The sequence below is a fragment of the Myodes glareolus genome, chromosome 8, assembly GCF_982192425.1.
Source record: "Myodes glareolus chromosome 8, mMyoGla1.1, whole genome shotgun sequence".
NCBI classification, from domain to species: Eukaryota; Metazoa; Chordata; class Mammalia; order Rodentia; family Cricetidae; genus Myodes; species Myodes glareolus.
In genome coordinates this window covers 37052533-37196711 of record NC_142033.1, presented here as the reverse complement: position 1 = coordinate 37196711, position 144179 = coordinate 37052533, and the positions used below count along the sequence as shown (strand labels likewise).

The following is a 144179-nucleotide window of genomic DNA, read 5'->3' as shown; positions in this document are numbered from 1 at the left end:
GAACAGTTCACCCAGTAGTCAGAAAGAACACAGGAGAAATGTGTCACGATATCAAAATTAATGATGTCCTTTATCTCCCGAGAGAGTAAAACAAGGATTGCCCTCCTCATAACACTGGAAAGTATCTGTTATGGTATTCTTTCAGCATTGTTCAGTAAATAGTAATTAATAAAAAGTAATGAGATAGTAAAGAACTCTATCTCAATGACAATGGATGCATTGAGTCAATGGCAATAAGAGTCTGAAAAATGTATCTTTCACTTTTATTCAAGTTTGCAAAACATCAAAGCTGAATTTACAGGGCAGGAAGCACAAAATCAGTTTGAATTGTAATTTTAGATTATTTTATTGTATTACTACTAAGACTATAAAACATAAAAATAATATTCAATCTTAGTTAAATGTTTTATTTTGTTCTTAAGGCAAGACAGAAGAGGAATTTCACTGGTGTGTCATTTAGAGTTATAATTTTAAAAGTTGTTCTTCTTGAACTGTATATCAAATAGAAAAATGCAAATGTTTTAGATGTGTTAATTTCTGTGTCCCCATTTCTTTGCTTAAGGACCAAGAGTACATCAACCATGAAAAGCCACTGCTAGGACTAATATTTAGCAAGGAAAGTTAAGTGGCAGCAAACATAGAAAATGGAAAGTTTTGAGTTCATTCTTTTTTCATTTCTGTGAAGTTGTACTGTTTGGTAATCACATGCAAATACATTACTTTGTTATTCATTTAAAGATAAACAGATGGTAGTATCATGAACTACATATTTTATCATATTAATTTTCTCTTCTATAATAAAGTTTTTGTTAAACTAAAATGTGAAATAAAAATTTCTCTCTGGTAATGAAGACTGGCTTGAAGTGTATATAATCTATCTACACACGCACAAAATCACTTGACAGTTATACTCATTTATAATGTTCAGTTATAAGCAAAACATTATTCAAGTACTTTGGTAAGATTCTGACAAGCAGAAGAGCAAAACACATCTCTGAAATTTGAACTTGAATAAGCAGCTTCTACTTTAGGTTAAAAAATGTATTTGTTCCCTTCTTGGCATAACTTCCCCAATAGAGAGTAGCTGTTTTATGTTCCACTGTCATTCCCAGTAACTGTTTTCTTACTCCCAGTAACTACAATAAAGGATATGTTTGCCTGAATAAAGTAACTACAAAAGAAATTAGTATTTATCTTTTGGGGAACTATGAAGGATTTAATTTCAATATACCCATTGAACACTGGTATTAATCTCTTTATGGCAATTTTGTCTTCAGTATTCTTGTTATAGGATATCAAAAGGCAAAAAGAAGAAAACAAACAAAATCTATATAATTGTCCTTAACTTCTGAAAGGATATTGAGGTATGCACTTAGTCTTAAGGCATAAAATCCTGAAATGGAGGCACAGACTGTGGTTCTACCCCCATAATGGATAGAATTTTGTACTATGGAGAAGGCAGGGTGGCTTGCTAACAAGGAACATGCTACTGTGTAGATATCTGTGCCCCAGAAGAAAACTTGTTAAATCCTATCCCCAAAATGGCGGCATCATAAGACAGTACTTGGAGAACGCAGATCACTAAGTGCTTATATTGCAGAGCTTCTAGAAAGACAATCTTGTATGGTATTTCTCAGATTGAAAGTTAATAAAAGATGATAGAAAACATGTTAAGATGAATAACACTAAAAAACAAATATAAATATCTTCACACATAGCAACATTAAAAAATAAGATAAGTACCTAAGATATTTACAAAATTTGGGGGGAGAGAAATAGAGGGAGTGACTGAGAGAGAGCTTCTGACTATTGTCTCCTCTCCCAAACACCTTTGGGATTCCCCACATCTTTCCTCCCATTGGAATCTATACCCTTTCTGTCTCTCCTTAGAAAAACACCTTGGCATCTAAAAAATAATCAAAATAAAATAAAAACAAATGTGAATGGAATAAAATGAATAAGAAGAAAAAGAGTCAAAGACAAAAAATGAAATTCACATGCAGATGTAGAGACACACATGATCATAAAAATAGGAATACCCTAAAATTACAAAACTAGGAGCCGTCATACGTAAGCAAAGGACCTGTAAGGAAACACATGCACGAATAAACACATACACACACACACACACACTCAAGTCCACACACATACACAGCTACACACACACATACACACACGCATGCAAGCACAAACACATACACACATATACACCTACATGCACACACATACATGCATGCATATACACATACACACACACATACAAACACACATGCTCACACACATGAATACATACACACATACACACACATACACATCTTGTTAAAACCTTATGAGACAAAGAACCTCTGAAAAGAATCTTGAGTCCATTTTGTGTTTGCCATCTAACATTGGGAATAAGACCTGGCCCTAAGAGTGGTTTGAATACCCAGTGAGACTCTTTTGGAGAGAACTGATTTTCCATTTGTGAGTGGTTAACAATTGAACATAGCAGCTGAGTTAGGGAGGACTGTGTCCACTTCTCCTGTCAGTTCTGGAACCCCATTTGACAGACCAATACAGACCCTCTGCATTCTACCACTGACTCTCTGAGATCATATGTGTGTCAGTTCTGATGTGTTCAGAAATGCTTATTTCCTTAGTGTGCTCCATTCCCTTTGGCTCTTATGATCTTTCTATCTCCTGTTCTGCAGAGCTCTGTAAGCTATGAAAGGAGAGAATTCTTGGAGATATATCTCTTAGAACTGACTGCTTAAAGTTCTATATCTCTGTCTACACATTGTCCACCTATGAGACTCTGTATTTCTTTTAATTTACCATAGAAGGAAGATTTTCTGATGATGGTCGAAAAAAATCTGATCTATAAATATAGGATAACACTATGACCTGCTAGTAGTATTTAGCACTACATTTCGGTAGCAGAGCAGTAGTATTTGGTTTGCTATGAGGTCCCTGGATTATCTGATCTCTAGTTCTTACCCAACAGAGCACATGGCGTTGCTGTTTACCCTTCTCTTTTGGTAATGTGAAAAGCACCTTCAAGTATCATAAACACTAGTCTACAGGGACGAAGGCTCTAGGTAGGTGCCCACTCGACTTTATCATGCGCAATGAATTATTTAGATGTTGTCTTCAGCAATCGTGCCTTGCGAGTTTGTGGTGAGAAACCAATAATCTTGGTTGTTTTGGACTTCCTAAAGTAAGGCATTAAGGGCAACAATTAATAAATAGGAACTCACAAAACTTATATGGTTGTATATAGCAAAGGAAACAATCACTACAACAGTGTGCAGACTAAAAAGTCAGAAAAAGACTTTTGGCAGATACACACCATAAAGAGAAAAATCCTTTTGACAGATACACACCATATAGAGGACTAATATCTAAAATATATGAAGAACACGAAAAAGATTATCCTGAGTGAGGTAGCCCATATCCAGAAAGACAAATATGCTTTGTATTCACTTTTATGTGGACGTTAGCTGTTAAATCTTTGATAAGCATGCTACAATTCATATAACCACAGAGGTTAGGTATAGAATGTGGGAAGAGAGAGTGATGAATTTCCCTAGAGATAGCTATAGAATATACTTATAGAAATATTTATAAAATATAACTATAGAAAAAGCTAGTCAAAAATGACTAGGAGGGGCAATGAACACAGGATAAAATAGGGAGGGGGATGGGAAAAGGGAAGAGGAAGGGAATAACAGAATAGACAGCTAAAACAAAGGATCATTTGACAAGTCACATGGAAAGTGTTACAATAGAGGCATCCTAAAATCCATTCATGTACAAAGGCATTCTAAATGCAATTGCCAAATAATGGAAAAGAAAGACCCAAATGGACTTCTATAGTCATCAAATGAAGTTTCTATTGCAGGAAACTGGCTGGTTATATTTAATTGAGTTTTCAACAACAACAAAAACCCTTTCTAATAGAATCTGGGAAGGTTGGTATATTTTGTTCCACTTTCTTCAGGTTACACACAATATTTAGGAATTAATGCAACTATAACCACTTTAAAAGTTCTACATAAGCTTCAGAAGGCTGCAGCCAAAGTAAAGGAAGCAGTATCTGATATAAAGTTCCTCCTTCACATTTTCCACATGCTAATTGGGTAAGGCTAGTGAGTTTATGCAACTATCAGAAAAAAGATAATAATTAAAGTTGTAGGTTGTAAACTGAACCATAAACCAAACTTTCTATAGGAACATAGGTCTATTTTTAAAATACCCAACAATGGAAAACAAGTAATCAAAAATGAAGATGAAAAATATTAAAAAAATAGATAATCACAAAAGCACTTTAAATAATATAACTGTGGGAAAATATGATAGTATAGTACACATAAGTAATTTGGTCAAAACTTTTAAGATAATGAAGTTTTTAAACAAGATGAAATCTTTTTGTATTAGGATTCTCTAGAGGAACAGAACTGACTGAATATTTATATATAAATAATGAAAATTCATTAGAATAGCTTATAGGCTGTAATCTAGCTAGCCCAACAATGGCTGTCTTCCAATGGAAAAGGAAAGAATTTGGTAGTCATTTTCATCCATGAGGCTGAGTATGTCAGCAGGTCCAATTTGCTCTTGAAATTCTGCAGGATTTCAGAGAGCAGCTTGTCTTCGGTAAACGTCAGAATCCCAAAGGAAGAGCTTCTAGTGCTAGTGCAGGGTTTTCTCATCCGTAGTGTGGATGAACTGATCAGTTAGAGCAAAAGCCACACAAAAAGACAAGGCTTTGCTCTTCCATGTCGTATTCAAAGTATCTTTGCGACTATAATATGATTACATAGTTTCCCTTCCCTTTCCTTCTTCTAAATCTTTCTCTTTTAGATTCATGATCTCCTTTTATCATTCATTGTTGTTAGAGACATACATCATTCCCAAATACATAAATGCAATTATCAATCACTATAATGTTCCCTGTAGGTGTGTTCAGATGGGCAGTCACTAGATAGTATGACCCATCTTTAGAGTGGCTCGTCCCACCTGAAATGATTCAATAAAGGAAATACTTCACAGACTTGAGTAACTGCTTGAATTTTAGTGAATTACATATCCAATCAAGATGATACCAAGATTAGCTATGATACTCTTATATACACACTAAGATCATATTTAAATGAAAAGAATTATATACTAGGAATTAAAATATATGATATAAGGAGATCTTTGGTGGTATCTTCTGGCTTTAGAGTAGAGAATTCAACCTTTGTATCCTATATAGTGATGCCTTGAAATCTTTCAAAAAAGATAGATATTAAGGTCTCAATATAAATTATTTTATATCTACTAGATATATTTAGTGTTATGAATATGTCATTCAAGGATTTGTATAGACAGTATTTCAGTAAGAGAGATAGGAGGTAAAATGAACTAAAAAACTTTGTTAGGGTTTAAGAAAAAAGAGATGGGGTAAAATCTATACATTAGAGATAACTTTGGAGGATGATTGAGTAAACAGAGAAAGGGTTGACATTGCTTACAGAAACATATATATATGTATATGTATGTATATATATATATATATATATATATATATATATATATATACTACGAAACAATGATTGGAATTAGACTGTTCTAATTAATTCATCCCACAAGAATTGTAGGGGATGAAGAGGTAAGGAACATGAGAGGAGGTGCAAGGAGTAAATGGAACAGAGAAGTGATGCAATTATATTTTAGTTCAAACTACACATAAATAAAACTTAATCAAAATCACACTGCAAGTGTCCAACTTGCAGTAAATCTCAATTTCATTCTTTCAGATGTTCATAAAGTTTACGTATTTGTACAGATATAAAAATTCTATACCAGAGCAGACACTTAGCTGATTCATTTATTTTTATTGCAGGTATATGTATACAATCAAATTATTAATAAAGTCAGAAATATTTCCTTTGAGTGCTACGATGTGTTTAAGATTTACTTTAATTATGCATGTGTTTGTATATTTATTTTATGCACACATGTGTGTGCATGTGGTATATGTACATAAGTTCCTATGTCTACACAGGCCAGAAGATATTGGATACTCTGGAGCTCAAGTTTAGGTGACCATGAGCTGACCCACCTGGTTCTGGGGAACAAATTTGAATCTTCTGAAAATCAACAAATAATATCTTCAGCCCCTACCATTTATAACAGCTCACATAATCTGTCCTTCAGAATTTGAATATGGAAGACAATACAACACCTGTTTTGATCTGATGTTTTTGAGAAAATGTCTCACTTTGTAGTTATGGCTGGCATGAAGCCATTATCCCTCTTCCTTCTTTCTTCGGTCTGCATTCCAGCCTTTTTTTCATGCATTTTACTGTAAGCACAATCTATATCCAAGACTAGAGAAGTTATAGACCAAGGATGCCACATTTTGGTGCTTTGTTGTTGTTGTTTAATGGTCATGTTGTCAACCTGTCTTAGGTGTTTATAACCATGCAGTTGTGATGCTTAACCTTGGGCAGAGAAACTTTATTGCAATACATAGTGGTTAGTGCAAAGAATCATAACTCTTTAAATGGCTATGAGTGTTTAGCTCTAGATAGAACATTTATATTATTGAAGGAAAAATAAGAGCTGGATGATGAGGGCAAATTTGGTAAATTCTGTCCTCTAGACATGGCATGGCTGTTGCGTGCATAAACTCACAGCAGAGGTTATAAAAGAAGACCTGCATACGTCCGGCCAGTTAAACATTTCTGTGTGGGGATTACTTGATTATCATACTGGGTCTAATTTTATCTACAAATTCTTTAAGGCAAAGAATTTCTAATTCACAATCAAATAAATATATCAAAAATTATGACAGAGGTTTGAGTCACTAGCTAGCTTGTGCAAACCATGAAAATTCTGGGGAAAAGAAGTTTCTTTTCTTCAGAAGGACAGTCACTTATATATTTCTGAAACTCTCTTTGGTATATGACCTACTCATTAGTGATATTTTATTTGGGTTTTAATAAATAAAGCTTGCATGAAGATATGAGTGCAGAGCTAAGTCAATAGAGGCCAGGGAGTGGTGGCACAGATCTTTAATTCCAGAACCTGGGAGACAGAGGCAGAGGAATCTCTGTTAGTTTAAGGCCACCTTGGACTACACAAGATTGAATATGTCTAAATGAGAAACAGAGCCCACTCAAAGGTGGGATCCCATGCCCTTAATCCCAGCACTAGGGATGTGGAGACAGGAGTGATGGCTGGGCTGAGAGAGGAACATAAGGCAGGAAAGGCCTGAGGAGTATTGAAGTTTGGTGGAGAGCATTGCAGTCTGCAGTCACATTGAGGATTGCCCCTTTATTTGTGTGAGTCTTGGTAGAGGTAAGAACTCTCCTAGTGGTTTGGTGGATTTGTTTTTCTGATCTTCAGCTTGAACTCTAATATCTGTTTCTAGGATTTTATAGTTCCTGCTATATCCTCATATCCATGTTCACATACGGCAGCATTTATTTGAGTCACTAAATTATATGTGTGTGTGTAAGTACCTACTTGTGTGTATTTGTAGATGGAATGGACGTATAAAGTGAGGCAGAGAGATTAGGAAAAGAGAAGAGATGTGATTAAAATGTAAACATATATTCAGGAAAATTTTTAAAAATAAATAAAAAATAATCACAAACTCTGTTTTAACATGCATGATACACATTAAATGGAGTAAATAAACAATTTTTGTATAATGTTATGGTATTTTAAAATATATGTAGAATATGTCATGTTAATCAGAAATATATTTGTAGGAGTGGGCAGGGAATGCTTTTAGGTTTGGCACTAGCAACTCCTTAAAGAAAAATGGAATGTTTCGTACTTCGGAAAGTTTTCCCTTCCCTTGAGTTATCAGCTCACAAAATTAGGCAGAGTCTGAGATTGAATGTTTTTAGCTGAGATGCAATATTTTGAACATCATTGACACAGCACACACCAGGTGTCATTGCTCCTCTTGGTTGTAGGGAAATCTTTCAAGGGTGAGAATTCTGGATAAACATTGTAGGGTACCAAAGTGAGTTTCTAGATTGCTTTAAAAATAACCAGTGATAATGATTAAAGCTAGAAAAAAATACATTATAAAACATATCCTGAAAAGCAGACTCAGGTGTACTTTTTTTGGTAAAGCTGGTGTTCAAGGCTCTTTGGATTAATATGCATTATACCTCCTCCACAGATTAAGCGAAACCACCTGGGATATGGATGGCCGTGAACCACCTTATCTGTGCTCTGCAGGTACCTTGAGTGGTTTGCCACCTGCAACATAATTGTTATTCTACTCTGGTGTAGGCAGTGCTATGGGAGCTGGAACTATTCTCACTCCTTCCTTTAATTTCCCACAGAGAAACACAAGGCAGGACAGCCTATTTTAAAAACAATATTGTTTCCCTATATTTAGACAATAAAATGCACTCGTAATTCAGAGACAGCTAATGTATTCTTTACCAGAAAATAGAACAATTATTGTCTATAGGGAGGAGCAAGAGAAAAATAAAATGTAGAAACCAGAGTGGACTTTTTCTACTTTATCAATTAGATTTCTTTGGTGTCTTTCTGAATCAAAATCATTTCTTCAATATTATGATCACTTCTTTAAAAAGTTCATTTTTGTTTGTACACTAACAGTTCAGTTAAAAAATTAGAGAGTAGATGGGGAAAATAACTTAACTCAGTATTTATACATTTGAGGAAAACATGTGTGTGTGTGTGCGTGTGTTTGTGTGTGTGTGTGTGTGTGTGTGTGTGTGTGTGTTTGAAGATGAAAGTGAGATATAATGTAGGGAGATAGATATATGAAAATGTTTTGCCTGTTTTAAGAAAAGATTTCAGTATTGTATATATTTTCTGCATGCTTCTTACAACATACTTAACACATTTTGTATGTAAGATGAGGCTGGATCACAGAGGAAGTCTATACCAAATGCCTCTTTATTATAACTACCTTCTAATGAGGGACAGCAAGGGATTGGATTTCCATATGTAGGGAGGAACTGGTAGGAATAGAAAGAAGGAAAACTGTAGCCAGGAAATATTGTTTAAAAAAAGAATTTGTTTTCACTAGAAAAAGTGGGGGATTCTCCTGAAGAGGGAAAAAAGAAAAGAAAATTTTGTGTACCATAAGGCAAAAGGGATTCTACATCTGAGTTTCAGGTTGAGCTTCAAATAGAAAGCTGACCTGACTGTCATACTGGCTCCATTCGAAACCCTTGAAAGCAGAGAATTTTGAATTCACAGATAGGATGCATTCCAAGCATGAGAGAGGCCTGGTTTATTGCTGGTACAAGAAATTATGAGCAAGAAAACAGGCAGCCTTTGGGATGAATACAGACATCAGGCTGACAACCCTGGTTAAAGACCTTCAACTCTAGATCGCAAGGAAATTGTTCCAGCTGGGAAGATCAATCGTTTGGGAAGCATACAATTCTCCTGAAGCTTCAGGAAGGAATATAATCTTACTAATGCTGATTTCTGTTTTATAAAATTGAAAACCTCTCTGGATGATAGTTGTGGTGTTCACCAATCTGATTACAGATAATACCAGTTTGGGCACCCAATACACTATTACTAGAAATTTTAGCTGATATAATCCTTTTGGATTCTTGGGAATTTCCCTCATACTAGGTTTCTCCCTAATTGTGGCTCTCTTTATCAAGGTCTCTGTTTCATGGCTTTCCTATTCCGTCTCCCCACCCCAGTAAATCAGTCCATTCCCTCATGTTCCCATCTCCCATCCCCTTCCTTTTACAGCCCTCCCTTTCCCCAAATTTACTGAAGAGATTTCATCTATTTCCCCTTCCCAGGGTGATCCATATATCCCTCTTAGGATCTTCCTTATTACCTAGATTCTCTGGAGCGGCGGACTGTAGTCTGGTTATCCTTTGCTTTACTTCTAATATATCCACTTATGAGTGAATATATACCATGTTTTGTCTTTCTGACTCTGGGTTACCTCACTCAGATTGGTTTTACCAGTTCCATTCATTTGCCTGGTAGTTTCTCGATGCCATTGATTTATATCGCTGAATAACATTCCATTGTGCAAATTTACCACATATTCTTCATCCATTTTTCAGTTAAGGGGGATCTAGGTTATTTCTAGTTTCTGGCTATTACAAATAATGCTGCTAAGAACATTGCTGAGCAAGTGTCCTTGTAGTCTGATTGAGTATTTTTGGAATATATGCTCAAGAGTAAACCATATTATGTTCAATGATGTTATGGTCATTTGGCTTCATCTGTGCAAAGTCTATTGATCATTTCTAAGAATCACATATTATACTCTCTTTATATAAAAAATAGTCAAGAAATTAGGATTATATTTATAATTATAAAATTTTATTTGCACGTATCTTTACTTTTTACATATTCCTAGATTCATTTAGCCCATATCAACTGAATCCCTATACTGTTTTCAGCACCTGAATGTTGCGGGAGAATTGTCTGTATTCTGTCAATCATGTATTTTAATAAAATGCTGATTGGTCAGGCAACCAGACAGGAAGTAGAGGCGGGGCAATGAGAATAGGAGAAGGCTAGGGAGGAGGAAGCTCCCTCTGCCATTTCTGCCCAGACCTCCAAAGAGGTAGCATGTAACCTGCCCAGCTGAGAAAGGTACTAAACCATGTGGCTAACATAGATAATGATAATGGATTAATATAAGTTACAAGGACTAATAAGAAGCCTGTCCTAATGGGCCAATCAGTTTATAATGTTATGGAGTCCTATGTATGATTTTTTCTTTGGGGCATGCCAGCTGTGGGATACCGGGCGGGACAGATACCCCAACAAGCCGGCCCCTCATGTTAAAGATGGCGCCCACGTGGGTAACTGAATCCACAGAAAGCCTGAGAAAGTTTGGGAAAGAATAGAGTAAAGCATGTTTTCTTGGTAGTAGCAATTTCTCGGGTCTGCTCTGCTTGTAAGAGGCAAGCAAATGCTCTCATCTAAGAGAGGCTTCCTGACTCAGCTTTAGCTGCAAAACTAGTAGCTCATTTAGAGGTCCTGCCACGAAATACTTAAACGGTGTTGGTGAAAAGCTGAATGCATGCATTTCGATTTTCAGCCATAGCAGGAAAAAGTTGTGCTGCTGTTTTAAAATGCTGGCTTTCTGGGCTGTCCTGCCAGGACAAACTCTGACTCTTTCAGGCAGGCAGTCCGACTGAGTGTGGTCTGTGAGCAGAATGCTGCAGCTTGCTTGCTGGCAGGGCCCTTGAAACGCCACAGAGTTGTGGCAATAAAAATGGCTCCAGCAGTACCTCTGCCATGAGGCTGGAAAGCTAATGAATGGGCTGGATCTAGCCATCAAAGCCATGACTTTCCATATTGCTTTGTAAGTTAAAGGCTCATGTGGTCAGAAAAAGAGAGATATACAGTAAAGAGAGATTCAAAGAGGAAGAAAATCTCTAAATGGTTTATAGTGTGTTAAAAATTTATGCAGGCTAAAGGTTAAAGTCATTAAAAATAAAAAAGAAAGAAAGGGAGAAATAGGGTGTGGTGGCACACACCTTTAATCCCAATGCCTGGGAGGCAGAGGTATGTTGACCTCTGTGACTTCAAGGGGCAGAGGTAGATTGACCTCTGTGACTTTAAGGTGTGGTAGCACACACCTTTAAACCCAATGCCTGGGAGGCAGAGACAGACAGATCTCTGTGAGTTCAAGGTGTGGTAACAAACACCTTTGAGCCCAGCACTGGGGAGGCAGAGACAGAGGGATCTCTGTGAGTTCAAGGACAGCCTGGTCTACAGAGTTATTCCAGGACAAAGAGATACAGAGAACCTGTCTCAAAAAGTAAAAGTAAAAATAAATGAAATAGAGATTAAAATAAAGTTTTATAAAGATGGAAAATACACAGAGAATCTTGATACTGTATGCTATTATGCTCTCTTTGAATTGTTTGAATGCTGAGGAAGGAGCAACAGCTGCTAAAAGACTTTTGCTTATAAATGATGCTGAATTAATCCAAGATAGATATTTTGAAAATACCTTGGCTTCAAAATTGAAGTCAAAAGGTATGATACTTTGGAGAAGATATTGTGCTTTTGTTTCCACAGGAAATGAGAGGCTGTGGATTCATTCTGAATTAAGAAAAATCAGGTTCAATAAAGAAAGACCACCTGAGAAATCTCCAGTAGGAACAGATGGCCTAGATACAGAGTTCTACATCGAGAACTGATTCAGGATTGCTGCCTGTGGTGATAAAGACTCACAGAATATTCCAGTCAGGACTTGATGGTAATTGGCATTAGTTCCCCATAAGATTATCAGCGCCCCCAACCAGCAGGAAGTAGCCTGAAATACTATGCCCACATTCCCAACAAATGGACTATGGGTATTTTCCTTTGTTTAAAAAAAAAAGAGGGATAGCTACAAGATTTTCATCAGGTTCACCTTCTTATTTAGCTTCTCTAAGATCACGAATAATGGGCTCAAAGACCTTTAATTATGGTTAGAATCCACTTATGAGTGAATACATACCATATTCCTCTTTTTGGGTCTGGGTTACCTCACTCAGTAAGGCGTTTTCTATTTCCATCCATTTGCATGCAAAATTCAAGATGTCATTGTTTTTTACCGCTCAGTAAAACTCTAATGTGTATTTGTTCCACACCTTCTTTAACCATTCTTCTATTGAGGGGCACCTAGGTTGTTTCCAGGTTCTGGCTATTACAAATAGTGCAGCAATGAACATAGTTGAACGAATGCTTTTGTAGTATGATAGGGCATCTCTTGGGTATATTCCCAAGAGTGGAATTGCTGGGTCCTGAGGGAGGTTGACTCCCAGTTTCCTGAGAAACCTCCACACTGATTTTCACAGTGGCTGCACAAGTTTGCATTCCCACCAACAATGGATGAGTGTTCCCCTCACTCCACATCCTCTCCAGCATAGGCTATCATTGGTGTTTTTGAGTTTGGCTATATCCTCCTGGAGATTGGAAATAGACAAGAGTCCCAGGTAACCTCGGGTGCATGGGGGGGTGGGGTGGGAGGGTTGTTGGAAGGGGAGAGGGTTAGAGAGAAGGGAGTAGGGGAGCAATGGGGAAAGCTCGGGGGACTGGGATGGGGGGGAGGGAGGAAGGATGGATAAGGGATCAGGGAAGAATATATTTCAACTAAGGGAGTCATTTTAGGGTTTACAGGAGACTTGATTATAAATGGGATCCCAGGTCCAAGGAGAGATCCCCAGATTGTTCTCTGGACAGAGAAGAGGGTGCCTGAAACGGCCTTGGCCCATATCCATACTGATGAATATTTTGCTTATCACCATAGAACCATCATCTGGCGATGGATGGAGATAGAGACAGAGACCCACACTGGAACACTGGACTTAACTCCCTAGGTCCAAACGAGAAGCTGAAGGAAAGAGAATGTGAGCAAAAAAGGCAAGACCAGAGGGAACCTTCATCCGATGATGGATAGCGATACAGACGGAGACCCACATTGGAGCACCGGACTGACCGGACCCCCCAAGGTCCAAATGAGGAGCAGAAGGAGGAAGAAAATGAAAAAGGAAATGAAAATGAAAAACTCTCTAATGAGAGTTTACCAAGGCCAGTTGGACTGGGACTGAACGAGGACACGATCCAACCAGATTCTCTGAATGTGGCCGAATTCTCTGAATGTGGCTGGCCCGGAGTCTTTCTGAAAAGCCATTGACAATGACACTTGGACTTGTTTCCTCTGCATATACTGAATTTTGCGGATCCAGTCTGTCTGGACACTCACCTTCCTGGACCTGGAGGGAGTGGGGAGGAACTTGAACTTCCCACAGGGCAGGAAGCCCTGACTGCTCTTAGGGATGGAGAGGGAGAAGGAGAGGGAGTAGGGGGAGAGGGAGGGTGTTGGGAGGAGGGGCAGAAATGGAAACTTTTATAATTTAATAAAATTACTTTCTAAAAAACAATAAAGTAATAAAAAATAAAAAAGAGGGAAATGGTGTGGGAGAATTGTCTGTATTCTGTCAATCATGTATTTTAATAAAACACTGATTGACCAGGTAACCAGACAGGAAGTAGAGGCGGGGCAATGAGAATAGGAGAAGGCTAGGGAGGAGGAAGCTCCCTCTGCCATTCCTGCCCAGACCACCAAAGAGGTAGCATGTAACCTGCCCAGCTGAGAAAGGGACTGAGCCATGTGGCTAACGTAGATAAGGATAGCGGGGTAACAAAAGTTATAAGAGCTAATAAGTAGCCTGACCTAATGGGCCAATCAGCTTTATAACTTATAGAGATCTCTGTGTGATTGAATTTCTCTGGGACTTGCCGGCTATGGGGTACCAGGTGGAACAGGTACCCCAACAAGCCGGCCCTCATGCTACACCTGAATGTATAAATAACAAAGTAGAATTTTTGCTATATATAGTAAGCTTATATTCTGGGTAGTAAAAATTAAAAATAAAAGTAAAAAAAAACACAAAAAATTGAAAGAAAAATAAGGTTGTAAGAATGAACAAAGTCAAAAATCTGCAAAAAAATCAGCATGTTTAAAATTAACCAAATCAAACTATTTATCAAAAATTACAACTATAGAACATTGACCGACTTCATAGTGGCTTTATAGTGGACTTGAAAGTTTATGAAAAATTTCTTTTTTATTTATTTATTTATTAATTAAAAATTTCCACCTCCTCCCCACCTTCCATTTCCCTCCTACTCTCCCCACTCCGCCTCCCCCTCCCTCTCCAGTCCGAAGAGCAGTTAAGCTTCCCTGCCCTGTGGAAAGTCCAAGGGCCTCCCCCCTCCATCCAGGTCTAAGAAGGTGAGCATCCAAACGAACCAGGCTTCTACAAAGCCAGTTCGTGCAGTAGAATCAAAACCCAGTGCCATTGTCCTTGGCTTCTCAGTCAGCCTTCATGACAGCCACATTCAGAGAGTACAGCTCCATCAGTCCCAGTCCAGCTGGCCTTGGTGAGCTCCCATTAGATCAGTCCTACCATCTGCCCAGGGAACAAGCTGGGGACATCTCCTTGGACCTGGGAACCCCTCTAGAGTCAAGACTCTTGCCAATCCTAAAATGGCTCCCTTAATTAGGATATCTACTTCCCTGCTCCCATATCCAGCCTTCCTCCATCCTAACCATTCCATTCCCCCAAGCTATCCCCAATTCTCCCCTTCTCCCTTCTCCTTCCGTATCTCCCCTTACACCCACCCCACCACCTCTCTCATGCACCCAACTTTTGCCTGGCAATCTTGCCTAGTTCCACTATCCAGGAGGATAACTATATGATTTTCTTTGGGTTCACCTTCTTATTTAGCTTCTCTAGGATCACAAATTATAGGCTGAATGTCCTTTATTTATGGCTAGAATCCACTTATGAGTGAGTACATACCATATTCATCTTTTTGGGACTAAAGCAAAAGCACACCAGAAGAATTCAATACAAAGGTGTATAATACACAAAGTGTGATCTTAGAAATCTATGAGATACTCATAATAGTGGGAAATATGAAAATACTTTGAAAAAGCAGGATAGTTATTTTATTTAAATCAAATTTATTAAAAATATATTTTGTGAGAATTCCTGTACTTTAGAAAGATATATAGACATACCAAGATGATGCTGATGAATGATCAGAATTTCTTTAAAAAAAATCTCCTAAAATTTAAACATAATGCAAAGAAAACCAGCTCACAAGTTGCAATCCCAGAGAACTTAGACAGCAACGAGGACCCTAAGAGAGACAAACATAGATCTAAACTACATGCGAAATAGAAAAAGACAAGATCTCCTGAGTAAATTGGGAGCATGGGGACCTTGAGGGAGGGTTGAAGGGGAGGTGAAACAAAGGGAGGGTAACAGAGAAAAAGAAAAAGGTCATAAAAATCAATAAAAAATTCTCTTAAAATTTAAAACCAAAGAATCTAGAATAATATCATAATGTATGCAGGAAATGAAATAACTATTCATGCAAAAGCCTCAGATAATTTCCAAGCATTTGACTAGTAAGGAGCACTCCTTTTAACAATATGACTTTTCAGAACACAAAAGTGTCTGGTCACCTAAACTTGAAGATATTTGGAAACTACAAAATGTGCTTGTTTTACTAAACTCAGTACCTAAATCATAACAAAAATTCAAACATAAGTAATACAAAAATAATCTACGTGTACATACATGATATATAAATGATTATTAGGAACTCACGTTTATAGAGAATGTTACAGAATCCTATGAATTTAGTAGAGAAGAAAGTAAGTGAAACCAAAGGTCTACTTTCACCAGATAAAATAACACCACATTAGAATCAAAAGGAAATGCATATGAGCAAGAAATAGCAAAGATGCAAGCAAAATTCAGAGGTCAAAAATAAAATATGCAGTAGCAAATAGTCACAAAGCAGAAGTTAATTTGTAAACAACTTTTAGAAATGATGAGAAAGATAAGAAAAGAATTTTTTAATTAGAAAAAAAGTGTAGCATTCATCTACAAAATTACCTGATTAATATTTTCCACTTTTTAGTTTGTTTCATAATTTATTCACGTTACCTTCTCTTCTCTCCACTTCCACACTATCTTCCTCTCCTCTTTTCCTCCCTCCCAACTTTCCCTTCTTTCTTCCCTTTCTTTTCCTTTTCATTTATAATAATAATAATGACTAATAATAATTATCATTAATAATAAAGGGTTATCATAAGATATTTCATCTAATTAGAACTAAGATCACCCAATATCATTATTACTTTTTCTTTTTTCTTTTTTTCTTGCTTCTGTATTTTGAGTCAGGGTATCTCTGTGTAGCTTTGTAGCCTGTCCTGGAACTCACTCTGTAGACCAAGCTGGCCTCAAACTTACAGAGATCTTTCTGCTTCTGCTTCCTGAGTGCTGGGATTATCATTATTTCTTAATATTAACATTCATATTTTCTGAGGAGTAAAGAGCAAGTCATATCCAGAACCTGGAAACAACCTAAATGCCTCTCGACCAAAGAATGGATAAGGAAAATGTGGGACATTTACACAATGGAGTACTACACATTGGAAAAAATGATGACATCTTGAAATTTGCAGGCAAATAGATGGAGCTAGAAAACATTATTTTAAGTGAGGTAACAGACCAAGAACAACTTTTTAAGGGAGCAAAATAACACAATCAGGCAAAATAACAGTTGTTATAAAATGCATACCTTATTGGCTGTCAGTTTGATACATGCTGCTCACTCTCTCTTTCGCTCTCTCTCTCTCTCTCTCTCTCTCTCTTTGTGTGTGTGTGTGTGTGTGTGTGTGTGTGTGTGTGTGTGCGCACGCGCCATAGACCATGGGGGTGTTGTCTATGTGTATTGTGATGAGGGTTGTTATCTGTGTGTGACTGATACATATGCATGAGGGTGTTCTTGGGCCCCAGCACGCATACGGAGGTCAAATGGCAATCTCTGATTTAGGCCTTTTATCCACCCACCTTGATTAGTCTGAATCTCTCGCTGTTCACCTATAAATGTAGCAGGTTATCTCACTGCCAAGCTACTGAAGATTTTCTGTCTCTGAATTTTGACTAACTGTAGGAGGTCTAGTATTGCAGATATATCCTATCATGCTTGCTGTCATGTGTGTTCTGGGAATTTGAACTCAGACCCCCACATTTGAAAGACAAATATTTTATACACTCAGCTATTTTCCCTACACACAAACAGATATTTTGGTTTAAATATTATCTTATTATTTCAATACCAGTATCCATGATTAAAGATTAAAGTGAAAATTTTACTTTATTTAAACTAAGCAGATCTCTGAAGACCTCATTTTTTCTTCTTTGATGTAATGATGTCAATTTTCACTATTTTTCCTTTCATTTATATAAAAGGTTTTCTATGCTATGTACCTACCACAGTTCCCCCTCCCTCCCCTCTTCCAGTTTCCATCCCCACACCTTGCCCCCCCCAACACCCACATCTGCTCCTCCCAAGGGGAGTCAACAAATTCTGGCAGATCAGGTTAAGGACGGACCCAGACTGAGCTAGCCATTGACTACTTTTTATATTAAAAGGAAAGATGTGAGGGACACACAGAACATTGGCAGTTAAGATCCACTAGTATGTAGCATTATCCTTGCATGTACCAGGAAAATTTGCTGTTCTTTACATCTTCTGTGAGTACATCCCTTAGCTGTATTATCATAGTGAATTTAAAATCAGTAACAATTGTTTTACTTTTTTTGATCCATTTTACTATTAATAGCCAATGTCATGAAAATAAAATAGCAAACCTCACAATTTTGTAGGAACTTTTATCAATCTCCAATGGCAATTCATCCTTTTACATTTTCATAGGTGTATATTTAATTATTGATAGTCATTTGCTTATCCATAGTTAAGACACACATTAGGTGTTTCAACATAGATCTAGTCACAGGAATATCAAGAGGTATAAAGTTATAAATAGCTATTTGTGCATGAGTGCTTTTGTTTATCAGAAGTATTAAAATCACAAAGATTTTTTAATTCATAAATTTTGTTTAAAAATGCTTGCAAATACCTAACATCACTTTCTAACTAGTCAGACTTGAAGTCTACACAATGCTATGAACATCTGTAAATTTAGAATAGGCATTCAGAAAAAAAACTAAGGAGCATCATTTTAAATTTTACACTTAGGCACTTACCCAACACACAAACAAAAATAAACCATGAAAGAACTGGAGCTAGAATAATAATTGACTTTATAGTATTTTTCTTAACTCATGACTGATGGGGGGGGGGGGCAACCTTGTTTACAGATGGAATTATCATAACAAAGACAGCCAAGTTCTTTCAAAGCTACCCTCAAGCCAGTGCTAGTGCAGAATCTCCAGGGGCCAGAGGTCAAACAGCCCTGCCAAATGCCAAGGAAGAAAAGGGAAAAAGACCTGGGTACCTACAGAGGAGCAGCATAAAACTCAAAGACAGTCAGATGTCACCGTGGATATTAACTGCACTGTTTCCTGAGATGCAGATCACCCATGAGAATGTTCTACTGTGACCCATCAGAAAGGCCCATTTTCTATGATGATGGTAACATACAGAAATAACACAGAAAGCTCATATATCAGTGACTAAAGTGTATCACCTCTTGGGAAAAGGCTTTCTGAGGCCGCACTTTAGCAAATTTTGAAAGCAGAACTCAAAACCTTCTGTACACTCTGTTGAAAATGGGCAGCATACCTTTCAAATAATGATGCTGATTTCCCAGCTGAAACATCATACTAACCAAGAGCAAATAAACATGATAAGTCCTGATGAGAAGAAAAATCTGTGGAAGGATAGATTTACACACATGTACTACCACCACTTCCACCACCACCACCACCACCAGCATCACCAGCACTACCACAACAGCCCAATATTATGGTACTTTCAAGTTAATCTTTAAACATGAGCGACTGTGCAGAACAGAAGACTAGAAAAAAGAAAGTTTGCACACTCAAAGCAAGGAATTAGAATTTTTGCTCTCCAAAATGCAAAACACATAAATGGATTGTTAAATTGATTTTAGCATTTCCCAATGTGTAAATATATGGACTCCATGTACTATCTCCTATATGTCATAAGTATGGGGTACACATTTTATATTCCATAAATATTTAAATTACTATGCTTTTATGCACCAAAAAAAATTTTAATTTTCAGCTAGTAAATGACTCAGCAGGCACAGGCAGTTGTTGGACAGATGTGACAAACTAGAGTTGCCTAATCCCACCACTGGGAGGGAAGCAAATACTTTGGTTTTCCTCTGACCTCCACTTGTCAACTAAGGCAAACAAACATTCACGCAATCACATATACATGCACACACACACATGTGTCCATGGGCATACATGTGCATACACAAAATAATAAGAATCTAAGTGATTTCAATATATATTTTACAAACACTCTTACATACATAAGCACAATTATGCCACAAATATTAGTTTAGATTGTGTTACTTTTTCTGTGTCTGTCCATGTGCAACTGGTCTTTTTCAGTCTTGAGTAAGTTTATTGTTTCTCTCTCTTTGTGTGTGTTTGTGTGTGTATCTCCGTGTATGTTTTGCGTAACATTTCTGAGAAGGTGTTGCAGAGGACAGGAGAAGGAATCAGATCCCTGGTGAATTGAAAGCCTGATAACAGGAAAGCTGGGAAATAAACCTGGGTCCTCTAGAAGAGCAGTAAGTGGTTTTAACCACTGCTCCACCCCTCCAACTCTTCAACCTGAGGTCGTATGGACATGGGAAGAACAGTGTTCAACAGTCACATCACTATTTGTATATTGAGATCAGATAAATGCTGTTTATTTAATTGCATGTTTTAAGTGGAAGTACCAATCAAATCAAATGAGTTCTTAGCTTAAAATGTTGAGAATTTCTTTAAAACTTAGTATGCCCCTTCCATTTAGTGATTCTTTTAAAGCTAACAAGTCAGAGAAATTTTTCAAGTCAGAAGCTAAAATACACGAAGTTTGAAGAGCTCTTTCCACGACTTTTGCAAAATTTTTTGTTCAATGAATGTTTTACCAATAGATCTTTTTAACTCAATAGAAACGTCTATCAAATAACATGTTATTTCTTGGAAATTAGAAATGAAAAGATGGAAAAATATGATTTTCAGGCTTTTAAAAAGGCAAGCATTAAAGATAAATGCTTGACTCATCCATTTCTACTTTTCCCCAACATAACATTTTTTTAATTATTTGGGAGTTTGACAAAATATACTCTGGTCATATTCAGTTCTCAGTCTTCCAGGTTCACGGTTTTCTTGTCACTATTCTCTCCACAAAAAGAAGAAAAATCTTGCTATAATATTTATAAATTTAGTGTGCATGAATGTCTTATATATGCTAACCTAAATTCTTGGCCATAATGGATTTTATCTAAATGAATTTATTGCAATATTCTCTCAAAGAAACCTAGTTTTCAGTACCATCTCACTGAATTATATAAAACTGACTGTTTAAATAATATAACACCATATTTTCTCCAACATGATCAACTGTCACTAGACAAGGTAGTTTTAATAGTAAGATTCTCACCATTAGCAATATAGAGTTAAGTCAGTAAGCCCAATAAAACAATTTAATATTATCAGAAAACATTGTCAAATCTCTTTATGAAAATATAAGAGGGTGTTTGGTTTCTAATAAAAATATTTTTTCTATGTCTTAATTATTTTACTACATGTGGTTTTAAGGAAATTATTGGTGCTCTTCAAGTATTAGTTCCTACATTTGTAAACTAAAAGTGATAATTAATACAAAATACATGTGTCCGGAGGACTAAATTAGAAAATACTTGAAAAATACTTATCATTACTCTAGATTATATTATGTGCTGAACAAATTATGTTTGTTAATAATACTAACATAAAATTCTATCTTTTTAATATTTAAAATTTTAAGTTTGATATTACCTGAATGTACTTTATCACAATCTCTCATTATCTGGTTATTCTTTCTTTTTTTAAAACACGGTCTCGCTATGTAGATTCGACTGACATGGAACGTCTACCAAGTTGGCCTCTAATTCATAGAGGTGCTGTTGTCTCTGCCTCCTAAATACAGGTTTAAAGGTGTGTGCCATCGTGTTCAGCCATTACTTGAATTTTTAAAGGACATTGTTTTAAACAGAGTTTTGAATTTTAAATATTGGAGTAAGTAGAACACTAACTTTTAAGATGGATTAGTAAACAACATGTACTCTTATAAGCTGTTGCAATGGGCATTATAACTAATTATTGAATTAATGAATAATATATCAACATTTCTTTATTTAGGAATGGACAAGTTAACTCCAATATCTTCCGAGAAACCAAATAAAATGGATCTTATAAAACAGGAAAATGTCAGAGTCATTAACTCCAAAATAATTTTTCTTTTTGTGTTATCCAGTCTTTGTCATTAATTATCCAAATATTGCATCTTTTGGAATCAGTTTGCCTTCTCAGATTTGGTCTACTGCATGAGAAAAAGGAGGGACTATTAGCTTGGGAGATTTCTAGAGTCTGTTTCATTCTGAAATACTTGTGGCAATTGTTCTATTGAGCAATGTGTATTACAGGATATGTCATAAATTCAAGCAATCTAGGAAGACTGAAAAGATTATAGTTGGGAAAGCATGTAAGCATGTATATAATATACATGTATATTTTACAATATATAGATGGTTAATTGTGTTTGAATGATTAGTTTTTATGTCTATGATTGTTTTTATGTCTGAGGAATGAGACAGTTTTTCTTGGTCTGCATCTTTTGATCCTCCTACTTTGGCATCACAAGTACATGGTACTAAAGCCATGCACTACCATGTCTATGTAATAAATTTTGATGCATTTCTGTAGCTTGTCTTTATTTAAAGTACTAAGAAATAGAAAATTCTCCAAGGTTTATAAACCATCAAGTTATGTGAGCTAATACTCTCAGAACTTATTTTATTTATACATTTATCTTCAGTATATGTGGCAAATATAATCAACAACTAAGAGATTAGTGAACTTGGGGGATCTAAGTTTATCAACGTTTTTCTTAGTAAAGTGAAAATAAAAAATACACACACTTAGGTACAGATAAAAAAGTAGCATTGATGACAGCAATTGACAAATCTGTTAAACATCAAAAGGTCAAATTATTCTCCTCTTTCTGAAGACTGCCAACTCTCTCCTCTGTCAGAGGAGAGAGAAACTTCATTCATCACTGTCTGAGTTTCAGTGCCTTCTCCATTGTAGGTGCTCACCAGTTGAGGCAAGCTAATTGGTTTGGCTGTCTGCACAGGTTGATTTTACCTCCAGTCATGCAGCCTTTGAAATTTCCATGATTCTATTTTTGTCTGTGAGGAATTGTGATTGAGACTGTCAGCCAAGACTAATGAGAATGAGGTGAAGAATTTTATTAACTTTTAAACAAGCTCCCAGCCTTTCTGGAGAACCATTGGTGATGAGTCACCCTGCTATTTCTGTATGACGATCAAGTCTGAGTTCAGAATAGAAACTTGGGTTGTGACAAGACTCATTTATATAACATTTTACATAATGTCAAAGTGATATTTTAATTCATAGTCTATCCCAGAATAAAATATTCCTAAGGGGAAAAGAAAGGAGCTTACAGAAAATATTAACCATGGAAAATAAAAAATTCTTTGTAAATTAATAAATTCAATCTATAATGATAATCTGGCAACACAGACAGAACTTAGAAGCTAGAATTCTCAGCTTTTATTCCTTAGTAACTAACTTCCTTCTTATGTCAAAAAATTTGATCACTATAGAAGCTGAGTTCCCTTCATAGAACAATTTTTGGACTAGATGCTATCTACTGTCTGTCAAAACACTGTGATTATGAGCAAAGACTGAAATGTCAATTCGTAGCTACTCCTGTTGATATACAGAAAAATCTCTTTTGTCCAGAGCATTTTTTAGGCTTACATAGTGTAAATATAAAATCTGAAATCATACATTTAACTTTTAACCATCAGTGGAAAGTTTTAATGCATATTGAGAGCTATTTTCTTTCTGAGTCTCTAAAATATTCAAATATTTCCATAACTGATTCTGCTGAGGTACTACTAGTTAAAAATTATATCTTCATTTATACTGTTTGTCTTTCAGTGATATCCTGTATCAGCCAAACACAGATAATAAATTTAATCTTAGAGATTATCTTGAGTTAGAGTTATATAAATATTGATTTCCTTTCATACAGATGGTGGGAATACAGAGGTTATTATTGCATTGCTATCATTTAAAATACTGGAATCTGTAATGATATGTGTGGTGATATTTTGTTTGTGTTCTAATACATAGCGCTTTCCTGAAGATTAGAGGCTGAAGCTAACCATTTTTTAACCACAGAGGTCTGGAGGTCTGTACAAACAGACAAAAAAGTGATATACCTGGGCAGAAAGAAGAATATAAGGCAGGAGGATACAGGAACTCAGCCCCCTTTTGGCTGAGGAGTTAGCAAGGTAATAGGCTCCAAATGCTCTCTCTGATTTTTCAGCATTTACCCCTTTATCAGGCTCCAGGATTTTATTATTAAGACCAATTACAACTTGTTTAGTAGATATGTCTTGAAATAAAATATGAGTTTTATTTTGGGACTTAAATCTAAGTTTATTATTCTAAAACTGTCAAAATACACAGACTAAAATAAAGCTATAAAACATAAAATTTAAAACCACTCCCAACATATTGATGAATGCAGTCTTAGTTTTATGAAATTTGCTATAGGAGAGATTTAATTCTGGGTATGGCTGATGCATCCTGCATAGTTGCCTGGATTAAATGTCCAAATTGTAAATTCAAAAATATTCAACTCCCAATACAGGTGGTTGCAGTGTACATTTTGATAAACTGTCATGTGAGATTTGATGTGAGAGATGACTCTGAAGGTGAGATTGTCCAATCCTAAGCCTGACTTTAATTGAAAGCATGTCTATGTCAAGTGTCCCCATGCACTTAGTCAGTCTGGATGCCTGTCTTTGTAATAGGTAAAATAAACTTCTAAGGATATTGTAAACATTGGATCCTTGGAAATAAGTGAACTAATTCCAGTAAAAGTTGCTGTTGTTTCCCAATTTTCTGAGAAACCACCATACTGATTTCCAAAGTGGTTGCACAAGTTTGCATTCCCTCCAGCAATGGATGAGTGTTCACCTTACTCCACATCCTCTCCAGCATAAGCTATAATTGGTGTTTTTTTGATCATAGCCATTCTGGCATGTGTACGATGCTATCCCAGGGTTGTTTTAATTTGCATTTCTCTGATGGCTAAGGATGTTAAACATTCCCTTAAGGGTCTTTTGGCCATTTGAGATCCTTCTGGTGAGAATTCTTTGTTTAGTTCTCTACTCCATTTTTTAATTGGGTTGTTTGGAATTTTGATGTCAAATTTCTTGAATTCTTCATATATTTTGGGGATCTTTCCTTTGTCTGATGTGGGGTTGGTGAAAATCTTTTCCCATTCAGTAGGCTGCCTTTTTGTCTTATTGACTGTGTTTTTTGCATTATTGAAGCTTTTCAGTTTCAGGAGATCCCATTTATTTATTGTTGCTCTTAGTGTCTGTGCTACCTCAGGATCCAGCATTACTACTCTTCATCATATACTCAAAAGATGCTCAATTATACTACAAAGGCATTTTCAGTTATGTTCATAGCAGCATTGTTTGTAATAGCCAGAACTTGGAAACAACCTAGATGACCCTCAACTGAAGAATAAACAAAAAAAAAGTGGCACATTTACACATTAGAGTACTACTCAGTGGGAAAAAAAAAGTGACGTCTTAAATTTTGTATGCAAATGGATGGAATTAGAAAACACTATCCTGAGTAAGTAATCAAGACCCAAAAAGGTAAACATTATATGTATTCACTCATAAGTGGATACTAGCTATAAACAAAGGACATTTAGCTTATATAGCTCATGATCCTAGAGAAGCTAAATAATAAGGTAAACCCAAAGAAAAACATATGTAGATCCACTTGAAAATTGGACACTCAAGATTGCCTGACAAATTGAAAATGGGGATAAAAGGGAAAGTGGGGGGAAAGGGGAGGGTGGAAGGGGAAGAGAAGTGGAGAAGAGGAGGGTTGAGGAGAACTTGAGGGAATGGAATAGTTGAAATGGAGGAAGGACAGAGATGAGAGCAAGAAAAGAGATATCTTGATTGAGAGAGACATTATTGTGTTAGTAGAAACTTGGCTCTGGAGAAATTCCCAGGAATCCACAAGGCTGACTCCAACTAAGACCCTAAGTAATAGAGGAGAGGGGGCCTCATCTCGATTTGTGGTCAAACTGATAAATATCTTAATTATCACCATAGAACCTTCATCTAGCAACTGATGGAAACAGATGCAGAGATACACAGTGAAGCACTGGACTGAGCTGCCATAGTCCAGTTGAAGAGCGAGAGGAATAAGAAATATGAGCAAAGAGGTCAAGACCATGATGGTTTCACCCACTGAAACAGTCTACCTGAGCTAATGGGAGCTCACCAACACCAGCCAGACTCGGAAGGAACAAGCATAGGACCAAACTAGTCCCTCTGAGTGTGGTTGATAGTTGCATGACTGGGGAAGACTGAGGGGCCACTGGTAGTGGCACCAGGATTTATCCCTACTGTATATGTACTGGCTTTCTGGGAACCTATTCTCTTTGGAGGATAACTTCCTCAACCTAGATATAGTAGAGAGGGCCTTGGACCTTCCACAAAACAATGTGCTTTACCCTCTCTGAGGATTGGAGGGGGTGGGGTGGAGGTTGTGTGGAGGGAATGGGAGGAGGGGAAGGAATGGGAACTTGGAATGGTATTTTTTTAAATCTAATAAATAAAATAAAATAAAATAATTAAATTGTATTTTAAAAAGTTACTGTTGTTTATACCCCGTGATATAAAAATGCCTTTAGTGGGAAAAGAAAGTCAGCAGCTCAGTTATGGAGATAAGGCTCAACTACAAACTGTGGAAGACTGACTATACAAGATATTTCTAGTAGGTTTCTGCTTGATGCTTGTAAGTCCCTGATGTGGTGACGGTTTTCTGTTTATCTCCTTGTCTCCATATCTTCCATTCACCATTACTTTTTTTAATTTAAGAAACAAATAAATTTGTTTCTTTTTTCATTTTATATCAAATAATGAATTTATGAAATTCTTAACACATATACTTATTAGTATACATCTATAGAAAGAAACTAACATACATATTACTCATATATACATTCCTTTACCATTTAATAACCTTCCAATTGAAAATGCACTTAAAATATGTATTAGTTTCATTTTATTTTCTTTTTTATTGTTTTTATTGAGCTATCCATTTTTCTCTGCTCCCCTCTCCCATTTACCCTTTTCTGTGACCCCCATGCTCCCAATTTATTTAGGACACCTTGTTTTTTTCTCCTTCCTATGTAGATTCTTGTATGTCTCTCTTTGTTGTTATCTAGATTCTCTGGGGTTATGGACTGTAGGCTTGTTATTCTTTGTTTTATGTCTAAAAGCCACTTATGAGTGAGTATGTATTATATTTGTCTTTCTGGGTCTGGATTATCTCACTTGTTGGGCTCTCTCAGGCTTTATGTGGATGCAATTGTCCATGTTGGGCATCATTCTATTGGCTGAGGTTTTCTGTCCTACTAGGTTCCACAGCCATTTAGCCCCAAAGATGATTGGCCTAGTAGCTCAGACTTCTTATTAACTCTTATAACTTATATTAGCCCATTATTTTTGTCTAGGTTAGCCATAGGCTCAGTACCTTTCTCGGAAAGGAAGTCACATCTTGTTTCCTTTTAGGCTGGGTAATAACCATAGACTAGGACTTCCTTCTTCCCAGAATTCTCCTGTTCTTATTGACCTGCCTCTACTTCCTGTCTGGTTGTACCACGTATACTTCCTGCCTGGCTACTGGCCAATCAGTGTTTTATTAAAATACAATTGACAGGGTACAAACCATTGTCCCAAAGCACTCACTCAATATGTTTTTTCCTAGATTTATTCATTTGCCTTCAAATTTCAAGGTGTCATTTTTTCTGCTGCATAGTACTCCATTATGTAAATGTACCACATTTTGTTTCCAGGTTCTGACTATTATGAATATTGTTGCTATGAACATAGTTGAGCACACGTCCTTGTTGTATGATTGAGCATCAAATAAATATTCAATATTCTTATCCATCAGAGAAATGCAAATAAAAACAACCCTGAGATTCCATCTTACACTTGTCAGAATAGCAAAGATAAAAGCACTTATGCTGGCAATACTGTGGAATAAAGGGAACACTCTGTATTTGAAGGTGGGAGTGCAAACTTGTGCAACTACTTTGGAAATAAGTACAATGAGTTCTCAAATCAGGAAGCAGTCTACCTCAAAACCCAGAAACAGCACTTTTGGGTATATTCCTAAAGAATACCCACTCACTATTATTTTACATTGCCTTCCATATATGCAACATAATAGGTTAGTGTATCTAGAGCCCCAACTGTTTCTTCAATAATTTCTATTCAAATAATTCAAGGTTTAGTTTCTTGTGTGACAAGTGGATATGAAGTAGTGCTAGAATAGTGGCATATATGAAAATAGGTAATATGAGTTTTAAAATACCATTAGACAGTATCATATTCATTGGTATCTTTGTGTTATATTAAATCTTTAGGAGTGAACAACTTGATCTCAATATTGTCTTATCTTTACTTTAGACTTGCTTCTTCATTTTCCTAAACTATTGATTTGTATTATGCATAATAATTACTTTATAAAATATAGGTGTAATACCAAATTTTCACTGTCCCTTCAGATAAAACTTGCAAGTCTTTGTTTTACAAACCATGGATGGCTTTCAAGTAGACAGAGCAGACACATTTCTATGAAATCATCAAGGAAATCACTACTAGTCTCCCCTACATCTGCTAGACAGAAGCCAATTTAAAACCACCTGCCAAGCATAAACAAGCTACTTGACTTAATCTTACTGAGGTTCCTCCTTTCCAATGTCAGTCAGTACTTTCCCTAAAAATTCATCTCAGTTCTTATGAGTCTTTTATCTTAGCTTCTGTGGAGTTCAGTTTACTCTCTGTCTCCTGCCATGCCAGAAGAGCAGTGAGTGGTTATTGAAGTTGCAGGTCTCAGCCCACCAGAAGAAAATTATCTGACGGGCCAATCTTGTGTTAGCAATGTCACAGGGCTCTAGAACCTGGAATGCATATTGCTTCTTCTGTGCCTTTATATGTTTGTTGTAGCCCTCTTTCTCTGGTATCTAGCAGGTGTGAGTGTTGTGGGAGATCTTCACTGCTTGTAAGATAGTATGTTTATCTCTTGGAAACACAGTGTTCTACTGAGCATTTTTTTAACCTGAATTGTCAAGAAGATGATCCTTCTCTAACATGTACTGTCTAATTTGAAAATAATAATATCAGTCTATACAAAGTTTTGATGGATAAAAATAAGTACAAGGCTTTTTTTTTCCTTTGTATTCTTAATATTCTATCTCTATTCTGTATGTTTAGTGTTTTGATTATCATGTGACAATGTGACTTTTTTGATACAGTCTATTTGGTGTTCTGTAAGCCTCTTGTTTTTTCATAGGGATATCTTTCCTTAGGTTGGGAAAGTTTTCTTCTATGATTTTTTTAAATATATTTTCTGTACCAGCATACAAATCACAATTCCAGAAACCTAGACAACAATGAGGACCGTAAGAGAGACATATATGGATCTAATCCACATGGGAAGTAGAAAAAGATCTCCTGAGTAAATTGAAAGCATAGGGACCATGGGAGAGGGTTGAAGGGGAGGGGAGTGGCAGGAAGGGGAGCAGAGAAAAATATATAGCTCAATAAAGTCGATAAAAATAACTAAATACAAGGATATGTTTCACACTAAGGCCTATAAGTTCCAACTTAGGAGATGCTTAGCTTAATGATTAAAGGAAAGCTCCTGAGTCCAGGATACAGGCTTACTCTAATTCTCTAAAAGAGGCAATTGTGTACCCCTAGCTAAAACAAAGCTTCAAAATAACTTCAGGCTAGAACAGATGCCTTGCTAATAGTTTTAAGATAAATAACCTCAGAAAACAAGGACACATATCTTAGCTGTCTACTCATTAGTCTAAAGTCAAAAATACAAAATGGCCTGATTGCTGCTATCTCTCTTTGCTAGGTTTGGTTAATAATCAAAAGTGATGATTAATTCTTTATACCCATTTCTGCCCTCGATCTCCTAATATAAAAAAACTATTCATGAGGGGTATGTACACTAGTGGTTTAAAGTAGAGCTGACTGCTTCTCTTTCATATATAAAAGTTTAAGTTTGTGATTCCCTTAAGACTCCTTATAAGATTACCTTTCAAGATAAGTAATAAGTACTTGGTCCTTCTTTGTAACTGCAAAATGCAATCAGTAAAAGATCTAACTGACAAGAATGTCTTGTATGCCCACACAGTTAACTTATTATAAATTGCTTGGATAATAATGTATGTGGGTTCTTAGAATGATGTTTTCCACCTGTATATGTAAAATATTTATTCAGGTAGGGAATATGAAAAACACACTATTTTTAACTGTTCGTTTGTATTCATTGTAATCATTCACTTTAAAAACAGAATGTAACCACAATATAACTCATATATTGCCTTACAAACTTTGTTGGAGTATATAAGCTTTAGAAAATAACTATACAGAAAGAACAGAGAAAGACAAGAGAGAAGAGAGGATAAAGAAGGAAGTCATAGAGAGTGTGTCTTTTTTCCCTAAAACCTCTAAGATAGAAAAGTCTAGTTTATGCTGACATTGTGGATTTCTCTCAAAGCACTGGGCTGGTGGGGGCTTGCCCCCAAGAGCAGTACTCTCCTCTTTGTAAAGCATTGAGAATAAACATCCTTGTATTTTTAATTTGTCCAACGGAGTATTTATTGATCAAAGGTTACTTAATAAGAATAAAAATATGACAGAAAAAAGAAAAAGAAAGGATCTTGAGAATATACTTTTATTTTAGCTTGACAAAGCATAATTATATGTAAAAAGCTTTCCAGTACTTGAATAGAGTTACAAATTAAGGACATTGGCTAATGAGTTTCTTTACCATTAATACGTGTGCTGTGATGACATTTGTAGCACATTCTGGATAAATTAGTTCAGCTCAGAAAATAGGTTCTCTTAAGTATGGAAAGGTTTTGCTAGCATAGACTGTTGCAGTTTCTATATATTGTACTCTAAATGCAGTGTCCACAAAGTCTCAATATGTTACTTCTATCTGTGTGAATGCAGAAACTGGATTTCTTTTTAACTAATTAATAAAATCAGGAATCTTAGCTCAGAAAAGCAATAGGCAAACATAAATCATCTTTTGCTTAGTATACCTTGGTGAACACTTTTTGCAACTTTTTTCTACCCTATTTGTAGAAATAGAGTAACACAGTAAAGCTGTATTTGAAGTTATCAAGGTATAAGCATGCATTACATACCCATTTCTTAATAACCTTGCTTCATGCTTTTGCCATCTTCATGAATGACTCTTGTTGTTAGATAAAAAAAATTAAAAAAAAAGTTCCTATCCAAGAGACAAGGCATCATGATCTACAGTTTGAAACTATTCTAGCCATTAATATCTGCTATGATGTGTTTCCCAAAACCTGTGTTAAAAGGTTGTTCTCCAGCACATAGCATTAGTAGGAATTAGGAAAACCTTGGAGAAAAGGGGGTCTAGTTGTAGGCCCATATTTCTTATTGGTGTAGCAGCCAGGCTCTGAAGCCATTAGGCTGATCCGAAGTGATCATGTAGCCCTGCAGACAGGCCTTCTCTGTCTGACAAAGGTCAGGATGTTGGCTGCTCCCTTTCTTTGTAATTTAGAGGATGCCTTGTAGAGATGTTAATTTAAGCCTAGTGACAGCTAGCATACTGAACAGACAGGTAAATGCAGAGATGACCAAAGGCCATTCACCTGATTACCTAGGAGAAAATATGATGATGTATTTTCTCGCCCAGTTTATGTATTGGTATAAAAGATGTTTGGAGAATAAACGCGGGGGGATCTTCAGGAGAGATCTTCAGGAGGAAGAAGCCTGAGATGCCCTTTTCCATAAAAATGGTGTAAGTTATGTCTGGTTATTCCTTGCACCTCCGTACCAGTCCAGTTAGGGAAAATAGATATTTATGCTGATATTTTATGGTATATATGGCTATCTCATTTATCAGGTATATAGAAGAGATACATTTGGGTTGTTTTCATATTCTTTATATGGTAAAGTAATTCTGTTGTGAACATGGTTGAGCACATGTCCTTAGGGTATGCTTGAGCATCTTTTGTATATAGGCCCAGAAGTATAGCTAAGTTTTAAGATGGTTTGTTGCCTAATTTTCTAAAACTTCTACATACTAGAATACAGGGCAGCTATGCCAGTTTGCATTTCCACCAGCGGTGGAGGAGTTTCTCTTAAACATAAGTTATGAGCAATGTTTTTGATATTTGTCATTTTTGCAGGGATAAGATGGAGTCTCAGAGTTGTTTTGATTTGCATTTCTCCAATGGTTAAAGATGTTATATTTGAGCATTTTTTTGAATGTCCTTCAGTCATTTTAAGTTCATCTATTAAGAGTTTTCAGTTTAGGTCTGTTGCATATATTTTTATTGGATTAATTGTTCTTTTAATGACTAATTTCTGAAGTTCTTATTTTTTTGAAATGGATTAATGACTAATGAAGATTTTGCAATTCTATAGCCTGATATTATGTCTTGTTGGCTATGTCCTTTGCTATACAAAAGCTTCTCAGTTCAAGAGATCTTATTAATTGTTTCTCTCAATATGTATGCCACAGAGGCTATGTTAGAGTTGTACCAGTGCATTCAAATGTTAATTCTAAAATTTTCTTCTATGAGGTTAAATATTGTTGGTTTTATGTTGAGATCTTAAATAAAAAGAAAAGAGAGGAGAAGACGGATTTGGTTCTTCTGATGATGGATTGTTGTAACACAGCCTAAGCCATGCAGGGTTAATTGTTGCTCTTGAGAAAGTACAGAGGCACCCACCTTTTCAAAGGTCATATGTTATACCCCAAAGAAATTAAGCCTCAGAAGATAGAAATTAGAAAGGATGACTAAAAAACTCTTAATGACTTTCAGAGGTTGTTAGGAAATATACAATGGCTAAGGCCTTATTTAAAGTTTCCTACAGGAGACCGTGAGCCTTTAATTGTAATGTAAAGGCTGATATGAAAACTAACATTAGTTAAGAAAAATGATAAAGGACTCCAGGAAATCAAATAGGGTCAAAAGAAAAATAAAATACTGGTGGTATGAAGAAAAAAGATTGAAGCTCTTCACATTGCAAACACTCCCCTCTGACTGGGATAGGAATTGGTTGCCTGGTAGATGTGGAAGCAATGAGTAACATCTGATACTAAGGCATTCTACAAGTCTGAATTTGATCACCTCTGTGAGGGCAGATGAGAGGCCATGTGTAGCATGACCAAAATAGAAGTTACTAAACTCAGAATTTGCTATAGACGTAACATTGTTCTTCAGGGTCCAAGGAACATTATAAATGTAGCTGCACAATACTGAAATGTACTCGATTTATATCCTGCTAAGATGATCTAAGATGACTTTAGCTACTTATCTACTGTGTTTATCTCTGCAACTTGAATAATACCTCTAAACACATCAGCTGCCATTATAGTTTTTATGGTAAGAGATTTTTGTACAGAACGACCTGACCTTCAAACCTGACCTGATGGCATAATTAAGTTTAGATTTTGAAACAAAAAATGATGCTCATCATAGTATTTCAGGGGCATTTCTGTACTTCTACAAGTCAAAGAAATAAGTTTCAAGTTGCAAGAGTCTGAAAATGAAATAAAATTTCAAAAGAAAATACTAGCTATGTATTACTAGAGCAAGAGGAAGAATGTGAGAATGTTTAGCATTTCTGGCATCTTTCTCAATTTTCAGAAAACAAATATAAATAAGCTGTGCAGCTTTTTAAAAATAAAACTTTCCAAATTAATTAAAATGATTACTAAGCATAGTAATAAAATGAACCTAAAGTATGGATTTTTGCTTTAAAGTTTATATATGTATATTTTGTTTGTTTAAAGATATTTGACCTATTCTAGTTTAGACTCCACACATGGTAATAGGGTCTGTTTTTAACTATATAAAGTACATTTTGTTCTAAAACAAATTTTACCTAATTTTGACAATTTTCAAACTGCCTAAAGTTTAGGGAAGGTATTCATATGTTCCAACTATAGTTCATTGGAAATCAGCAGGAAATGACCCTGTATGGGTAGAAAAGCAAGCTAACTGTGTGCAAAGTTTGCTTAGAAAGAACTCATAGGTTTGTGGCGAATGCGATGAGGGGTTGTTAATGATCTTGTGTGGGTTTCCTGAGTGTTTCACTGTTAATCCTCAGGGTTGGTGTCAGGCAAAATATCCCCACTATAAAAGTACTTCTGTATTTATTTCTTTAAATTGTATATTGGTATTAGAGTTTATTGTGAACTAGAATACTAGTTTTCTGAAAGAAACACCTAATTACAGAAATTTATTCCTTGGACATTTCATTTATAATTAAAATTTTCTTACTGGTCCATATAATTTAACATGCTTTATTATTTTTTTAATTTGTTCCTAACTGAGAATGGCTTATTGGCTGGAAATCACTCAGAGTTCTGCCATCTGATCTAGGAAAAATTAAGAGAGGGAGAGAGATGGGGAGACACACAGAGAAACACACACACACACACACATAGGGGGGGGGGAGAGAGAAAGAGAGAGAGAGAGAGAGAGAGAGAGAGAGAGAGAGAGGAGAGAGGGGGAGGAGAGGGAGTTCATGTGTGAATGTATGGCATACATTATAGACAGCTGTAGCTTGGATGTTTTAAGAGGGTCACATTTTTCTTGACCTTAATTTGCAATTTTATAACTACAGATAAGCCATTTTGAAAATGGTCATTCTTCACAGTAAAATGAGCAGGGCTTTTTTAAGAGATTTCCCACAGAAAAGAAAAGTTCACACTGTGCTTTGTCAAAGAGAAAAATTGGATGTTAGACCAACAGTGACCGACTACATTAAGGTACAGGTGCATGACCTAATGAATTCAGTGCTGGTCTGAAAGCACTGTTAAGTGGGTAATGCTTCCCTGCATGTGTTTTTTTTTTTTTTACCAGAATTGAAAAATAGACATCTTTTAAGTCCAATATTATGCTATTCAATACATTCTCCAGATGAGTAGGTAAGAGTTTTCTGCATGCCAGGGAAGTGAATGGCAAGATGGATGAAAATTTTCTCAACAGTCAGTGCTAATCCATTATTTTCAGTGCATTTGGGCTTAATATTGACACCTAAAATGAACATGGAGCAGACCTGTGCCGACTCACGAGAAGGGAGGGAAATAGATCAGAGTCCTTCCCTCCTCTCTGAGATTCGGCTCATGGGAATGGAAATGGACCCAGAATAAACTCACTTATTATGAGCTTTACACATTCTTTATTTACTTACAGAAAAGTGGTTAAGGTTTCCCCTCCCCCAACTCTTCCCCGAGGTTTTCCATCTCCCCTTCTATCCAAATTCTTATGTTTTCTGGGTCGCCTTAGAAAACAAACAGGCATCTGAAGAAAAGTAACAAAATAATATATACCAAAAACAGAGAACTTGAATACGCCCAAGCAAACAGAAGAAAAACCCATTTTAAAACAAAAATCACAAAAGCGACACAGATTCACATACACAAACATTTCCAAACAAAAACATAAAACCGGAAGATATACTATTTATGCAAAGGACCTGTAAGAAAAAAAAAATAGTTCTGACAAAATGCTATGAATAAAGGATTACTCCAAGTTTGGTGTTGAGTTCATTTTGTGTTAGCCCTTTCTTGTTGCGCATGGGATCTGCTCTTAAGTGTGGTTTGTAGATCCTCTGACACTCCATTGGAAAAACTCGGTTTTCTTTTGCAAGCATTTCTCAATTGGAGATAGTTTGTTGGTTAGAGATGGGGTTTGTATCTACTTCCTCTCTAAGCCTCTAAGCCTGTGCCCACTTCAGACTTAGACCTGTACGGGCCCTTTGTATGGTTCCACACACCCTTTCAGTTCATATATGTACCACTTCTGTTGTGTCTAAAAGGCCTTATTTCTTTATAGCTCTCCATACAGACTGGCTGCTACAATTGTATTGCATCCTCATCAGTAGAGTTCCCTAAGTGCTAAACGGAGGGCTTTCACGAGCACTTCCAATTTAAGACAGAGTGTTCAAAATCGCTCACTGTCTGTACATTTTCCAGTTGAAGGGCTGTATTTGTTCCCATCTCCTGCAAGAGGAAACCTCTTTAATGAGGCTGAGCAAGACACTGATCTATAAGTATAGCAGAAAATCATTAGGAGTCATTTTGTCGTTACTGTTCCTTTAGCAGGGCAGTAGTATTTGATTTTCTCCTAGGTCCCTGGACTATCTAGTCTTAGGTTATTGGCTACCGAGGCAATGTTTGGCGTGGGTTTCATTTCATGGAGTAAACCTTAATGCAAATTAGATAATGGTTGGTTAGCTTAGGAGCGTGGTGCCACAATTGCATCAGTGTATCTTGCAAAGAAGTTACCGGTGTGTATTGCAATGCTTCTAGCTTAGTTGATGTTTACCTTTCTCCTCTCGTAGAATGTCATGTATCTTTCGGTACCATAAATGTTGGACTGTAGGGGCAAAGGCTCTAGGTAGGCATCAGTTCCACTTCTCCATGTCCAGTGAGTTATATAGGTTTTCTATTCAGTAATAGATCCTTAATATCAGTTGTGGAAAGCAACCAACAGACTTTGCAATAGCCAGGGTTGCCTGGGGATTTCTATGGGTCTCCTATGACCAACAACTCCTTTATATGTAACCCATTCCTGGAACTGGAGGCTTCATTTGTTGGCAAAATGTATCTAGTTCGGGTTTTGTTTTACTCATTACTTGATGATTCTACTTAGATTTCTTATATATAATTACATAGTTTAAGAAGGTACTACTATATTAGATTTTCATATGAACCTTCTCCCAATACCCTTATTATTGACTGTCTGTCCTGTGTTTTCTCCTTTATTTTTCTCTTTCTCCCTCCTCCCTATTTGATCCTCCTGTTCCAGGCTTTGTCTCAAACACATCCATTCACAAGTATCTATTCTCTTTTCCCTTCCTAGAAAGAATATTCCTTTCCCCATAGACCCTCATTCTACATGTCATTTCTTATAGGATTAGCACCATCTATAATTAATCATTAATTAAGAAAAAAACTAGGGACTTGCCAATAAGCCAATATTTTGGAAACATTTTTCTCAGTTGGCAGATTCTCAAGTAATTCTCACTTGTGTCAGCTTGACACAAAACTAACCAACACACCTTCACATGATGACTTATACCTCTCCCATATATTCATGGACCCTAAATTGGTATGATATAACTGCAACTCCTCAAAGTCCTTTACCTCAGGTTATGAAACATTAAACACACATACACCCCCCACACACACACACCTGATATCAACCAAAATGATTAAGTAGGAGTTCTAAAGACTCAAGAATCTGCTATTTTTAAAAAACCATTTAACTAGAAAACATGACTGTAATCAATGACATTCAGATGAAAACTGATATAAATAGATTAATTGGAGTAGTATTTATTGAAGTGGTAAACACTTTTTCTTTGTAAAGAGAGGGGTAATTTGAACCACAGGCTATTAACGCCTCCTCATTGTGCTGTTAGGATTTAATCTCACATCCTCCAAAAAGATAGTTGGTAACAGAGAAAACAATTATTTACTTGTCTACTGATATTAGGTTGTACATTACTTTTTAGTTTGTGTACTTCAAAATGTATTTAATGCTAATACAATTTGGTAGTTGCTAGACTCGGTCCATTGATCAAAGTGAATCTGTGAAATAATTTACAAAGAAGCTATTATAAATTTCTCTATTGCCTCTTTACACTGACATATGCATTGAAACAATAACACAAGAAAACTGGAATTGCTGTAGTTACAAATATTGGAAATAGAAATGTGGAGATTTGGACAGAATTTAGAATCTACAAAATTGCTCTTACAAAATGTCTTATACTGCTTAGGTGACCAAGACAGAGATGTATTAGCCAGAGACCTAGGTTAAACCAAATACTACTGGTCTAAAAACTAATAGAAATAAAATAACTTCTAATCATATTTTTCCATACTCACAGATCAGTGCCATGCTCAGTCAGCATCAGAGAAAATTTTCTCATGCAGCAGTTGGAAACAAATAGAGCAACCAACAGGCAGTCGCTATGCAGAGAATGATACCTTGAACATAGCTCTAAATAGGATGTCTCCATCAAATCCCTTCTCTAAAGACCTCCTAGGGTCTTGGTCTCACCCATTATTTGATGATTCTATTTAGAATTATTACATATATGTATACATTTTCAGAAGATTCTACTGTATCAGGTTTCCATATTACCCTCATGTAATCAGTATATATTTTATGAGAAAATAATATTTTGTTTGTGTTTTGAGATAGGTTATATCTGTGTAACCCTGGTGTCTGGGAACTCTCTCTGTAGACCAGGCTGGTCTCTAACTCAGATATCTTCTGTCCCTGCGTCACAAGTGCTGGAGTTAAAGATATGTAATACCAACACTAAGAAATCATCTAATTGAATAGAAAGGGCAAAAACAAATGACAAATTTTTAATCATTATGAAAATGGTTTATCAGTTATTTTTAAAAGCATATATAAATTTCATATATTTAACATATAAGCCTAAAATTTTACTACTATATTTCAATCAAGGGAATATAAATATATGCCACACCAAAACCTGGATATTAATTTTCCTAACAGTATAATTCATAAACATGAAGAACATTAGAGGATTATATTTAAAAAAGAGATGAATCCTATAAACTACAAATTAATAAAGATTGTGTCTATGAAGGGAAAGAGATTATAAATATGTGGTCTAAGACTTGTGAATTTCAAATCCTTATATGGATTACAGTGAATTAGACATAAAGATTTAAAATTTAAGTGGATTTTTTTTTTCAGAGAAAACTCATAAAAACAGGTAAAGAACTGTGTTTGCCTGGGGCTGAAAGCAAGGATTTGGATGGAAAATAGACATAGAAGAAAACGTTGGGGTGATCATAACCACTTGGAATTTGATCATGGTTTGTGGTTAATAGCATCATAATATTAGGTAATACAGTTTCTGTCTATACATAATAATTCTAAATAGCCTAAATGAGATAAAATCTACAGAACTTTGGCAGCAGATGTAGTTCAGTTGGTATATTGCTTGCTTAGCATGAGAGAAGTCCTGAATTCACTCTCCTGAACCAAAAAAAAAGAAAAAAGAAAGAAAAAGAAAAAAAACTGGGCCTGGAGAAGTACAACTTTAGTCTCAGCATGTATGTGTGTGTGTGTGTGTGTGGTGGCAAGAGGATAAGATATTCAAGTTCATCCTTTGCTATGATTGAGAGCTTTCCATTAAACTGGGTTACATGAGACCATTAATTAGATGATCAATACATATTCATTATCTTCCTATATCTAATAAACAAATTTATTTAACTCTTCATAAACTGTTGCTTCTTTCTGTGTGCCAGATATATAGAAATATGCGATATATTTGACTACATAGTAAGAAATAAATATAATGGACAACTTCTGGTTCTACTTATAGTCACAGTTAAGAAACAGGGCTTCTATGATAGTATCAGACAAATAAAGCAAATTTAATGGCATTTCTGCATGACATACTAGCCAATGTTCTGCAAGTGTAACTGAATGTTATTACTTATAATATTAATTATCTATTCTAAGACTAATGAAGTGACTCAAAGTTTGAAAGATGTGCTTCAATAAATATTTCTCCTATGAACTGTGTTAAGTAAATACCATGATGTAACTGAATGCAGTGGAAAAATTTAGCCCTCTGCTGTACAAATACCTAAGAAGGAGACAAATTAGGAAAGGATGCCCATCCTTGCCAGTGAGTCAAACTCAGCAGAAGCTGGTGAGAGTTTGACAACTTTGAAACTGTCGATTTTGAGCGGCATTACCCTGTGGAATGCATTAACTCTATTTCTCTGCCTCTTAAGTCAAAACAAGCCTCTAGTTCCTGAAAACAGATTAAGCCACACTATATACTTTCCCTGTCCCTTTTCTTACGGTATAAAATTGGACTAACTGTGAGAAACTAACTTCTATTATATGTACCAATTATCAATTCACTGTCACTTAAAACAATAATTTCTCTCTCTCTCTCTCTCTCTCTCTCTCTCTCTCTCTCTTTCTGTACCTTTCATTAAAAAAAAGATATTATTGTGTATGCTTGAAAATTCCCTTAAGCATTTGAAGCCACGATGCCTTTGTATTAATAGATAACTCTATTAAATATGAATTTATTGATAGACTGTCACTATTTAAATTTCTAGTCACACAAAGTTTCTGTGAACTTAAAATGATTTAATCATAAACCCAAATCATGGAAAATGAGACCACAAACAGATGTATGTTTCAGCATTTATACAGCAGAAGTTTTATAAATGTTTAAAAGTTTGACACAATCTGACATAATCTGCATTTAAGTTATAACTTCAAGAGAAGAAATACAAAACCATGGGACTATGTAGAAGAAAGCAAGGAGTCAATATTTAGTGTGGCAGTGTATGTAAGAAAAGGTAGAAATATTTCTCTTATATAAATCCACCTACATATATACGAACATATTTAATTGATTTGAATTTTAAACAATTTCATGTTTAAATTGAGTAGCTTTAATAGTATTATAATGTTGCACAAACTTTGCCACTATTTATTTCTGGAAATTTTAATTAACCTAAACACAAATTAACCCTATCCCGAACAACAATTCTCTCCATTTCTTTGTATCTTCTATTAATAGTATCTTCTATTCTACTCTGTTCATAAATTGTCTACTTGGTAGTCAGCATGTGGAAACATACTTCAGTTTTCATCTGAGCTATCCTATTTCAGTTAGTCATTCAATATGAATCTTGTGGTGTTTTATGTTTGTGAGATGTAAATTTGCATGATCTTAAATTGATATGAGCATGTCTTATAATGCAACCCCACAAAAAAAGATGAAATTGCTATCCACTCAGGTGTGAGACCTTTCAGCATGCCAAAGGGGCAGGTTTTGCCAACTTCATGTCGCAAGGCCAGAAATTACACTGGAAATCACAGCATCTCTTTTCTTAACAGAAACAGCAGGAAGCCATGTTCAGTCCAGACAGTGATAGAGACCCCCTACTGAAAATGATTTAGATTGATTTTCAGAAAGTTTGTTCTTTTAAAAAAATGATTGCCCACTGCTTTTTCTTTCTTGTATCTTTTCTTTCTGCTTCTTTTTTTAAAAAAATACAGTCTCTCCTTTTGTCTTTAACTATGGAATTCCCTCATCTCTGTTATGTTAAAGTATTAAATATGAACACCCTGATAAACTTTTAGGCATTCTGAAACATCGTGCCAGTCGTCTGGTATGAGCAACAACAAAGAAGAATTAACACCCATCCTGCATCTTTTAAGAATTTGGCCCATACACATGAGGCTCTTTTCATGTCCTGTGATGAAATACATGCTGTGTTCTTCACTATCTAAAATTTTCCATCCACCAGAAAGAATTATGTGAAACTCAGCTGATTGCCTGTCTTCTTTAAGGTGAATTATATCATAGCCATTATGCATTTTGAATTAATTAACTGCACCCTCTAAAATGAACAAAAAGTGACTGAAGAATCACCCTTTGTATAAAAGTTTAGCAGCATTAGAATAAGGACGGACATCGAGACTACCGAATGAGTGAAAATAATGAGAACTGCAATGGCAGATGAAGATAATTGCCATGGTAACTTCAGGACCATAGCTTGAAACCTTGGGACCAAAGTGCTGTAATTTCAAGCTCCTAAAGATATGGAACTTCTGAAAATTTTGATTCAACCATTCAACATTTGATTACATTTAAAGTACTTTTTCACACTCTCATACCCTCAGCCAAGTTAATCTACATTTCCTTTAAAATAATTGAAAGTAAATTGTTATTTTAGGGTAAAATATGCAAGAGAAGCCAAATCAATAAAAAATTGCTTGTGTGGTATTAGCTTTTCCCGGAGTTGGACTCAGAGATGTATGATTGATTTCACTGTTATTCTGACACTAGTGTTTCTAAGAGTTGAAAATAAAGAATTGTAAACTCTTATCTTGTTTATAATTAGTACATTATGTAAATTGTATAAACAGCAATTCACTATTTTACTATTCTGATGACGTGAGAATGCTAGGAGGTGACATTCTCTTTTCAGAAGTAACATATTGACTTAATAACAAAAGGGACCTTACATATTTGACTTCTATTTGACAAATTATTTTGTTAAGAGGGCAAAAATAACCTTACCCTTATCTGAATGCCCCTGTGATCTTTCTCAACAAAACCTAGTGGAAATACAGTTATAGTCATCAACTATGCATGAGTAAAGGTCAGTAGAGGATATTGAATTTCACATTTTTATCTTATATAATGAAAAAAATGTGATTTCTTCAAAGTTGGAGCTTGGCATTATAGAAATGTAGATTCCTACTCTTTATAAACCTATAATTAATGACCATAAAGCCAACTTGTGAAGTTTAAATTATTTGTCCATGATCATTTATCAAAAATTTTCCAATGGTTTTTATATTTTCAATTTAATTCTTGGAAAGTTTGATGGAATATTATGTAATACATTAAACTCAATTTCTTTAAATCTTTGTATATTCTACATTGTATATTCTAATTTTGCAACACAATATTTACAACTTATTTATAGTGATATTTTATTTATGTTTTAATAAATAAATTTGTCTAACGATCAGAAGGGCAAAAGTAAACCACTAGAGGTCAAGTTGTGGTGGTAAACACCTTTACTCCCAGGATTTGGGAGACAGAGGCAGAAGAATCTCTGTGAGTTCAAATCTCTGTGAGTTTTGTGGATCTGTGTATATCCATCTGAAGATACACAAGATCAAATGCAGAAACAAATCCAAGTGGTGGTGGCCTATACCTTTAATCCCAATACTAAGGAGTTATTCACCTTTAATTCCAGCACTAGAGAGAATATAAAATGAGAGAAGAAAGAAGCTTAATCTGCTTAGTCTGCTTAATCTGTAGTTGCCCAGCTTTGGTAGAGGTAAAACTTCTAGTGGCTTGACTGCTTTGATTTTCTGGTTTTGGGGGGGGGGATTGAACCCCAGTATCTATCTCTGGATTTTTATTCTTTGTGCTACATTTGATGCTCAACATGGGACTTGAAACCATGGCTTTGTGGTTAAGAATCTCATGCTCTACCAAATAGATAACTAAGAAAAAACATAAAGTTAAATGAGTATTTCATTTTTGCCAAATGTCTATGTGAGTGTACATATGTTTGTAGGGAATGTGTGGATACATGCTTGTGGTAGTAAAAGACTAACTTTTCATGCTGTTACTCATACACCTTCTAATTTGTTTTTGTTTTTAAAAGATCTCTCATTGGCCTAAGATTTGCCAAGAAAGGTTGGCCCAGCTGGGAATCATCCCTACGGGTCACGCTATCTTCTTGACAGCTGTGACTGCAAACATAACTTACCCCAACTGGATTTTTATCATGGGTTCTGGCTGTCAAAACCAACTATTCATTCTTGTTCTATAGGTAATCAGTTTGCTACCGTGTGATCACCAATAAAGTGACTATTTTTTTAATTTTTCTTAGTTGTGATTAAACCGTACTTGAATTGTAAATTGCATTTCTTTGCCAACGTTTATTTGGCATAGAACTCACCAAGTAGGCTTGGCTGGCTGCCCTGACAAAGCCAGGGAATTGCCGGCCTTCGGCTCTAAGTACTGGGAATTCAACCATATGCCACCACGCTAAATCGTTTTTATATGAGTTGTGGGGTTTGAACTCAAGAACTCATGCTTGCATGACATTTTTAATCACTGAGCGTTCGGTCCAGTTACTGTCTATATTTTTTAAAATAAGAAAATTTATTTTTCTAGCTTTCAAATACATGTGTTTATAATTTCAATATATAGTTATGGGTAACTTTCACCTAGGCTACAGAATCCATAAGTAATTTGTGAAACTATTAAAATTATATGTGAAATACACAGTTGCAGTATATTGTGACTTGTTTAGGTGTATTGAAACAAATGGTACAAAGAAGAAAAAGAGCAAGCAAAAATTGCATGAGAACATTAGAGTATGTAGAATTTTATATTTAATGCCAATAAAGTTTCCAAGAAATCCCATATCTAGCTTATTTTAGTAAAAATGAAAACATGCTAATTGTTTGCAGATACTGCATGTGGACATAAGAGACATATTCTGAAAAGGCAGAATTAATTTAGGTAACAGTGAATTATTTTCAGTTAATTTAGTTTTTGTTCATGAAGGAATAAAAGTTTAAAACTACAATGTTATTAACATCAGTATAGTAAGAACAAAAAGCAGGCTGGAACAAATCTAAGAGTATGTCTAAAAGACATGCAAAATCAAACTACCATCAGTCTTTGTAGAAACATTTTTAAGGCAAGTAGGATTAAAAGGTTACTTGATAGCAAGTTAGTATAAAAAGCTGTCAATTTTCTCTTGCATAAGATATCAATATAATGTCCAAAGCCAACACTTATGGAAATTAATAAGAAAATAGAATACAAAAAGAGCTGAACAAATCACCAAAAATGTATTTAAGAGACAGTTGCTGTGGAAGAGGGAGAACAGCAGTAACCCTGCGGAATTCCCAAAGAAACATTAAAAGCTGTGTTTCATGTGTGCAGACATAAACAACCTGAGGGACAACAAAGGGACACAGAACCATTGTCCCATGTGTGCAGACATAGGGAAGTTGAGGGACAAGAAAGAGGCCCCAAACCAATATCCCATGTGTGCAGACATAAACAACCTGAGGGACAAGATAGAGATGCAGAACCAATAAAAAATAGACAGGAGGTGAGGTTCATTGCAAAAATACTGACTAGTCAATAAATACTGGCAGTTTACTTGTTTGAAAACAAGATTATGAGCTTTTTGTCCACAGAGAGCAAACTTCAAGATAGGTAATGCATTATGTCGCTTAAGATAAAATTAAATTGTTAATAACTAACACCTTATCAATGGTGATGGATCTCACAAACATTGTGCAGTAAACAAACCTTCTTGAAGGAATATTTTTATGGAATTAGAAGTCATTTTAAAATAATGTGGTTATCTTAATTCATTTCCTCAGTTTCTTAAAGACAAATATTCACAGTTCAAAGGAATAATAAACTGAAGACTATTATAAATATCTATTTTCTCAATGTGTTTGAGAGAGAGAGAGACAGAGAGAGAGAGAGAGAGAGAGAGAGAGAGACAAAGAGAGAGAGAGAGAGAACCTAAAGTTGAGTAGGTAAAGTGGTGGTAAGTATTTGGAAATAGTTGAGTAGGGAAGGTCCATGGGCACAAAAAATATTGTATATAAAAACTGTTAAAGAATAAAATTACTAATTTATATATATATATGTGTGTGTATGTGTGTGTGTGTGTGTGTGTGTGTGTGTGTGTGTGTGTGTTTTGCCTTCATGCATGTCTGTGTACCGTGTGTGTCTGGTACCAGGGAAGGCCTTATATAGGTTTGATTCCCTAGACTGTAGTTACAGACAGTTGAGAGTTGCCATATAGATGCTGAGACATGGACCAGGACACTCTGGAAGAGCAGACAAAGCTCATATCCATCCTCACACCTCCAGTTTCTACTTTTAGTGGATATAGACTATAATGTTATTTTTAATTAGTAAGAAAATAAATTATAGAAGGTATATGACTTTTACATTTAGAATAAAATAGTTTCCTGGGAAATTGAAACAAAGACATTCAAGTTTCCCTCAAGTCTGACAACCTGATTATAATCCATTGGAACCACATTGTAGAAAAAAAATGTCTCTGGCCTACACACACAAAAACATAAACAGTTCTCTAGCAAACAATATATGAACTATTGTGCCCAACATGTTAATTGGATACTAGAATTCTAAAACAGTCTCTCACATTTCTTTAGCAGGTACTTTGTGTACTGAGCCATGTTTCTAGTTTTTTAGATTTCTTTTTTATCCTGTACGTAGAAGGTAAGTCCCTATTTCTGAACACACGCCGCACTTCAGAAACAGAGTCCAGAGACCTCTGAGCTGAAACTGATCTGAACTCCCCCTCCCTGAGTACTATCTTCTATATTAAAAAGCAGCACACAAGCTTCTGAGGGGAGGGGTCAATCAATAGCCCTATTCAGTTATAATATCTATAAACCATATTATGACCACCATGGTACAATAACTTTAATGGTACATTAGTGTCACGTTTGTTTTAACTAGTGTTAGTGTCAGTGTTTGTTTTAACTAGAAGATCTCTTCTTGGATTCAAGACCTACACAACAAGAAGGAATCCATTCCTGGGACAGGAAACCTAACTAACTGCTTAATTTTGTGGAATTGTGCTTATTAAAGGAGAACCTGCAACCCCTATTTTATGAATTAGGGTCCAATTTGAGTTAGCCAAGCACTCCTGAGCATGAGACCTGTGGTCCTGGAAAGTGGTTAATATACTCAATGTCACTTCTTTAAAATTGCTTCGCTTTTTCCTTGTCCAGCAGCTATCATTTGTAAATTGCCTCCTAGATACGGCTGATATTTTGTCCCCACTTCTCCTTCATGAGTTATTTTTGTCTGATTTAAGCTTTTCAATTCTGTCATAGTCTCTATGAGTTCTAGTGTGCATCAACTCTGTTTAAGAAAAGTACCATTCTCTTTTTTTTTATTAATTTATAAAAGTTTCCAATTCCACCCATCCTTCTAATACCCTCCCACTCCTCCCACTGCCTCTCCTACTCCCTCTCCAGCCCTAAGAGTAGTCGGGATTTCCTGCCCTGTGAGAAGTTCAAGTTCCTCCCCCCTCCCTCCAGGTCTAGGAAGGTGAGCATCCAAACAGACTAGGATCCCAAAAAGCCAGTACATGCAGACAAAACAAGACCCAGTGCCATTGTCAATGGCTTCTCAGACAGTCCCCTTGCCAGCCACATTCAGAGAATCCGGCCACATTCAGAGAATACGGTTTGATCACATTCTCATTCAGTCCCAGTCCAGCTGGCCTTGGTGAACTCTCATTAGATCAGTCCCCTTGTATCAGTGGGTGAACGCACTCCTCACGGTCCTGCCTTCCTTGTTCATGTTCTCCCTCCTTTTGCTCCTCATTTGGACTTTGGGGGCTCAGTCGAGTGCTCCAATGTGGGTCTCTGTCTCAATCTCCATCCATCGTCGTGTGAAGGTTCCCTCTGATCCTGCCTTCCTTGCTCAAGTTCTCCCTCCTTCTGTTTCTCATTTGGACCTAGGGAGTTAAGTCCAGTGTTCCAATGTGGGTCTCTGTCTCTATCTTCACCCATCGCCAGATGAAGGTTATATGGTGATATGCAAAATATTCATCAGTATGGTTTTGGGCCAAGGACAGTTCAGGCACCCTCTCCTCTGCTGTCCAGGGAACAATCTGGGGATCTTTCCTTGGACCTGGGAACCCCTCTAGAATCAAGTCTCTTGTAAACCCGAAAATGGCTCCCTTAGTTGAGATATATACTTCCCTGTTCCAATATCCATCCATCCTCCCTCCCCCCATCCCAATCCCCCAAGCTTTCTCCAATCCTCCCGTACTCCCTTCCTCTAGCCCTCTCCCCTTCCGCCCACCCCCATGCACCCAAGGTTGCCTGGCACTCTTGTCTACTTCCAATACCCAGGAGGTTAACTACATAATTTTTTCAGGTTCACCTTCTTATTTAGCTTCTCTAGGATCATGAATAATAGGCTCAAAAGCCTTTAATTATGGCTAGAATCCACTTATGAGTGAGTACATACCATATTCCTCTTTTTGGGTCTGGCTTACCTCACTCAGAAAAGCGTTTTCTATTTCCTTCCATTTGCATGCAAAATTCAAGATGTCATTGTTTTTTTACCGCTGAGTAAAACTCTAATGTATATATGTTCCAGGCCTTCTTTAACCATTCTTCTATTGAGGGGCACCTAGGTTGTTTCCATGTTCTGGCTATTACAAATAGTGCTGCTATGAACATAGTTAAACAAATGCTTTTGAAGTATGATAGGGATATCTCTTGGGTAAATTCCCAAGAGTGGAAATGCTGGGTCCTGAGGGAGGTTAACTCCCAGTTTCCTGAGAATCCGCCACACTGATTTCCACAGTGACTGCACAACTTTGCATTCCCACAAACAATGGATAAGTGTTCCCCTCATTCCACATCCTCTCCAGCATAAGCTATCATTGGTGTCTTTTAGTAGAGCTAATCTGACCGGTGTAAAATGGTATCTCATAGTTGTTTTGATTTGCATTTCCCTGATCACTAAGAAGGTTGAGCATGACCTTAAGTGTCTTTTGGCCATTCGAAGTTCTTCTGTTGAGAATTCTCTGTTCAGATCAGTACCCCCATTTTTTAATTGGGTTAATTAGAGATTTAGTGTCTAGTTTCTTGAGTTCTTTGTATATTTTGGAGATCAGACCTTTGTCTGATGAGGGATTGGTGAAGATCTTCTCCCAGTCAAAGGTAGCCTTTTTGTCTTACTGACAGTATCCTTTGCTTTACAGAAGCTTCTCAGCTTCAGGAAGTCTCGTTTATTCATTGATTCTCTTATTGTCTGTGCTACTGGGGTTCTACCTAGGAAGTGGTCTCCTGTGCCTATGTCTTGTAGACTACTTCCCGTTTTCTCTTTTATCAGGTTCAAAGTGGTCAGATTACTGTTGAGGTCTTTAATCCATTTGGACTTGAGTTTTGTGCATCGTGATAGATATGGATCTACTTTCATTCTTATACAGGTTGACATCAAGTTATGCCAGCACCATTTGTTAAAGATGCGTTCCTTCTTCCATTGTATACCTTTAACTCCCTTGTCGAAAATCAAGTGTTCATAGGTTTGTGGGTTAATATTCGGGTCTTCTATTCAATTCCATAGGTCGACTTCTCTGTTCTTATGCCAATACCAAGCTGTTTTCAATACTGTAGCTATGTAATAGAGTTTGAAGTCAGGGATGGTTATACCTCCAGAAGTTCCTTTATTGTATAAGATTGTTTTGTCAATCCTGGGTTTTTTGTTTTGCCATATAAACTTGATTATTGTTCTCTCAAGGTCTGTGAAGAAGTTTGATGGGATTTTGATGGGGATTGCATTGAATCTATAGATTGCTTTTGGTAGAATTGCCATTTTAACTATGTTGATCCTCCCAATCCAAGAGCAGGGGAGATCTTTCCATTTTCTGGTATCCTCTTCAATTTCTTCCTTCAAAGACTTAAAGTTCTTGTCAAATAGGTCTTTCACTTCCTTGGTTAGAGTTATCCCAAGATATTTTATGCTATTTGTGGCTATTGTGAAAGGGGAAGTTTCTCTGATTTCCCTCCCTGCTCCTTTATCCTTTGTGTATAAGAGGGCAACTGATTTTTTGGAGTTGATCTTGTACCCTGCCACATTACTAAAGGTGTTTATCAACTGTAGGAGTTTTTTGGTTGAGTTTTTGGGGTCGCTTATGTACACTATCATATCATCTGCAAATAATGAGAGTTTAACTACTTCCTTTCTAATTTGAAACCCCTTGATTCCCTTATGTTGTCTTATTGCTATTGCTAGAACTTCAGCACTATATTGAAGAGGTATGGGGAGAGTGGACAGACTTGTTGTGTTCCTGATTTCAATGGAATGGCTTTGAGTTTCTCTCCATTCAGTTTGATGTTAGGTGTCGGCTTGCAGGAAATAGCTTTTATTATATTTAGGTATGATCCTTGTATCTCCAATCTCTTCAACACCTTTATCATAAAGGGATGTTGAATTTTGTCAAATTCTTTTTCAGCATCTAATGAAATGACCATATGGTTTTTTCCTTCAGTTTATTTATATGATGGATTACATTGATAGATTTGCATATGTTGAACCAGCCCTGCATCTCTGGGATGAAGCCTACTTGATCAGAATGGATAATTTTTCTAATGTGTTCTTGGATTCGGTTTGCCAGGATTTTGTTGAGAATTTTTGCGTCTATGTTCATGAGTGAGATTGGCCTGTAATTCTCTTTCTTGGTTGTGTCTTTATGTGGTTTTGGTATCAGGGTAACTGTAACTTCGTAAAAAGAATTTGGCAATGACTCCTCTGTTTCTATATTGTGGAATACATTAAGGAGTATAGGTATTAGCACTTCTTGGAAGTTCTGGTAGAATTCTGCATTGAAACCATCTGGTCCTGGGCTTTTTCTGGCCAGGAGGCTTTTGATAACAGTTTCTAATTCTTCATGACTAACAGGTCTACTTAGATTGTTCACCTGGTCTTGATATAACTTTGGTAAATGGTACTTATCTAAAAACCAGTCCATTTCTTTTACATTTTCCAACTTTGTGACATATAAACTTTCATAGTAAGATCTAATGATTCTCTGAATTTCCACTGTATGTGTTGTTATGTCCCCCTTTTCATTTCTAATCTTAATAATTTGAGTGTTTTCTCTCTGCCATTTGATTAGTTTGGCTAGGGGTTTGTCAATCTTGTTGATTTTCTCCAAGAACCAGATTTTTGTTTCATTGATTCTTTGGATTGTTTTCTGTGTTTCTATTTTGTTGATTTCAGCTCTCAGTTTTATTATTTCCAGTCTTCTACTCCTCTTGAGTGAATCAGCTTCTTTTTTGTCTAGAGCTTTCAAGTGTGCTGTTAAGTCTCTAATGTGTGCTTTCTCCATTTTCTTTAATTGGGCACTTAGTGCTATGAACTTTCCTCTTAGCACTGTTTTCATAGTGTTTGAGTATGTTTTCATACATAGTGTTTTCATATGTTTTCATACATAGTGTTTGAGTGTTTTCATAGGTTTGAGTATGTTGTGTCTTTATTTTCATTAAATTCAAGGAATCCTTTAATTTCTTTCTTTATTTCTTCCTTGACCCAGAGGTGATTCAGTAGTTGACCCTTCAGCTTCCATGAATTTGTAGGCTTTCTGGTGTTAGAATTGTTATTGAATTCTAACTTTATTCCATGGTGATTACTAATATTTTTTTGTATCTGTGGAAGTTGCTTTATTACCGAGTATGTGGTCAATTTTCGAGAAGATTCCATGCGCTGCAGAGAAGAAGGTATATTCTTTCCTATTTGGGAGGAATGTTCTATAGATATCTGTTAAGTCCATTTGATTCATTACCTCTATTAATTCTCTTATTTCTCTGTTGAGTTTCTGTCTGATTGACCTGTCCATTGGTAAGAGAGGTGTGTTGAAGTCTCCTACTATTAGTGTGTGGTTTAATGACTGTTTTGAGTTCTAAAAGTTTTTCTTTTACATAAGTGGGTGCTTTTATATTGGGGCATAGATATTCAGGATTGAGACTTCCTCCTGATGAATTGTTCCTGTTATGAGTATAAAATGTCCATCTGAGTAGATGTCTGTCTTTGTGGTTGAGGTGTGTTTCTTGTCAACAGCAGAATGTTGGATCCTGTTTTTGTATCCAATCTCTTAGTCTGTGCCTTTTTATATGTGAGTTGAGTCCATTAATATTAAATGATATTAATGACCAGTAGTTGTTGACTCCAATTATTATTTTTTTATTTTTTTATTATTTTTTTGTGTGTAGTAGAGTTTGTGTGTTTCCCCTCTTTGAGTTGTGCTTGTGAAGGGTCGCTAAATGTCTGAGTTATTGTAGGCAGTGTTGGCAATGTTGGATTCCTTGGGTTGCGATTTTTCTTCTATTACTTTCTGTAAGGCTGGGTTTGTGAATACGAATTGTTTAAATTTGTTCTTATTCTGGAATATTTTGTTTTCTCCATTGAGAGTGAATGATAGCTTGGCTGTGTATAGTAGTCTGGGTTTGCATCCATGGTCTCTTAGTTTCTGCAGTACCTCTATCCATGATCTTCTGACTTTCATGGTTTCCATAGAGAAGTCCGGTGTAAGTCTGATAGGTTTACCTTTATAAGTTACTTGACCTTTTTCCTTTGCAGCTCTTAATATTCTTTCTTTAATCTATATGTTTTGTATTTTGATTATTATATGACGTGGGGATGTTTTTTTTTTTTTGATCAAGTCTATTCGGTGTTTTGTATGCTTCTTGAACCTTCATAGGAATATCGTTCTTTAGGTTGGAAAAGTTTTCTTCTATAATTTTGTTGAATATAGTTTCTGAGCCTTTGATCTGCAATTCTTTTCCTTCTTCAACCCCTATTATTCTTAGATTTGTTTTTTTTTAATTGTGTCCCAGATTTCTTGAATGTTTTGTGACGAGATTTGTTAGATTTGCCGTTTTCTTTGATCAGAGCATTTATTTTCTCTATGGTGTCTTCATAATCTGAGATTTGTTCTTCTATCTCTTGTATTCTATTGGTTATGCTTGATTCTGTAGTCTCTGTTCATTTACCTCGATTTTTCATATCCAGCCAGCCCTCGGTTTGTGATTTCTTCATTGCCTCCATTTCAGTTTTCAATTCTTGAACTGTTTCCATTACCTCTTTTATTGTTTTTTCTTGGTTTCCCAGGGTATCATTCACGGATTTACTCATTTCTTCCAACTTTTTGTTATACTTCTTATCCATTTCTTTACTAATTTCTTCAATCTTTTTTGCTATACTTCTCATCCAATTCTTTAAGGGAGTTATTCATATCCTGTTTAAGGGACTCTATTGCTTTCTTAATGGCACTTTTTTCCACTTCTTCTGGATTAAGGTGTTCAAGTCCTTCTACTGTAGGATCTGGTGTTTTCATGTTGCTTTTCAGATTGTTGGAGGAGTTCTTGTCTTTGCGTCTGCCCATCTCTTCCTTCAAATGCTCTCTATTGGATCTTCTGAAATCGGGTCAGGTTCCCTTGTTGGGCAGGGACTTCACTGAGAGAAGGCCTACCTTTACTCAGGCAGGCTTTTGAAACACAAATACTGCCTCCTGCCTGGTTGCGCTTACTGCCCAGGGCCAGAGCACAAGGCTGCTGAGCTGGGGAAATTTTATGGCTCCAGGGGGAAGGGAGGAATTGAGGAAGGTGTACCTGGATGAAAGCCGGGATGGGAGGTGGGAGAGCTTAGTAGGGTGGAGCCACCACTGCAGGGTTACCAGGGCATCAAGGGGGTTGGGGAAAGTCTGAACTCCTCCTTGCAGGGCTTCTGCCGCGGGCCAGGAGCAAACTCACCCCTCAGTGCCCCTGGCTGGCCAGGAATGTCGCTGATCTGACACAGGGCCCACCTGTCCTCAGGCAGGCTATTGAAACACAAGAACTGCCTCCTGCCTGGTTGCACTTACCGCCTAGGTCCAGAGCACAAGGCTGCTGAGCTGGGGAAATTTTATGGCCCCAGGTGGAAGGGAGGGATGGAGGAAGGTTTACCTGGATGAAAACTGGGATGGGAGGTGGGAGAAAAGTACCATTCTCTTAAAACCATCTTTTCATCCCTCTTCTGTGGTCCTAGAGAGGAAAGTTTGAAAAAGACATTCCTTTCAGGGGTTACCATTCCAACAACTCTCACTGCCTTAACATTATCCAGTGGTGAGTCTTTCTGGTAATTACTGTTAAAACTCCTCTGAGCAATGCACTACTCCATGGGTATGATAATAAACCATTAGAAATAATTATATATTTCTGTTTATTTAGTATAATAATAGTAGTAGGCTTTCTCTTGGGCCCATGCCTTATCTAGTCTCAGGTTTGTGGCATCATTAGCAGTGTCTGTCATGGTATCCATATCATGGAAAGTAAATAAAATCAAATCAAAGAGATCAAAGAGTGATTGGTTATTTCCATAACATTTGTGCCACTGTTGCATATGCAAGCAAGTCTTGAAGAAAAAACATTAATTGGAATGGTCGTAGATAGGTGTTTGATAATTTTTTTTCTCCAATAGCCTGGATGGCATATTCTAGCACTATGACCAAACTAATTAATTGATAGGAATAAAGTTTCTAATTTTCTAATTAAATGATGGCTAGATTTCTTCATATTTAATACTCTAAGTATGCAATGTTTTTAGCAATAGTGTCTTCTGATCTAGTTCTGTAAGGTAGTCAGCAGTAATTGCAGTAATCTACAGTGCTTGAGTGGTTTTGGGGTGGAAATGAAATCTATTTCTGGTACTGAGTTTTTATTAGATAATGTATGATACCTAGTTGGAGAAATTTCCCCTCCTTATTGTGACTCCAATCAAATGACTTTAAATATATGCATGAATCTTAGGAAGCTTCTATAGTAATATATTTTCAGATATCTTTAAAAAAAAGGATTTTGTAATATTCATTCCTCCTCATTTTCCCTCCTCTCCCTTTTCCCTCTCACTACTACAAATACTTCTGTTTTAATTTCCCTTGTATTCCTTGATGACAATATATTATGCCCTCTTTTCCTTAAAAGTTCCCTTCCTCCCTCCTTGTACCTTGCTAACTATCTAACCACTCATATCTAAATCACATACCTAAGGCATGAAATCTAATATGCATATACAAGAAATTATGTGGTAATTTACTTTCTGGGTCTAGGCTACATAACTCAGTGTGATTGTTTCTAGCTCTAACAATTTCCCTGTAAGTTTCATAATTTCAAATTTAACAGCTGAATAGTATTCCATTGTTGAAGTAAATCACATATTAATTATTCATTTATCAGTTAGTGAGCATCTTACATGATTAAATTTCTGATTAGTAATAAATCAACAATGAACATGGATGAACAAGTATCTCTATTGTAGAGATTTGAGCACATCCGCAAGAGTGGTACAACTTGATCTTGTGGTAGATCAATATTCAGACTTTTGAGGAATCCCAATGCGTTTTTCCACATTGACTAGACTACTCTGAACTCCCATTTTTTCTTAGTCATTTGCTTCTCTGGTAATAATTCTCTGTACAGCTCCATATCGAAATCTAGCATTTTATAAGCTGAATGTGTGCGTGTGTGTGTATGTGTGTGTGTGTGTGTGTGTTCTGTGCTCATATAAAAGATTTAATTCAATTGGAGACACACAACATAGGGAATAATGTTCCTGTTAGTGAGATACAGGTTGTTAAATAGAAAAACCAGTACCTTTTATGAGACACCATCTCTCAACTTCTTGGTCAGGGATTTTATGGAGACTTCTATAATAGTACAGTGTGTTAACATTGGTCTGAGTTGCCAACACAAACTTGCTGACAGAATCTTATTGCTGAAAATACCTCACACTTTGTTATAGAGCATAAAGAAATAATGCTGATTCTAAAACTCTTTCTTCCTAAAGGCTAGCCTTCATCATATCAAAAGGAATTGTATAGGCTGCCGAGGAAAATCATCATCAACAGTCCTTTCTAACTGAGATTGCTGTGACCTGCAATAGTGGCTACCATGATGAGGTTTGCCCATGGGAGTAAGATTGTGATAAATATTATGGAAATAACTCATTGCTCTCCATTTCTACAGGAGGAAAAACAAGCCTGGTAATACAAATGATATAGAGTCTATGCTGGGGAGATCAATGGCATCAGAGATGAACCTACCACCACCATCCTTGTAAATGGACATATTAATTTGTATTTAAAATTTTTGTCTCTATACTGTAGATTATACATCCCTCAGAATTGACCATGAAGGTACTTTTTGCAATGGACAGTGAGCGGTTAATGAGAAAACTCACATCTAGTGAAGATGAAGAGAAGTAACATCAGTGCTCAGCCACAAACATGATATCTATATTAACATGCATGCCCTCAACAATTAGGTACCATTGCAGAAGAGGGGATGGAAAAATTGTAGGAGCCAGAGGTCTGGGAGGTCCGGAGTTAAACTGTATCTTTAGAACATGACAGTTTTCATGGACTGATGGTACCTATGGATGCTTGAAATAGATGTGCAAATAAAGTCAGTCAACATTGTATCATGAAAGAGGAGGCACTTAAAGGCCACATCCCTAACAGGGGGATCATTAACAACTGAAGACTTGTGAGGAAAGAAGAGTCAAGTTTCTTGTAAGGGTGTGAGCTCTGCTATGTTGATCATACATAGGCTGATGACACTAAACTTATGGCAATATGGGCAGCACAAATTAGTCTCACTGGAATACCAGAAACATTTTCAAGATTATTTCAGAAAAGGATATGAAGTTGGAAAGGAGGTAGGGATGTAATTGAATCAGGGAGATACTGGGAGGGATGAGAGTGAATATGATAAATATACATTTTATAAACTTAGTAAAAATATTGTGTTATAAAAACAGTTAACCCAGATTTATGCTTTCTTTCTAAGGTTTGTTCTTTTGATTGCTGCCTTATTCAGCAGAGAAATTCATTGCCTTGCAAGCATCTGTGATGTTTAAGTGTGTCTCTAAGGTCTGCCTCTCATATCATCTCTATTTTCTCTACAAGTGCATTTCCCCACTTTATTCTTTTTGGTTTGGAGGGTATTTTTCAAGCATGTCTGTGAATTTCTAATTAGATTTGCTGTGGTGTCACTTCCACTCTTATTATTCCTGCTGTGGTTTTTCCTTTGACAATCATGATTTTCATTTTAATGAAATCTTTCTTACAACGTATTCACTCTACCAAACAATCCTTTTGTTAATTAATGGAAGTGAATAGTGTCTTTTTACATGAAACAAAGATAATAAAATTGGTATCTTTGAATGTCTCTATACTGTAGGACTTTGAATTATGATTTTAATGTATTTAGATATATTTTAGATATGAGTAGAAATTTGAGATGATGCGGTTTAAACTTATAAGCCACCCTATAGATCTGAAGCTAAGCTTGTTTTGCTTTTACTATTTTTGATTATTGTTTAGTATTGGTGGCTTGTCATTGGTAGCTTAATCCTTAAAAGTTCATTTCTAAAATATAAAAAGATTCTTTTAAATAATATTTTTAAATAAATTGCTCCATGAAAAACCAGAACTTGCTGTAAAATATAGCTTTATTAATCTATCTATCTATCTATGCATCTATCTATCTACCTATCTATCTATCTGTCTGTCTGTCTATTTATCATCTATGTCATTAACTTATCTATCTACCTTCTATCTGTAATTCAAAGCAACCAAAGAAAAATCATGTAAGACATAAATCCAAAGGCATACCTGCAGTCGATGGTTATTTCTCTACTAGCCAAACCCTTTTTGTGAAGGAGTCACATAAATTCTTTGACAATCTATCAGTCTGTCTGATGGTTTCTATCATTGAGGAGCTGCATCTTTTATATCAATTGTTTTTATTAGTATGTTGACTTTTGTATCTAAAAGTACAGTAGAGTTATTTTTTCTTATGACTGACAAGGACATGGTGATGGATTTTGTGCACTTTTTTTTAGGGACTAAGTATGCTTCACCAACAGTAATATATTGAATTCCTATTCTACAACATGATAATATTTGGAGGTGAGACTTGGAGAGCTAGTAATTTCATGAGGGTGAAGCCTGCTTGGACAGAATTAGTACCCTTAAGACTTGTGGCTAGAACTTTCTCTTTTGTGAGGTCCCAGAATAGGTAGAAATCACCAGTAGAACTTAGATTAGTAAATATATTGTTCTTGGACAACCCTTATCTAAAAGTGAGAAATAAACATAACATGGCATTTTGTTTTACTACTATGGTCTAGTAATATTTCTGTTGCCATAGCAAATATATAAGATAATATATCACATGGAGGGCTGTCTTGTTGGGGTTTATGTACTGCCCAGTTCCCCTAGCTGTTTAGCCCCAAAGAAAATCACACAGAGGTCTCCTTAAGTTATAAGCTGATTGGCCTATTAGCTCAGGCTTCTTATTAGCTCTTATGACTTGTATTAACCCATTATTCTGATCTATGTTAGCCATATGGCTCGGTACCTTTGACAGCAGGGCAGGTCACATGTTACATCTTCGGTAGTCTGGGCTGGACTGGGGGGGAATCAGCTTCCTCCTTCCCAGAAGTCTCCTGTTCTCATTGCATCACCTCTACTTCCTGTCTGGTTTTTCCAACTATACTTCCTGCCTGGCCAATCAGCATTTATTTAAAACATGACTGACAGAATACAGACAATTCTCCAGCACCAATAACACATTAATAAAGAGGAAATTTATTTTGACTTAAAGTTTGGGAGTTTCCAGTCTGGAGTAAGTTTCATTGCTTTTACACCTGAGGCAGGAAGTCCATCAAAGGAAGGGATGTGGAGAAAAACAAGCTCTTCATTTAATGTTTGAGATGCAAGTGAGATAATGAGTACTGAGCAGACCAATGATGGAGCAACTTCCCATGACCCATAAACTATGCTAGTTCACAGCCCCCTTTTCCACAACTTCCCGATTTCCATTTCTAAGCAGGGTGTGAAAACTCTCAAGGTCATTCTTCATTTAAATCACAGAATCATACAATGCTCCTGAGGCAGACTACTCTGTCATAGGTCCTTGGGCTAACTGATGATATTTAACATTTCCTGCTGTGTTTGTTTATCTCTCAAATGGGAATTCTTTTCTCACTTATTTGCTTTTCATTTATTTGCACACAAGATAATGTCAAAGGAATTCAGGAAATAATAGATTATGAGATGGTACAAATATTAGTTTTACAAAATAGAGGCCTTACTAAACCCTGCTTTATCTAATTCATAAATGCAACAACAGCAGTGCTTGGGGGCTATGGCATGTGGAGCCATCGTGAAAAATGTGAAAAGCAATAACAAGAGGAGGGAAACATCTGTTGAACATCTTGCCAGTAGCCTAAGAACTGAGGGTCAGGGTAAGCCACAAGAAATCCTCACGTATCAGCACAGACGCAGAGCACAAGAGAACACGATGTGAAAACCGGATTGGTTCATAAAAGAGGAACAGTTGAAAGGAAACTGATAAATCCTCATCATGGTTAATAGTAGATCACAACAAGCTTATACATTTACTATTGTCAAGTTACTACTGTTAGTCATTGTAGTATAAGATGATAAGAATATAGCAAAGTGGTTGATGGGGCTTTAAATTTTATCTGTTCTACAGAGTCATACTTATGTAACTCTGCATTTATTCTTCAAAAGAGAGACATGCTAAAAGTTAAATAAAAGGGACAGGACAGATGGTTCTGTGTTTAAGAGTGCTTGTTGATCCTGCAGAGGACCAGTGTTCAGTTCCCACATATCAGACAAAAAAAAAATAACAAAACAAAACAAAACAAAAAACCCTTCTCCCCATGTGGTGTTAGCTGCCCTATACTGACTTTCTTTGGTACTAGCACACAAGCGTACATACTAAAAATTACCTGCATACACACACATGGATACATTCATGCATGAAAATAAATAAAAATTTAAAGCAAATAATAACCTAACTTTTCATGGTGCTGATAGAACAATGGAACATTCAGGTAGAGTCCTTTATTTAAAAAGGTTGTGTTGTGTAGCAATGCCTCTTAATTTTTAATAAGTAGAACAGATGTCTGAAAATAATTTAAATTCACCCTAATCTTAATGAATAGGTTACTTTAACAGGAAGATAATCCATACAACAAGAAGTAAATGAAGACATTAAAACCTAGCGATTATTGTACTATGAAAATATAATGACAAAATTATATTAATTACTAAAATTAGACATGTGAATGAATTAAGAACTGTGGTCTTCACTCTCTAATGTTTATTCTCATGATATTTCAAGCACAATTTTAATGAAAAGAACAAAAACAAAATACATTACTCCTAGTCCTTTGATTTTGAAAAGAAATTAGAGGAGAATTAGTTGTCCATCACAGAGACAAGAAAGCAACTTAAATATTTTGGATGCTTAGAGAAAAACAAATAGGCATCCCGAGGAGCAGAGCAGGGATGCAGATTTCTAGCATTACTTGTATATGACTTCAGAGCCCTACATAGTGTGGTTTATTTTCTTGGAGATTGTAGTTTCCATCAAAACAATCTAAAAGTATGTAAGCAAGACACTGAATATTGCAGCAAAATACCATTTACTCGAGTTTAAAAACCTGTATTCTCAAATTAATTACTATTGTAATTAATACAATAATTAATCCTAAGGCTTTTCAGAAACAAAAAGATTAAATTCATAAGGGACAGGAGAGATAAATTGTAATTTGGGAAAGGAGTCTATAAGTAACCAAAATATACAAAAGAGTAAATAAACCATGTGCTTAAGATGATGGCAACTGTTAACTATATTTATTTCAAATGTTTTAGGTTCTTGAAGTCTTTTTATCATTAACTTCTAACTAAACTTTAAGGGATGTTAAGAAGTATTTGATTACCAGGTATCAAAGGCAATTCCTGTATTCTCAGCACCTGGATTGAGAACTACAGATTTAGCCGTGAAGAAAAATCTCTTAGTGATCATTAGACCCTTCTGTCTGTTAAAAATATCCAAAGAAAATGGAAGAAATATCTATTATCTAACATCAAAACCAGGGTATACTAGACATGTGAAAAAGAAAGTTACTATGAACATAGGCTGTAGGTCAAATTAGAATACAGGTGACAACTGGGCACACACTACACACGCATCTACATAACGTTGCATGATAAATAATATAAAACATAATAATAAGTGGACATGCATTGTACAACTATGACAGACATCTATTAATAGGATACAAATAGATAGTAAGTATATAAACATTTCATATTGAACACTGATGTCATTAATGCTTTGTTTACTTTCGGCAGGATATTCTTTTTTATTTCTTTTCTTTTTTTTTTTAATACAGCATTACACCATGTAGCCCTGGCTTTCATGAAGTTCACTACATAGAAGATTTATCAAACCCCCAGAAATCTTCTGCCTCTGCTTCCTCAGTGTTGAGATTAATGGCATTTACCACTACCCCCAGCCCATTAGTGTTTTAAGTTCTTGATGTGAAAATTAATATTTTAACATATTTCATAACTTTTAAATATTGATTTATATTTTCCTTAATCACATAAGTATTTTTTCTACATATAAATATTTACAACATGTGCATGCATGGTGGCCTCAGAAGTCAGAAGAGGGCTTCTGCATCTAGAATTATAGATGACTGTGAGCTACCATGTGGGTGCTGGGAGTCAAACCTAGTTCTCATTTTCAACAGCAATAAGTGCTCTTCATAGCTAAGACTTCTCTACAGATCAAGATTACAAAACTTAAGTGACCTATCCATTCACAAACTGTAATATGATATACAGTTTTCTGAAAATATCTATACTTTTATGCCTTGAGTAAGAGACTACTACCTTATAGAGTAACAAGTCTAATTTTTCTCATGGCAAAATATATATGTCATCAAGGTTTTTGAGATGTCCTTATCTGGATATGCATAATGCTGTTACAAGGAATTTTATGCTAGGAGAGATTATGTAAGAGAGAGAAGAGAATAAAGGGAAAGAGAGAAGAAAAAGAAAACAGGGAAGGAGGGAGGGAGGGACAAACACACATGCACACACAAACACATACACACACACGGGAGAGGAAGAACAAAATAGAAAATGTGGAAGTCTATATTCTGCAAAAACTAGGGCATCATTCTCCGCAGACAGCAAAAGAAGCACATTTGCTATCTTGGTTTTAATTTAGTAAATCTAAATTTTTAAACTGTTTATATCCAAATATTTAACATAATAAGTTTGTGTCATCTTGAGCATAAAAAATTTTGCAGGGTAAGATGGTGGAGTAGGAACGGTCCGGTGGGTTTTCAGGAGCAAAGAGCGCGTCCGTGTAGTTGCCCAAAATGCCGAATATCAAAATCTTCAGCGGGAGCTCCCACCAGGACTTATCACAGAAAATTGCTGACCGCCTGGGCCTGGAGCTAGGCAAGGTGGTGACTAAGAAATTCAGCAACCAGGAGACCTGTGTGGAAATTGGAGAAAGTGTACGTGGAGAGGATGTCTACATTGTTCAGAGTGGGTGTGGTGAAATAAATGACAATCTAATGGAACTTTTAATCATGATTAAAGCTTGCAAGATTGCTTCGGCCAGCCGGGTTACTGCTGTCATCCCACGTTTCCCTTATGCCCGCCAGGATAAGAAGGATAAGAGCCGGGCTCCCATCTCAGCTAAGCTTGTTGCAAATATGCTATCTGTGGCAGGAGCGGATCATATTATCACCATGGATCTACATGCATCTCAAATTCAGGGCTTTTTTGATATCCCAGTGGACAATTTATATGCAGAGCCAGGTGTCTTAAAGTGGATAAGGGAGAATATATCTGAGTGGAGAAATTGTACTATTGTCTCACCTGATGCTGGTGGAGCCAAGAGAGTGACCTCCATTGCAGACCGATTGAATGTGGATTTTGCCTTGATTCACAAGGAACGGAAGAAGGTCAATGAAGTGGACCGCATGGTGCTAGTAGGCAACGTGAAGGATCGGGTGGCTATTCTTGTGGACGACATGGCTGACACTTGTGGTACAATCTGTCATGCCGCTGACAAACTTCTCTCAGCCGGAGCTACCAGAGTTTATGCTATCCTGACTCATGGAATCTTTTCTGGCCCAGCCATTTCTCGCATCAACAATGCATGCTTTGAAGCAGTAGTAGTCACCAATACCATACCTCAGGAGGAGAAGATGAAACACTGCTCCAAAATACAGGTGATTGACATCTCCATGATCCTTGCAGAAGCCATCAGAAGAACCCACAATGACGAGTCTGTCTCCTACCTGTTCAGCCATGTTCCTTTATAACAGTAAAACTTCTGAAGCTTTGAAAATAAACCAACCCCACCCCTCATGTTTCTTGGTATTTGAGTTCAGCAGAAGACCCAGCTTGCTCCAGTGTAGATTTTTACTTCCCACATTAGATGCATTAGAATTTAGCCTAAATTGGAAAAAGACAGATTATGGTTAACTGCTAGGATGTCCTAGGATGTGTTGTTTCATCCTGCCTTGCTTGTTTATTTTGTGAGCCTTGGCAGCTTTAACTAGAGGTCAGCTGCTGAAAGATGTATAGACTATTGAGAATATTCCACAAGGTCCATAGGATATAATTGACAGAGCTCATACTCCATTGCATGCAAATGCTTTGGGGTTTTTCTTCATTCAGGATGACTAGCAACAAAGTCAACCCATATGTGATACATTTTCAGAGGTTTGTGCTAAACTGTAGCAAGAACCCTGAGCATCCTTAAACATAGTTCCAGTAGTTGAGCACCCTGTTAGACAGGGGCAGGTAGCTCGATGCAGTAATTAACTTTTGGGAGGAAGAAGCCTGATCCATTGCTGTCTGTTTAGCTCTATAGCTTGAATTCTCTACACCTGTTCCTTTCCATTTGGCTTTATCTTCAGCCATCTTGACCTTTTTCTAGCCAAAAATATCTTGGACTCAGTGATCATTGTGCTTGTACCATAATCTTCTGTAAGACAAACTTGCTTCTTGATATGTAGCTGCTAGCTTTCACATTAGATAGATACTTTGCTGTAGTGTAGTCTTCCTTAGCCTATTACCACTGTGGCAGTAGGTTTGAGGTGGTGTCTTAGTGCCTTTTGATTACGTATTTAAGTATTTAATTTTCGTCTTTCTTGGATTCATTTGGTCTCTCAATTGAACAGATTTCTGCTAAACGATTTGGTGTTATAATCTCTTGTTGAGAACTTAATAAAATGTCTGTTAATGTATGCAAAAAAAATAAAATAAAAACATTTTGCAGGCTTAGTTTATGGCAGAATGTTGACTTTCCATAAAATTATATAGATGGCCACAAAATTAATAGAAGTCATTACCAAAGCAGTTTTATGTTCTATATAATATCCCAAGGTAATAATTTTGTCTTAATCATGTGGATTAATTTAGGTGATACATTTTATCATTATTGTAAATATGTTGGTTGTCTTTTGCTTTCCAAAATTTCTTCATAATTCAATCAACTGTATAACAACTGGTCAATGTCCCTTACACAGAGAGCCAAATTCCACTATAACATACATTCACTCTTTGTGCAGGCATTTAATTAAATGTAGTATTTGACAACCCATTAATGACCCATGCGGGTCTCAGATAAAAATTAAAAAATTATTAATTTCCTATCACAAAGCATTATTGAAAGAAATGTAAAAATGTTAACTAAAATTGACTTGGCAAAAAAAGTATTCCTATCTGATCAGCACAAACTGCTCCATATCAAGAAATTAAAATAGAACTCAGTAAGCAAAAATATACAATTTAAAGTTGTCTGACAATAAAATAAACGTAGACAAATCCACATAATGAATTTGTTTCATTCTCAGTGTCACTTTTGATATCTTTTATTTTACTCACACATGAAAGAACACCATGCTGCTATAATTGCAGCCATTATTATGAACATGAATGATGTTGTTTTCCTTTTCAATCATTAAATGTTAAAAAAAAAAACCTGTGCAGTTTCCCTTGGATTAGATCTAAGGCATTTGCAATAGATGGAAATTATAGTAAATGTTATAATATTTCAATTTCCACTAATTAATCTTGGAGCTGCTTTGTTTTTCAAAAATCATCAATGTACTGGAAATTATAACTTTTTCTGTCACAATACATATTCATCATAGAGATTAAATTTACAGTTAGTATAAATGCATTGTTTCTTAAATCATTTCTGAGTACACAAATTGACAATATTTTAAGCCTTTTTTTATTTTTGCAAGACATGGTTTCTCTGCTTTCTTTGAATGTTTTTATTTTTTTTTTTAAATGAATTGAAACTTAAAGGAAGTAGAGCCTAGCCAAGTCTCTGAATTTCTTGGGAACCTCGGGGAATATCTATAGAAAGTCTCTTTCATGTATCTATGTAATTGATAACTGTGCTATGGACAAATGTTTATCTTTATTTCATTGCATATAAATAATCAAAACCACATAAATGAGGAAGAAGATAATTCAAGGTAGATGAGAGCCTGCAAGCATGTCTTTAGGTAAATGCACATTTGAGAATCCCTTAGGAAATGGTTTGTGAATGAAATCTCAGACTTTAATCTTATCTTTTGAACAAGTGTCTGGGAACTCCTAAAATAAACATTTTAATATTTTGTAGTTTATATGAACACGTCCTATGCATTACAGGCACTATAAGTAAACACTCCAGAGCCAAAATATGAATCTTTTATAATTCCATAGCTGCATTCATCATTTCACTTTTTTGCATGTTAACACCTAGAAAATTTTTAAAAGCATTACAAATCATATTTATGTCTGTCAGTTATGTTTCCTTTATGTTAGAAGAGGCATACACTGGCTGTGTAGTATTCTCAATAAAAATGCAGTATTTTGAGGAGTCTCTGCCTTCAGTTCCAGTTTCTTTCATCATTCTTTCATGAAAAAAAAAAAGTGTCTAGACTCTTCTGGTACTCTTGTGTACGCTTGAAATATTTTATTCCTAGAATATTTAACTGTCACTAGGGGGAAATAGTAAATCTTTATTTAAATACATCTTTTCATTACAAACTACATCTATTTTGGCATCAGTAGATGTTCTGGTTCATTATCATCTCCATCAGAGTAGCTGAGGCTAATTGAAAGGCACTGCAAAGAACCAAATTCAAGTCTGTTGACTTTCTCTCATTAATAATGGTTAAAGAGAATTATCAAACCTTCATGTGAGGCCTTAGCCATTCCTTCTTACATCTTCCTTCTAGGTAAATTTAATTTTGCAATCTTCATGTGGACTTGTGACCTCCATTGGCAATGGAACATACAGACTATGAGATACCAAAAGTGGCTTATCTCAAAGCTATAACAGAAAAATTGCCATCCATGCTTGGGTAGAAGATACTTTCTGGTAGTGTGACTGGTATAGGATCACCACACTCTTGCACTATACTAAAGTTCTGTAAGATCAGTAAACTCATTGGTTCCCTAAAACTGAGCCTTGGTGGAATCATAATTTGTTCTGTCCTTAGAGTCCTCAAAGAAGTGAGTAATTATTTGTTTGACTATCCCTGAACACTTTTACATTATTTTAGTGCAAAAGGCACAATAACACTGTTGTATTTACTCAGTATTTTCTTTTAAAAAAATAACTAGTATCTAGTTCTAAACTGTAATGTTAATAATAAAATGATTTGGTATTCTATGCTGTAAAATTATGTAACCATTAGTTACCAATAAACACTTAAAGATCAGGCCACTATACCTCATCTCATTATGCAGTGGTAATGAATGACTTCTGTTTAAAATATTGAAAATATTTACAATCTCAAGTTTATTTTAAATACTCTAGGGCATTTCACACTATTTTGTGATTTGGCAATTTTTTAAAAAGATGATTCTCAATTCCCTCCCCTCAAACATCAGCATACCCTGCAGAAGGGAAAGCAGAAATATTGTAAGAGCCAGAAAAGATGGAGAGTACTAGGAAAACAATGTCTCTAAAGATCAAGATTCATCTGAACTCACAGAGACTGTAGCAGCATGTACAGGGCCTATATATGTCTTGGCCTGATGGGGTCCCAGAACTGGGAAGGGAAGTGGATAAGGACCCACATCTAACCCAGGAATTCTCACTAATTGGTAGCCACCTGCAAATTAAAATTTTGTTTTCTCATGAGTGGAGTTTCAGTTGATATACAAACTACTCTTAAAGGCAGACTCCATGTTCAGTCATAGATGGCCAACAAAATATGATCTCAATGGCATCTTTGAGGTTCCTTGTCTCATAATTCTTTGTCAGCTTTTTCTCTTATAGCTTCTTTGCATATGCTTTCTAGTTTTTGCATTTTTAGGGGACTTCTTTATGTGCAAACATGAGTGTCTCTCCATCTACATGGGTTTCTTGAGCTTTACTTTGGCTTTTTCTTCTGTTGGTTTGATTGTTTTATCCTATTCAAGCTTATTTGTTTAATTATATTTTATGCTTGTTGTTTGTGGAAGCCTGTTTGTGTCTTTAAGGTAAAGAGAAAGAAAAATGTGGATTTGAGTGGGTAGGGAAGCAGGGAAGATCAGAGAGGAACTGGAAGAGGGCTGTATTGGTCACTATTCTATTGCTGTGAAGAAATACCATGACCAAAAAATACTTATAAAAGAAAACTTTTAACTGGGGTCTGGTGTAGAATTTCAGAAGTTTAGTACACTTTCACCATAGTGGGGATCAGGCGGCAGAGGAGACAGGCACGGCAGGTATGCTGAAGGAGAAATAGGTGAGAGCCACATCCTGATCCTGATGCACAGGTAGAGAAAGCAAGTCTGCCTGGCTTGGGCTTTTAAATCTTCAGACACCACCCACAATGACACACTTTCTCCAACCAGGACCCGATTTCTCTAACAATGTGACACTTCATAATCCTTCTACTACTAATCAAATAGTGCCACTTCCAGATGGTGACTAGGCATTCAAGTATATGAGCATATGGGGATCATTTTTTTGTAGTTTTCCTAGATAGGATTTCTCTGTGTAACAGTCTTGGCTGTCTTGAAACACTTTGTAGATCAAGTCAGGTCTTGAATTCATAGAGATTCACCTGCCTCTGCCTCCCCAATGCTGGGATAACTACCACAATGAGGTAGGGGCATTCTTATTCAAACCACCATAATGGGGAACCAAAATCAGAATATATTAAATTTTTTAAAAATCTATTTTGAGTTTAAAAAAAGATACAAGAGGAACAACTAAAAAAGATGATGATTCTATGAGAACTAGAATATTTATTGCGAATTGTTATAAATATTTATTTTGCTATTTGAAATTGAACAGACTTGCAGTCTGACTTATGTTTTATAAATTTCTTCTACAAATTTTATTCAAATACATACTCTCACAGAATTCTAACATTGTAAATCATATCTGGTAGATATTTAATTTAGCTACCAGGGTTTTTTCTGGAAAGAAATAATTAGTTTTTGAGAAATCTCTCAGGCTTTATGTGTCAGAGATTCTAGTCAAGAATTGCTAATTTCTACACCAACAGAGGAGAGTAAGAATGAACAACACTTATGCTCAGCCATAGTCATTTTAATCAAGCAAAGGTTTTTGATTCTTTTGAGAGAAATTCTCACATCTCCAAGGGTAATTCACCACATTGGCATCATGCCTACGGGAAATTAATCAGCAAAGGTTAATTATAACTGAATAGACTGCTTTCTGTTAGTATGTTTCTATCTGCAATTACTCAGTAACAAAAACAGATATTTTACTAGACAGTTGACTTTTATGAGTCCTCCAAGGTATTTTCCTAGTGATCATGCCCAAAATATACAGGTTCCTTTCTCTTCCAAGGACCAAATCTACATTCTTAAGAAAGACATGGTTAATAGGACTATAAAATTTATCCTAAACCTTTACCACTTACCTTATAGACAACTGCAAATGTATAATCTTCACATTAACTATCAACATACCTCGAATACCTACATTTATTTAACATAAATCATTGCCTTTGATATTATTCCTTACCGATGTTGCCCTCTCCCAACACACAAGACACCTTGCTGATAGAAGGTCTTGTTTTGAAGCTTACACTGATGTGCACAAGCAGTTAGATTACAATTGCCTTTTCTTTGTAAAACTATTATTTTAAAATATTTTCATATAAAATCTTTTGATCATATTCTTTTTCCTTGGCCACCTCTTCCTAAGTCTTTCTCATCCCCTTACTCACCAAACCCATGTTTTTTTTTTCTGTCTCTCCAAACCAAATAAAAAATTAAAACAAACAGAAATCTCAACATGTCAAAAAAATTCAACGAAGCAAACACACCTATAAAACTAAGTAACTAAGAACAACAACCAAAAGGTAAGCAAAAAATTGTGAAGTTTTTTGTGATGACCAACTACTTTGGGACTTGCTATCTGCCCTGAAATGTGATTTAGACACAGAGTTATATGCCATTGAAAAAAATATTTTCACTTTCTGAGCAGGTTAGCAGTTGTAAATAGCATCTTCTTAGTGGTGGTACTTTGTGCCTCCCTCTGTTACTCAGTTCTGGTTTATCTAATTTGAATCTGTGCAGGTCCTATGCTTTTTGCCATAGTATCTGTGAGTTCATATTGAAAGACTCTAAATGCATTTCTGCGGCCTGTCAGCTCTAAAGACATTTTCTGAAGCCTCTTAGCATTTGGAAACGGGATAGTCACACCCCACACACACATGCTGGACTGCTCATCCTCCTGCGTCCTTGTGAATAATCTTCAAACATAACTCCATTCTGGGAATTGAGGCAAAGAAAACCCACAGATGTTGACTCAGTTCCTGATGTATTGGTTTAGTCACTAGAACAAGGTCAGGGTGGACCACAGATGCTCCCCTTATCTAACCTGACCACGCAGCTACAGCTATTCTCCTGCCCTGGAATAGACCAATCACTGCTATTGACCTTTTAAATAAGCCAATCCAATAAGTTGGAAAACAACCTTCAGGTTTCCCCTCTTCTGTCTGTGGCTTTTTGCTTTAAAATATGGACTGTAACAGCTCTCAGATGTCCTTCATATTCTGAAACTGAAGGGCCCTGTCATGACAGAATAAAAATCCTCTTGCTTTGGAATCAATTGAGGTTATGTGAGTGGTGTCTGGAGCAACTCCTCCCTGATGTTTGGACTCCTAGTCCAACAATATGTATGTCAGTCCTGTCATATCTGCTAGTTGCCTCTTCTGTGACATTATTCATGACTTTTGTTTATACCATCCGCTAGCCCTGCCCTTCTTTCCCTCCTTCCCACCCTTTCATATTGTCACCTGTCCAGTTAGTTTTGTAGGAGTGTAATATTAATTCTATCTATGTTAGGTCCTTGGCCAAATATCTCCTTTTGTAAATCTTAGAAAAATACAAACATAGTTAGATTTCCTATTCTAAGCCTATAAGCATAGGAATCTGGATAATGTTACAGGAAACAACACTACATTGCTTTTGTAATATTTAAATCACAGGTGTTTAACCAACATGGACTCTTATTGAATCCAGGTTATCTAGTTGGTATGTGTTGGTTTATTGCCTGCTCCTATTTGTTATCTGTCTTGAGCCTGCAAATCACACCCTGTCATCATTTTCAATTGACTACTTTCTTTATATTTGATGAAAATATAAAGAATAGGTTCAAATAGAAAAGAATTTTAAAAGTAGCATAAATACAACAATAATATTCAAGCATCTGAGGGTTTCCCTGGATACACTGACTTTCCTTCTGTTCCCAAGGATGAGCTGCCTTGAGCTATTCTCAGACTCCTCCTCTACTCAGGCCTCTGAGATATCATTTTATCCTACCAAAGACCATTTGTCTAGAAAAACACTTAGTACTGTGTTTTATCACTCATTTGTTCCTACCTACTAAAACTTCTTCAAAACCTTCCAAGCTTCACTTACTTTTGTCTCAAAAAGGAAATTTTCTGCTTTTCATGTTGTATAATCACACCATTCTGCACTGATTAGCATAAGATGCTCTCCATAACCTTGCACATTTGAGTACATGGTCCCCAGCTGACAGTAGTATTTGGAGAGGCTTACAAGATAGAGGTACAATTTGTTGAAGGCAGTGTGTCACTGAGAGGTGAAGCTTGAAGTCTCAAAGCTTCACTCCATTCTGAGAATGGTTTCTGTTTTATAGTGTGATGTGAGGGGATTGTGAGTTCTCAGTTTTATGTTCTATCCAACATGACTGCCTACTTTCATGCCTCCCTACCACTATTGTGACAGACTGCTATTCATCTGGAATCTTAAGCCCAGATAAATCCTTCCTTCTAAAAGTTGCCTTGATCTTGGTGCTTAATCACAGCATTAGTAAAATAACTAATACACTATCATTATTTTTTCAGAGTCTTATAAAAGGACCAACATACTCTCTTTTATCAAATACTCTCCTGGAATTCTTGATCAAAATCATTTTAATTGGTTCCATTACAAGTTTTATTTTATTTTGCAAAATTTCCACAATGGCCTTTAGAGTGCTAAATATGCTATCTTTACTGTGGATGACTGAGGGACTAGAGGATCATTTGCTCCTCTATGATGTATTTTCAATTTCCACATAGTTTCAGGTCATTTCATTGCCCTCTTTCATGCAGACACTCACCTTACCTGCTATTAGGACCCCAAGGTTAAGTAATTGGGTGTGTTCACTTAAGCATCCACGTGATAATTAAAGCAAGGTCTGAACCAATGGCTTTGGAATTTTTATTCTCACTTGAGAACTATTACTTGACCTCCAAACTATTATAGTTAACTACTTTAAAAGAAATTTAGATGTCTAGCAGATATTACAAAATCAACATATCCCCCAGAACAATTTTCATTTCTTGCAAACTATATCGCAATCAAGACTTTCTCATTGTAATTCTGGAGTAGTATGTAATTTAGTTTATGGGGTCAAAATGATAACTCACTCTTTTTCGCACTCTCAAACTCATTTAAACTGCAACCTATTTGCTCTACTTTTGAAGTAAATTCATAGTTCTGCTTCTCAACAAGTCCTCCTGCAAACTTGAGTCAACCCTTGGATTATATCATTGTTGGCAATCCTCTTCTAAATTCCTGTGTTATTTCTTTTCTTGTGTTTGCATTTTAAGGAGAATGAGGTTTTCAAAATGTACTTCACACTGTTACTCTTACATCCTAGCCTTTCTGTTGTGGCATCATGTATGCTGTGAATATGTGTTGTTCTCATTCGTTGATAAATAAAATTGCTTTGGCCCATGGCAAGGCAGAATAGAGACAGGCTGCAAATCCAAACAGATATACAAATAAGGAAGGGTAGAGGTTAGGAGACACCAAATAGCCTATGAGGAAGCAAGACATGTAGAAAATGAGGTAGCACCATCGCCACACGGCAATACATAGATTAATTGAAATGGTTTAATTTCGGGCTACCCCCTCCCGCCTGCCATCCTAGCTCCCATCCAGGTACGAATTCCTATATTTCTCCCTTCCCCCTGGGGCCATAAAATTTCCCAACTCAGCTGCCTTGCAAGCTGGGCCTTGGCTGTAGGCACAGCTCGGCTCGAGGCAGTTCCTGGGTCCTAAAGGCCTCCCTGAGGACAGGTGGACCAGGTGCCAGCTCAGCCACATTCCTGACAAGCAGGGGCCCTGACTTCTAGCAGAGGATCATCGGTGGGGTGAGTTTGCTTCGGGCCGTGGCAGGGTCCCGGTGAGGAGGAGCTTGGGTGTTCCCCGACCCCATAGACGCCCAGGTCGCCCTGCAGTGCTGGCTACCCCCTCCCGCCTGCCATCCTAGCTCCCATCCAGGTACGAACTCCTATATTTCTCCCTTCCACCTGGGGCCATAAAATTTCCCCAGCTCAGCTGCCTTGCAAGCTGGGCCTGGGCTGTAGGCGCAGCCCAGCTCGAGGCAGTTCCTGGGTCCTAAAGGCCTCCCCAAGGACAGGTGGACCAGGTGCCAGCTCAGCCACATTCCTGACCAGCAGGGGCCCTGACTTCTAGCAGAGGGCCATCGGAGGGGTGAGTTTACTTCGGGCCTTGACAGGGTCCTGGTGAGGAAGAGCTTTGGCGTTCCCCGACCCCACAGTCGCCCAGGTCGCCCTGCAGTGCTGGCTGCCCCCTCCCGCCTGCCATCCCAGCTCCCATCCAGGTACGAACTCCTATATTTCTCCCTTCCACCTGAGGCCATAAAATTTTCCCCAGCTCAGCTGCCTTGCAAGCTGAGCCTGCATTTTAAGCGCATCCAGGAAAGAGGGAGTGCCTGTGCTTCAATAGCCTGCCTGAGGAAAGGTGGGCATTCTGTCAGTGAAGTCCCTGCCCAAGAAGGGAACCTGACCCGGTAACAGAAGTTCCAATAGAGGACATTTGAAGTAAGAGATGGGCAGACGCCAAGGCAAGACCTCATACAACAATCTGAAAAACAACATGAAAACACCAGATCCCAAGGACCCTACAACAGAAGGGCTTGAACACCTTAACCCAGAAGAAGTGGAAAAAAGTGCCATTATGAAAGCAATAGAGTCCCTTAAACAGGATATGAATAACTCCCTTAAAGAATTGGATGAGAAATATAACAAAAAGTTTGAAGAAATGAGTAAATCCGTGAATGAGACCATGAGAAACCAAGAAAAAACAATCAAACAAGTAAAGGAAACAGTTCAAGAATTGAAAACTGAAATGGAGACAATGAAGAAAACACAAACCGAGAACCGGCTAGATATGGAAAACCTAGGTAAACGAACGGAGACTACAGAATCAAGCATAACCAATAGAATACAAGAGATAGAAGAACGAATCTCAGAATCTGAAGATACCATAGAGAAAATAAATGCTCTGGTCAAAGAAAACAGCAAATCCAACAAATTCTCTTCACAAAACATTCAGGAAATCTGGGACACAATAAAAAAACCAAATCTAAGAATAATAGGGATTGAAGAAGGAGAAGAACTGCAGATCAAAGGCCCAGAAAATATATTCAACAAAATTTTAGAAGAAAACTTTCCCAACCTAAAGAACGATATTCCTATGAAGGTTCAAGAAGCATACAGAACACTGAATAGACTGGATCAGAAAAAAACATCCCCTCGCCATATAATAATCAAAACACAAAACATAAATATTAAAGAAAAAATTTTAAGAGCTGCAAAGGAAAAAGGTCAAGTAACTTATAAAGGTAAACCTATCAGGCTTACACCGGATTTCTCTATGGAAACCATGAAAGCCAGAAGATCCTGGATAGAGGTACTGCAGAAACTAAGAGACCATGGATACAAACCCAGACTACTATACCCAGCCAAGCTATTGTTCACTATCAATGGAGAAAACAAAATATTCCAGGATAAAAACAAATTTAAACAATACGTAGCTACTAATCCAGCCTACAGAGAATATTAGAAGGAAAATCACTAATGAAGGAATCCAACATTCCCAACACGGCCTACAATAACTCGAACATCTAGTGACCATTCACAAGCACAAATCAAAGAAGAAAAACACATACACTCTACTACCTAAAAAAAAAAAAAATGACCGGAGTCAACAACCACTGGTCATTAATATCACTTAATATCAATGGACTCAATTCACCTATAAAGAGGCACAGACTTAGAGATTGGATACAAAAACAGGATCCAACATTCTGCTGTTTACAAGAAACACACCTCAACCACAAAGACAGACACCTACTCAGAGTGAAGGGTTGGGAAAAGGTTTTCCAAGCAAATGGACCTAAGAAACAAGCAGGCGTGGCCATTCTAATATCTAACAAAATCGACTTCAAACTAAAATCAATCAGAAGAAATGGAGATGGACATTTCATACTCATAACTGGAACAATTCATCAGGAGGAAGTCTCAATCCTGAATATCTATGCTCCTAATATAAAGGCACCCACATATGTAAAAGAAACTCTTCTAGAACTCAAGGTAGTCATCAAACCACACACACTAATAGTATGAGACTTCAACACTCCTCTCTCACCAATGGACAGGTCAATCAGACAGAAACCAAACAGAGAATTGAGAGATTTATTGGAGGTATTGAATCAAATGGACTTAACAGACATCTATAGAACACTCCACCCAAATAGGAAAGAATATACCTTTTTCTATGCAGCTCATGGAACCTTCTCGAAAATTGACCACATACTCGGTAACAAAGCAAACTTCCACAGATACAAAAAAATATTAGTAACTACCTGTGTCTTGTCAGATCACCATGGACTAAAATTAGAATTCAACAACAATCCTACCCCCAGGAAGCCAACAAACTCATGGAAACTGAACAGTCAACTACTAAATCACCCCTGGGTCAAGGAAGAAATAAAGAAAGAAATTAAACTCTTCCTTGAATTTAATGAAAACAAAGACACAACATACTCAAACCTATGGGACACTATGAAAGCAGTGCTAAGAGGAAAGTTCATAGCACTAAGTGCCCAATTAAAGAAAGCAGAGAAAGCACACATTGGAGACTTAACAGCACACTTGAAAGATCTAGAAAAAAAAGAAGCTGATTCACCCAGGAGGTCTAGAAGACTGGAAATAATCAAACTGAGGGCTGAAATCAACAAAATAGAAACAGAGAAAACAATCCAAAGAATCAATGAATCAAAAAGCTGGTTCTTGGAGAAAATCAACAAGATTGACAAACCCCTATCCAAATTAATCAAACGGCAGAGAGAGAACACTCAAATTAATAAGATCAGAAATGAAAAGGGGGACATAACCACAGACACAGAGGAAATTCAGAGAATCATTAGATCTTACTATGAAAGTTTATATGCCACAAAATTGGAAAATGTAAAAGAAATGGACATTTTTTTAGATAAGTACCATATACCAAAGTTTAACCAAGACCAGGTGAACAATCTAAATAGACCTGTTAGTCGCGAAGAATTAGAAACTGTTATCAAAAATCTCCCTACCAAAAAAAGCCCAGGACCAGATGGTTTCAATGCAGAATTCTACCTGAACTTCCAGGAAGAGCTAATACCTATACTCCTTAACGTATTCCACAATATAGAAACAGAAGAGTCATTGCCTAACTCCTTTTATGAAGCTACAGTTACCCTAATACCAAAACCACACAAAGACACAACCAAGAAAGAGAATTACAGGCCAATCTCACTCATAAACATAGACGCAAAAATTCTCAATAAAATCCTGGCAAACCGAATCCAAGAGAACATTAGAAAAATTACCCATTATGATCAAGTCGGCTTCATTCCAGAGATGCAGGGCTGGTTCAACATATGCAAATCTATCAATGTAATCCATCATATAAATAAACTGAAAAAAAAAACATATGATCATCTCACTAGATGCTGAAAAAGCATTTGAGAAAATTCAACACCCATTTATGATAAAGGTGTTGGAGAGACTGGGGATACAAGGATCATACCTAAATATAATAAAAGCAATATACAGCAAGCCGACAGCTAACATCAAATTGAATGGAGAGAAACTCAAAGCCTTTCCACTAAAATCAGGAACGCAACAAGGCTGTCCACTCTCTCCATACCTCTTCAATATAGTGCTTGAAGTTCTAGCAATAGCAATAAGACAACATAAGGAGATCAAGGGGATTCGTATTGGAAAGGATGAAGTTAAACTTTCGTTATTTGCTGACGATATGATAGTTTACATAAGTGACCCCAAAAACTCTACCAAAGAATTCCTACAGCTGATAAACACCTTTAGTAACGTGGCAGGATACAAGATCAACTCCAAAAAATCAGTGGCCCTCCTATACACGAAGGATAAAGAAGCAGAGATGGAAATCAGAGAAGCATCACCTTTCATGATAGCCACAAATAGCATAAAATATCTTGGGGTTACTCTAACCAAGGAAGTGAAAGACCTATTTGACAAAAACTTTAAGTCTTTGAAGAAAGAAATTGAGGAGGATACCAGAAAATGGAAAGACCTCCCCTGCTCTTGGATTGGGAGAATCAACATAGTAAAAATGGTAATTCTACCAAAAGCAATCTATAGATTCAATGCAATCCCCATCAAAATCCCATCAAACTTCTTCACAGACCTTGAGAGAACAATAATCAAGTTTATATGGCAAAACAAAAAACCCAGGATAGCCAAAACAATCTTATACAATAAAAGAACTTCTGGAGGCATTACCATCCCTGACTTCAAACTCTATTATAGAGCTACAGTATTGAAAACAGCTTGGTATTGGCATAAAAACAGAGAAGTTGACCTATGGAATTGAATAGAAGACCCAGATATTAACCCACAAACTTATGAACACCCAATTTTCGACAAGGGAGCTAAAGGTATATAATGGAAGAAGGAAAGCATCTTGAACAAATGGTGCTGGCATAACTGGATGTCAACCTGTAAAAAAATGAAAATAGATCCATATCTATCACCATGCAGAAAAATCAAGTCCAAATGGATTAAAGACATCAACATTAATCCGTCCACTTTGAACCTGATAGAAGAGAAAGTGGGAAGTAGTCTACAAGATATAGGCACAGGAGGCCTCTTCCTAAGTAGGACCCCAGCAGCACAGACAATAAGAGAAACAATGAATAAATGGGATCTACTGAAACTGAGAAGCTTCTGTAACACAAAGGACACTGTCAGTAGGACAAAAAGGCTGCCTTCTGACTGGGAGAAGATCTTCACCAACCCCTCATCAGACAAAGGTCTGATCTCCAAAATATACAAAGAACTCAAGAAACTAGGCACTAAAACTCTAATTAACCCAATTAAAAAATGGGGTACTGAACTTAACAGAGAATTCACAACAGATGAACTTCGAATGGCCAGAAGACACTTAAGGTCATGCTCAACCTCCTTAGCGATCAGGGAAATGCAAATCAAAACCACTTTGAGATACCATCTTACACCTGTCAGAATAGCTAAAGTCAAAAACACCAACGATAGCCTATGCTGGAGAGGATGTGGGGTGAGGGGAACACTCATCCATTGTTGGTGGGAATGCAAACTCGTGCAGCCACGGTGGAAATCAGTGTGGCGGTTTCTCAGGAAAACTAGGAGTCAACCTCCCTCAGGACCCAGCAATTCCACTCTTGGGAATATACCCTAAAGATTCCCTAACATACTACAAAAGCATTTGTTCTACTATGTTCATAGCAGCACTATTTGTAATAGCCAGAACCTGGAAACAGCCTAGGTGCCCCTCAATAGAAGAATGGTTAAAAAAGGTGTGGAACATATACACATTAGTGTTTTACTCAGCGGTAAAAAACAATGACATCTTGAATTTTGCATGCAAATGGATGGAAATAGAAAACGCTTTACTGAGTGAGGTAAGCCAGACCCAAAAAGAGGAACACGGTATGTATTCACTCATAAGTGGATTCTAACCATAATTAAAGGTCTTTGAGCCTATTATTCGTGATCCTAGAGAAGCTAAATAAGAAGATGAACCTGATGAAGATTATTTAGCTATCCACCAGGAGGTAGGAAATAGACAAGAGTCCCAGGTAACCTCGGGTGCATGGGGGGGGGTGGGAGGGTTGTTGGAAGGGGAGAGGGTTAGAGAGAAGGGAGTAGGGGAGGAATGGGGAAAGCTCGTTGGCCTGGGATGGGGGGGAGGGAGGAAGGATGAATATGGGATCAGGGAAGAATATATTTCAACTAAGGGAGTCATTTTAGGGTTGGAAAGAGACTTGATTCTGGAGGGGTTCCCAGGCCCAAGGAGAGATCCCCCAGATTGTTCTCTCGACAGAGGAGAGGGTGCCTGAATCGGCCGTGGCCCATAACCATACTGATGTATATTTTGCTTATCACCATAGATCCTTCATCTGGCGAAGGACGGCGATACAGTCGGAGACCCACATTGGAGCACCGGACTGAGCCCCCCGAGGTCCAAATGAGGAGCAGAAGGAGGAAGAACATGAAAAATGAAATCAGGACTGCGAGGGATGCTATCACCCACTGATACAAGGGAACGGATCTAATGAGAGTTTACCAAGGCCAGTTGGACTGGGACTGAACGAGGACGTGATCTAACCAGATTCTCGGAATTTGGCCGGATTCTCTGACTGTGGCTGGCCCGGGGTCTTTCTGAAAAGCCATTGACTATGATACTGGGACCTGTTTCCTCTGCATATACTGGATTTTGGGGATCCAGTCTGTTTGGACACTCACCTTCCTGGACCTGGAGGGAGGGGGGAGGAACTTGAACTTCCCACAGGGCAGGAAACCCTGACTGCCCTAAGGGACGAAGAGGGAGGAGGAGAGGGAGTGGGGGGAGTGGGAGGGTGTTGGGAAGAGGGGCAGAAGTGGAAACTTTTATAATTTAATAAAATTTACTTTAAAAAAATGAAAAGAAATGGTTTAATTTCAATTGTGGTATTTAGTTATTAAAAGCCTGAGCCATCAGTTGAACAACCACAATTAATATAACCCTCTGAGTGGTTCTTTTTAAAGTGGGGAACTAGCTGGCACAAAAGAAACCTTCAGTTACACCATTCAGGATCAATTATAGCAGATGCTTGAGAAAGCTACACACAGTCTATCTTTCACAGTTTCAGATTTGTCCAACTTTATGAGCCTACTGACTTCCACACTTCACCATATAATACACTGAACTACCTGCTTTTCAGAGCCCTTGAACTTAATTCCTCTGCTTACAGTGTTTTTCATTCTTTATCCTGATGTCCATTTAGGTATGTGCTCTATCCCCGACAACATTTTTACTATGTGCTGTGTGTACTACTTATTTATCCACCCATACTCCCAGAGATAAAACTTCCACTAAAGATGCAAATGGATGGAAATAGAAAACGCTTTACTGAGTGAGGTAACCCAGACCCAAAAAGAGGAATATGGTATGTACTCACTCATAAGTGGTTTCTAGCCATTGTTAAAGGGCTTTGAGCCTATAATTCGTGATCCTAGAGAAGCTAAAAAAGATGGTGAACCTGAAGAAAATCATATAGTTATCCTCCTGGCTATTGGAAGTAGACAAGAGTGCCAGGCAAACTTGGGTGCACTGGGGGTGGGGGGTGGAAGTAAGGGGAGATGGTTAGAGAGAAGGGAGAGGGAAAGGATTGGCGATGGCTTGGGGGATTGGGATGGGTGGGAGGAAGGATGGATATGGGAGCAGGGAAGTATATATCTCATCTAAGGGAGTCATTTTAGGGTTGGAAAGAGACTTGATTCTGGTGGGTTTCCCAGGCCCAAGGAGAGGTCCCCAGATTGTGCCCTGGGCAGCAGAGAAGAGGGTGCTTGAACTGGCCTTGGCCCATAACCATACTGATGAATATTTTGCATATCACCATAGAACCTTCATCTGGTGATGGATGGAGATAGAGACAGAGACACATATTGGAACACTGGACTTAACTCCCTACGTCCAAATGAGAAGCAGAAGGAAAGAGAACGTGAGCAAGAAAGGCAGGACCAGAGGGAACCTTCTTCTGACAATAGATGGAGATACAGACGGAGACCAACATTGGAGCACTGGACTGAGCCCCCAAGGTCCAAATGAGGAGCAGAAGGAGGGAGAATATGAAAAAGGAAATCAGGACCGCGAGGGGTGCGTTCATCCTCTGATACAAGGGGACTGATCTAATGAGAGCTCACCAAGGCCAGCTGGACTGGGACTGAACGAGCATGTGATCAAACCGGAGTATCTGAATATGGCTGACATGGGGGCTGACTGAGAAGCCATTGACAATGACACTGGGTCTTGTTTCGTCTGCATGTACTGGCTTTTTGGGATCCTTGTCTGTTTGGATGCTCACCTTCCTAGACCTGGAGGGAGAGGGGAGGAAGTTGAACTTCCCACAGGGCAGGAAACCCTGACTGCTCTTAGGACTGGAGAGGCAGGAGGAGAGGGAGTGGGGGGGAGGGACGAGAGGGAGTGGGGGGAATGGGAGGGTATGGGGAGGAGGGGAGGAAGTGGAAATTTTTATAAACAAATAAATTAATTAATTAAAAAAAACTTCCACTAAAGAAGAAACTTTTAGTAGTCAGTGCTATTTAGAAAAATATAAAGCCTTTCATATTAGTTAGGTTTTCATTCTCTACTGTTGTTCAAAATACCTAACATAATCAATTATTGAAAAGGAAATATTCACCAGCAATACAGGTACCTATAGTTATGTAAACCACTATGTCACACATTAGTTATTATACTCAAAATACTTAACAACTTTCATGCTGTTATAAAGAGAGTAAAGATCATATGGGGCAAAATAAAGACTTACAAACCACAGCACTGTTTTAAGTAGCCAGATGTATTCGCTAAGATAACAGCTGTCCAAAGAGCCATGACTTAGTAATAAATATGACTATTCTGTGTCTTGTTATATAAGCAGTTCTGTTAAGATGCTATTTTTTTGTGATTTGGGATATTAATATCCCTGGAACAAAAGATGTTCTTCTTTGTTCTGAGTGATTTTAATATGTTGCATCTAAATGTCCTTGCACTATGCCTCTTTTAATTCATCTACCTCTGTGATCTTCTGTCCCTGAACTCAGAATTTGGACCCATTACATTAACACAGGGTAGTCAGAGCAAATGTCTTATCTGTGCCTAACATATACTACAGTGGAAGCTTTTAATCTTACAAGTTATTAGTTACACTGGAGTGGAAGAAGAGAGCTCCTCAGGTTATTTTAAGCATTTTGAGTAATGGAGAGAGGAATGCAGTGGACAATAATTTTTCAGTTACTTGTAAACATGTCTATAGCAGTTTACTCAGATGAAATATTAGCCAGAAATGAACTTTGATCGTAGAAACAAATGCATTCATAAACAAATACCAGACAATTACTAAAAGAGGACTTTTTATTCTTAAGGCATTTTGGATGTTTTACTTTCAGTAACGACTTCATTGTGATCCACAGAGAACATTAAAATATTACTCACATAATTTAATTTTCTAAAGTTGAAACATAAATATTAGATGAATGAAAATATGAGCACAATATTCCTATAAATTTCTGGCTTGCAAATATTTTTCTGTTCTAAAAAACATATTATTTCACTGAACTTTTATATTCTGGAAGAAATTTTGTGTTTTTCTCCAAAACTCTGCTCTGAGACTGAGATGAATAACCTTAATGGAAAGGGAGCTATTTAGGGGATTGTAGCTATTCATTCTTAGTGAAATTAGTGCTTTTGGCTAAGTTCCTTTGTTTGTCTAATATAGAACAGAGCCAGATGTTTCACATTTTTTAGAAATAATTTTCACATCTGCTTCAAAGCTGCAGTTGCTAAATTATTTTTAATTATTTTTAAAATGCTCATTCTAAAATTTAACAAAGTTTGTCCCTATTTACTTGAACACATAGTTTCTATTCTTTTTTCTTTCTTTTAATATTTTTCTGCACTCATTTCTGCATATTGGACACAGGAACCTTCTGGACTTTTATACATGGACCATTCTTTGCTTTACTGTACATAATCAAGTCTGTGTAAGCATTAATAAATGAGATACACTTACTCTTTTCATTTGAAATGTGTGATGGCACTGTATTATTAAAAGCATTATCAGTGAATGGAGAGATGACTCAGTGGTTAAGAGCGCTGACTGCTCTTCTCGAGGACCCAGGTTCAATGCCCAGCACCCACAGTTCACCACACAGTTCACCCACAGTTCACAACTGTCTGTAATTCCAATTCCAGGACTTCTGATACTTTCACAGACATGCATGTAGGCAAAATACCAATGGACATAAAGTAAAATCAATTTTATATTTTAAAAGTAACTGTATTCTGTTAATCATATTTTAAATAAATGCTTATTGGCCAGGCAGGAAGTACAAGTGGGTCAACCAGACAGAAAGTAGAGGCGGGATGATGAACACAGGAGTATTCTGGAAAGCAGAACCAGACCACCGTAGAAGCAACTTGTGACCTGCCCTGCTGTGAAAGGTACCAAGCCATGTGGCTAGCATAGATAAAAACAATGGGTTAATATAAGCTACAAGAACTAATAAAAAGGCTGAGCTAATGGGCCAATCAGTTTATAATCTTATGGAGTCCTCTGTGTGATTTTCTTTGTGGCTTGCTGGCTGTGGGGAACTGGACAGGACATAAACCCCAATAAGTGACCCCTTCATGATACACATCAGAATGTATGTTTTTGAAGATATAACTCAGGTTAAAAAAAAAATCCCTATCAGAGGACCATAGTGGAGCATTGGGCTAAGCTCCCAAAGTCCAGTTGAAGAGTTGGAGGAGTGAGAGAATGAACAAAGAGGTCAAGACCATGATGGGGACACCCACTGAAACAGTTTAACTGATCTAATGGGAGCTCACCAACTTCATCCCAACAGGGAAGAACCACCATAGGTCCAATATGTAGGTGACAATTGTATGGCCGGGGCATACTGCAGAGTTACTGGCAGTGGCACCAGGATTTATCCTTACTGCATGTGCTTTTTGGGAACCTATTCTCTTTGGCTATAGTAGGGAAGGCCTTTGACCTCTCCCAAAGAAATGTGCCTTACCCTCTCTGAGGAATGAAATGAGGATGGGGTTGGGTGGAGGAGTAGGTGGAATAAATGAGTGAAAAAGAGTGGGAACTGGGATTGGTATGTATAATAGAAAAGATAGCTTGTTTTCTTAAAAAAAAATTTAAAAAATTAAAAAAAAATCTGCCTATCAAACAAAAGGCATAGAAAATGCAATGTAAAATGGGCAATGTTTTAGTGATGTGTGCTGTGATTTAGATATGAGATATCTCCCGAAAGGATGCTGTGGGAAAGGTTTGGTACCTATTTCAGCACTGTTCAGATTTGAGTCTTATGAGAGATGACTGGGTCACAAGAAGAGCTCTGCCTTCCTTAATGGTCTAATCATTTATTAAGTTCAGCATTAGATGGTGTTATTGAATAGCAATAGAAGCCTTTCAGTATGAAAAAAAATTGAAGACAGAATATCTTCAGGGACTAATTCTTTTTCCAGTTCCCTTTTTCTAGGTGTCTCTCTGCTTCCTGACTGAAGGAAGGTAAGTTACTCAGTCTAGATGCATCTTTGATGTGTCTTCCTCCATGGTGAACTGAAATATCTGAAATACTGAGACAAAAATATTCTCCTTTACACGTTATCTGTCAGATGTTTAATATAAGCATGAAAATGAACAGAGTTTGACTGACTATGAGATAGATTCATTCTAAACCCATTTTATTTAAATCTGTAAGATTGAAATGGTCTCACTGTTTCATTAGTGTTACAAATTACTCAAATCATAACAAAATTTAATAAATTAATACATTTAAGTGGCCCTAGAAAGAAACTACAAGTGATTATGGGGGAAATTGATTTTCAGTCGATGAAATCACATTTAAAATAATTTATATCCATGTTTTAACACTTTTGATTTATCAGAACCTTACTACTACTATCATCATTTCTTAGTGAAAACAACAAAGTGCATAAAAATCAAAAATACATTCTAAGATACTTATATTATTATGAAGTATCAGTTTCCTTAAGAGTCTCTATTATTGTTACCATGGACTTATCAAGTATTTAATTGTTAAAAACCTAATATCTCAATCTAAGAAATCTATATTCCAAATTCATTCCATTCATATTCAGCTTAAACTAAAACAAATGTATTAATATGTGATGTGGTACAATCAAACATTTAAAGGAAATTGACTTTTAAATAATTAAATGTTTTGTTGTTGAAGTTTATCATTTGGCATCATATAATGATGAATTATAATTATCATTTATTATATAGGTAAACAATGTATTTAATCATCACATTTTGAATAGTTCTTATTAGACTATTTTTGTTAAAATTTGGAATAAAGGACACAGAAAGTTAAATATCTTAAACATAATTACTTATACAAATAAAATCAGGCAAATTACTCTCATCACCCATGAAATTTAATTTATCTTTTTAAAATTATAATTCACTTCAGGGTGATTTCCACAAGTCTTGTAGTGATACATGTATTTTTAATAAATTTCAGGTAAATTATTTGAAGCTGAAATGATTGTCTGAAATGTATGTATGGCAGTGGGAGACTATGCCAGTTTAGCAAAACAGCAGACTCTGTCCAAGGATCTATGACATTTCAAATGAACTTTTGATCAGGCTTACAGAATCAGGTATTGATTTCTTACTGTGGGAAGAGCTTCTAATCCATCTAAAGAGTAGGTAGTTACTTTTAAAATAGTCATGCCAGTATAGTAAAGTTGGAATATCTTGGCTAGAAGACTGGAATAGTAGATCAGAGGGATTACAGCTTGGTCAAACTACTGATGCTTATAGTGCTTTCAAGAACAAAAGTCCCATACTCTTATATATGTGAATGCTTGGGCAAAGGGGTGTGATGCTACTTAACGGGGATTAGGAAGTATGACCTTGTTGGAGTAGTTGGGGCCTTGTTGGAGGAATTATGCCACTAGAGGTAAGCGCCAAAATGTTGGAGATGCCAGAGCCATGGGAAGCCTGCTGAGGAGAGATGTTAACAGGGGGTAAAGCAGCCTAAAACAGAGGAGTGTGCTACAGTTAACAATCCTGAAAGGAGCTGGAGATCTGAAGAGCACTTTGACATAAGACATGTAGATGAAGAGTTTGAAGTCTGTCTTGCTGATTTTTGGTCTTGCTTTGGTCTACTATTTTTTCGCTATGCTCCCTTTCCTCCATTTGGCATGGTAATATATATTTTGTGCCATTGTATGTTAGAAGCATGTGCTTTGTTTCATGATTTTGATTTTACAGAAATTGCCATGAGTCTCAGGAAAAGATTTCAGATTTTTGACTTTGAAATAGTGTAGAGGATGATTATAGACTAGGGGACTTTTGAAGTTGGACTGAATGGATTTCTGTGTTATGATACAGCTACAGGCCTCAGGGACAAGTGGTGAAATGTGTTGGTTTGCATAGGAATGGTCTAGGCCAATTTATTGAATGCTTGGCTATTAGGGACGGGCACTACTTGACAATCCTTAAGGAGGTATGGCCTTGTTGGAGTAGGTGTGGCCTTGTTTGGGAAAGTATATCACTAAGAGTAGGCTTGGGGGTGTCCAAAGCTCAATCCAGGCTTAGTATCTCACTCTTCCTGTTGCATAAAGATCAGGATAAAGAGGTCTCGTCTTCTCCACCATCATGTCTGCCTATATGCTGCCATGCTACCTATAAAGAAAACAATGGACCAAACCTCTAAAAGTGTAAACCAGCTCCCAATTAAATTGTCTTCTTTATAAGAGTTTCAGTGGTCATGGTGTCTCTTGACAGCAATAGAACCCTGACAAAAAAAAAAAATCCTTCTATCTTCCAGAAGCCTGGAAAGCATTTACCTACATTTTTAAAACTAACAAGCAAGGGGAAAGCTTTTAGCTCATTGTAGTTTAGTTTGTGTATATGATGTAATAAAAGTGCTTAGTATATTCAAAACCACGGTCTTATCAGCTAGATTCAGTAGGCAACAAAGAAGAGTGACAAGAGTGTGGAATATTTTAGAGAACGACTTGTAGGGTGTTCCTAATTCAAAAATAATAAGATGGTGTACTACACTGGCACTGGGGTTTGATTTAATACCTCATAGCTTATTAGAGAAGCTTCTACTATCTGTGCAAAGTGAGTCCCTGCTAATATTTATAACAATGAATTATATCTTCTATCTTATTTATAATATGTTGCTTTTCTTTTCAAACCTATCTCACTTTGGCTAATTTTCTCGCCTTCCTCTCATATCTTCTATATTCCTAGCCCTTTCCTGCTTAATCCTATCTACTCTCAGTATTCCCTTCATGCCAACTCTTTTATTCAATGAAGTCTAATTCTTTCCAGTGACTATAAAAAGATAAGCATTGAAATCGTCTAGTTTTCCACCAATTACCATCCTCATCTTCAAACTTTCTTTCTCTGGTGCTCTTGATTCCAGGTATGTTAAATAAGACAAGAAAATAATCTTGCTATCATGGAAATTATAACATAGCATGGTAAGACAAATGTCCCTACCACAGCAAAGTACTAAGTTAATTTTGGATACTGTATGTTATAGGAATAAGTAGATGCTTTGAACAGGTGACATTTGAGCTAAGCATAGAAAAAAACACAAAGGAGTTATGAAAGTCATACTTGAAATGAAAGTCAGTGGGATAACCACGAACTGTTTGAAAAAAAAACAAATTAATTGATTTCTGTATGCTTACTTTATATTTGAAATAGCAAGCACAGAGCCTGCATGGGTCTGTGCCAGGTCCTCTGTGTATATGTTATGCCTGTTAGTTTAGTGTTTTGTGGGACTCAAAACAGTGGGAATAGATGTATCTCTAACTCTTTTGCCTGATTTTGGGACTTTGTCTGTCTATTCAGTTGCATTTTCCAGGCTCAATATGAGGGCTTTTGTCTTGTCTTATTGCATTTTGTTTTGTCATGTTTGGCTCTCATCCCCTGGTGGTGGTACATTCTTTTCTGAAGAGAAAATCGGTTGTAGATCTGGGGGAAAAAAAGCAAGTAGTGGATTACTTGAAAAGAGTGGCAGGATGGGGAATTGTGACCAGAAAAGAAAAGAATCTATTTTTGATTATACACACACACACATACAGAAAGAGAGGGGGGAGGGAAAGACGGAAGGAGAGAGAGAGAGAGAGAGAGAGAGAGAGAGAGAGAGAGAGAGAGAGAGTCAATGGAACTCATTATGTCAATCTTAATAATTGACAAAGCACTTAAATATAACCAATAAAAAATGAGAAAGTCATCAGTTGGTGGTGGCATATGCCTTTAATTCCAGTACTCAGGAGGGAGAGGCAGGCAGAGATTTGTGATTTCAAGGCCAGCCTGATTTACATGAGCTAGTTCTAGGACAGTCTCCAAAGCTACAGAGAAACCCTAAATCAGAAAACCAACAACCAGGAAAAAAAAAAAAACAGAGAAAGAAAAGGAAAAATATCATATAAAAGAACCTGAGAGTCACTCATTTCAGAACTCATCCTAGGACAGAAAGATGTTTTACTGAGCAAAGACCTTTGCCATTAAATCTCAAAATCTGAGCTGGACAAGAGGCATCTTCCTGAAGGCAGAATGAAAGAACCAACTCAAAAAAGGCATCCTCACCCCCCTACACACACACACACACACACACACACACACACACACACACACACATTTGTTGGGTGTATGTGTCCTAATCCAGATATCACAGACATAATAATAATAATAACAACAACAACAATAAATGCAACAATTAATAATACTTTTGTGGTGGTTTGTGAGATTGCCCTTATAGGCTCATATATTTGAATGTTGGTTCTCAGTTGGTAGACTGCATAAACTGCCTTAGTCATAGTGCCTTTTCACAGCAACTGATACCCTAAATAAGACACGTTCTTTCCTTTTATTTTTTGTTAAGTACTTAACTTTTAGCTTCCGGTTGAACTGTAGTTATAATAAGCTCACCTGATTCCAATAAGTGAAAATATCTCGAACATGCTCAAAATCTTTATAAATAATTCTGAGTAAATGAACAAATACATAAAAATGAAATGGTTTAATATATCTGTAATACTATCCTGCGGAATGCATTTTGATATTATTATAGTTTGTGACTTAAGAATGTACATGTGAATTTTGCTACATGTTTTACAAGTGGATCTGTGCTTTACCATAAACAGACATCAAAAACTCATTTTAAAATCAGGAAGTTCAGGAGCTGGTATCAGATCTGTGATACATTCATACATTGTTTATGTGTTCAAATATGATCAGTAGTCTTTTTGCTTTCAGTTTGCCTGGAAGAACAACTTCATGCATTTAGGTGTAAGATTTAATGTTAAGGTTCAATGAAAAAATAATTAAATTTTCTCTTATCAAATTTAGATCAAATTAAATTATTTTTAAAATTTAAAAATTTTATTTTATGTATTTGGAAGGTTTTGAAGCAAGTTCTTACTCTATAACATAGGATGAATGAACTGACGGCCCTGTTTTCTTTATAATTATTATTTTCAGAAGTTAACTTACATACAGCATGTTTTGATCATATTCATTGTCCAGCTCTTCCCTGATTCATCACTTCTTTACTTCCTCATTTTGTGGAGAGAGGGGTGTGCTTCACCTTCCCTTTTGTGGGATGTGGTTTGTATGCTCTCTTTAACGCTGAGCATTCTGCAGTCTCTTTGCTAGGATGTGTCGCTGTGTTAATCATCATCTACTGCAAATAGAGGTCTCCTAGATGAGAAATACATTGACCTATGAACATAATGATAACTCATCAGGAGTCAGTATAACACTATGTCTCTTTGGCGAAATAGTGTTACCTTGGGTCTGTGGCATGCCTAACCATAGGGTCTGAACTCTATAACGGTGTCTAATTTGGATTTCATCCTTTGGAAAGGGACATGAATCTAGTCATAAGTGACTGCTTATTGTCTTATTTAAGGCTTCTCTTACTATAAAAAAAAATACCAAAAGCAACCTGAAAGAAAAGGGTTTGTTTTAGTTTACACTCTCAGGTCACTTTCTGTCATGGAGGGAAGTCAGGGAAGAAACTCAAGGTAGAAACCTTTAGGCACATACTGAAGCAAATGCCATGAATAAACATTCACTACTCTCTTGCTCCCCATGGCTTGCTCAGTCTGCTTTGTTATGCTATCCACAACCAAAGTGACAGGGATATGACTGGCCCACAGTGTACTGGTCCTTCCAACATCCATCATTTATCACAGATACTCTCCACAGACTTTAATTCAAGCGATAAATAGAGACATATTCTCAATTGAGGTTTATTTTCCCATCAACTTAAACTTGTGTTAAGATGACATAAAAATATCCTGGACAGTTACTTCAGTAATATTTGTGTCACCACTGCATCAGTGGGTTTGTCTTGCCAGAGCAATCATTCCTGTAGCTCATAAGGGTCACAACTGGGTATGACTGATGACAAGCTCTGTCCTCTAGTGGCTTGAATAACTCCTCACAGCACTTTACAGCTAGCCAGGAAGGATGAGGTGTCCACATTCATATCATATCGCTTTCCCCATATTTCATGACTTAAGTAATAGTACCTGATTTTATTATCTTTTCAAAATGCCTGGACAAGGTTCCAAGAATGCAGATCTCTCATACAGACTTTAGATCCTTAATTTAAAAAAAAATAATTTTCAGTAACTTGTGCATGTTTCATATTTATCATTGTTGCCTCTCATTTCAACATCATCACGCTTCACTCTTCTCCATAACCCCAACTTTCTCTCTCTCTCTCTTGTTCATGTATAATCTATTTCTTTTGTTACCAACAAAGTATAAACAGTATAGTTTATTTGATGGTGGATTCAGAGCTCTCCAGTGGACCATATTCAGCTCAGCAGCAGTTACATGACTGAACAAGATGACTCTTCTCCTTCGAATCCATCAGTAGTCAGGAGTTCATCAATAAAGAGTAGGGCCCATGAGCTTTGCTCCATTCAATGAATGGCTATTGATTGAGTCAGTCTTGTCTGGGCCCAGGGCAGGCAACAACAGTTGCTGTGCATTAATGGGGACAATTGTTTTAGTCTAGAGAGTGACTTTTTCAGACTTTCGGCTAGTTTTCCAGCTCCTACGAATATCCTGTTTCGTTTTTCTCAGTGTCCTGAAACTTTGAGGGGTGATATAAATGTCTTGTTTAAGACTGTGCCCACAATTGTCTTTTATTCTCAGCAATTTGGGTGGTCATGATTCTCTGTATTCATCAGTGGTCTTTTAAAGAGATTTCTCTCATGAAGGTGGGGGCAACTTTTGAGAATTGGTATAAGCATAGCAGTCAATAAAGTTTTGATATGGACACAGTGTGGTTAAAATATCGTTCCTGGTTATTCACAATCCTCTTCTTGTCGTAAATTTTAACCAATATTTTAAAAATAATTGCCTCACTAAAAGTTTAAAAATATCTTTATGCCAGTTTGAGTAAATAGGAATTTATTTATGCTACGTGCAGGAAGTGGATTCCTAATTAAAATGTCCTGTATGATATAATGAAATGTTGTGTGAAATGGTACACAAATCCTTCAGTTCTGAAAAAATCATTTTATTTTTAGATATATTTATACTAATCTATTTGCAAGTAACTAATGTCATCAGAAAACTTTCACGTGTATAATTTTTACAACTCACATAACTTCAGCCCAAGTCTGCATCTAACAATTCACTGGTCTTTCCTCATTTGACAACTGTTATAGGATATATTTTTTCACGCCATTGACAAGGACACAATTCTAATTAGAGCTAGTTAAAAACTCATGTTACTCTTCACATTTTAAAAACATCAGGCTTTTTTTTTTTTGGTCAGATTTAGCAAAAAAGTGGAAAATTGAATGAGGTAGATGTGTTGTGGTGAGCCTGTAATGTGCCTCATCACAGATGGTTGTACAATTCTGATGATCTGAGCTCAATCCCTGAAACCAATGAAAAAGTAGAAGGAAAACACTGATCCCACTGAACCATCCTCTGACCTCTATAGATCATCAGAGGAACATGTTCCCATCACAAATATTAGTAATAATTTTATATGAAGGAAGGAACATAGAATACCTTGTCCCTATATAGTTGACTTTAGATCTGTCTGTGTTCTCCCCCCTTCCTTTCATTCTCCCTCTCTCTCTCTGTCTCTCTCTCTCTCTCTCTCTCTCTCTCTCTCTTTCTCTCTCTCCCTTTCTGTTTTTAAGAGAGGCAGGGTTTCTCTGTGTGGTGTTGACAGTCAGAGAACTCACTCTGTAGACTAGCCTGTACTCATCTGTAGGTCAACGATCCATCTGTCTCTGCTTCCTCAGTGCTGGTATTTAAGACATGCATCAGCACTACCCAGCTATAGTACAGTCCTTATTTCCTTGCTTTGTTTGGTTGTTGTTGTTATTGTTGTTTGTTTCCTTGTTTTGTGGTTTAGAAACTGAACTTGTAACTAAACTAATATACATAGAATTACTAACATTATTTATATTTGGGTGTATGTGTATGTTCATGAACCCTGATGTAGAAACCTGATGGTAAATTCTTTCATCATTTCTTAGGTTCCATCCACATTTGTTTCCATGTTTTAGTTTTGTTTGGCTTTTATGTTTTTCTTTGAGACATAGCCTCTAACTTACCTCAAATTGATCATGCTAAGCTTGATCTCCAGAGAGTTACTCACATATTCCTATGTTTGAGAATCCAGCACTTGGGACAGAGGCCCATGTTATCATCCATATCTGGTGTTTTTTAATGTGGGTTCTGGGAATTCAAGTTTTTGTTGTTGCCAGGTAATCATTTACCAAATAAACTAACTCCACAGTACCAAACAATATTTTATTTTTAAGATGGCACTGTGAGAACATTGCTTGAAGAATTCATAAAAGATGGAAAAGGTAATGACATTATGAGTCATTTAATATCTTTATTTACTTATTACTTGATAATCTCACACATATATACCTGTTTTGATGATATTCTCATTTTATCCTGTGATAAAATGGCAAGGCAGAATTGAGCCAGACAGGAAAACCAGAGATGCAGATCAAAACAAGGTAGAATCAGGGAAATGCCATGTAGTCTCTGAAGGAGTAACATGCCATAACATCACTGATAAGCCACAGCAATATGGTGATACACATATTATTATAAATGGATTAATTTAATTGTGAGAGCTAGTTAGTAATATGCCTAAGCCACTGGCCAAACAAGTATAATTAATATTAGCCTCTGAGTGATTATTTCATAAGTGGCTGTAGGGACCGCCTGGAGGAAGAGAAACTGGTTCAGTGGACTGGATGGGACTAAAAATACTTCTAACTACAATAGGTTCTATAGGTCTCAGAGACCTCCAAAAGTCTACAAGGTATTGCTATTGCTCTTGGTTGACAACAAGAACTTGATAATAAGACCCTATTTCTGAAGACATCAAACATTTTGCCTATAGGATTTGGAGAAATAAAGTTGATGTGGACGCTTCTTTCTTGATGCCTAGCTTTCATGATGTAAAACGGTGGTATATAGTCTGCTGGAGAAAAAAGGTCATTACACTCTTACCCAGTTATAAACTCTGAGATTGACAATAATGACTGCCTTAGCAAGATATGCCCATTGGTACAGTAAGAGAAGCAAATAATTTTCTGATTTGATTTAATAATGAATCTTCATTTTCTATACCTGGTACTGTAATGCTGACTAAGAATCCTTAGCTAGAGAAGAACCTAATTTTATTATTTTGATAAATGGGCATAGCATCACTATGAAAATGTTAACATGGAAACACTCAACTAGTCAAAGTGCAAATAAAAGATCAAATTAGACTGGTAAGTCCCAAATGAAATGGGATCTGTGATAGGACTTTTTCTTAAGGCAAAGGGGAGATTGTGGTAATTGGAAAAATGTTGGAAGTGCTAAGGGGTAAAGAGCACTACTTTTGAAAGGTATCTTTTGGAAATAATAGGGTAACTGTATTTGTGAACTCATAGCCTCTGTGGTTTCCCGTTTATGATGAAATCCATCAACATTACAACATGGATAGGAGAGGGCTGATTAGAGCTAGCTAAGAGCTATTGGTAGTTGATGGCTGCTGAGCAAGGGAGAAACAGTTTTCTTTAAGGATATGGCTCTTTTTTAGGCTGTCTATGACACACTAGATAACTATACCCCTGTATGCATCATAGAAGTTCTAATACAATCTGATGGATTATAAAAAATATAAAAAGAAAACAAAATAATAGAGCACTGGGGCTGTGAGAGACATGGGGTATTTCAGTGAAGCAAGAAATCTGAAAGACTTGTCCTGCCTACTATGGCAAAACATTATCAGTTGCTTTTTTCCATGCCCTGAAGAATGCTAGGCAGACTCTTCCATGAAGCCAGAACCCTGAAAGACTGTCTCCACCTTGTTTTGGCAAGTTCAACAGTCATTTTCCTGTGGGTCCTACAAGTCCAGTTTATACAACATACTGTCAAGCAATCGATATAAGAGCACTTTCCTGTTCAGTGGCTAAATTTTGCCACAAAGAAAGTAAATTCCATGTGAAGTTTCTTCAATGCCCATTGCATTCTCTATAGTAGACTGGTATTGCCATGACCAGACAAATTTCATTGTCATAAAAAAGAAATAAAAGAACATAGGCTGTCATGTCTGGACATATTGCTAGGTTGACTGTGGAGGGACAGAGGGAGGCTCGTAGGGTGAGGTCGGCAGCCCTGCGCTGTGTTGAGATTGACATCCTGAGAACCCCTGCCATAGGTGCATCTTCAGTGCTCCATAGGAATACTTGTTTTGAGCAGGAACATACCCTCACATTTTAGTGTGTAGATCTGAAGATAAACTTAGGAATGCTGTGCTTAGTGTGCTCTGTTGCTTTGTGTTTCCCTGTAAGCCGAGCATTGAGGGAATGCAGAATTTTAATTGTAACTTTGCCAGTACTTGTATTTAGAGGCCTGCTGCCATTTTTGTCTTCTATAAAACTTTTGTTGCCAAGGAAGACAGGATTACAGCTTTGTCTGACAGATTGAGATGGCGTGGTATATTCTTGGTTATCAACATACTCATGTAGCGTGGGGTTTTGGATGGTGAATAATCACATTGTTGTGGGGGCAAGCATGGTGCATACTGTATAACCTCAGTTGCCTAATGTATGCACACTTGCAGCATCCAGAGGGGCACAGCAAGCTGAGTTGCACGTGACTGGGTGACTGTTCTTGGCTTCTTAAGTTTTGTTTCCTGTAATGCACATGCTACAAAATGAATAAAAGCTTCTTTTTAAGTTTTTTTTTTTTAAAAAGAACATAGGTTATTAAAACATCTTAAATGTCACACATATTCTGTAGATATCTGAAGTGCTTAAAGATGACCTGTCTATCTAAAATATATCTCTGCTTGACCTTGAGAACATACCTAATGTGATGACAAGTTTGATTCTAACAGGTGACTAATTGCTAACCTGCATTTCCTTAATTACCCTAAATAGTTGGTAATAATAACTTTCAAGGGCTAAAAATTTGCATTACATTGTTAAATAAGTTGCATAGGTACAATACCTTGAACAAGATTATAAATGCATGTGTAGTATGTTCTAATAAAATTAATCTTAAATTTGTATAATATACAAAACTTCATATGATGTAAAGTATTTAAAACTAGTAGTTGCTTTTTTGGTATTAAAGTAGATTAAATAATACATCATTTTATCTTATTTCTCTGCCCCCCTTTTCTTTTCAGAGTAGATTTAATAATCTAACTTTATGTTCTATCAACCTATATCTTCCTTTTTTCTTTTTCAAAGCATGAAATCTGAATCTAATCTTCTTTATTCAATTCTTGTTCTCCTTTAATCTTCTTTGTCCAACATGTTTCCTATTACAGTGTCCTATATAATTATTTTGTTTAAAGTTTTAGATTAAATGTCTTAGAATGTCTTTAGATAACCAAATCATATTCAATTTAATGCATATGAAAGTCATTTTGCTAAAAAATTACCTTAAGTAATATTTGCTTTAAAAATAAAATGAGATTTCAATTACATAAATATTGAAGACTCTCCATGGAACCTTCCTTTACTTGAACTTTACTCAATATTTCCTCTCAGTCAGTGGTGCCAGGTCACTCAAAACAATTTCCCAGAGAAATTCAATCCTAGCTTTTTTATCTTTATATCAAAGTACAGTCTTTACATGAATAAAACTTTTCATTCTGATATTTCTACTTCATTTATAGATTTCTCAATTATTGTTTTATTTTGTAGTGCCAAATCTTATACATCCTTGGCAAGTGCTTAACCACAGAACTAACTTTTCAATAGCTTTCAAAAAGTGGTTTAAACAAACTTAGGAGGTGTAGTTGGTTTCTTTTCTTTGTTTTTTTTGTTTTTTAACACTTTGGGGACTACCACCCAACTCCTTAATAAACACATGGAGATTTATTCTTACTTATGAATGCCAGGCCATAACTTGACTTGTAAGCAGCCTGCTTTTTTTAAATCTTAAATTATTCCATTCTCTTTAACTCTTGGCTCTTAAAACATGATTAATAAACAGTCAGAGAGAGAAATTGGGGTTCAGTCTAAAGGTTTGAAAAGCAAAGCAGCAAGCCATTGGCTCTTATCTTGACCTCAGTCTGAAGTGGTGATGCTGTTTCCAAGAATTTCAGAGAGACACTGTGACTGAGAACTGTTTCCTCCTGTTCTATAATCCTCTCTAGGACTGGGATTAAAGGTGTGCACCACCCGGTTTTAATGGTAACTAATGTGGCTACTGGGATTAAAGGTGTGTGTTATTACTTACTGGTCATTGTAAGGCTGGTCAATTGTAGTTGTCTTACTTTTCTTATCCTCTGGCAAGTTTTGTTTATTAAAATACAAGGGAAATACCACTAGAGCTCTTCCCATTTATTTTTTTCTATATATCTTTCTTTCTTTCTTTTTCTGTGACTGGCTGTATGGCTTGGTGGCCAGCCCTCCCTCAGCAACCTTCTCTACTGCTTTTCTTGTCCTTCCTTCTCTGCTTTTCTCTCCTCCTCTTTTCTCTGGCCTATATTTCCCTCCTATTTATTCATTCGCATGGCAGCGCCACTAATCCCTCTGTCCTTCTTGGCCATTTATCTTTTTATTAAACAAATCAGGTGTTTAAAAAAGGCTAAAATACACAGCTTTACAGAATTAAGCAACACATCTTTGCATCATTATACTAATATTCCCAAGCATAAATGAATGTATCACATTTTAAACTAATACTTCACAACAAGAAGGTAATGTTAAAAATTAAGAAAACTGAGATGGTTAATTTATAGAACATTTGTAGATATCTTTTTCTAGAATATTGATGTTTTCAATGATAGTATTAATTTAAAAGCATTGTAGTTTAAGTCCCCAAGTATTCTCTGATATAAGACATGGGTTTATATCTCTCCCGGTCAGTCTAGCATAACAAACATCTAATATTTTATAATAGCAGATCATAGTAATAACAATAGCACCAAATCGTCCTACTTATTAAGTTGTGCTAAGGAAATAGTGTATTAAATTCTCACACAAAGTCATTGTGTTAAACACATTTGTTATCCATATTATAAATGTGTGCCTCTTGGGGGAAAAGGAATATATGTAGCTTGCCAAAAGTTAAACATATCCAGGGAGCCACATAGGTTCTTTGATGGGAAATCTTTGTCAGTCAATTATCTTTAAGAGGTTGTACCAGGTTAGGGTGTAGACTTTAGGGAACCTGTATCTGTAGAAAACCCTTGGCTGGCTGAGGGCTCTCTCTCTCTCTCTCTCTCTCTCTCTCTCTCTCTCTCTCTTTAGTTACTGTGGTATACAGCTGATGTTGAATTTTTCATTCCTTTTTGTCAGTTTGTCCCTTACAATAGAGAAAATATAATTGCTAAATCTTGGAGATAGCCTGGGATTCTTTGACTAGGATCATTCAACAATTGACACTGAATTATTGGGCTTGGGGACTGGCATGTCCTCTTTTCAGAACCACTGCAGTTTCAGCCTGTCACTGCCAGGCCACACACGGTGCACTTAGGTATTTGGACACTGGCCCTCTCAGCCTACCAGCCACCACCAGGCCCAGTCACAGATTTCCATGGAGCACATGGCATGTGATTTGCACCAATGGAAGGCTCTGAATTCCCTCTTTTTCCTGGTCACAAATTCTCGGAATCATTTTGATTGTTTTAATAACTGATCTTAATTTAAGCATATTTTTCAGTATCTAACACACTAAAAAGAATTCAAAAAGTCCGCAGCTTGGATTTTCTGACCACATAGGTACAGCTGTGATACCTGCTGGCCAGTAAGGTTTATTGCACCTACTCCAACTCAATACACTTTATGACGAATGAGAACTATAAGGTCAACATGACAGATATTTTAATGATGCAAGAGTTCAGTGTCTTTTTTTCTTTGTACCATGGATGGTATTCTGCAAAGATTATGTGATTTCCCTCCTATATCCATTTCATTCTAAAATTTAGCTTTGTCTTTTATATTTTCTTTTTAAAATGAAATGGTTTGATAATATTGCCAAGAATGAGGGACTTTTAGTTATGATACAGTCTTTACAGGCTGATAACTAAGACGAAAAATCAGAATTCTGAAGACGTTATCTTTACTGTACAGACTTCATACCTTGCGATCCTCAATGAGGACATTAGAACTTCAGTTAATCACAGTGGTTCTAAAAAATGAACCATAGCTTCTCTGGAAATGTTATTGGAGAGAAGAAGCAAAAATTTTAGAACAATAGGGAAAAGCAAAAGGACTTGAGGCTTCCCAAGATCAAATTGTTGTTGAGGGACATTATTCTGGTCCTCCGGATCAGGCTCTCTATGATGAACTCACCTTGTCCATATGTAGAACAGCAGCATAAAATGCTTGAGATGGGATTCAGGAACTAGGAAAGATAATTGAATAATATATTAGGGTTAAACAGAGTCAGAGAGAACCCTTTAGTGATTTTTTACAAAGATTAACTAAGGCTGTAAAAATAGGGGTAAAAGACCCCGAAGGTAGTTGTGTACTTATTGATAGTTTGGCTTATGAAAATACCAACTTAGAATGCAAAAAGATCCTTGTGTCTTTAAAGGTCAGATCAGCAACAATAGATAAATGGATCTTGCATACAATGAATGTTGAGACATTTGACTATAATTACTGAAGCTTGGGTAGAAGAAATAATTTCCAGTGGTATGAGGAGACCCCAAAATGTCAAATGTTTTAATTGTGATAGATAGGACATTTGAGACAAGATTGTAAACAAGGTATTCCTAGGAATAATATCTCTTCTAGGAATGGAAAGACTAGGAAAACTCAGCCTTCGAGTGTATGTAGGAGGTGTGGCAAAGGCCAACATTGGACCAATGAATGTAGGTCAACAAAAGACAGACATGATAACTCAATAACATTGGGAAACTCCTTAGGGGTGCCTCTTGTAAGCCCCGATATCAAATGTGGTCAATCATTCCCAGTTACTGTAAAGAACATGACTCACCAGGAAAATTAAAAAAAAAAAAAATCCAGTGCCTACTGTAAAAGATCATACTGATCTGGATGACAGAATAGACATGGAGGATGAATCAAAAACTACAGTAAGAAATAGAAAATGTATATTCTGGCAGGCTTCTATAAATGATCAAAGGCCAAAGTTAAGAGTGTGCAGAAGTGGAATTGTAATTGAAGGCTTGATAGACACAGGTGAGGATGTAAATATCATTACTTCAGAATCTTGGTATCTAAATGGGCCTCTTCTAGAGGCAGATATTCAGTTCCTAGGAATTGGAACCCTATCACCAGTGAAACAAAAGCATGAGGTGGGTTGAATGCATAGGGCTAGAAGGACAAAACGGAAAGCTGAGGCTGAATATAGCTAACATTGTGATCAATTTATGGGGTCATAAACTATTGCATCTCAGATTAACATTCCTGCAGTTCCAAAAACTTATGTTTCTGGGGAAGATATTATAAGTTATTATAGACAAAGGTCACAAAAGCAACTAGCAAACCGTCAGAGGTACTAATAGCCCTGTATTTAAAATGGTTAGCTTTGAAAACAATATGTGTTAAACAATGGCCTTTAACAGAAGAAAAGCTGCAGGCTTGAGAACAGCTTGTAAAGGAGCAACTAGATGCCCACCATATTGAAGAATCTACCAAACATTGGAATTCTCCTGTATTTTTGTTAAAATAAAATTTGGAAAAAGGAGAATGGTGACAGATCTTTGAGCTGTCAACAAGGTTATTAAATATATTTTTCCTCCATAGTCTGAGATTCCTCTGACTTCTCTGTTACCAAAAGGATGGCCTCTCATAGTTATTGATTTGAAGGATTTGTATTTCACTATACTTTTACAAGGAGAGGATAGAGAAAAATTTGCCTTTACAGAGCCTACTTATAACAATTCTCAGCCTACTAGGAAATATCAATAGACCATCCTTCCACAGTTAATGTTCAATAGCTTCACCCTATGCCAATACTTTGTAAGTCAGCCATTGGAAATAATTACTTACAAAGATATTTGTTCTCAGTCAGGAAATTTTTACAAATGATACCACACTAACTCACAACTAAGTAACATTGTCCCACCCTAGGTAGCCCAGTTGGTATTTGGTGTTAATAAGACCCTCACAGTAATATACTTTCATGTCTTTACTAATGACATGTTGCTGGTGTCAGGTTCTCATTTTCTTTACACATGTTATAAACATTCAATTTTTATTTTGAAAATTGTATATGATCTTTTAAAGACATTCAGGACTTTAGCAGGTCTATTTTCTTGTCCCTTTAATTCAAGCAATTTAAGTGTTCCTAAATTGTTTTAGTAGATTCAAGTTCTCTTCATTATTATTTTCCATCTATTTGAAGGACTCTCCTTTATGTTCCTAAAAGAAATCAGTTGAGCCAATGGCAAATTCTGGCAGCATTTGTAAAGCCTAAGAAGTCTCACCTCTATTTTTAAGAAGGAGTTTTTCTATGGAGACACAAGATAGATGTCTACTCACCCCAGATAGGAAAAAAGTGACAGACCAATGGCAAATTTGATGAAACAATAGCTTCACTGATGTTCCTTATAGGAGTATAGGTGTGGGATTACAGGTACAGAAACAACTCAAAGACAGCTACATCACAACAGCCCGCCCCAGCCTGAGTGACAGCTCATAAAGCTGGGGACCTGTACCTCAGTGAACAGCCTGCAGGCGGTCAACATTTTAGGAAGTGCTCTTCCCAGGTGCCTTTGTTAATCTGAGCCTCTAGGAGGATTCAGCTGGTCTTTGATACTTCTAAGCAGTTGGGCTTAACTGAGTGACTCTCACGAGTCTATATTGTTTATATACTGTTGAGAAGGGAGGGTTCTAGTATATTTTCAGAGACTTATTGGAGCTATTTTGAGTTTTTTTTCCAATCTTAATGAACTTCCCTACAATATTCCCCATCCTTTTTGAATACCTTATAGTTTCCTCTGACTAGAAACATACTGTATTAAGAAGTTTCCAAGATGGAAGGTGGTAGTCAGAGTAAACTGTGACATGACACTTTGAGACAAATTTTATTAGAATTTTAACTTTAATTTAATAAAATCATTCATTCTATATTTAAATATGTCTTTGGCTGTTTTGTCTGTTTACAGTACTTTTGTTGTTTCTAAAAAACCTTATTAACATTTGAATTTTTCTTTTGAGCAATTGGATCATGTATAACATGGGTCTTAGAAGTTCCTTCTTACATTTCTTGACTTTGGACGTTAGTGAGTTTATGTTTGTAGTGTATACTTTTATCATTCATAAGTCTATGTGAGATATTGGTTTTATGATTTGAGACTGTATCAGTTTTGGCACAGGGTCTATTGTTCTGTTATATCTAGAATCAAATCTTCCATTAAATAAAGTGGCTTTTAGTAGTTAAAAGGAAATCATTACCTTCTCAGAAATAATTAGTAAGTATAATGATCAGCTTCAGATTTAATGTCTTATTTATGAGACTTTCCACTTAGCAATTATAAGCAGGGCACATGTCCATGCCCATGTGTACATGTGTATATTCAAATGTTGTTTTTCTATCTGGTCCCAATAAATAAAGTTAAAATTCTTAACTATAAGATCTACTGAACAAACCTATATTCACATGTGTTCAATAAGCAGCAATCTTTACAATTTCTATGTCTTCATATATTACATTATATTTAAGAAAGAGTACATCCAGCCAAGATCAATCCCAAAGCTCAAAGATCTGTTACCTAAGTCTGTCTGTTATCTATAATAATTTTAATATATTTTGCATAAGTTTCTGAGAGTCTAAAAGAAAGAACATTTAAAGTCTAAAGTTAGCCAACTTGAACACTAAGAAGTTCAGGCAGAACTTTAGTTTGTTATAGTTCATGGTAGTTAATGTTCTGTCAATGGCTGCCCAAAGGGCCTATATACTAACACTTAATACATCAATCTACAACACTACTACTAATCTTCTAGAAGGATGGGACTGAATTGCAACAAAGTCTGCTAAATTTCATACTTTTAAAGTTTCTTTTGATATAATAAAATATTTACAATAAATATACCCAATTTTATTTGGCTATTAAATCAAGTTATACAATACTTCCACAGAAAATGTTATGTTAGTCTGACTCCCATTACTACAACCATCAGAAAATAACCAGATTGAAAGTTCATAAAATTCTCACTATTTTTGTTTTAATTCTTTCTGACATGCCATAGAAGTGAGACTTTGATATATGATAATCATGACTCTCTAGTAAGCTGGGAAACATAAAGTGATTTAACAGTATTTGTATACTCTCTGGGGACAATAAATCAGATTGTACATTTTATTGTTTTAAATTAGAATGACATTATTACTCATCTTCTTAGAGTCTCAAAAATTTGTTCTGCCATGAAAATAAGGCTTTTAAAATAATTTAAAACAAATTTGCTGTCAATTGTCTTTGTAGTAGTAACTTATATAAATGGATTTTATGGAAATTGCAGGTATTTCTTTCTACAATATAAGTAACCTTCTCTTGTCATGGTTGGAGAGCAAATTTTATTGCTGTTTTCAGTTCCTTTTCACAGATGATGATATATATGCAGTAGTTAAGAAAAATGTCTATGTAAGTGCAATGAGAAGTTGATAGATCTTAAGCCCCATCCTTTTTGACCTGAGGGTACCACAGTGCTATTTTCAAGATAAGAATTTAGAAAATAGTAGTAGACCTTAATATAAGCTGAATGTCCTCATGTCTTTTTGAAATATACAGCTTAAATTCATAGTGTTTAAATATAGTTAGTGTTTGAATTGTTTGGAGCACTACTAAGGTAAATTAATATTATGATCAAATACATCTGAGTAAAAAAAAAATGTAGTTTCAAAATAGGAATCTTTGTTCTATGCTCAGGAGCAGGCCACACCACTTAGAGGAAGGGGTGAGGGACCAGCCTGCCAACTGAACTGCCCCACTACCAAGGTTCTGTTTATAAAGTCCCATTCCAGTTCTCAAACCCTCCCAACTCATTACCCTTCTCACAAACAGCCCTTCTCCCACTTCCAGTTGACTTCACCTGCTCAGGAGCAGGCTACAGGAATCAGAAGAAAAGGTGCCTGATGCACCAGTTAAAATAACAAAGACCCACTGCTGCAACAAAGGCCAACCCCACCACTAGAAAGCCAGCATCTAACTTAGAAAGAGACTCCTTTCTAGATCAGAGGTCACTCAGGCTGCCAGAACTCCAGGCTATAGAGACTAGAAGACCAAAAAGGAAACAGAAATCAAGGAACAAATCACCCATTCAACAAAGATAAACTCAGAAATCAGGACCTAGACCTAAACACAGATGCCTAAACACAAGTGTAAGAATATAGTCAACAACAGACAGGCCAATATGGAACCACAAGAGCCCAGCTGTTCCACAACAGCAATAACTGAATTTTCAAATGCATCTGTAGCACAAAATGTGCCATAAATCAACATTATGAAAATGATGGAGGTCCTTAAAGAGGAAATGAAGCACTCTCTTAAAGAAATTGAGGAAAAGAAAACAACTCCCTAAATGGAGAAAATTGATAAATCCATTGAAGAATGCCAAGAGAGCCAAGAAAAAAGTATAGGTGAAGGAAGTTATTCAAGTCCAGAAATTTGAAATAGAAACCATAAAGAAAATACAAACTGAGGGAATTCAAGAAATGGAAAATATGGGTAAGTGAACAGTAACCACTGATGTATACAACAGAATACAAGAGATAGAAGAGAGAATCTCAGACATTCACTGGTCAAAAAAAATGTTAAAATCTAAAATCTCCTAACACAAAACATCCAGGATTGGGGAAACTATGAAAAATCTAAACCTAAGAATAATAGGAATAGAAGAAGGAGAAGAATTCCAGCACAAAAATTCAGAAAATATACTTAACGAAATCATAGAAGATATTTTCTCTAACCTAAAGAATCACATGCCTATAAAGGTACAGGAAGCTTACAGAACACTAAAATAGATTGAATCAGAAAAGAAAGTCTCCCATCACATAATAATCAAAACACTAAACATGTAACACAAAGAAAGATTATCAAAAGCTGCAAGAGAAAAAGGCTAAGTGGCATATAAAGAGATTAATTACACACAACTTCTCAAGAGAGACTCTAAAAGCTAGAAGGGCCTGAACAGATATCTTCCAGACTCTTAGAGACCATGGATGTCAGTTCAGACTACAATAATCAAAACTTTCAATCGCCATAGATGGAGGAAATAATATATTCCATCAAAAGTCAAATTTAAACAGTATCTACTCACAAATCCAACCCTACAGAGGTACTAGAAGGAAATCTCCAAAAAAGGAAGTTAATTACACCCAAGAAACTACAGGTGATAGATAATCTCATGCCAGAAAAATCCAAGGAAGGGACAAATACACACACACACACACACACACACACACACACACACACACACAGAGAGAGAGAGAGAGAGAGAGAGACACTAACTCCAAGACCACCATCAACAAAATAACAGGAATTAGCAATTACTGGATGTGGAGGGACATTTTTGGCAATGGTAAGGTCCCAGAGGAGTTGGCAAGGGAGGACTGACCCAGGCCATTGGTGGTAGTAAGAATTGTACAGTCTGACTAAGTTATTAGCAGTTAGAGTGTGTCTTTATTTATACAGAATTCACTAAGTAGGGACAGATTCACATTGTTCCAAAATATACATCATATCATTTTGTTGTGGACATGTATTTAATTTTTTTCTCTTGCACATCTGGAGTCATAAGCTTAGTCATCATTGATGAACTATGACAGAATAGTTATCTTTTACAATTATTTTCCCTTAAGTTTAAATCATCATTGATAAACAGTTATCTTTCACATCTTTATTCATCAATGCCATAATGCATTTTTAAAGCATGTAGAGGTATATGACAGCCTGTTTTCAGGCTAGCTACTCTTGCGGCTTCCAGGATGACAGACAGACAGAAAGACTCCAAGCCAGCCTGGACAGCTTGCCTTGTATTGAGAAGTATATTAGTAACTCTTAATGGTCATAATGTGTAAGAAAAATCCTCAGGACAAAGCTACAGCAGTTATTATTCAATTTCTGGTATACTACAAAGATTATATTTTATAACTTTATAGAATTTGATTATATGTCTAATACTAGCATCCTTTTGTTCCTTGGTTATATGATACCACAGTGGCTCTGCACAAGTTAACTTTTCTAAGAGAGGGAGTTCCCAACGCCTTATTCTTTTATCATCTTTCTACACAATTCTTTGTCCATAAATATGTCACTGAGTAGGACAGAAGGAACTTCATCTAATTAGCCTTGTTGCTTTGTATTCTACATAATCAATTGAGTATATGGTAGGAAAAAGCCTGTGATATGATATACAGCCTACTACTCTAGCCTGCTGAATGTAGACGCCCCCATGTCATTCCAGACCACCATGGATTAATGCTGGATTTCAACAATAACAGAAAGCATAGAAACTCTTGGAAACTGAACAACTCTCCACTGAATCACCACTGGGTCAAAGAAGAAATAAAAATTAAAGACTTCCTAGATTTCAATAGAATTGAATGTACGATATACTCAAACTAATAGAAAACAACTGAAACAGTGCTAACAGTCAGGTTCAGAGCACTAGTGCCTTCATAAAGAATTGGAGAGATCTTGTACTAGTGACTTAGCAGCACATCTGAAAGCTCTAGAACAAAAAGAAGGAAACACACCCAAGAGGAGTAGACTGCAGTTAAAAGTCTAACCAAAGGCTGAAATCAATAAAAGAGAAACAAAGAGCACAACAAAGAATCAATGAAACAAAGAGTTGGTTCTTTGAAAAATTGACAAAACAGACAGACACCATCAAACTAACTAAAAGGCAAAGAGAGAATATCCAAATGAACAAAATGAGAAAGAGATACCAAGGAAATCCAAAGAATCATTAGGCCAAACTTCAAAACCTGTAATCCACAAAATCGCAAAAACCTAAAAGAAATGGATAATTTTCTCAATGAACGATAGTTACCGAAGTTGAATCAAGATGAGATAAACAGTTTAAGTAAACCTATAACATTTAGTGAAATAGAAGCAGTCATTAAAATTTTCCCAGTGGTGGGAAAAAAGGTCACCCCAGACAGGTTTAGCACAGAATTCAGGAAGACTTTCAGAGCTGACCAATGCTACTAAAATTATTCCCCAAAACAGAGAAAGATGAACAATACCAATTCATTTTATGAGGTCACAGTTACCCTGATACCCAAACCACATAAAGATTTTTTTTTTAAAAAAAAGACAATTACAGATCAATTTCCCTTGTGAACATTCACCCAAAATTTATCAATAAAATTCTTGCCAACCAAACCTAAGAACACACAAAAAGTATCATGGAAGATGATTAAGTAGATTTCATCACCAAAATACAGGGAAAGTTCAACATCTGAAAATTTGTCAATTTAATCCACTGTATTAACAAACTAAAAGAAAAAACACAGAATCATCACATTAAGTGCTAAAACGTCTTTGATAAAATTCAATACCCTTCATTGGAAAAGTCTCAGAGAGATCAGAGATATAATAATACATAATAAAGGCAATATAGAGCTAGCAGATAGCCTACATAAAATTAAATGGGGAGAAGCTTAAAGCAGTCCCAATAAAATTGGGAAGAGTAAGGAGTTCACTCACTCCTTATCTATTCAATATAGTGTTTAAAGTTTTAGCTAGAGCAATAAGACAACTAAAGGAGATCATGGGAATACAAATTGGAAAGGAAGAAGTCAAAGTATTCCTATTTGTAGATGATATTATAGTATATGTAATCAACCCCCAAAGTAGTTCTAACAAGGAACTCCTACAGCTGAAAAACACTTTCATTGAAGTGACTGAATACAAGATTACCTAAAAAAATAAACAAAACCCACAAAGCCTTCCAATATACAAAGAAAAAAAAAAGGGAGCTGAGAAAGAAATCAGGGAAACAACAATCTTCACACTAGCCATAAGTAATATACAATATCTTGGGGGTAACGCTAGAAAGAAAAGTGAAAGAAAGGCCCTTATGACTAGACCTTTCTTTAAGTTTTTGAAGAAAAATTGGAGAAGAAATATCTCCAGTGCTCATGGATTGGTATAATTTACATAGTAAAAAATAGTCATCTTACCAAAAGCAATCTACAAATTAAACACAATCCATATTAAAATTCCAACACAATTCTTTTTTTCTTTTATTTTTGTAAGGTGGTTTTCTGAGGCACGCTGCTTAGATTAGGGACTAGGGGAGTTTAGCGGTGAAGCTAATGCACTTTCTGACCCCACGTAAACACAGCTGTTGTTTCTGACCTCTTTGAGCTGTCTCTGCGACAAGCACCATATCTGCAGGCAGCTTTGAGAGTTTACTCACTGTGTTGAAATTGCTTGACTCTCAGACAGCAGGAAGTGGAAACCTGGTCCCAGGGTCGGAGGCTTCTTTCTGCTTTCACATCGGCTTTATTCTCTGGTCCTTCTATACCATCTTACACCCATTGCCCAAACTGTGGGGCAAGTTTTCAAATCTGTGTTTGTGTATGTGTGCGTGTGTGTGTGTGCATGTGCGTGTATGTGTGCGTGTACTTGTTCCATGGCATCAGTGTGGAAGCTAGGACAATCCCAAGGGTCTGTCTTCCCTTTCCGCCTTCCTTTTGGGTGTTTGCTGCTGTGTGTTTTATGTAGTCAGAATAATCATAGACATAGAAAATGTCTTTAAATTAAAGCATAGAGAATATGATAAATTTAAAAAGAGGAAAGACTTTCATCTCCTTGTGTTAGTCTCTCAACATTTGATTGGAGCAAGTGTCAATGTTGTTGGTCTTCATGGAAACAGATCTGAAAGTTTTAGTCAGTTGGTGAAGTTGTAATATTATAGTGTGAACATCAGTAAAGAGAATCCAACACATTTAAAAAATTTTAAACACTATGGCATGGGTTGACTTCTAACTCATTTTACATTCATTGTCAACTATTCAAAGGAGATGAGCACTCGATAACAAATTGCATGTAAGAGTTATATGGAATGTACAGATTGTACTTATGTATTCAGAATGGAGAGAGAGAGGGAGAGAGAGAGAGAGAGAGAGAGAGAGAGAGAGAGAGAGAGAGAGAGAGAATGTGCAATTATGGTTAAAGGGATTAAAGGGAAAGGGGATAGAGGAACTGAATTAGAGAGAGAAGAGATAAATGGGGGTAGATTGAAGAGGTTCAGAAAGGAAAAGGAAAGGTGACTTAATTTACATTTCAATTACAAAAATAAAAAATAAGTAATTCAAAAATAAAGGTAACCAAGAAAAATACAGCAAAACTCTGGGCTGAGCTCCCAAAGTCCAGTCGAACACTGGGAGGAGTGGGAATACAAGACAAGATGTCAAGATCATGATGGGGATACCCACTGAAACAGCTTACTTGAGCCAATGGGAGCCTTCCAACTCTGGCCTGACAGCGAAGCAACCAGCATAAGACCAAACTATGCCCTCTGAATGTGGGTGACAGTTGACTGGGGCAGACTGAGGGGCCACTGGCAGTGAGACCAGGATTTATCTCTATTGCTTGTATTGGCTTTTTGGAACCTAGTCTTTTTGGGGGAATAACTTGCTTAGCCTAGATTTAGTGGCATGGGCCTTGGTCCGGTCTCAAAGTAATGTGCTAAACCTTGTTGACTCCCCATGGGAAGCCTTACCCACTCTGAGGATTGGGTGGGTGATATTGGGGAAAAGGTGGAGAGAGCAGAAAGAGGGGGAAAAGTGGGAACTGAATTTGGTGTGTAAAATAGAAAAGAAAGAAAATTTTGAATTTAGTTTTTAAAAAGATGAAAAAAGAAAATGTATTCTGCTATCGAACATTTCTTTTGTTAAGGAACAACCGCGTTCAATTCAGCAATTGTCTGACATACTGAATTCTTAACCAAATGATTGATAGGATTTTTTTTACTATAAAAAGAAAATTAGCATTCTATAATACAATGATAGTTTTTGGTATTATTACCTTTTTAAAATTCTCTTTTTATATGGTTATAAAACTTTTATATATTTTATATATTCTTAAATCTATTTTTTATATTTTTGCATATTTTTTAAAGTCTATAACTTTTTACACAGACCATGCTGGCCTCGAACTCACAGTGATCCACTAGTCCTAGAATTAAAGGCACAAACAATCATACCATTATTATTTTTGAATAGTTTCTATAAACAGGGTAGCTTTAAAATAGAATTTTATTTGCTCACACGTCTGGCAAAATGCAGTGTTTGGTTTCTGTTGGTCCATAACCAGCTTTTACTGTATTCTCATTTAACAAAGATTCAGTCAGATGTAGTAGGTTTCTATTTTACAAGAGAATCAATTCTGTAGGAAAGAGGCTTTGTCCAGTTGAGATTTCAGTCATCTGTAAGAGACTCTTTCAAAACCATCATATGGGGAATACAGCTAAGTCGATGGTAAACCTAAAGTTTTATGTGTGGATAACATTAACATGCATATAAAGTATGTAGAAACACATTGTGATAGTACTGGTCATGCACATTTCATTATTAAGCCTTTACCCTATGTCATGGCATAGCATAACTTTTGGAAGTTATTACTACCTGGATATAAGTGAATATTAAGTTATTCCATATGCACTTGACAAAGATCATGCTAATATATGTATGATTAGTGGATGAAAGCCAACATAAAATGGTTTCATTTAAATATAGAAGCCAAAAGAAGAAAAAAATATTGCAAGCTTACTTCTCAATACAAAATTAATCCTCCAATCAGACAGCGACATATACATACATACACACATATGTATAAATTATATGTAAAAATATAAATGCACACTTTGACCAGTTAAAATGTTTTGTATTTTTATTCTTCTCTCATATATTGCATCACAACCACAGATTTCCTTCCCTTCACTCCTCCCAGCTCCCCACACATACCTCCCTGCTCCCAATATACACTATTCCTCCATTTAAAATATTTTAGTTTTAGAGGAATAATGCATTTTATTTATTTATTCATTTATTTATTAAAAATTTTTACCTCCTCCTCACCTCCCTTTTCCCTCCCCCTCCCCTCCTCCCCTTCCCTCTCCATTCCTAAGAGCAGTCAGAGTTCCCTGCCCTGTGGGAAGTGCAAGGTCCTTCCCTCTCCATCTAGGTCTAGGAAGGTGAGCATCCAAACAAACCAGGCTCCCACAAAGCCAGTCCATGCAGTAGAATCAAAACAAAGTGCCATTGTCCTTGGCTTCTCAGTCAGTCCTCATTGACAGCCACATTCAGAGTGTCCATTTTGATCACATGCTCCATCACTCCCAGTCCAGCTGGCCTTAGTGAACTCCCATTAGATCAGTCCCAGTCCCACTGTGTCAGTGGGTGGACGCACCCCTCACGGTCCTGACTTCCTTGCTCATGTTCTCCCTCCTTCTGCTCTTCATTTGGACCTTGGGAGCTCATTCCAGTGCTCCAATGTGGGTCTCTGTCTCTATCTTCATCCATCGCCAGCTGAAGGTTCTATGGTGATATGCAAATATTCATCAGTGTGGTTATTGGAGAAAGCCAGTTCAGGCACCCTCTCCTCTGCTACCCAAGGAACAAGCTGGTGACATCTCCTTGGACCTGGGAACCCCTCTCGAGTCAAGTCTCTTGCCAACCCTAAAATGGCTCCCTTAATTAAGATATCTACTTCCCTGCTCCTATATCTATCCTTCCTCCATCCCACCTCTCCCGTTCCCCCAAGCTCTCCCCAATCCTCCCCTTCTCCCTTCTCTCTCCCCATCTCCTCTTACCACCTCCCCCGTGCACCCAACTTTTGCCTAGCAATCTTGTCTACTTTCAATATCCAGGAGGATAACTATATGATTTTCTTTGGGTTCACCTTCTTATTTAGCTTCTCTAGGATCACGAATTAAAGGCTCAATGTCCTTTAATTATGGCTAGAATCCACTTATGAGTGAGTACATACCATATTCATATTTTTGAGGAATCATGCATTTTTTAAGACAATTATCTGGTATTGAATAACCAGCTGGTGTGTTCTTCCTTAGGAAACACTGTTTCTCCTCCACTCAGCCTTCCTTAGTTCCCCGTAGTTCTTTGCGTAGTGTTAAAAAAAACTCCTGGGTCTTTTCCTATTCATGGCAGCTTGTCGACGGCTGTCCTTGTTCAGCTGGTGTTTTAGGCATCATAGTGGTGAGAATTTTACGGATATCCATATATGTAGGTATCAACAACTAATGGAAAAAGAAGCTATGTATCTGAAAGAGAGAAAATAAGGATAGACAAGAGGGCTGGAGGGAGGAATGGGAAGAAAAAATTGATGTAATTATATAATAATTTCAAAAGATTAAAAACCTAAAAAAGAATAATGCAGATGCTAAAATTGAAAGTTTTCAAATATTTTGCACCAATTTAGATTGCATTTTGAATATGTAGAAAGAACTAATATAAAATAAGAGCAAATGAACTTTTCAACCTATTTTATTGTACTTGTTTATAATAATTTTGCTAAAAATTCCAATGTGATAACAAATATTATCAAAAACACTTTATCTATTTTGTTTAATATATGATGATATAAGGTCTTCCTTAACTTATTTGATTGAGAAATCAAACAACTTGTGATCTTTCTTGAAGACACTCTATTTGTAATGCTTCTATGGAAAACTGACCAAGCTTATACTTCCTTCATCGCTTTCTTACAATACTGATCGTGGTCCATATTCATATAAATCAATTGTTATCAAATCAGCTTCATTGCCTGTTTTGAACCATAGAAACATCTAAGTTTTCTTTTCAACTGTTTTAACTAATAGTGGGATTAAAATTTTTAATGTATGTATTGCTTTCCATATTTTTCTTTATTTCATTATTACCTTTCATTTGAAGAAAACTCCCACTAATTGAAATAAAATTTTACGAAAACAGAAAGAGCTAATTTTATTTATTTAAAATATCATTTTAAATGTAACAGAGCAAAATTGCTGTAAACTGTTTAAATCTGAGGTAAACAATTAATATACCACACACCTATGTGCAATACTAACTCACACATCCAAACTCATCTGTTTCCCATCATTTGAGTTTTGGAGCTGTGATGTAAATAAACTGGTTGGGCACAATCAGTTGATCTCTGCCTTGTGCCCAACTATAGATATTCATGATAGTCTCTTCTGACTTCTTAAAGGAGATTTTTTTGATGAGTGGTAGTAGCTACGCTTATCTGTGAGAATACGGATATAATTTAAAATATGGTAAGGAATTATGCTGGTCTAGAAAAGTACTTGCAGTAGAGTCTTTTTTAAGATCCATGACCTCACTTGCCCCATGAAGCTGGCTAGGCATTTATACCAGGCATGATTTCTCTCCTTGAGTTGGCCATCAGTCCATTGGGATAGTTGATTTTCATTAACATGTGAGTGCTACTTATGCACCTTTATGAATATTTTGTCATGCTGGTAATTGTAGTTTAGGCATTGTTAACTGTTTAACTATCTTGGCAGCTGATGTAGTACTTTTAGAAATATCAATGGACACAATAGACAGAAGGGGGATAATTTTGCAGGGGCCTACCCCTAGATAAAAAACTACAAGCAGTTAATCAGTGCTGGGAGATATAGCCTTTGGCAGTTACGGGTCCCCTTATTGACTGTCTATTGAAGAGTGATCAGTTCTGAAATCAGATATACACAAACAACAAATATGGACTAGATAAATCATTTCTATATATTTTTCCGTACATACATGTGTGTATGTATGTTTGCATGTATGTATACATCTATATAGCGAGAGAGATGGAAGAAAATGAGACTATCAACTTAAAAGTGGGAGAATATGGGAGTGGCTGAAGGGAAGGGACCTAGAAGGAGCAAGAGGGAGGAAAATGAAAGGGTAAAGTGAAATAATTCTTTTTAAATTTAAACTATATTTATATTTAAAAACGATTTGGTGCCGCAGTTTAAACAAAATATTCATTTTATAATGAACAACAATAAAGAGTAACTATGAAAAATTCAAGACTTTTCAAATCAATTGAGCAATTTTTATTTCTTTTTGTGTTGTTTTATTACATTTCTCAGGTAATCTCAAGCCATTGAAATAGTAGAGCAATAATGTTTTTTAAATAACTTGAAGTCAAACAGAATTAATGTGCATAAACCATGTTAAAAGTGAAACAATTTATTTATTCTTCCCACGTAAGAAATAAGCAACTATGTGACGTCACACAGAAAGGTGCTGCACAAACCATGGTCAGAGTTTCTAGTCGTGGTAAAGGAATCCTCCAAGTAAATACCAGTTATTATGACAGTGATTGTGTGGAAGACAGAGCAAGAGCCAGGTAAGTATAGCATATGTGTAGAGTGTTGCAGTAGATGGTATAGTGCTGTGTGGGGTGTGAGCAGTAGATGGTAGAGCAGATGTGTGTACTGTGAGCAGTAGATGGTATAGCACTGTGTGGGGTGTGAGCAGTAGATGGTAGAGCAGATGTGTGTGTGTGAGAGAGCAGTAGATGTTATAGCAGATGTTATATCATGTAAGAACTGATAGATGGCTTCAGAGTCATGACTGAATAAAAATATTGTTTATGTTTCCTGTTATCACAAAGGAAGATGAACTTTTTTCTTCTTTGTTATTTTTATTTTATTTTTAGTATTTTCAACCTTATTTCAATTTTTGCTGCAGTTGTTGTTTTCTGTTTTGTCAATTTTTGCTCATCTCTACCCCTTCGCAAGGTCAGATATTTCAGTGCCTCACTCACAAATATGAAAGCCAGCCTTGAATCATTCAGAAAATACAGTCACTATAATTTTGCGGAAAACATTATTTTTAGATACACTGCCTCCATAACAAATTGTGTCCCAGAAAACACAAATAAAAATGATCAGTACCCAAAATGCCTTCTTTACTCAAACTGTGCTCAAAATTTGAAGTTTAAGATTCATCTGGAAATACAGAAACTCAAACAGAGTTTCCTATTCAGAAGACATTAGAAGACAGTTTACTTCATATTTTTGATGTGATAAAAGCACAAAATGATTTTCTTTATATAAAACAACTTTTCTGAAAGATTATCTGCAACAGATGCCAAGAAATAGGACATATTCGTGATGGATAATTAAATGTGCCTTATTACAGGACGCTCACGCTTCAGTTTTGATCCCTGTATTTACGACGACCTCTCTTGCAAGGAAAACAGCTGTGGGACTGATCTCATCAGCATAAGTCTCTGCCACTTGGACTCCTCCGCAACCAATTCATTTATTTATACTCCAAAACCCAAGCAATCTTCTGAATTAATATTCCTCTTGGTGTGACTCATCTTCAGTGGGGTGAAAATCTCGTACCCACCGTAAATGGTCCCCATCCTGCCAGAGAAAATAAAGGAATGAAGGAAACTGAAATTAAATAAATAATAGTAGCAGAAATAAGTTTATTCTTCCTGGTCCTAATAGCATTTAGTTATTAAATAGAGAAAGATCCTAGAATTTATATTTTTAGTGATTTAAATATCACTAAATAAATACCTTACTGTACTCATATTGGCTTAGATATTGCTAGTATAGTATTAAAGTCCTGCTTTATCAGGATTTATTTGGTATTCATTTTGGAATGCTATTCTTAGAATCCATTGGGAAATTTTATTTGAGCAAGTTATATTTGTATTCAAATTTAAACTCTATTAATTACTGAGTTAATTGAAATATAACCACTTAGTTGACCTTGATATTACCCCTATCCCCTGCAATAAAAATGAAAGATAATTAAGAATAAGGGAGATAATATGTATTAATGTCTGTCACAGTAGTATAGACAGGACAATAGCCGTTACAATGAAGAAAACTGGAATACTCATGTTATTTATGTTAAGTGTTATTTATGTCATCATCTTTCAGAGTAATGCAAAAAAAACATTTTCAACTTCTACTGTACATTTGATAAAGCCCCAACATTATCTAGAAGTTCAGGACTCAGGGCATGGAGAGTCCAGAGACCTAGAATAGAATAAAACATGATTTGGAAAAAAAATCAGTGAAATTACTCCTATTGATAACTGGAACCTAACATAATCCTCGTCAGAGGGTCTTCATCCAGCCACTGAAAAGTGCAAATTCAAAAACCCACAGCCAAACACAGGGCAGAGCTTGGGGAATCCTGTGGAAGAGGCAAAGAAAAGATGGTAGGAACCAGAGGGGTCAGGATCACTACAAGAAAACCCACAGAATCAACTCTTCTGGGCTCATAGGGGGCTCACAGAGACTGAAATGACAATCAATGAACCTACATGAGTCACCCAAGCCCTCTGCACGTATGTTATTGCTGTTTAACTTGATTTTCTTGGAAGACTCCTAACAGTGGGACTTGCGACTATCTCTGACTTTCCTGCCTGCTTTTGGAGCTCTTTTTCTCCTGTCGGTTGCCTCATCCAGCCCTTTATGAGGGAAGGTACCTAGTCTTATTGCAACACGATATTTCATATTTGATTGATATCCCTTGGAGGCTTGTCCTATTGAAGGGAAACAGAGGAGGAGTGGATTGGGGTGGGGAGGAGACTGGGAAGAGACGTAGGAGGGAAAACTGAGGTTGGAATGTAATATATGAGAGAACAAAAAAAAAATGAAAATTTGTCACAGAGTACTTGTTTTAGAGTACTTGAGAAAAGATATATATGAAATAAGATACTAAAATGATAAATATTCTATTTTCAGGGCTTGTTATCAAGCTATGAACTTATAATATTTTTTTAAATATGAGTATAAGAACAGGTTACACAATTGCATAGTTTACTTAGTTACATAAGGCTAATTTTTTTTTTTTGCTCAGTGACTTCTGTTACAAAATTTTTATTAGAGGCAAGTGTCAAGTTTGACAGAACACAGTGAACCCTTTGCAGGGTGTGCTCGTGGCAAAAACATGTTGATAGATGTAAAATGAAAGGCTAATTGCTTAAAAATAATTTATACATGGCTTGTGTCAGTCAGCATTCAGACCGATGAAAGCAGTGACAACATGATTATCAAATATCAATAGGCTTTTCTGTTGCTGTAATTATGAAATGCATTTATACTTTCTCTTTGTTAAATGTTACCATCACCACTAATTCAAAATTTATGGGCAAAAAGTTTGATTTATGTTTTGGCCTGTGTCAAGAGATGCAATTCTATTACGAAATGTCTCTTTGAAAAATAAGTGAAATCAAGTCATCAATTAAAGTAAAAAGGAACCAGCAGACATGAAAGCATAAATACTGTGTCCAACTATTAAATAATGTTTTCTTTAACAGTTATAATTCATGGATACACAAGTTTATCAAAGCTAAATTTAGTATTTTAAAAACTCAGAATTGTCTTCACAATGTCTCACAATTAGTATATTATTTACAAAAAGATGGACTTTGAGTTATTAAAATACATGATTTAAGGAAGCTTAGTTACCCACCATACCTATGGTTTATACAACCTATAGTTAATTCATAATATATATAATAATTTATAGACAACCTGCTCCACTATATTCAGTGGCTTACCTCTAGCACATCAGGAGACAAAGTACTAAGAAGACACAATTAATCGTTTTCTGTGCTTTAAGTAATTACTGTGACTTTAAAGGGTGCTGGGGATCCTCACCCCTCTCTTTTCTCTGTAACAGCTAGATGATCAGGTGAACAGTCGAACTCTTCCAAACATCTAAATGCTACAAACATGACCTCTGCCTCACCACTGGCCCAAAGCTCTGGGGCTTCGGCATTATGGAAGGCCAATGCTGTGAGCTAAACAAAGTTCTGTATTTACAGACTACTCTTTCAGATGTTTGCTACAGGAATGCAAACCTGAATAGCACATTACTCCTCATTGTGCTTAGCATTGAAAAGTTGTAGATCTTTACGAGCAACTGCACAGTTATTGATAAGATAAAGAATACTTGTTATTTATTTAACACTGCTTTTTTTGTCGAGTAAATGCTTCATAGAATTAAAACCAATTGTAGTCAGTGCATTTCTTATCGATGCCTAAAGAATACCATGAAATAAAATTTACAATAGACACTTTACATTTCACAGTTGCATTTCAACATGGCGTGATTCTCCACATGCTCAAATTCTAGCAGACATAATTATTCATGCACCACTAAAGGAAATTCTATGACAAAAGTAGAACTAGAAAAAATGCTCTTTCAAAATTCATATTCATTACTTGCATTCAGTGCTTCCTCATCCCTTAACATGGACATTTATTAGTGTTTTATTTTCATGTTATACTGTACAAACATGTACATTTTTATATTATTGAATAAACTCCACATATTAGAGAAAACATGTTTTTTTTTGGTCCCTCTCTGAGATTGTGTGGCCTCACTTAATATTATATGTTCTATGCCCACCTATTTTAGTGCAAATTTCTCAAAGTTATTCTTCTTTAAGCTAAGTGGTTTAGCCTTCAAGCTATTGTGACAAGCGAGAACTTTTTAATAGAAAATCACCAGCACAGAAATTAAACCACAGAATCAACAGCTGGGACTTCATCACAATAGAAACTTTCCTTACAGCAAAAGAAATAATAGACAGAGTTAAGAGACAGTCCACAGAACAGGTGACAAGCTTTACCAGCTACACTCTATAGACAAGGAACTAATAGCTAGGATTTACAAAGAATTACAGAAATTAAATACCAAGGAAACAAAACTTGCAACCAATAAATGTGCACATGAACTTAAGAGAGTTTCAAAAAATGGCAAGCAGTCAATCCTATTTTTAAAATCATTCAGTGTCCCTATCCACAACAAAAATGTCAGTTTCAACTATTTCTAGATACCATTTCACCCAATGATAGTGGGTATCATCAAAAAATCTGACAGCAAATGTTGGAGAAGTGTGGAAAGAAAAGAACTCTAATTCACTATGGTGGGTGGGGGGAGCTTCGCATTAAATTGGAGCTCTGGACTGAGTTCCCAAGGTCCAAATGAAGAGCAGAAGGAGGGAGAACATGAGCAAGGAAGTCAGGACCGCGAATGGTGCGTCCACCCACGGAGTGTGGGACTGATCTAATAGGAGCTCACCAAGGCCACCTAGACTGGGACTGAATGAGCATGTGATCAAACCGGACTCTCTGAATGTGGCTGACAATGAGGGCAGACTGAGAAGCCAAGGACAATGGCACTTTGTTTTGATTCTACTGCATGGACTGGCTTTGTGGGAGCCTAAGTCTGTTTGAATGCTCATATTCCTAGAACCAGATGAAGGGCAGAGGACCTTGAACTTCCAACAGGACAGGGAACCCTGTCTGCTCTTAGGACTGGAGAGGGAGGGGGAAGAAGAGTGGGGTAATGGGAGATAAATGGGAGGGGGGAAGATGTGGAAATTTTTAATAAATAAATAAAAATTTTAAAAAAGTCATTGTGGAAATAGACTTGGAAATTTCTCAAAAAAAATAAAAATAAGCCTGTCATATGACATATGTTTTGTTCCTAGGCATATACTCACAGAACTCCATAGCCTACTTTATAGATATCTGCATAAAATCACCTAATTTTCCACCAGAATAATATATATTAAAAATTTGCGGTTTTTGGATATTTATACTAGAACTTTAGGAATTTAATTTAGTGCACAAAAATTATTCTAACAAAGCCCGCAGGTTCTATGTTCTTCCCGTAAAAGTACTCCCTTCATCTGGCCAGGACGTCTCAGAATTTAGTGAGTGGTTTATTAGGAGGAGTTCTTTATCGAAAATTCTGTACGTCCCCCACCCCACCCGCTGCCAAATCTGCAGCGCATGCTACTAACAATCAGTGATTTGTGGCATGAAAATAACAATGTACATGTTAGTTATTTTGGTTATTGGGGAAGAAATGATGGTTTTACTCAATTCAAGACAAGCAAAGTCTGGAAAAAACATATTCATCTTCCCAGAACAGTACTGTTCAGATTTCAAATACACTTTCCACCGTTTTATTTCATAATTGAAAATGGTTCCCATGGCTTAAAATTTAGGAAACTAGACTGTTGTTACTGAGGCACATACCACACCAACCAGAACAGGTGAGTGATCCACCTGATAAGAGAACTGCATCCCTTTGCTGATTCTATCACAATGACCCTTTTCCAGGTCCACATCAATCCTGCCTGTTCCTGGTCCCTGGGTTGGACCCTGACGCCAAACCCAGAAGACTTTCACAAAGCATGCCCAGCCCACACAAGCAAGAAAGGATGAATGACTTGCCTGCTAGTTGAACTGGTCTCACACCTTGCTCATCTCATTGCTGCCAGAGATGAACTAGCCAGGACAATGCTGAAGAGCTCACTCTAGTGAGTATAGGGGACACTGGTGAAATGACCAACTTTTATAACTACCTAGCTCCAGGACCATGGTTATGAGTTGTTTCTCCCAATCTATGATCTGCTGGAGTACAGATCATACTGCAGGGCCAGTCCTGCAGTTCCAAAGTTGCAAGATCTCCATGACATAGGACAGATACAGGATATCAAAAAAGAGTCCCTGTGAGGGCCCGACATCAATAGTGTAGCAGAAACCAGAAGCCTCCAACCAGGTCAATGAATTCCTTGCAATGAGCCCATGCAAGTAAAAATACGTGGATTAAAGGCTTTACTACGGGACTCACTGTGTTACACACCATAGTTTGCATCACCAGATTGATATTTCTTTATTTTTTTCTCTTAAATTCTTATTTTTAGGGGGGTTTCAAGAAGGTTAAAAGGGCAGATACAAAGGAATAAGGAAATGAATGAGATCAAGATGCATGATGTAAAAGACACAAAGAACAATTGAAAAAATTTTAAAAAGAAAAGAAAATATGGTACATTTTCACAATGGAGTATTACTCAGCTGTTAAAAATAATGATATCAGGAAATATGAAGACAAATGAATGAAACCAGAAAAAAAATCATCCTGAATGAAATAACCCAATCTCAGAAAGACAAACACGATTTATCCTCCTTAATAAGTCAATATTAGCTATAAGGTGAAGGATAACCATGCTACCATCCACATACTCAGGGAGGTTAAACAACAAGAAGGTCCCAAGAAGGGCTGTATATATCTCCCTGGTTGGAAAAATAGAAGAGAGCTCCCCGTTGAACTGAATGTGGGTGGGGATGGGAACTTGAAAGATCAGTTTAGCAGGTGGGTGGATGGAGAGGTACAGTACTGAAAAAAATGACTGGAAAGTGGGGAGGATGCCTTTCAGGATCAGGTAGAAACCAGATGCAGGGAACATCCCATGAATCTACAAGGATGACCCCAGCTAAGACTCCTAGGTATAGTCGATACGTAGTCTGAAGTGCTTATCTCCAATAATCAGATTGGTGACTACTCAATTGTCATCAGAGAACCTTCATCCGTACCTAATGGGAACAGTTGAGGATATCCAAAACCAAACATTGGGCCAAGCTCAGAGTATCCTCCTGAGGAGAGGCATGAAGGTTTGAAAGGACCAATGAGGTCAAGGAAGTCAAAAACAAAAACAAAAACAAACACAGAATCAACTTGTCTGGGCTCATAGGAAATGGCGGAGACTGAACAGACAACCAGGGAGCCTGCATTGGACTAATGTGGCCTTCTGTATATCTGTTGGTGGATAGATAGATAGATAGATAGATAGATAGATAGATAGATAGATAGATAGATAGATAGATAGATAGATAGATAGAGTTCTTGTGGAACTCATAGCAATGGGAGCAGGTACTGTCCCAAATGCCTTGACAGGCTCTGGGAAACCTATTTCTCATACTGGGTTGCCTTGTCTAGCCTTAATACAAAGGGAAATGTTTTGTGTTATTGCAACTTGATATGCCAATGCTTTGTTGATAGCCTTGGGAGGCTCGCCCTTTTTTTTTTTTTTTTTTTTAACAGAAACAGAACAGAAGTGAATTGAGACAAGAAGGAGGGGCCGAGGGGCAGTTTGGGAAGAGGTTAGGAAGAGAGGAAGGAGGGGAGACTGAGGTCATGATATAAAATAAATAAATTAAACAAATAAAAGTAATTTAGGAAACTATACTAATGTAGACCAAATACAGCAAATATTCCCCATTTCCAACCTTAAGAATATGTTCTTTCGATCATCAATTATTTTTTTCTAATTATTATTGTCACATGCACATACATGTAAAAATTGATAATTACAACTCTACTTATATGTAGATAACTTTAGGACTGCACATTTGAGATTAGATAACTAATTAGGAAAAAGACTCAGTCTTCCTCTCTCATTTGTCATTAAATTGTTTGTAGCTTTTAACCCAGTGTAGGACCTTGTGAGATTTCTCCCATCAACATTGGCATGTCACCTGATATTGTCATTGTTCAAGTCTTGTTGGAGTACCGCATTGTTGAGGTTTTATAATTGCAAAATTGGCTCTTAATACAGAAGTATATAGCTGTAAGTTTTTGATTTAAAAAAAACTATCATTAATTATTCATACATAAGTAGATGTAATTTAATTCAGTACAATAGTCATGGTGTCTTCTAAGCCATATATTTTATTTTGATTAAAATTTTCTTTTTTAAGTTTCTAATTGGGAACCTTTCATTACTTACTTTTAGTATTATATATATGCATGCAAAATTAAGTTATTTATAATTTATACAGCAATCAACATTCAAAATACATAGAATAAATTAATCATCGAGCTGATGAAGTATAGTACGTAGATAAAATGATATAACAGATCATTACAGGAAGTTTCATTGATTCATTATACTTTCATTTTATCAGATTACTTTAGAAATTTCTAATTTTCTGGAGAATGAGTTAAGCATTCCCAATCTGAAAATTTGAAATCTAAAATATTTCAAAAATCAAAAGGTTTTGATTGTTAGTCTAATGTCACAAACAGAAATGTTTAACCCTTTCTCTTATGATGTATCATAGTCAAATGCAGACACAGTCAAATCAGTGTCATATCAGGTACAAAGGTATTGACTGTGAGACTTAAGTGATGTTTGGAATTATATTCCATATCTTCTTATGCATATGAAAAATTGCTGATATAAAAAGTACAAAATTCATTTTTGGCTCCAAGCACTCTGGATCAATGTGTAAAATACTTTCTGACATGTACTAATAGGAAACATACTTTGGAGATGTATTTTTTTCTTTAATTCTCCTAACTTCAGCTTCTATCTATTTAGATTTCTTCTAGTCATTAACCACTGAAATAGCCACCAGGCATACCCACAACTGTAGTTATTCTTTAATCCAAATCTTTCATCTTTCCTACAAAGGATATAACCAGTTTTTGATTTTGCTATTGTTGTTTTTTAAGTGCATAAAATTCTGCCTAATTAAGATAATTTTTCATATCTATTGTTATTGTTGCTGCTGTTGTTTTTTAGACAGGGTTTCTCTGTAGCTTTGGAACTTGTCCTGGAACTAGTTCTTATAAACCAGGCTGGCCTCAAACTCACTGATCTGCCTGCCCTTTCCTCCCAAGTGCTAGGATTAAAGGCATGCACCACCACTGCCCAGCAACCATATATATTCTTTGAAGCACCTCTGATGCGATCCAAGGTCATGCACTAGCACATTGATTTCTTCCTGCTCTGATTTGCTTTGCATTCTCTTTCATCAACTGCTGATGTCAGGATTGAGCCATCTGTTGTGCATGGCTAAAGAAGCAATACTGCATCATCAAAGAGGAAGAAGGCACCTTATGAGCCTCCCTTACGAAACACTAAGGCAGTTTCTGGATCCACTCAAAAGCACTAGCATTGTCATAGAACAATAGATTGCTACTGCATCCACCTGACCCTGACGCTTGATTGCTCTAACAGCATCACATTTGTGATGGACAATTCTAACTGCAGACACTTATCTCCTATGCTCAGGCTCTTGTTCTCAACTAGGTGCTTGTATCATGCCAGGAAATGCTTTTCAAATGAGTCATTTCAACTGCAGAAAGCAGGGCATTCCTCCAAATCCCAGAAATCTCTCCTTGGGGGATTCCAGAAAACAGTATAATACATTCAACCATGTAGAAAGCTGTATCACCTTTCTATTTCATAATTCATGCCGTTCAAGAAGTAGCATAGGCTAACCCAAGTTGCACCAATGACAAAGTACTTTCAGGTGACATTCCCTCCAGACGTGGCAGCTTTCTGAGTCATTGTTACACACTGAATGAAAGAACTGTTTCCACGGGTCGCATGTGTTCTCAGTTAAGGGAAAATAAAGAGAAAAAATGAAAAGAAAGCACCCCCAAAATACCATGCCATTTGTGTCCTGACCCACAAAGTAACTACAAATTAGGTTCATTGGAAGATCTTGTCATGCTCCAAATCTCAACCCTATATCAACATAGTGCATCCTTATAACACACACAACTTCTTCCTCGTTCCCTCACATACATAGATTCACAAGGGTATCAGCAATGCTTGAAAATATCTTCTCAGCAGATTACTTTTTGCACAATAGTTTCACTATAGGAAACCTCCTGAAGAAGGTGAATGTAACGAAAAAGGATCGGCGGGGGGGGGGGGGGGGGGTTGGGGGGAAGGCATCACAATACCTGGGTGCCAACGTTGGGAGACAGAGAGTGAATGTGAACTGTCGTCTTCCTGGATGAGTGACAAATGATGACCACCTCTCTTCACAGGAACTACATATATCAAGAACCAGAAGCTGTGTTGACTCATGGGAGAAAAACAGTGGCACTGGTAGGGCAGTTAATGGAGAGGCTGTTACTGGTAAGTGGTAAAGCTTCTGATTAGCTTTCTGTCATTCACCACTTTCACTTTCCAAGTGTGTGTTGGGTTTTGTCTGGCCATACATGGGAAACAGAAAGACTGAACTGTTGAAATTCTAATCCCTGATACATGTAGGCAATGGGTGTTCAATCGTTTGGTTTAGATAAAACGTTTCTAGGCTGGATTTGAACTGGAAACTGTCTTTCTAGAAACAATAGCCTGAATTTGGGTCCTTTCTTTTTACTTTCTGAGGTGATTTGAGACTATTTTTCACACCCACAGGTGTGAGAGTACATCAGGTTGAAGGGAGACAGATGAAGGATGATGCTATTTCTAGCTTTTCTCCCCCAGAATATCCTTAATTCTTCCAACATTTATGAGACACTGCAAAGAATTTTCTGATCCCCTTGGTCTGGATATCTGTAGAATTTTCTGCCAGTGTCAGGCTATCACACTAATGACATTAACTTCACTGGAACCCAGGTTAAGCCCATGGAGCTAGGGACGCGGTACAAAATGTCTCTCCCTACTTCCTCTAAACAAGTACGTATTCTTCACTGAAGCTGGTTCGTCATTTTACGTGCTAAATGTGGCATCTTTCATCACAGATCAGACTTATTATCATTAGTCCAACCATTTTCTTACCTCAAATACAGCACTGCCTAGTCTGTCAAAAAAATAAAAATAAAAAATAAAAATTCAGAGACGTTATAGAACTCTTCTTTTTCTTTTCATTTTATTAAAAATGCACTTATCATTCACAGAATTCTGGTTTGACAGCTTGCTTCTTTTCATCATTCCTAGATATTCAGATGTCTGAGTGTATTGCTGTTATAACAGAGTCCTCAGCCAAAGCTATGGGAAGTTGTGAGGCTGGGATGTCCTGGAGAGCTGCCTGGTTTGAGGTGAGCATGGTAACCCGCCTTATCCCTTTATCCTCCCTGAGTAGCCTGGCCTCTCAGAGACCCAGCTCTCCTCCCCAGCTCCTCATTATGGCATTGTCTGCTGTTCTTTGTATTAGCAACTGTCATCTATATATGTTTGGGGAACAATTTTGATCCCTTTGTCAGGATTTTACATTTGTATTTTATAAATGTCCTTCTCCCTTTTATTTTTGGTGCTTTAAGGAAAATGTTTCCTGTGCTCTCAAGTTAAGATCTTGAATCAGAAAAAAAAATCTTTTTAAGACTGTTCCATACGATCAGTTAGCACAAAAAGAATTGTTTAAACTACAAAGCACCACTTGTCGATTAGACAGTGTGTCAACGCATTCAGATATTAAAACACAGCTTGGGAGCCTAATAAGTAGAGAAGACAAGAAAAAAGCTTTTAAGAAAAAGTCTCCTCGTCATGTTCTCAGTTAGTTGAAACTTGCTTACAGCCTTCTTCATTCCTGTGTTCCACTTTTGTAGCACACATATTAAGTAGAATGAATAAATGAGAATTATATAGAAAAGCAACAGGTAAAATCAGTAAATGGATTTAAAGGACCCAAGGAGGCTAAAATGCAGTGGACATTGAGCCAACGGTGAAGAACCATTAACAGATCAAATGCAAACATATTTCATTTTTATGCTGTAATGACACATTCAGGGGTTTATGGAACTAGAGAAGAAAGTATAATAACAAAATATACATTCTTTAAAATATGTTAGAAAATGAGCCGAAAGCACAAATATGGCATCTTAAGCACTATTTTTAAATGTTATATGAATTCTACTAATTTAAAAACATTTTATAAACATTTATAGAATTTCATACAATGCGATTTGATTTTATCTTCACCCCACTCCAGCCCTTACTTATCTTATATCCACACTCATATACTGGGCTTCCATAATTTCCTATCCTGACTGTAGCTTTTAAAACAAATTCAAATAAAGATAAACGAATGAAATATATATGACGTACTTGACTCAGCCTATCTGAAAAAAATGTGGCTACTAGGAAGCCGTGCTTGGCTCCCATTTTTGTGGGTCTACAAGTCCTCTTTTTTAAAAACTTTTTTAAGCTTTTTTTTCTTAGGTTTTAATGTGGATCCATGCCCTAAACAGTGGGTGTCATTCTGTTGGTGGAGGCTGCTTGCTCCAGATATGATTTCACAAAACTACATTAATTAAAACACTGCCTGGCCAATTAGCTTCGAATATTTTTAGTTAGTTCTTACTTCTTATATTAACCCATTTTTATTAATCTGTGTATCACCAGGTGGTTGTGGCCTACAGGTAGGATTCTGTCTGGTGTCTGTCTCCTGCAGCAACTACATAGCTTCTCTTTGACTCTGCCTTCTTTCTCCAGCATTAAATTTAGTTTTCCCTGTCTAGCTATAGTCTGCCCTGCCACAGGCCAAAGTAGCCTCTTTATTCATTAACCAATAAAAGAAACAAATATACAGAAGGATTTCCCACACCATAGAAATGTAAGCTATAAACAAAACAAGGAAAAACAATATAGCAAGATTCTATTTTAAACTAAGTGAAGACACCTGCAGATTGTATGAAAACTGTAAGTAAAAGTAGAGTTCATTTTCCACTAAACATTCAAAAACAGGTAGTTTTTCCCACTGCATTATACAAAACAGAAGAAAATATTTCTTTTCTAAAGTTACATACTTATCCATCTGAAGCATCATTAAGAAAAAAGAAAGTTGTACTAAAGCACAAATTGAACACAAAGAAGATATTAGGTAATGGGAGTTACTTTAAGGAATTGCTTCACAATTCTCACAATTTAAGTCTCACAATTTAAGACTCTATTTTGTAAAGGTATGGCTGCCATAGATGATGAATCATCTCTCAGATTGGTGCAAAGTAAACTAAAATTCTGTAGGAAAAAAAAAACCTAGTCATTCTAGATGACAAAAAAGAATATTTATTATTCATGGGAGAAAATCAAATACCAAAGTTGAAATTAATAGGGGCAAAGCTTGAGTCCAACTATCATACATGGCTTTAAGGGGTTCAAGATCTCACAGAAAGAAGTGGATGCAGATGTGGTTGATATAACAAGATTTTAGAATCTTTTTTGGTGTGTAGATGTAACTGAGCTGATTCAATCTCGCGATGAAGTGCTAATAGTAAAGACACTCCTGCTCTTAGATAAGCTAAAAAAAAGTTTTCCTAAAACAGTCTATACATATTAAAGGTATCGGGCACAGTGAGCTATAAGTTGAAAAAGAGGATTTATTGTTCTACATGCTGTCTTTAACTACCAGTTAAACAAATACACACATAAGTAATAAGGTGCTATACTATTTTTTAAGAAATTGAAATAGTCCCACTCCCTCAAAAATAACTCTCTGATCAGTCAATACTTGTAGACACTAAAGCAAGAATAATATCAATACAAATACAATGACTTACTGAAGTTGGATATGATCCTTAAAATTTTGGCTAATAATTTATTTTAGTTAGTATATTCATACTAGATGCAATGTTACCACATGAAAATAGAATATAATATATAGTAAGCATAAATTTTATGTGTACTTGGAAACCAAAATGAATGAGACTTACTTTGTTAAGATATCTATCTATTTTTCTATCTATCATTTATCTATCTATCTATCTATCTATCTATCTATCTATCAATCTATGTGTGTTAGTATGTATATATTAATTAGGTTTTATAAAACTTGCAGTGTGTTTAAACATGCCTGAGATAGTTTAAAATGCCTATAATATTTCTAAAATATCTGTTTTGTGAAAAGTTTTAAAACCATATTCTTGGAACAATGAAGCAAAAAATCAAAGTCAAAAGCAACCATTCTCAATGTGTCTATGTGCTGCCTGAATTCTTAGAAATGTAAATATGCCAAACACTATCTTATATAAATTTTATTTTATTTTGTTAAATAACATGGACAAAACAAACTTGGGGAAGAAAAGGTTTATTTCAAGCTGCAAGTCATAGTCCATCAACTGAGAGAAACCAAGGCAGGAACTCAACGCAGCAATCTGGAGGCAAAACTGATGCAGAGGGCACTAAGGAACACTGTGGACTGGTTTGCATTTCATGGCCTGCTCAGCTTGCTCTTTTATAGCACCCAAAACCACCCCTCCAAAGATGACACTGACCACAGTAACCTGGACCCTCCCACATAAACCATCAATTAAGAAAATTATTTTTAACTATTTTATGTTTTCTTTCTCTTGGTTTTCATGTATTTTTAACATTGGACTTCTATTTACAGGTCAGTTGTACAAAAATCTGTAATCTAGTTTCAGGATAGCAAAGACTAGGATTACAGGTATGTGACAAGGCACTCTGTCATAATTTTTACTGTTCATAAGCCAAATGTGCTAATGAAAGACCCCCAGTGTGGGGAGACTCTCATTCAAGTCTCGGGATAACACAACCCCCCAAGTAACTCATGAGAGATTGTCCTTGCTACAATCACATGAGGTTTCTTGACAGGTGCCAGTGGTGGGAGGAAGGAATTCGACCTCAAGTAGCTGGGAGAAGGGGCTTTAAAGGGAAGAAACCACAACCCAGTAATCCAAAGGGGGCAGGGAGGGCATCATTGAAAATTCCGAAAATACCAGTGATAATCATGAGGGGGTAACTCCCTGTTTCTCAAGATTATTTTCAAGATAACAATCTAACTTTATCTTCAACTAGTTCCTGAAACAGTCACTGAACCGGCTAATCTTAGATTTGTGATTCTTCTCTCCCTGCTTAGATTTTTGGCTCTTTTTTTTTTTTTTCTGTTAGGGGAGGTCTGGATTTATCCAGGTCTTTCACTATAAGCATATTTGCTACGTAATGTGAATGATGAGACACTATTTTCTCAGGATAGGTGTATTTCCAGTAATAGTTCACTTTATCCATGAATGCAATTATTATATGTGATTACTTCACCCATATACAAAGAAATGACTATTCTTAATCTTATTCTGTAAAAACTTGAGTCTGTTTAAAAGTTAAATAATTTTAACCTAACGACTATTTTGGGGGAGATGCATTTATATCACAACACAAATGACTATATTTTAATATAGATAATAATGTGAATTTTTTGAAGTTAATCATCTAAATCTGATTTTGGAATTGTTTATGTTGCTTTCTCTGTAGGAAGTAAATGGTATTTACAGTTAAACAAATTATGATTTATTGGTCTGAAAACTTAACAGTTTAGAAAGAGAAAAGACTACTTGCTTGCACCTGTGGGTCTGTAATGACATGATAGTCTCTAATTATCTCTGTCTTTGACCTGGAAACCACAGTAGTAGACTCTGATTCCACTCTTCACCAGTCTACAAGCCACACTGAAAGGCAAATAACCCATCAAATATACTTAGGATGGGGGAGGAGACTGTGGCCTTAGTTAAAAGTAGTGTTTTGTTGATTAGGAATTGTTGATTACGAATGTGTTTCTCTGAGTGTCTGCTGCTCCACAAAACCCAGCAACTTTTCGCTTACTGTCTGGGACCAGTCTCAACAAAAAAATACCTCTTACCAGGATAGGGGTGTGGGAATTTAGAAATATAAGTAAAGAATATGTAGATGTGTGAAAAACAACAAAACAGAAATATACTAGAAGGGCATTCCAGTGAATACTGAGATTGCCTGCATTTAGTTTTCCATATGTTTTTATACTCAATTTAATGGAGGGGGTGAAGGGGAGGGTGTAGCAGAAGACTTTATTAACATGATACAAAGGACAACTCAAACAGTTAATCGCTTTAACATTTTGAGACATCAAATCTTTAGCATTCTGTTGTTTAGGCAGTGAAGCTGCCCTAGACCACTTATCCTGAAGGCAGCCACTCCCCAGGTGACCTCATAGTTACAAAAGAAGGAACAGAAGTATATTTGCATATCCTGACTATCTGTCAGGGTTGAATGGATCTACTTGTGTAAGCTATCTTAATGTCAAAAGAATCAAGTAATCACATCCTGAGTTGGGAGGTGCAACTAGACTTGTCAGCTGCATTGAGCAACCTCCAACTCTCTGACCATCAGACAAGGTGAAAATAGGCTCATTTTTTGGACCTCCACAACTTACCAGCTGGTAAGGTAATTTATAATGACACTCACACTCAGACTGTTGTTTGACAACTAAATTCTGCTCTAAGTTGACTTTTTCTCTAAGAATTGTTTTACAATGCCATATTATATATAAGGAAAGCGATTACTATGACCTAGATAGATTTAGATCTTACTTGGACCAGTTATATAATATTAAGCATGATCATACTCAGATTAATTTATATGACTCACAGCTCTTCACAGAAGAAGTGATTAATCTATTCCAGGGAAAAGGTTCTGCAAGATAGAGATGATTAAAGAACTCTGCAAAAGAAAAAAAGTACTCACCATTGTATTTGGAGAGCAAAAAAACTAGTGCGCAACATTAGAATCATGATATAAATCAACATACTAATTTGCTGATTTAACTTGGTAAAATTTGTTTGTGAAATACAAAGAAATCAGAAATAGTTAAGAGTTGTGCTTTTATTAAATCTTAGAGTAGTAACTTTCCTGAAAATATATTAACCTAACACCATATTGCTGGCTATTGAACTCACAGAACAGTCCAAATGTTTCTTGTTTTGTTGGTTGAATTATTTTAATGCAACACTTCCTGGAAAAAGTCTCTTAGTTGGTTTTATATCCCAAATTCCATACTTTAAATTCATAACATTAGGAATATATTCAAAAAGTCTGTGAGAATTTACTTAACAGGTAACATGTAAGGTATATGATAATTGATCCATAACACACCCTTGAAAAGTATAGGATCTATGTGAAATGTTAAATAAATACATATTATTTTATTTCCTGCATTTAAGCTATTTGGTTATCATTATAAAAGCAATGTAATGAGACAGACAAAAATAAATAAAAGATCTAACTATGTTACAAGAATTATAGGTCTCAGGAGTAAAACAATTTAGACTTAGGTAGTTATTCATTCTCTTATCTGTCTGTCTGTCTATCTACTAATGTCTTAATTTCTATCTCTGTCTCTATTCTTTTTCCTCTCTGTGTATGTAAATAGAAAAGATTATATAATATGGTGCATAAAAGCAGAGCTTCATTAAATATTGTTCTTGAAACATTTCACATTAAGAAAACAAAATATTATACATTGTATTTAATTAGAGAAAAAATAATTGATTTTTTTGCAACAAAAATACAATGAATTTTCACTTTGGTTTTAGTCCCTTGGAATACAGAAATTTTGATAAAGACCTTTAATATAATCTCCAACAGCTAATTTAAGACTAAATCCATATACACAATTATAAACACTTCATTCTGTCACAGAATACTAACCATGGAACAGTCACTGGTTTGTCTTAAATAGATGTAACCATCTGAACAGAAGTTCCCACTTTACACCTTGCAATAATAATAAAAGGGATATGACTTTTTGCCTTGAAATGGTATCATCTTATTAGTCTATTTATCTACACCTCATAAAACTGCTCTCCCTATTTAAATAACTGTTCGCTTTAATGAGCTTTACTGATCTCAGAGAATGATCTAAAATGTCAGTTTAAACACTATTGTACGCTGCAGAATACTTATGAACTTCTGAAAGATATCTCCGTGGCCGTTACAATTATCTCTTTAAAAGATGCTTACTATGAAAGACAAAAGCGTTGTATCATCAGTTAGCTAAGAATAACCGCACTGACCCTGCCATTTCTACATGGGATATAAGGTTTGTTATTGTCAAAATACAAGACATTTCTTTGGAGTACAATATGCATAGTTGTGGTTTCCCACAGGATCTTTTCTCCCCTTCTTCTTCAGAGTACTCTTCTGCTATTTTGTCCTCTGTTTGGCAACCCTCACAGTCGTCTGCTAGTTTTTTTGGGGGGTGGGTGGGGGGTGGGAGTGGGGGTTGACCTCTGTTCCTTAATTTCCAGTTTGGGACAAAACAAGCACAGATAAATCTCCATAATTCCTTTTCTAATGCACTGAGGAACACATATGCTCAGAATTAAATGTAACTTCTGACTTTTACTGACAAGTGAGCCTATCCTTTTAGGTGGAGGTTGCTTGTTCATTCCATCTGTCTAGTCCTGAAATAATCATACAGAAACTATATTAACTGCAATACTATTTGGCCAATAGCTTAAGCATATTTCTAGCTAGCTCTTACATCTTAACTTAACCCATTTCTGTTATTTTATATTTTACCATGATGCTCGTGGTTTACCAGTAAGGTTCCCACATGTCTGTCTCCTTCAGCCACTAGGGGTATCTCCCAGACTCCACCTATTTTCTGCTCCTCTATATGCTTGGAATTCCCACCTTGCCCTAGTCTCTGCTACAATAGGCCCAAAGTAGCTTCTTTATTAGCCAATGGTATTCACAGTATACAGAATCCCAAAACACCTCTCCTTTTTTGTCTAAATAAAAAGGAAGGTTTTAACTTTAACACAGCAGTATTACATACAATGAAACAGTTATCAAGCAAGAATTATAATTATAATATTTTTATCTACCTTATCTTTTATCCTAACTAAGAAAAATAATACCTATAACTATCTATTATTCAACTCCATCAAAGACCCCAGAAGAATAGAGTATTAACAGTTAACAGGAAGTTAACTGGAAGGGCATTGTAAGCAACTTCCAAAAATCTAGAATTGACAGAGACATCTCACTGCCTAGACAGTCACCCAAAGTTCTTCTGTAATGTTTTTGGCATTTATCTTCAACCTACAGGCCCATAGTATCTGGCAAACTTTCCATGAAGCCGGAAATTTTAAAGGCAGTTTCGCTTATATTGGCAGTTTGTCAGACACTTTCTTCTTTGTCCTGCAGAATGTCTGGCAGACTCTTTAATGAATCAGTGACCCTGAAAGATTATCTTACCTTTAGGTAAGTTCAGCAGTCATTTTCCTGTGTGTCCGACATGTCCATTCTATACATTATAGCATTAAGCAGTCCAGGCAAGAGCAATTTCTTGCCCAAATGACTAGCAATCTCCATAAGGAACCTCTTCAATGTCCATCACCCTCTTGAAATAAATTGGGTCTGCCAGAAGCAGATGTGTCTCATTGTCATGGAAAGTTCTATGCTTTTAAAAAACTTTAAATACCATATTCTGTTAGTTTTGGAAGATTTGAAGACTGCTACTCATCTGAAAAATATGTACAGCTAGAAAACCTAACTAACATGACTACAAGCTTGACTATTATAGATGATTATTTATTAACCTGTATTTCTTAATTATACATTGCATTTTTAAATGAGCGGCCCAAACACAATACCTTAATCAAAAGCAGAAATATGCATATAACAAAATTGGCCTTAACTTTGTGTCAATAAATGAAGATCCATACCAATGCAAAGTATTCATCTTCATAGTATAACCCCTTTAAATGTAAACAAACATTTATAAACAATCATTTAGGGAATTTGGGCATAGTTTCTTGAAACTGCTTTCTGCTGTTTTTTAGGCAAAGAATATTTTATCATTCATGGAGACTGTTCAGGGGCTCTTGTTCCATCAAACTCATTAGCCACTGGAGGAGACAGAATCCACAGGTTCTCATCTTCTGGGGAAACAAAAGCAGAACCTCTTTTCTTTTTTTTTTTTTTTAAGTAAGTTTTATTAAATTATAAAAGTTTCCATTTCCGCCCCTCTTCCCAACACCCTCCCACTCCCCCCACTCCCTCTCCTCCTCCCTCTTCATCCCTTAGGGCAGTCAGGGTTTCCTGCCCTGTGGGAAGTTCAAGTTCCTCCCCCCCCCTCCAGGTCCAGGAGGTGAGTGTCCAAACTGACTTGATCCCCAAAATCCAGAATATGTAGAGGAAACAGGTCCCAGTGTCATAGTCAATGGCTTTTCAGAAAGACTCCGGGCCAGCCACATTCAGAGAATCCGGTCAAATTCCAAGAATCTGGTTATATCACTTCCTCGTTCAGTCCCAGTCCAACTGGCCTTGGTAAACTCTCATTAGATCCGTTCCATTGTATCAGTGGGTGATAGCATCCCTCGCAGTACTGATTTCGTTTTTCATGTTCTTCCTCCTTCTGTTCCTCATTTGGACCTCGGAGGGCTCAGTCCGGTGCTCCAATGTGGGTTTCCGACTTTATCGCCGTCCTTCGCCAGATGAAGGATCTATGGTGACAAGCAAAATATACATCAGTATGGTTATGGGCCACGGCCGATTCAGGCACCCTCTCCTCTGTCCAGAGAACAATCTGGGGGATCTCTCCTTGGACCTGGGATCCCATATATAATCAAGTCTCCTGTAAACCCTAAAATGACTCCCTTAGTTGAAAAATATTCTTCCCTGATCCCATATTCATCCTCCCTCCCTCCCCCCCATCCCAGGCCAACGAGCTTTCCCCATTCCTCCCCTACTCCCTTCTCTCTAACCCTCTCCCCTTCCATCAACCCTCCCACCCCCCCATGCACCCGAGGTTACCTGGGACTCTTGTCTATTTCCTACCTCCTGGTGGATAGGTAAATAATCTTCATCAGGTTCATCTTCTTATTTAGCTTCTCTAGGATCACGAATAATAGGCTCAAAGACCTTTAATTATGGTTAGAATCCACTAATGAGTGAATACATACCGTGTTCCTCTTTTTGGGTCTGGCTCACCTCACTCAGTAAAGCGTTTTCTATTTCCATCCATTTGCATGCAAAATTCAAGATGTCATTGTTTTTTACCGCTGAGTAAAACTCTAATGTGTATATGTTCCACACCTTTTATACCCATTCTTCTATTGAGGGGCACCTAGGCTGTTTCCAGGTTCTGGCTATTACAAATAGTGCTGCTATGAACATAGTAGAACAAATGCTTTTGTAGTATGTTAGGGAATTTTTAGGGTATATTCCCAAGAGTGGAATTGCTGGGTCCTGAGGGAGGTTGACTCCCAGTTTCCTGAGAAACCGCCACACTGATTTCCACAGTGGCTGCACGAGTTTGCATTCCCACCAACAATGGATGAGTGTTCCCCTCACCCCACATCCTCTCCAGCATAGGCTATCGTTGGTGTTTTTGACTTTAGCTATTCTGACAGGTGTAAGATGGTATCTCAAAGTGGTTTTGATTTGCATTTCCCTGATCGCTAAGGAGGTTGAGCATGACCTTAAGTGTCTTCTGGCCATTCGAAGTTCATCTGTTGTGAATTCTCTGTTAAGTTCAGTACCCCATTTTTTAATTGGGTTAATTAGAGATTTAGTGCCTAGTTTCTTGAGTTCTTTGTATATTTTGGAGATCAGTCCTTTGTCTGATGAGGGGTTGGTGAAGATCTCCTCCCAGTCAGAAGGCAGCCTTTTTGTCCTGCTGACAGTGTCCTTTGCTTTACAGAAGCTTCTCAGTTTCAGTAGATCCCATTTATTCATTGTTTCTCTTATTGTCTGTGCTGCTGGGGTCCTACTTAGGAAGAGGGCTCCTGTGCCTATATCTTGTAGACTACTTCCCACTTTCTCTTCTATCAGATTCAAAGTGGACGGATTAATGTTGATGTCTTTAATCCATTTGGACTTGATTTTTGTGCATGGTGATAGATATGGATCTACTTTCATTTTTTTACAGGTTGACATCCAGTTATGCCAGCACCATTTGTTAAAGATGCTTTCCTTCTTCCATTGTATACCTTTAGCTCCCTTGTCAAAAATTAGGTGCTCATAGGTTTGTGGGTTAATATCCGGGTCTTCTATTCGATTCCAAAGGTCGATTTCTCTGTTCTTATGCCAATACCAAGCTGTTTTCAATACTGTAGCTCTATAATAGAGTTTGAAGTCAGGGATGGTAATGCCTCCTGAAGTTCCTTTATTGTATAAGATTGTTTTGGCTATCATGGGCTTTTTGTTTTGCCATATAAACTTGATTATTGTTCTCTCAAGGTCTGTGAAGAAGTTTGATGGGATTTTGATGGGGATTGCATTGAATCTATAGATTGCTTTTGGTAGAATTGCCATTTTTACTATGTTGATTCTCCCAATCCAAGAGCAGGGAAGGTCTTTCCATTTTCTGGTATCCTCCTCAATTTCTTTCTTCAAGGACTTAAAGTTTTTGTCAAATAGGTCTTTCACTTCCTTGGTTAGAGTAATCCCAAGATATTTTATGCTATTTGTGGCTATCATGAAAGGTGATGTTTCTCTGATTTCCCTCTCTGCTTCTTTATCCTTTGTGTATAGGAAGGCCACTGATTTTTTGGAGTTGATCTTGTATCCTGCCACGTTACTAAAGGTGTTTATCAGCTGTAGGAGTTCTTTGGTAGAGTTTTTGGGGTCACTTATGTACACTATCATATCGTCAGCAAATAACGAAAGTTTGACTTCATCCTTTCCAATACGAATCCCCTTGATATCCTTATGTTGTCTTATTGCTATTGCTAGAACTTCAAGCACTATATTGAAGAGGTATGGAGAGAGTGGACAGCCTTGTCGCGTTCCTGATTTTAGTGGAAAGGCTTTGAGTTTCTCTTCATTCAGTTTGATGTTAGCTGTCGGCTTGCTGTATATTGCTTTTATTATATTTAGGTATGATCCTTGTATCCCCAGTCTCTCCAACACCTTTATCATAAATGGGTGTTGAATTTTCTCAAATGCTTTTTCAGCATCTAGTGAGATGATCATATGGTTTTTTTCTTTCAGTTTATTTATATGATGGATTACATTGATAGATTTGCGAATGTTGAACCAGCCCTGCATCTCTGGAATGAAGCCGACTTGATCATAATGGATAATTTTCTAATGTGCTCTTGGATACGGTTTGCCAGTATTTTATTGAGAATTTTCGCGTCAATGTTCATGAGTGAGATTGGCCTGTAATTCTCTTTCTTGGTTGTGTCTTTGTGTGGTTTTGGTATTAGGGTAACTGTAGCTTCATAAAAGGAGTTAGGCAATGACTCTTCTGTTTCTATATTGTGGAATACGTTAAGGAGTATAGGTATTAGCTCTTCCTGGAAGTTCTGGTAGAATTCTGCATTGAAACCATCTGGTCCTGGGCTTTTTTTGGTAGGGAGATTTTTGATAACTGCTTCTAATTCTTCGCGACTAACAGGTCTATTTAGATTGTTCACCTGGTCTTGGTTCAACTTTGGTATATGGTACTTATCTAAAAAAATGTCCATTTCTTTTACATTTTCCAACTTTGTGGCATATAAACTTTCGTAGTAAGATCTAATGATTCTCTGAATTTCCTCTGTGTCTGTGGTTATGTCCCCCTTTTCATTTCTGATCCTATTAATTTGCACGTTCTCTCTCTGCCGTTTGATTAGTTTGGATAGGTGTTTGTCAATCTTGTTGATTTTCTCCAAGAACCAGCTTTTTGATTCATTGATTCTTTGGATTGTTTTCTCTGTTTCTATTTTGTTGATTTCAGCCCTCAGTTTGATTATTTCCAGTCTTCTACTCCTCCTGGGTGAATCAGCTTCTTTTTTTTCTAGAGCTTTCAAGTGTGCTGTTAGGTCTCCAATGTGTGCTTTCTCCGTTTTCTTTAGTTGGGCACCTATTGCTATGAACTTTCCTCTTAGCACTGCTTTCATAGTGTCCCATAGGTTTGAGTATGTTGTGTCTTTGTTTTCATTAAATTCAAGGAAGTCTTTAATTTCTTTCTTAATTTCGTCCTTGACCCAGGGGTGATTTAGTAGTTGACTGTTCAACTTCCATGAGTTTGTTGACTTCCTGGGGTTAGCATTGTTGTTGAATTCTAATTTTAATCCATGGTGATCTGACAAGACACAGGTGGTTACTAATATTTTTTTGTATCTGTGGAAGTTTGCTTTGTTACCGAGTATGTGGTCAATCTTCGAGGAGGTTCCATGAACTGCAGAGAAGAAGGTATATTCTTTCCTATTTGGGTGGAGTGTTCTATAGATGTCTGTTAAGTCCATTTGATTCAATACCTCCAATAAATCTCTTAATTCTCTGTTTGGTTTCTGTCTGATTGACCTGTCCATTGGTGAGAGAGGAGTGTTGAAGTCTCCTACTATTAGCGTGTGTGGTTTGATGACTGCCTTGAGTTCTAGAAGAGTTTCTTTTACATAAGTGGATGCCTTTATATTAGGGGCATAGATATTCAGGATTGAGACTTCTTCCTGATGAGTTGTTCCTGTTATGAGTATGAAATGTCCATCTCCATCTCTTCTGATTGATTTTAGTTTGAAGTTGATTTTGTTAGATATTAGAATGGCCACACCCGCTTGTTTCTTAGGTCCATTTGCTTGGAAAACCTTTTCCCAACCGTTTACTCTGAGTAGGTGTCTGTCTTTGTGGTTGAGGTGTGTTTCTTGTAAACAGCAGAATGTTGGATCCTGTTTTCGTATCCAATCTCTAAGTCTGTGCCTCTTTATAGGTGAATTGAGTCCATTGATATTAAGAGATATTAATGACCAGTGGTTGTTGACTCGAGTCATTTTTTTTGGGGGGGGGTAGTAGAGTGTATGTGTTTTCCTTCTTTGAGTTGTGCTAGTGAAGGGTCGCTAGATGTCTGAGTTATTGTAGTCAGTGTTGGCAATGTTGGATTCCTTGGGATGTAATTTTCCTTCTAATATTCTCTGTAAGGCTGGATTAGTAGTTACGTATTGTTTAAATTTGTTTTTATCCTGGAATATTTTGTTTTCTCCGTTGATAATGAATGAAAGCTTGGCTGGGTATATTAATCTGGGCTTGCATCCATGGTCCCTTAGTTTCTGCAGTACCTCTATCCAGGACCTTCTGGCTTTCATGGTTTCTATAGAGAAGTCTGGTGTAAGTCTGGTAGGTTTACCTTTATAGGTTACTTGACCTTTTTCCTTTGCAGCTCTTAATATCCTTTCTTTAATCTGAATGCTTTGTGTTTTGATTATTATATGGCGAGGGGATGTTTTTTTCTGATCCAGTCTATTCGGTGTTCTGTATGCTTCTTGCACCTTCATAGGAATATCACTCTTTAGGATGGGAAAGTTTTCTTCTATAATTTTGTTGAATATATTTTCTGGACCTTTGGTCTGCAATTCTTTTCCTTCTTCTACTCCTATTATTCTTAGATTTGTTTTTTTTATTATGTCCCATATTTCCTGAATGTTTTGTGATGAGAATTTGTTGGATTTGCTGTTTTCTTTGGTCAGGGCATTTATTTTCTCTATGGTGTCTTCATAATCTGAGATTCGTTCTTCTATCTCTTGTATTCTATTGGTTATGCTTGTTCCTGAAATCTCTGTTTGTTTACCTAGATTTTCCATATCCAGCTGGCCCTCGGTTTGTGTTTTCTTCACTGCCTCCATTTCAGTTTTCAATTCTTGAACTGATTCCATTACCTGTTTGATTGTTTTTTCTTGGTTTCCCAGGGTATCATTTACGAATTTACTTATTTCTTCAAACTTTTTGTTATATTTGTCTTCTATTTCTTTACTCATTTCTTCCATCTTTTTGTTATATTTCTCTTCTATTTCTTTAAGTGAGTTATTCATACCCTGTTTAAGAGACTCTATTGCTTTTATAATGACACTGTTTTCCACTTCTTCCGGTATAGGGTGTTCAAGTCCTTCTGTCATAAGATCGCTGGGATCTGGTGTTTTCGTGTTGTTTTTCAGATTGTTGGAGGAATTCTTGCCTTGGCGCCTGCCCATCTCTTCCTTCAGATGCTCTCCAATGGCTCTTCCCTCCGCTGGGTCTTTTGCTACTGGATTAATGCCCCTTGATACACCAGGAATCACTTTGCCTGCAGCCTTAGGTTGCTGCAGGCAGACTATTAGAACAAAGGGATTTCCGTCCCTTTGCACTCACCGCCTGTACGTCCTGCGGTGCCCACCCCGGCTGAGATGGAGGAATTTAAGCCCCGAAAAAAGGAGAGGGGAGGGTATGGGTTCCAGGCAGAGAGCTGGGATGGCGTTGCAAGAGAGAGGGATTTGCTGGGGAAGCTGCCCCTTTGGAGTAGTCAGGGAGATAAGGGTGGCTGGAATATTGTGTGTTCCCTAACCGGCCTTGTGTGGCGGTCAGGAACAATACACTTACCCCTCCACAGGATCAGAGCCCCTCGCTGGTCAGAGGTGCCCCTGCCTGCAGTCTTGGCTTGCTGCAGGCCGGCTTTTGGAACAAAGGGACTCCAGTCCCTTTGCACTCACCGCCTAACCTGGCCCGCGGTGCCCACCCCGGCTGAGATGGAGGAATTTAAGCCCCGAAAAAAGGAGAGGGGAGGGTATGGGTTCCAGGCAGAAATCTGGGATGGCGTTGCAGGAGAGAGGGATTAGCTGGGGAAGCTGCCCCTTTGGAGTAGTCAGGGAGATAAGGGTGGCGGGAATACTGTGTGTTCCCTAACTGGCCTTGTGTGGCGGTCAGGAACAATACACTTACCCCTCCACAGGTTCGGAGCCCCTCGCTGGTCAGAGGTGCCCCTGCCTGCGGTCTTGACTTGCTGCAGGCCGGCTTTTGGAACAAAGGGACTCCAGTCCCTTTGCACTCACCGCCTAACCTGGCCCGCGGTGCCCACTCCGGCTAAGATGGAGGAATTTAAGCCCCGAAAAAAGGAGAGGGGAGGGTATGGGTTCCAGGCAGCAGAACCTCTTTTCCAAAGCAACATATTTATCCTTAGACCTAAATTTTAAAGTCAAGAAACCTTTAAAGTATATATGTTTGTTTAACTTAGCAGCCTATACAATGAAATATCTCTCTGTACTTAGCTCATTCACAATCAAAAATTTCAAAGAGAGCATAATAATATACCAAATCCAGACTCTCTATGTATATTCCATCTTTACATGTCTTATTTTTCTTACTCTATTAATTTTTTACAAGTTTAATATTTATTTTATTATCTTTATTCCTTTAATCTATGATTATCTCTACTCATTTATATTGTAACTGTCTATAATCTTTTTTCCTCTCCCTCCTAAGTCTACATACATTTATCCAACACTGTGACCCATTCAGAGGTCTTTTTCATCTGAATCTCTCTGTTTTGTATATTTGTAATCCTTTTCTGACCAGGATCACTTCTTATAATACAAAATGGCAAGACTAGACTAAGGCTGCATTGCCTTTTGACTCTGCCTAGTTCAATATGGCACAGGCATGTTAACCTCTGGGAGCCATGGATACTACCCAAGTTCCATGTATGCAGTGGATCTATGTTGTGCTCTTAAGCAGTTAGGAACATACTGTTCACAAACCTCACTTAAGTGCTCAGCCTCCTTAAAGAGTCAACTGTTTATGTATCTAGCACAAACCAAGAAGCTCTCTCCTAAAGAAGACACACAGCCTTCTCTGCCACTATTGAGTCAGGAAGACCTTTGTCAAAGGAGCCATGGCACCCCTGCTCACCACCTATGTGAAAAAAAGTGACTACTAAGAAACTGTTCTTTTTTGTCTAGAATTGTTTCCCAAACTCTCTCAGGTTTTATGTGTATGTAGTTGTCCATGTTGGCATCAATTTGTAGGTAGAGGCTGCTAGTTCATTTCTGGTCACCTAGACCTAAAATAATCACACAAAACTATATTAATTGCAATACTGTTTTGCCAATAGCTTAAGCATATTTCTAGCTAGCTCTTATATCTTAAGTTAATCCATTTCTATTCTTTTATATTTTTGCACAAGGCTTGTGTTTTACCAATAAGGTTCCTAGGTGTCTGTCTCCTCTGGTGACTACATGGCTTCTCCCTGACTCCACCTACTTTCTCCTCCTCTATCTACTTGAAATTTCTGCCTTGCCATATTCTGTGCTGTAATAGTCTTAAAGATGCTTCTTTATTTATCAATGGCATTCACAGCATACAGAGTGGAATCCCACATCATATCCTGCTGCCATATCAGAGGGCATCGAGTATGCCACAGTTTCACATAATTAAATATGATAGTTGCTCTTCTGTGAATCCTGAGCATTCATAATTGTGAGATCAATCAGGAATCTAAATAGTGGCAGATCAGATCAGGGTTTTTGGCCATAAATAAATAAATAAAAGAATAAATAAGAATGGGTTAGGATTTCAAGCCTTGTAGCTTGATCAGTAGTGACTAAGGACTACCAAAAAAATTTATAGAGAAATTTCATTTTAAAATTTTGCAAAAAACAATCATGTAAAGTTTATTAATTATAACTTGTGAGAATTTTGAGTAAATAGATAAACTATGAATAAGAGATTAACTATTCAGTTTCTTACAAAACAGAAGAGGGCTTTACCTTTGAACAATATTAACTAAGTATTGTTGATTAACAATAAAAAATATTTTTATGAAAAATGATTGTAGATCATTTTCTTAATGCCGTGTTAATTTCACTCTCTAACTCATGGTGTAATTACTGCTATTTTTGTTTTGATTTTCCATTTTATAAATGAGGAAATGGGTGAACTATTTCTCCCAAACTGCAAATCTATGAGAGGAAATAATTGACCCTAATGCAACCCTTGAAGTTTCAGAATCCACACTCTCCATCCACTCTGATGATGTTCCGTTTTGCTTTCTCTTGTTGTGATAAGCCCCCAGTGAAAAGCGGTAAGCAATTGGCCGGGGCATTTGTTTTAGCTTACAAATTTCAGTCCATCACTGAAAGAAGCCAGAGTAGAATCTCAAGGCAGGAGCCTGGAGGCAGAAGCTGGGGCAGAGACCACAGAGAAGTGCTGCTTACTGTATTGCTTCTTGCTGATTGTTCAACTATCTTGTTTACTCCAACTTACATGCTCAGAAGTAGCACTACCCACAGCTGGTTAGGCCATCCCACATCAATTAGCAATGGCCAAAGTCCTCATAAACATGCTCACAGAACAATCTGATGGAGACAATTCCATACTTGAGGCCATTCTTCCCAGGCATGTCTAGATTTTGACAAATTGAGAAAAAAAAATCTATCACGTATGGCATGCTGGCTCATGTAGCCCACTAACTTTTGCCCCAAAGATTGTACTAGATAAACATTAGAAAACTTTGGCATGCCTAAACTTACGAAGAATGAAAATATTTTTCTGTGGTTTATGATCATCTCTTAACAAAAATAAATTATTTAGAATTATAAATATCTGGCCACTATCATGAATTAAGTTTACTTGAATTACTAGTTTCTCTAACTTTGAAAAATATTGCTACCATTTGATATTCAAATACACACTAACTACTACTAGCTACTCTAATTTTGTGAAATATTGTCATAGTCTTTCAAAGCCATTATTTTTATCTTTTAAAGGGTGCATAATGACTTGCTTGCTGTGAGGATTAAATCACATAATGTATGCTTGTGCAGATTTCTACAAGTCCTTTCACCATCAGGAAAGTATTTTTCTTATTAGCACTCAAGTGGCAGTTTATGCATCCAATTGTATAAATTATAAAGGGTTGTTCCATTTCTTACTGATCTAAATGTTGGTATGAGTGTTTGGTAGGTGTTCAATAAATTGACTCCAAGTAATGATTATTCCTCATAGTGTGGTACTTAGTTCAATCAGTACGGGATAAGAAGAACAAAATTGAAGTCTTTTAAAAATAGATTCCGCAAATTCTCTTCAATTTTTATTTCTGCCTATGGTCTATCATGTAAATTTTAGACCTGTTTACAAACACTCAAAAGAAAAGAAAAATGTCGTGAGTGTGTGCGTGTGTGTGTGTGTGTGTGTGTGTGTTACCAGTTCTACTGGTCTGGTAGAAACTCGACTGAAATAATAGCTACAGATCGTATAATTTTATTACTATCTACCATTTGATTACTCTTTTTGAGAGTTGAGAGACAATACTAATATGATATATGAAAGCTTTCTAGTTTATGCATGTTATCTATGGAGGGCTGAGGTAGTTAAAAATTACAGGAACATTTCCTAAATTTTAGAATTAAGCCAAGTATAAGATGGAGAAGCTAAGACTTAAATGCTATTGAAATTTTGAAATCCACTTTCTTACTAGCGTTATATAAATATGACGGAGTAAATTTTTACCTGTGGAATTTTCAAACACTTTTAGGTCAGAGAGGCTCATGATTGGTGACTATTGTGTGACTGTAATTTGAATTAATAAATTTACTTTTTGTCATTCTAATTATAACTCTTGACAGGAAGATCAATTGTTCCCTGTACATTTTGCCTGTGACTTTTCTAATGCGTACATTATTCCTCTCTCCCTCTCTCTCTCTCTCTCTCTCTCTCTCTCTCTCTCTCTCTGTCTCTCTCTTTCTCTCTCTCATCTTTTTGAGAAAAACCTCCTGAAATACTCAATATAAATGCAAATATCGGTAAGTCTCTCTCCTTTACTAAGTATAGTAGCTGTTCTGTTGCTTATAATTTTAAATAGTGACAGTAATTTTCTCTTTTCCATAGCACGTTAAGAGCATGAGTGTCTCTGAGAAATGCAGAACTGTACATTTGACAGCATACATGAGGGATTACTAGGCTAGATGGTGGCAACAGTTCATATGTGGTTGATGAGCTAAGTCCATTCTTTCCTTATTATGAGTTTCATGAGTGATCCAGTAAGCGCCTCACTCTTCAAGGTCAGTTGAGAGATATGTGCCTCTGATTTTTAGACAGGACCCCATACTTTTCAGTATTAACTATTAATTTCTGTAAATCCTTTCAGTCAAAATGTAGAAAGTCACTAAATTATTTGGTTTAGAAATTTAAAGCTCTCTCCTGCTACGCCATCGCAACTTTCGGCCTTGAACCTCTCCAGTCCTCTCTCCCTTTTTCAGGGCTTAAATTCCTCCATCTCAGCCTGGGTGGGCACCGCGGCCCGGAGCAGGCGGTGAGTGCAAAGAGACGGGAGTCCCTTTGTTCGGATAGCCGGCCTGCAGCAAGCTAAGACCGCAGGCAGCAAGTCTTCTGACCAGCGAGGGGCTCTGATCCTGTGGAGGGGTGAGTGTGTTGACCACCAGCCATACAACTCTGGTTAGGTACACACGGTATTCCCGCCATCCTTATCTCCCTGGCTGCTCCACAGGGGCAGCTTTCCCCAGCTAATCCCTCTCTCCTGCTACACCATCCCAGCTTTCGGCCTGGAACCCCTCCCGTCCTCTCTCCCTTTTTCGGGGCTTAAATTCCTCCATCTCAGCCGGGGTGGGCACTGAGGGTCAGGACAGGTGGTGAGTGCAAAGGGAAGGAAGTCCCTTTGTTCTAATAGCCTGCATGCAGCAAGCTAAGACGGCAGGCAAAGTGATTCCTGAATAGCAAGGGACACTAATCCAGTAGAAGAAGACCCAGGGGAGGGAAGAGCCATTGGAGAGCATCTGAAGGAAGAGATGGGCAGACGCCAAGGCAAAAACTCCTCCAACAATCTGAATAACAACATGAAAACACCAGATCCCAGCGATCTCACGAAAGAAGGACTTGAACCCCCTATTCCGGAAGAAGTGGAAAAATTATGAAAGCAATAGAGTCTCTTAAACAGGATATGAATAACTCACTTAAAGAAATAGAAGACAAATATAACAAAAAGATGGAAGAAATGAGTAAAGAAATGGAAGACAAATATAACAAAAAGGTTGAAGAAATGAGTAAATTCGTAAATGATACCCTGGGAAACCAAGAAAAAGCAATCAAACAGGTAATGGAATCAGTTCAAGAATTGAAAACTGAAATGGAGGCAGTGAGGAAAACACAATCCGAGGGCCGGCTGGATATGGAAAACCTAGGTAAACGAACGGAGACTACAGAATCAAGCTTAACCAATAGAATACAAGAGATAGAAGAACAAATCTCAGATTATGAAGACACCATAGAGAAAATAAACACCCTGACCAAAGAAAACAGCAAATCCAACAAATTCTCATCACAAAACATTCAGGAAATATGGGACATAATAAAAAAAACCAAATCTAAGAATAATAGGAGTAGAAGAAGGAGAAGAATTGCAGATCAAAGGCCCAGAAGATATATTCAACAAAATTATAGAAGAAAACTTTCCCATCCTAAAGAGGGATATTCCTATGAAGGTTCAAGAAGCATACAGAACACCGAATAGATTGGATCAGAAAAAAACATC

At 36.7% G+C, this 144179-nt stretch overlaps 1 pseudogene; it reads left to right on the top strand.

Moving 5' to 3' along the window:
• Positions 1–61091: 61091 nt before the first annotated feature.
• On the top strand, positions 61092–62908 carry LOC125387827 (ribose-phosphate pyrophosphokinase 1 pseudogene; annotated as a pseudogene).
• The last annotated feature ends 81271 nt before the right edge of the window (positions 62909–144179 follow it).